General features: G+C 42.6%; 1 long non-coding RNA gene across 1 annotated transcript; it reads right to left on the bottom strand.

Moving 5' to 3' along the window:
- Nucleotides 1-3,304: 3,304 nt before the first annotated feature.
- LOC106025797 (uncharacterized) lies at nt 3,305-75,417 on the bottom strand. Its single transcript, XR_010050097.1, has 3 exons — nt 63,021-75,417; nt 62,403-62,483; nt 3,305-4,520 (listed from the first exon to the last, which is right to left on the bottom strand). It is a non-coding gene; the product is annotated as an uncharacterized LOC106025797 (long non-coding RNA).
- Between the last annotated feature and the right edge of the window lie 68,762 nt (nt 75,418-144,179).

Below are 144,179 nucleotides of genomic sequence, written 5' to 3' on the forward strand. Positions count from 1 at the left end.
CAGGGCTCCATGGCACGAACTTTCTTCCAAATGCCACTTACTGCCCCGCCTGTGTGGAAATCTACTGAAGTAAATCTGTGGCCTTGGCTTGAATCATTTTCCACAATGCAAGTGACCCTGCCAAGCATGGCATTGAAGTCTGGTTTCATGCAGATTTCGCTTATTCCTCCAGGGAGTCATTCCCTATCGATTGTGAGGCCCTGGCCAGTACCTAACTCTATGCTGTGGACCAAGAAGGTCACAGCCAGCAGGGCACACCCTGTCCCTGTCCTGTAGAGCTCCTTCTGATGGGAGACAGCCCTCGGGCCGCCAGCAAACAGCACAGGATGATGAAAGCAGTGTACTCCCCTGGAAGGAGCAGAAGGGCTGGGGCTGTGGCCTCAGCTCTGAGTAACTGAGGTCACCTGTCCTCTGTGTGCTGTCATGGGATGCTGCTCCTAATGAGGGGTTTACTTGCCAAGAGAAACCGGGCCATGCAGAGAGCTCAGGGTACCTGGATAATTGACTGAGGTCTCATTACAATATCTCCCTTGGGGTTCCTACTACAGGATCACATCATAGTTAACAACATCTCATCATGAGGCTTTCCTGCACATTTCCCCCTAGAGTAAACTAAAATCCAAGCTTAGACAAAAGGAGAGAAAACAGTGCAGGTGAACAGAGATGCAGGAGCAAGAGAGCAACAAAAAAGCCGACCATAACCGGAGTGGACTCTGAATGAATCTGGTACCGGACATCCTTCGTTGGCTGGGGAGAAACACTGGAATTTGACTCCGGACACCTGAGCATGAATCACACTCTCATCACCCTCCAGCCCCAGTCTCCGATGTGTCCCCACATTTCTGTTGCCTCACTTTGCTCAAACAGTAAACTAAGGGTTGAAATGCTTGCACCCCAAGAACTAGGTTGTTCAAACACTTGCATGACAGGATACAAATTATGTTCATGAAGTGCTTTCAAGATACAAAAGTGGTGGGGCTGGGGATTTAGCTCAGCGGCATAAACGCCTGCCTTGCAAGCAGGCAGTCATGAGTTCGATCCCTGGTACCAGAAAAAAAAAAAAAAAAAACGAAAAAGACCAAAAAAAAAGTGTCTTAATAAACACTAGTTGTCAATATTGTATAGAAATAGTCAAGGCATGTACATACAGTGGAAGCAAAGAAAGAGAATCTATGCCCTTGGGCTTGGCTTTAAGGGAAGAGGTACGGTGAGCTGTGAAACGTGTAGCTTCCTGGAAATAAGGTACTCCAGCATTTCCCCCTTTATCTCCTCCAGTCTCCCCATCATGTCCCCATTATCCCCCAAATGGATTTCTATGATGCACTCAACTGTCCCAAGCTCTCTGCAGTAGCCTTTCACACCCACCTACTGCCCCTCTCATTACTGGGGAAGACAATGACTCAAGACACTCAACTCTTGCATGTCATCTGACAGGAGTTTACCACTGCCCTCCAGAGGCTGGAGAGTCCCAGAGTAAACTTGAGGCTCCTACTTTCCCTTAGGAAAGAGAAATCAGAGCATGAAGCAGAGAGGTCGGGCGTGGGGCAGACCAGCAAGGAGAGGCACACACGGGAAGCCAAGGCAACAGTACTCCATCAAATTCATGGACACCACTTCTTCACCCTGGAAAGACACTGCGCCTCCAGCCCCTGATCTCCAGGGCTGGGAGGCTACTGCTCACTGCCCCTCCCGGGCAGCCGGAGGGCAATGCACTCCCACAAACCAGGCCTTTGTCTCAGCTTTGCAACTAGTGTTGTCCTTTGGGATTGCTTCTCCACATGTATCTGTTTTGTTAAAGAAAAAAGCAACAAAGCCATGTAGCAGATGACAATGTACATATAACATAGAGAGAAGTAAGCAAGTCAGCCCTGTCACCAGGCGTGAGAGTTCACAATGCTGGATTCTCAGGGAGCACTGCAGGGAACTTCCTGGAATCAGGGTGATTTGACACTGTGCTTTGCAGTCTCCAGCTCATGGTCGGTCACCCCTACTCCTCATCAGTCCAGGAAAGAAGGCAGCATCACAGTAGTCAAAAGAGCAGACCTAGCTGAGCATGTTGGCGCATGATTATAATCCTGGCACTCTAGTAGGCTGAAGCAAGAGGATTGCAAGTTTGAGCCCAGTCTGGGAAATACAGCAACTTAGGGAGACCCTGTCTCAAAAAACAAAACAAAAACCTGGCATGCAGCTCCTGGCCCTGGCCAGGGACAGTCCTCATCCCCCTCCCCTCAGCGTCGGTGCTAGGAGGCACCTGCTTCTCTAGGATAATAGGCAGTGGGATGGCAGCAGAAAAACCCCAAATCATCCCACGTTCTGGCCCTGCTGGGCATACAATTTGGTGCTGGAATCAGGGCAGCCTTGCAGCCCACAAACCTATTATCCTGTTATCTCCCAGCTGCAGAACTCTGATGGGCCTGGCTGTGATGGGAACCCAACCACAGCCACTGTCCTCAGGGAGGAGTGTGCTCAAGAGTTGCATAAATTCCCTGGATACAGCCACCATCACCTGTGAGTGAGTGTGTGTGCATGTGTGGGTAATGTTGTGCATGTGTGCAAGAAATGAGTCAGTGGATGCCAAATTGGTTTTGTGTAAAGACAACAGTCCTGCTAGAGGTATAGCTCACTGTCCTGGGAAAGGTAGCCTGTCACTTTTCCTAGATTCCTGCCCCTGTGTGAAAACTTTCAGGCAGATAAATGTGTTGAAATAAAACCAAGGCCTGCAAAGCCTGTTCAAGCTTAGTTCTGTAATCATTGTATCTTTGGGGAAGAGATTTGACCTTGTAAACAGAATTATAATTAGCATTTTGACGTATCTAAGTGTTGGTTACTTTATATATCCCCTTTACTTGTTCAGCCATTAGTTTGGTCAGTGCGCATTGACAGAGGGGCAGCACCACACTAGACTGTGTAGCAGTGGACAGGGCAGCCCACCCACCTCACAGGAGCCTAACCCTGGTGCAGACAGAGTGTGAAAAATCCAGCGCTTATCTATTAATCACCTTTGCAGGTAGCTCATTCTAAAACATGTACTAAGCCTCATGCTACTTGATCAGTGTCACAAAACAGAAAGACAGGAGTCCCAGGATGCATCATGGGCAGGTTAGTAACGACCCTGGGCTGGGAACTCAGCCAGAACATCCCGTGGATAAAATGTCATCTGAATTAGAGAACTGATAGATGAGTAACTGATAGCTGTGTCTTCTGCAAGTGAAGGAGCAGAAACTGAGAGATTGCATAACTGTTTCCAAGAGCTACAGCTTCTGAGTTGGTTTTGAATTACTATGACAAAATATCTGAGGCAGGATGCTTTATACAGAAATGGTTTATTTAGGTTGTAGTTCTGAAGGTAATGTTTAAGAGGGTGCAAATGCATCTGATGAGGACTGCACACCACACAGAGCAGAGGATACCACACTGCAGAACACAGGTAACAGGGGAAAGTGATGTGTGCAAGAGAGGTCACAGGGCAAGAGAGGAAAAGGCAATGACCTTAGGAAGTTGACTGGCTTCATGACAACCTGCTCTGCTGGTACCAACCCCAGTCCGATGAGACTGAACCTCCTCCATAAATAAGAACCAAGACCTTCAAGGATGCAGCCCTAACATCATTGCTTCTCAGAAAATCTCACCTCTCCAGTGTTTATCCACCTTTCAGCTGGGCACCAAGCTGGCAGGATATGAAACTTTGGGGTCAAGTCAAATCCAGTTTGTATCCAATGGATCCCAGATTTGCCAGGCCTCACTTTTTCTAACTCTAAACCTGGTATTCTTTTCACCAGGCTAACTAATGTCCTTTGCTTAGGGTAAGTTCATCAAGAGATTCTGAATCAGCGCATCCTGGTGAGACAGACAAAGCATGTATCTTCAAAGTGATCTGGACACACAGTTCTATGGGAAGCTCCAGAATGCAGTGACAACCTGGTGACACCGAGACTGAGAGGGAAGGCTGTGTCCCGTGTCTCGCTCCCGTTGGGATCTATGGAAGTCTGGGTTCTCCATGCCTCAGGCTGTGAGGCTGTGTGGCTTACCATGCTTCCCAGCTCTGGCTGCACCGGAGGCACATAGGGAAGGCTGTAAACACCGTTCGGGGCCTGTTTTCCAAACTGCCGCTGCAGAGCCGCTGCGCAAAAGGCCCTGGCATGGATCTTCACACAGTGCTTGTCTTTGATTGCATACTGGATGATTTCAAGTACCTTTGTGACTTGGGAATGCTGTGTCCCTGAAACTTGTGTCCTCGTGTTGCGAAACCTCACTGGGCAGTGGAGGAGGGAGGGAGTCAGCCTGCAAGGCTGGTCCTGGGGCAGGGGTTCGCCTCCACGCCTCACCAAACTTGCTGCGCTACAGCAGCAGTGTCTGTGGAAATAGTAACTTCTTTCTGTCCTGATTGATTCATGTGGCAGTTGGGAAGAAGCCCCAGAGCAGCCTGTTCTCCCGGCACTATTAACATAAACATGTACGCGGGGCATCAGGGGCTGTGCTCCTCCGCATACGGGAGACTCAGGGACCTTGAAAGCCAGGGCCTAGAGAGAGCAAAAGAGAGGAAGTGTTGTTAGAAGCACAATAATGAAGAGGGGGAAAGGACAGGGTGTTGCTAAGACACCATGTCAAACCGGGCCACAGGATTAACAACCAGTATCAAAGCAAATCCCACAGTAAGTTCATCTTTTGGGTCGAGCTTTTTGCAAGCACAAGCAGAGGCCAGGACTGATGGAGCAATTCTGCTCAAATCTGCCAGCAAAGGCTTTTGTCCCCCCAGAAGAATGAAATATTAATAAAATTCTATCTGGGAGATTCTTTATTGGGGAGCTCTGGTAATCTCTGCATGCTAATAAACTCTGAGGATTGCAGAGCGGCCCATGAAGCTTGCAACCCACACTGACAGTAATTTTCAACCTTTTGTTTAGAGGAATCAAGCATTTTTCTAAGACATACTGAGGACGCACTGGTGTATCAGACAAGCATTAAAATGTCTACTATTACTGTGCTAATTGAGTCACATAAATTATGTCATTTAATCTAAGCAACAACTTTAGGAGTTGGTTCTTTGCACAGGTGGAGAAATGAAAACATTAATAGGTTAATTAAATTACATACTAGATTCTGTCTGCAGAGAATGGAAGGAACTTGGGGCTTGATGTTAGAACTTGTGCCTTGGTTTTCTAGATGTACATTCGGGGGGAAGTTAATGAGTCACTCTGAGCCTCAGTTTCCAATGTGCCATGCAAGTTGCTAAGATTAGAGATAGCAAATCTAAAGCACATGGTAGGTGATTACGGATACCACCATCTTGTGTTTATTGTTGGAAATGTAAATGTATAGTAGTGTCCAGGAAAGAAGATGTTTTGGTTTAATCAAATGAAACAGGCAGTAGGATTAGACAAGTGACATGCTAAGTAAATGAGACCTCGCCAACAAAATAGAAAATCCTCTTGCCATCCTTCAGCTACTTCTCATGAGTCAGCAGCTGGCAACAGGGCATCATTTTCAGAATCAATAACAGCAGAGGTGGCAAGCTTGGGCTGTAAGGTAGGTAGGGTCCTGCTTGGCAGCAGGGACTTGCAGAAGTGTGGGCATCTCCCAGCTGGCTGTCAGGTTCCTCAAGGAGCTTCTGGAAACAGAGTCCTGAGCCTGTGCCTACAGACTGAATCCGAGGCTCTGTGATAGCTCCGTGGAACATGCGTCTTGTAGGAAATTCTGGCTGATGCTGATTGTTAGCCTACTTTCAAAACCACTAGAAGAAGGCTCAGGAAGCCTCCCTGCTTCATGCCCCAGCTAGGACTCTGAGGAGCCTGCTACAATTAACCTCACAGCCATGGGCCGGCAGCTTTTAGACATGCTGGCATTTGAGGTTCGAAATCCCTTCATGCTTTGTGTTCAGCTCAGCGGCCCAGCCAGTGAACTGAAGAGCACTGGGAGAGGCGGCTTACACAGCCGCAGCAGCCGGGGAGCCAGCTGAGCCCAGGCTGGAGTCCTGCTGCTGACTGAGGGCGGAAGACGAGAGCTGTGCGGCTGGGATGTGGGGAGCTTGGGGAACAGGTGGGCATGCATCCACTGCAGAACAAATACTCACGTCCAAACTGCCTCTCCAGTGGCATGATGAAAAATCAGGCCAGGGAAACAGAATCCTAAGTTTCATTCCCGTCATTATTTTCAGCGCAAACATAAATAAAAACTTTCAGAAGCTCGTGCATTGCCATTATTTTCCCTGTGCTTGAATAGCAGCAAAGTGAACAGTACGTACAAGATTGGCTTTAAATTCATCTTGATTTCTCCATCAAATGGACCCAAAATTTAATGTAAGATTAATCATTTTTATATGAGCTGCTTTTCTTCGGAGTGAAAAGCTTGTCTTGACCACAGTCATCGGTTTATAGTCCTAATGCATTCCCTGAAATATCCCATACTTGGAAATTAAATTCTCCAGTAAAATATTATTATAGCAAAATGCACACTAAAAATAAAGCCCAGGGTTGCCTCTAATTGTGTGATCAGAGTCAATTTTCTTAAATTCCCTGAATGTCATTTTTTGCATCTCTATTTCAAGGATAGTGATAGCATCCAATATTACTGTGCTCCTAGAAGCACTAAGTCAGAGCGCTCACGCAGGTACTGGTAAAAGTCTTGGCACATAGGAAAAGCCTAGGAAACAGTGGTAGTCATTATCCTTATCTTGTCCCAGTTCAGTTTGTGTCCTTTAGCTGATTGGGAAAGAGTACGTGTGCCTCTTTGAGCCTCCCTGACCTCATCCGTGCTCTGATTCAGAGATTATCTAGAATTATCTAGAACACACCTCCTAAACTCTCACACACTCGAAAGTGAGGCTTTTGTAAGGAGTTTGGAGAATGGAGGACATGATGCTTGTCAATTGGTCACTAAAGATTTCAGCAATGGGGAGGAATGGCCTCGTTTAAGGGTGCTGGGGGCGTGGCCTGGAAGGGTACACATTTAATCAGTGTTGGCTAAGGTCACTGGCAAGACTGAGTGATCCATTGCAGGGATCTCTTTTAAGTCTTCCATTCAAAACCACATGCCATCAGGAATAGCCAGCACAGAAAAAAGCCTTGACACAAATGCTTCTGTACACAGTCTGTAGCCCTAGAAGCACAGGATGCTGGAGAGATGACGTCACCCCTTTGTGGTCTGACAGAGGGCGAACCCCATGAAGTCAAAACCACGAGACAGGTATCGGCAAGCAAATGCTACACCCAACAAGTCCCATGCCTCTCCATTTTCAGTACCGGTGATTAAATCCAGGACCTTTGCACTGAATTACCCCCTCACCCTTTTTTATTTTTTGTGTTTTGAGATGGGGCCTTACTAAGTTAGCAACTTGTTACATTGCTGGAAAATGTGTGTGTATGAAATAGAGAGGGACACCTAAGATTTTTTCATGTCTACTGGCAGGACAATGGCTCAGTCCTCTTAGGGCAACCTTAAGAGCAGTAAAAAGGACAGGCGAGCAGGAAAATGTAAATACTAGGGTAAGTATGGCTGATCCTCCTCAGGGGCCTGGAAGCATCAGGGCCGGTACTCAGTAAAGAGGTCCTGTGTGGTTTTGTGGTGGGCAGCTCCTAAGGTGGCAGCCAACAGAGCCCGCCTCCTGGCTCAGCCCTCCCCTCATGTGGGCTGGACCTGGTACTTCCTGCTAATGCATGGCTCAAGACAGAGTCCCTTCCGTGCCTGTGCTGTGCCTCCTCTGCTGTTCTCTGTCTGCTCGCCCCAGTGAAACTCCTGCGGCCAGGTCCAGGTAGCCAGGAAGAAAGGTGGGCTTTGGGGACCAGCCAGTGATGACTGAAGAGCTCAGGTTGATAGCTCCCAAGGTGCAGGGTCCAGCCAGGGGTCCTCCAGGGAGCTGTAAACAGATTCAGCTCCCGGTTAGCAGGACCTGTGACTCCAGTCGGCGCCTTCTCTGTAGAGGACCGAGGTAAGCTGTGTGTGGCTCCCTTACCTGTAGAACCTGAGATAAGAAGCGCATGTTGCTTCACGCCACTAAGTGTGGAGCTTGCTACCATGTGCAGTCACAGAAAACAAGAGGGGCACAGGCTTGAGGAGAGAGTGACAGATATTATCCAGTGTGGCAAGGCCAGAAAGTGTGTTAACTTCCCTGGTGAGAGGCAGGTGTGGTCTTTGCAAGGGCAGTGTAGGGTGTACACCGGAGCCACTGGCGGCTGGGAATGGGCTGGCCATCCAAGGGTTTGAGTGCAGATCTGGGGGGGATGCTACCAGATGTAAACCCCAATGACTGCTGCAGGTGGAAGCGCAACCTTCTGAGAATACATAGTGCTACCTGGGTTTGTGTTGTATTTCTTGTTCAAATCCTTGTCTCAGCAGTATGATCCTGCACTTTTACAAACTCTCCTGAAGGCATCCATTGATGGATTCAGCATCTGGCACAATAGAGAGAGTCCAGATGCCTCACTCCCTTCCTCCAGACTCTGTTCCCAGGAACGTGCTCCCCACGCTCCTGGCGTGCATATTTCTGCAGCCTCATCTGTCATTTTTGGAGCTGACTGAGGAACAATATGGAAAATCTATACCCAGTCTCCATAGATACACAACCAAGTTCGTCCCTTGCTTGAGTTTGTTCCCTATAAAAGACTTCATGGATGGTCCCATGATGCTTCCTCCAGTCCTGTGCTCCCATACAGCTTTGTGTAGGGAACCAGGAAGGGCCAGGGATCTACCACATAATTGCTGCATGGATTTGAGGAAATGACTTCACTTTTCTGAGCCTCAGTTTCTCTCACTTTTGTTCTGAGGAGGATGAAAGGAGCTGACATGTGTAAGAATTGAGTTTGGCAAGAACTCTTTTCTGAACTCCTAGCTACTATAATAAAGCAGCTTACCTTCTGGGGTTTTCTTAACTGCATGGCAAACCCTGAACCACCCTCGAGGCTGCCAGGCCAGCTGTCTAAGACATGTCATAAATAGCCCGGGGAGGCAATTTGCTTTCAAAGAGAAACAAGCAGAAGGAATAACAAGACAGCCAGCAGCGTGCCCAGCCCTCAGTCAGGACAAATTTGGCACTTGGCAGTAGCAACAGCAAGATGGGCACCACCCAGGCTACGTCTCTGCAGGACCTCACAAGCTCCAGTCTGCCCCCCACGATCCTGGGGAAGATGGGCTGGGGTTACCCTGTGGCACCTGAACTGGCCTATTTTTAAAAATGTCAACAAGGCCTGCGTCTTCTTCTGTCAATAAAGCATTTTCTCCCTTTAATTCTCTCTGGAGGGGGTGGACAGATGGGCTGCTGCCTGAGAAAAGTATGCAGGACACTAAACAGCTGTTGCCACCACTTCATCAAAATGAGACTTAGAAATGACTTGGCCCCAGTTGCTCACATGTGGGTTATAATCGAGGACTTTCCACCATGGTACTTATTTCATGTTTTCCTTCTGGAAGAGAGGTATGGGGGTCCTGGAAGATTGGACCTCGATCTACCCTGGATGGCATCCGGCTCCATTTCACTGCTAAACTGCAGGGTAATTAACTCATGGATTCCTGTGTGAGGCCCTACATAACTCCCTTCTCCCCTTCCCTTGCATAATTATTACTTATTTCCTTGATAACTTATTCATTGTCTTCGTAGTCCTTTGTGATAACTTTCTGGTTCACACCAGTGAGCTGTTCATTGCTTTGCCTGAGTGTGGTCTCTCATAGACAGCATCGCCAGCTCACCTGCTCATCTTCAGTTCCTTATCCCCCTTCGATGGAGGAATGATTGGTATCCCACTCTGCACACACCAATAAAATAGGACCCCAAAGTCATAGAAGTAGTCAGTGGTGGAACCAAGATCCAGTGCCACCCAGGAGGGTGGTCACCGGCAATGTGTGGCTATTGAGCATTAAATTATAGATAGTCCAAATTTAGGTACTAATGCCTCCTGGATTCTGAAGACTTAATACTAGCTAAGTGCCACTGATCCAAAATACTTCTGACCAAAGTATTACAGATTTTGGAGTTTTTCAGATTTCGTAGTATTTGCATAGACGTTAATGGCCGAGCATCACTAGGCAAAAACCCCAAATCCCACATGAGTCAGCATGATGCCTGAAATATTTTGGAGTTTGATATGTTTCAGATTTTGGATTTTTTTGATTACAGATGTTCAATCTGTGTTTTTGTTGTTGTTGTTTGTTTTTTTAGGGAAGTATAGAAACATTCTGTTAATGTTTATATCAATGGCTATATAAATGATAATGCTTATATATTAGGTAAAGAAAATTTATTTTAATGGTTTCTTTTTACCTTTAAAAACATAGCTACTAGAAGATTTAGAATTATGTATGTGACTAAGTCATATTTCCACTGGACAGTGCAACTCTAAATCTTCAACCTCTTAAAGTATAAGTAGACCTGAGATAGTATTTCTATTAATAACGATAAAATGCAGGTGGTCATCCAATTTAGAATTCCCTGTAAGGCTTTCTAAAGTTCATTTGCTAGAAAATAAAAACAGTAACCCTTTAGTTCATCTCCATACATTAGGTGCCTACTCAATGCAGGCCGCTGTACAAGGGAACTCTTAGTACAACTAGAGCCAGAATTAACCAGGAAGTGACAGAAATCCACCCTGAACTACTATAAGCAAAGGAGCTGATCCATTGGGAGAATCTCGGGGGAGCTCATGAAGAGCTGAATGAACAGTGTCAGAGGGGAGACTCAGCACCCTCTTTCTTCTCTGTTTTGTCTGCTTGTGAATGTGAATTCAGTTTCTTCTTCCTCCTTCTTCCCACGGCCAGAGGCAGGTGGGAAGGCAGCCCCCAGGCCTACTTCCTCCCAGTTTCATCCCGAGTCTGTGGGGAGCCTTGAGCACCAGCTCCCAGCGACACATTCCTTGCCCGGTGCTGACATTAAATTCCTTAGACCAATCACTGGTGGGATGTGGAGGATTGGGGGCTGGTCACACCTTCCCCAGGTGAGCTGCTGAGTGGGTTGGACCCCTACCAGCACTCAGTGACTAAAGCCAGAGAAACAGTTTCCCAGATCAAAGGGGATTTGGTAATACAATCTGTTGAACAATATGAGCCTGAACAACCCCTTAAGCTCAGGGGCATAAGCGCCTGTCTTGCAAGCAGGTAGTCGTGAGTTCGATCCCCAGTACCGATAAAAATGAAAAAGACAAAAAAAAAAAAAAAAAAAGAAGCTGCAAACTCTAATCAAAGTCTTTTTTTTATTAGAAAAGATACTTATTGATTCCTACACAATAAAATGTGCTCCCTCTTTTCTTGGTATCTATGTTGGATTAAAAACTGGTGGTCAACTTAAACACCAGCCGAACTGACTCAGCATGGTAGGGTCCACCTGAGGAAAGTTGCCAGCATAAGAAGAAGACCTGGAGACCAAGAGTAACACTGTGGATTCTCCTAAGGGTTGCTGTAGTTTGGAACCATTGACTTTCCTGGAGGACCTTGTCATGCTGGCTTCTTGATATGAACTTGGCTGTTATCCATGTAGGAGGTTGGGACTTTGTTGCTGAGAAGGGCTGTGGTTCACTTTGGGGAAGCTCTGGTCCTTACTTTGAGCATCGCTTCCTAGATCTGGATGGGAAGTGTGTGCTGTTCAGTCTCCAGGAGAAGCTTGTCTCGCTGGCTTCCTGATATGAACTCAGCTATTCTCATTATAGGAAGAGCTTGGGACCTCACTGTCACTGAGGATGGCTGTGGTACTTTTCAGAGGCGCTCCGGTCCTTATTTTGAGTGTCACTTCCTGGCTCCAGTGCGGAACCCGCAGGCTGCTGGCACAGATCCTTCACTGCACCAGCATGTGACTTTCTAGCTTCCACCATTGACCTTGGGTCCAGATCTGTGAAACAGACTTGTATGAGTCATTGTCATGGGCTCTAGGTTTTCAGAGGAAGTCATGCAGGTTATTGCCATGGGATTTAGTCTCTCAGCTGGATTCTGTAGGTCTAAGTATACAGACAAATTTCCTGCACTTTTTTGTATATGACTCCTTGGGTGACCATTATAAATAATACTATAAATTATGCATCCTGTGTAGAACTCACTGAATACGCTTATATATCCTTCATAAACAGATAGTTCTAAAAGTTAGAACTCACATCAATTATTCAGTTTCCCTTATTTCCAGAAAGGTGATGTATGAGTTTACCCTGTTATTTTGTCTCTAGCTGCTCTACTGCACCAAGACAAAGAGATGAAACTCTAACTTTCCAGTGGGATGATGGGATCTCCTCTAAAATATAGGGGTGGAAAGAGCTGCTGTTTGTTATGCATGCCTGGAGCATTATGAAAATAGAGTCAGGTTTCTTGGCTGAAGGAGCTCTGGCAACTGGGCTGGAGAGAGGAGTTATCTTGGGAGGCCACAGGAGGCCAGTGTACAGTTGTTCATAATAATCAGGTTCTTGGAAGCCTCAGGACCTGTGTTTTTATGAGCTTTCCTCTATTGTACATTGGGGAAGCCAAAGACAAGTGGGCACGAGAGATGGACTTTATGTGAATGACATTCAAGATGTCTCTTTCAGAGGGGTAGATGAGCAAAGCTTGGGACTTTTGCTTGTATCAGTCCTCGGGAAACAGATTTTCTAATTTTGAACAAATCAACACTTCATACCAATTATCAAAACTTAGTTATCCAATGTACATAGCTTCCTTGGGACGAAAGTCTGGAGATGTCTTAAAAAGTTGTGTGTGGTGGCTAGGAGACGTGTTTTCCATCCTGGCAGCTTTCATGTTTAATTAAATCTGTAAATGAAACATTTCTACCCTGTTCATTTTAAATCCCAGCCAACTGGTACCCTGACTTGCTGGCACCCAAGGCAGATCTACATGTCTAGCTTTGCAGGTGATGGTGAGTCACTGCTCCAACCAAATGGGAATGCAGAAAACACACACACACACACACACACACACACACACGCTCTGCCTCTGACTGTGGAACACCAAACATCAGTTCTGGAGCCTTGAGTAACTTCTAACTAAACTCTTCCAGGTATATCTTAAAGGGACCGTCGCAGGGTTTTGCTTGTGTTCATTTGCAATTTTTATGTCAGTTAATTTCAGAGCACAGAAAAAGAATAGAGTTGGCTGTTTCTGTAAATAGCTGAGTGTCCCTTATGACTGCTTTCCAGGAGACAGTGATGGCTATGGTGTTAACAGTCATGAGATGACAATACCTACTTCAAAATATACCTTGAGGGTCTCTGTTCCATTCATGCAGTAAAAGTAACCAGAGCTTTTAGTGATTAACTCCTCAGTTGAATATTTTTGTACTAATTCTGATGTTTTTCCTATTCTATAAGATATAAGACACTCATGGACTGCAGGGTGAGAGAACACGGTCCCACCAAGAAGCAAGCCCCCCAACCCCACATGGACGAAGTAGGGGCAGCCAGACTCCAGCCCCTCCCCGCACAGGGGCTGGAAAACAAGAAATACCACCCCACCCCCCACCCTCATAAGCAGCCAGCTGATCTGGAGAAATACAGGCTATGATGATAGCTATTTAGGTGAAATGCAATCGGATGCTTGTGGTGCTTTGGTGTTCATCTGTTCAGAGGCTAGCAGTATACAATGTGGCTTTTAGGGGAGATATCCTTCTGAAGGTGGCAGCCATTGTTGATTCATTACTGTCTTGTTTTAGGGTCCTATATCACTTTCATTGTTTTGTTGGGTTGGGTTTTATTCTCTTTAAAATAAAATGAAATAAAATAAAATAGCTTGATTTTGTTATATCTGATGGTATGAGCAGCCATTTCAAAGATAGCAAGATATATTATGGTAGCCATTTGGTTTGAAGACCTTTATTACATTCACTGTTTTGTTTTTATTGTTTCCATTCTATTCTATTCTGTTTGATTTTTACTATGTCGGAAGGTATCTGCAGCTATTTTGAAGACAGCAATAGGTAATATAGTAACTATTGTTGGTCTCATAATGTTTTGAAGCCCTCTATCAATTATACTGGTTTCTTTTGATTGGTTTTATTCTGTTTTATTTTCCTTGGTTTTATCCTCTTTAAAATAAAAGAAATAATAATAATAAAAAGATATAAAGCAAGTTTTGTTCTAAACCAGGTTCTACTACTTTACTGTGATACTTTGGGTATCTGGAAAACAAAAAATTTGCTTATATTTATCTCAGACTGAAAGAAGAAATAATTTGGTTTTGAATGCCTAAGCCTTTCTCCCTGTAGTCAAGCATGAGCCAGTGAATCACAGTTAGCAGGGGTTTGGCGTGTGCAGTTCTCTGTCATGTCCCTGTCTACAGCCTTTGCACACGTGGTTCTCTGTCACTCCCTCTCAGGCCCCTCCCATGCCCGTTTCTCTGGATATCCCCTGCTCCCCATTGCACAGTTTAATAACATGTCCAAGCACTTCCTGGTTTGCTCAAGTCCTCATGGCACACTCGGATCTTGCTTGTGAGAATTCTAATTGCTCTGGTGGGTGGGTGTACAGCCTTCCTGGGGCAGCTGCTGTTAGATAAGGGTAGCTCTAGGGCCAAGGACTGAGCTTCGTGCTCAGCAGGCACTCTGTAGGTATTTGGTTGAGGGAATTAACCTATTCACTGACGTTCCATTTAATCTTGGTGCACAGGGTTCCAGTATAGAAGTCACTGAAAAATAGATCCCAGGCAAGCCTTGGAAGCCAAAACAGCACTTGCCTCAAAACAGGGCTAATCTAATTTATAATTATTGAAAACTTATAACCTATTATCCAGTGATCTCTGCCAGGTGTAGTAAGCTTGCCTTTAGCAACCCTGTCCAGTGTTGTTCCCGATACAGGCTGTGGAAACTGCGGGCATATGTGGGATGCTACAGTATCCAGCTTTTGAGAAGGCACCCAGTAAGCCCTCTCTCCTCAGGGGTCTCACAGGGTCAGGGCTGTCTCTGTTGGCTTCCCGGGCCATGTGCAACTCCACAGCTAGGGCACAAAAGGCAACACAGCACCTATGTTGAATTTATTTATTTATTTAATTGGTTAGATAGTGACACAAGGGTTTGAACCCAGATCCTTAGCACTGAGCTGCATCCCCAGCCCTTTTTATTTTTTATTTTGAGATAAGGTCTTGTTAAATTTCTAAGTTGCCAAAGCTGGGCTGCATCTTATAATTCTCTTGCCTCAGCCTCCTAGAGTTCTGGAATTATGTATGCGTCCCATGAGGACATTTATAATGTCTTTTAGGTACATGCTTTACCCAAACTCGCAGCCATGCTGTGGACGGCCTGTGGGACAGGGGCTGAGGACTTTACCTCTGCTGCCAGGGAGCCATGCGCACATGCCATGTGAGCACAGAGGAGTTCTGCCGCTGGCCATAGAGTCACCCATGAGCCTCGCCCCCAGGGTTCTCGGCTGGAGCTGGAACACAGGTGAGAAACTGTAGGTGCACCCTGCCTTGGCAACCACCTCTTACCAAATGGTCACAAAAGGCAGGAAACTTATTTTTGCCTATCTAATGTTAGTTGAAATTCACACTTTTAATATGCATTGCGACTAGACCATTGCAACAAATTCTTTCTCTTTGTTCAATCAAAATCAGCTTCTTAGATCAAATAATAGAGTCAGAAGCCTCATCTCATTAGGAAGCCTGTCTTTATATTTTTCATGATTTATTGCTAGTGTTCAGATTGCTTCCAAGGTGGCTCTATACTGTTTATTCATTTAACAAATAGTCTCCCAAATTCCCTTCAAGAGAAATTTTATGTTGTATTTATTTTATTTTTTATCAGTACGTGTCTTTAATACATAATGATTACATTCCTTTTGAAGGATTGGTACATGTACATAACACATCTCTTTTCCCTTCCCTTTCTCCTCCTCCGTGCATCCCCTAATTCCCTTCCCATTCTTTTATTTTGCTCTTTATTTATATTTTGGCTTTCTCTTATAAGAGAAATCATGTGATATTTAAGATGTGCATCTGATTTATTTCATTTAACGTGGTTCCAAGGTGTGTCCATTTTCCTATAAAAGACACAAATTTATTCTTCTTTACCACAGAGTAGTACTCATCGCCTGTAAACACCACATTTTCTTTATCCATTTGTCTGTTGATGGCCATGTAGGCTGTGTCCAAGACTTAGCCATTTTGATTTGTGCTGCTATAAACATATTTAGGCATGTATAACCGTAGTATTATGTCTAAATCTTTGGGAATACAACTGGAAGGAGAATAACTGTGTCAAATGGAATCCTGTTTTTAGTTTTTGAGCAATCTCTCTACAGTTGACCTCTGTAGTTGCTTATGCTAGTTTACAATCCCACCAGTGATGTAGAAGGATTCCTTTCTCCATCTGTAGCTTTGTTAGCATTCGTTATTTGCTTTCTCGATGACTTCCATTCTTTCTGGAGTATGATAGAATCTCAATATTGTTTTAATTTGCATTTCTCTAATGACCAGAGATGTCGAACATTTCTCCCCTATTGGCTAGTTGCACTTTTTCTGAGAAGTATCTGTTCATTTCAGGTGGCCATATTTTGCTAGGGTCATTTCTTTTGAGAGCTAATATTATTTGGTTCTTTATATGTTCTAGATATTAATCCTCTGTCCAAGCTGGCAAATTTTACCCCACTCTGTAGGTTGTCTTCACTTGGTTGTTTCTTTTACTGTACAGAAGATTTTCAACTTGGTACGACTCCATTTGCTGATTATTGGCACGATTTCTTGGGTCATTGGCATCCACTCAAAACATTTTTGCCTTTCATATGTCTTCAAGAGTTTTACCTATTTTATCTTCCAGAAAGTTAAGTATTTCCATTCTAACATATGGGACTAGACTCAAACTTCTGTGTATGAATAGCCAGTTTTTCCAACACCATGATTGAATTTAGAATCTACATTCTTAATGCCAATCCAAGTCAGACTCTAGGGACCTACCTCTCACTCCTCAAATTAGTGTATGAGGTATGATTTTAAAATATGATAAATATTTTATTACAGTTAAAGACAAATTGCAGTTAACTCCCTTCCAAATACTCCCCCTTAACTGGAACACATTTATCCCATCATTCTGGTCCCTTTCTGAAGCAGTTCTGAAAGTCCTCTTTCACTGGTGTCTTTAGTTGTACTATTGTGGCTGCCTCAGTGTCCTGAACTGATGCAAACTGGTTCCCTTTTATGGTCATTTTGACTTGAGGGAAGAACCAGAAGTCACATAGTACTGGATCCGGGGAACAGAGTGGACCAGGACACCCCTTCGTGTTTTCACAAGGCTGCCTTTCAATCAGAAGGCAGCAGTATTCACTGTATTTTTTTTATCATATATCTAAAAACACTCAGGAGAGAGGATTTTGAGAACTGCTTCAGAACTGCAAGACATGATAGGATGCATGTGTTCAAAGGCAAGGGGCGTATTTTGAGGGGATTGATGGCAATACACATTTTACTGTCATAATTTTGTTTAGTTTAAACACCCACCATATATTTTAATCACCCTTGTGTAGCACTGATTCTTTCCAAGCTTGCCTGCTAGTCTCGCCTGAGAATCTGTGCCCTCATGCTCCGGCGGGTGTCCTGCCAATGAACTCTGCACTGTGAGCACCTTCCCACGCTCCTTTCTGTCCTGCCTTGTCTGTGGACTCTGCATATTTATTTCCCTTCTTTCAAGGTATGTTTTGACCCTGATAAATAGACTTGAGGCAAAGTGGAATTTGTACAATTTGGGAGACCTACTCATGAAATCTATAAGTCTTATTCTCTTAGAAACCTACTCATGAAATCTATAAGTCTTATTCTCTTAGAAATAGGTAAATTTAAAGAGTAATGGTTTCTTTTTTTTCCCCTCCTGCTTTGATTTTGTTTATACCTCGCCCAGTTCATGGTCTCCTCCTGAACTTTCCTAGCAATGTCTTGGGTGTGTCCCTGCAGCACTGAAATTCTTCTCCAGAGAGAGAGAAAAAGAAAAGCCTCATTCCCTGTTGGCTGGAGTAGAGGGAGCCTGGGCAGGGGGAGGAGGAAGCTGGGGGCACAAAGAGGTGAAGCAACTGAGCTGGGTGTGCAGACCGGGAAGCAGGGTGGACGGCCCTCTGGGATCTGTGCCACCATCCCCCTGCCCCGAGCCAGCCCATGTGTGAGAGAGCTCTGTGGGCCATGCAGTCGTCCTCCAAGAGGAGACCGCCTGAGGCCTTGGGCTGGCATCGAGCATACTGTGTTTTTCTTCCTGTGTGAGGAAGCAGACCATCTCAGCCACTCTTGACTCTGGAAAAGATAGCTCCATAACTGGCTTGGTGGCAGAGAGCTCCAGGTTGATCTCAAGGTACCTTGTCAGTATTTTCATAAGTGGGAGGTTAGCTGCAAACTCTGAGCCTGTATATCTCTGGTAAATTCCATTTCTAGGACTTACCCAGAAGTGCTCTTAAAGCAGTGCTAATCACCTGACGTGCACAATTTGACTAGGCAGAGTTGTCACTGCCTCCATTAAGAGGAGGATGTTGAGCAGGAGGAGGCAATAGATAGGACAATGAATGTCAGCTACAATTAGCCAACAGTGGCTGCCCAAAATGGTATGTATATAGAAAGATTCTGAGTGAGTTCTACACTCAGAGGAAAGAGCTCCATGATCAGCTAGTAATGTTTGCAATAGCACACATTAAGGAGCATGGTAAGAAGCAGGGGACTATGTATGTCATGAATGTGTCATGTGAGTTTGACTTGGATATGGGGTAAACACCATCACTATCTAGCTGGAAGTAGAACTGCAAGTAATTCTTTTAATTCCCAGAGTCTCAGTTTTCTTGTTTTCATAATATGAATTTTACTTTGTGTTTATTTCTGGAATGGTCCAGTTTTTATCAAAGTATCTGACTAAAACTTGACAAAGAGAAACTATAAAGTATACAAATAAAAATGTAGCACTGTAGAAACATCACTGGTGCCCTTCAATACAGCAAGTATGTGTAAAGATCCTACTGCTACATTTAACAGTGATTTTGAAAATGAGTTCCCTAAAAGTTTTGCCCATTTTCAACACTGACTGATTTTACTGTTCCACGTTACTGTCCCTTAAGTTTTAGAGTATATTTTGCATCAATGGAAATTGGGTAGGCCCAAATTGTTACTTTGACAAGTGATTTCTTCATTTTAAAACCTGATTTTGCAGTATCATATTCACGAGAGGCTAAAATGTGATGCTTACTTGGTGCCTTTAGACATATTATTTAATGGTTCTAAGGCTGAGGTTTCTTACTAATTAAATGAGCACATTTTTATCAGATTATCAAGAGAGCCTATTTAGATAATCTAATCTTTGTGAAAGGTGTATAGAAGTGCTATTTTAAGATATGAATATAGTACTGAGTCTTTTCATGCATATAGCTTCTGAATTTAATTGAACTAGAAGAATAATTGAAAACAAATGTGATATGCAAAAATAACCATAGTGGTAGGGTCACCTTTTTCTATATTTCTCTTAGCAACAGGAACTGGATCAGTTCCCATTTTAGTATCCAGGGATCAGGTTGCCAGGAAAATATAGGATCCCCAGTAAATTTTAAATTTAATCCCCAGTAAACAAACAGTGGAACACTTACAATGAAAAGTTGTTTTCATCTATCTGAAAATCAAATTTGGTTTGAATATGTCCCCCATAAGTTCATGTGTTGGAAAATTAATCTTCAAATGCATCTATCAATATTTGGAGATGGGAGATCTCCAAATTTGGGAGATGTTTAAGATTAGGTGAGGTCATGTGTGTGGGACCCTGATGCTGGCATTAGTGGCTTTATGAGAAGAGGAAGAGAGACCAAGCCAGTGTTCTGACCCTGCCTAGCATGTGATGGCCTCTACCATGCCATGGTGCAGCAAGAAAGCCCTCGCCACATGCTGGGCCCATGCCACCACCAACTCCCCAACTCCCCAACTTCTATCTCTATAAATTGCCTGCTTCAGCTAGTTTGTCACAGCAGTGTAAGGTGGACTGATATGACAGAGCCTCCTTTTTCTTCTCTTAACTAAATGATAGCACTAATCTAAGAATGCTTCAAGTACTATACAGGTTAGTAAATGTAAGCACTTAGAAAAGTAAAGCCCACACAGGAACTGCTTGGGGAGTGTGGGAAGTGAGAGGCCACACAGAGCAGAGGCTCCGAAGTACAGGCCCTGGAGCCAGCCTGCCTGTCCAGGCCACCTGGGCTGCTTGCTAGCTGAGTTTGAGGGCAAGATACTTCGTTGCTCCACTCTTCGGTCTCCTTTGTCCTTCCTCCTATGACTGCTGTGATTATTACAGAATTATTAATACCTGTGGAGGATTTGGACCAGCATTCAAGACAGTGAAGGGCTCAAAAATGGCAGCTCTGTGTATGTTATTGTCACCCTTTACCCATCTGTCTAATTGACCTGAAGACTCAGGCATTGTTGCTTATTGTGATAAAGGTTTTCATCCCTGTTGTCTAACAGAAAGGTTTCAGGCAACTAGGAATCTGTGACCTAATCCTTAGTGCTCAGAGTATTCCAAAAACTCTGGAGACAATTACTCCGATTAAATGGCATTATAGACATATTTATAAGGCATGCAAAAGTTATAAAGCATGTGATCGTCTTTGCCCTTCCTCATTCCCTTTAATGTGGGCAGGACAAACATTATGCTTGTCCATAGGCAGAAGGGAAGTTAGACTCCAAGTAGATGAAGTGGTTTGCTCCGGGTCACCTAGCAGAATATGAAGTAGTGGATGTAACTCACACCCTCAGTTTCCAAGCCCATGTTTGTTTTCTGACCTGTGGCTCATCACTGTTAACACAGTCCCCCATGAGAGTCTCCACCGAGGTCTGCTTTGGTTTTTATTCAATTAAGCATGGCGTCCACATGCAAAGACAATTGAAGTCCCCCTCCCCCATGGTGGATTTTTCTTCCTGGTTTATCTTTAAGGTAATAAAAACAATTCAAAAATCTAGGCAAGAGATTAGCAAAATAAACTTCGCTGTTGTTTTTGAGCCATAATCAGAGCAAGCAGATGCCATAATTGCTAGCAAATGCTCTATGACTGGTGTTATTCCATCGCCCTAACTGTAAGGCAAGGCCACTGCAACTTGGGAAATCCTTAGGATCACAGGTATAATTCCACGCAGGTCATCCTAGCCGTTTAAACTTCTGTCTATACTCCAAACAGGCATGTATTCTGTGCATTTCTTCTTTAGTTCCTAAAACTATTCTTTGTGTTGTGTGTCTCTTGATCACCAGTCATAAACAATATGCCCATCCTTTATTCCATTCCACTAAAAAAAAAGTCTTAAGATGTTTATGGAAAATGCTGAGTTTGGAGACTTTAAATGGAAAGTACTTTGAAAGATCAGGCAGGAGTCCAAGTGGACCTAAGGCCACTCTCTATCAAAGCGAGGTTTCCAGCCCAGCAGGGCAGAAGGAGCTCACATTCGGCCAGTATCACGGGGGAGATTCCTACCCCTGGAGATCCCTCCCTGGGGGGCAGGGGCTGGCAGAGAGGGGCAGTAGCAGCAGTTCTTCATCCTTTCTAGGAAACATCCAGCTGCTAACCACTGGCAGTAAACTGTGTAACAGAATCAGGAAAAAAAAGAAGCAATAAAATGTGTTCATGAAGATTTTTTTTCATTTTAAAAGAGAGAATTAATAAACAAAGGACTGGGTGCATAAATGCACAATGGGTATGGTGGTTATCTAGGAATCTGCTAAAAATTATTTCACTTGCAAATGACAAAAGCTCAGCTGAAGCTTGGTGAAGGAAGAAATAAAGAAAAGACAAAAATAAATATATTGGCTCATAGAGAGGTTACTAGCTCAGGTCTTTAAAGTGTCATTGGACTCTTACTTCATTCCCCACCTTGTCTCCATCCAAAAGGCCTAAATACGTTCTCTTTAGAAGTTTCAAAGCTATTAATCACACATCTCCCAGGTCCCAGGGCTGAGAGCGTCTTTGAGTTGCTGTGACAGAAGCCCCAGGAGAGGTGAGCTGGCAGCACTGCCAGGGTCCCTGTCCCACACCTGGGCCAGGGACAGCCCCCTGCAAAGCCCTCCCCGAAGGGAGAGGTGACAACAAGCATAATTTAGGCACTTTCTACTCTATGATTTTCATCTGCTTTTTGTAAAACTCTTGTTCTCTAAATAATTTTGAATGAAGCTGTATTATTTCATGATAAGGTTTAAGTTGATTTTGAAAGATACTGTGGTCTGGTGGAAAAGTCTGGCACCCAGGAGACCCACACTTCAGTACCTGCCCTGCCTCTGTGCCCAGGTTGGCCACATCCCTACAGTTTGCCCAAGAGACCATGCAGCCCTGATCGCAGCTGGCGCACCATGGATGATTAGCCCAGCGTAGCGCTGAGTAGCACCACTGGGTCCATCTGTGTTAACCCACTAAATGCTCAAGAAATCCACACAGCTGAGTACAGCTGTGTGCCATACATTGTGAACTAAATCCCCCAAACACTTGCCCTTCTATTGTCCTCATTGTGCACTAGGTGATACCTTGTGGCAACCCACTGGGAATCCCACCTCCAGACTCTGATTGGAAGCCAGAGAAGGACAGCTTGGAGGATGGCTGGAGGATCTGAGCGTGGCTTCCCATCAGCTATCAGATTACACATCCTCAGCCCACACTCCCTCCACAAGTACACTGTAGCAAGCCTGTGTTGTGTTTCTTTGAACAATTGCTTTTTAGAATTGGCACAGCTGAGGCTTTGAAGAGAAGGTAGACATGTAGAATTTAGAGCCTAGTCTGAATGTGTGAGGCCACTTGAGATCTGGGTAAGCATTACTAAAGAACAGAATCAGGCCTCTGGCTCGGCTTCATGGAGACACTTCAAGGTTGTTCCAAAATCCAGTTCACATGGGGACATCGTTAGGTGCTAACAAGTGTTCTTAGCTGCTCTGTGAAGCTATTGCTTTAGGAACAAGGATGTGGAGGAAAAAATATACCCAATCTCCACACAAGTTCTGGCTGCAGCCTTCCTCATCAACCTACTTAAATTTGACTCTGCCTGTCACTTGTGATACTCTGTTCCTCAAATGTTCTAGTCTTGTCATCACAGGGCCTTTGCACTTGCTGCTTCCTTTTGTTGGCCTACCCTCTTCCTTGTCCCATTGCATTAAGGAAGTGACAGTTCCTATTTAACCTCTTCCAAGGTCTTATTCTAAATCACTCGAACTACAGTAATTCTTCCCCAGTTGCTCTCTGCTTTGTGATCCCATGGGATAGCTTCCTAGCCCTGCCCCTCTGCAGTTACTCTCTCCATGAGTTTGCTGGTATTATATTATCTTGCTTCACTAGAATGGGAGTTCTGTAAAAGCAGAGTCCTGTGCATCTCTAGTTCTCTGAGACTGTGCCCTCACCAGCCCTGGCTGTAGGGAAGACCAAGTTAGAATCTGACTCTTAAGTTTGGAACCGAAGAAACCTCTTTGATGTCATATCCCACACATTGTGATATTCCAAGGCTATTTCTGCTGAGCCCTGAGATTTATTTGTTTGGTATTTGGTGACATTTACAGGAATTCCTTTCATAACTTTACCAGCAATAGTGTTCTGTTGGCTTTGTGCGTCCAGCTAAATCATAACTTCTTAGAATTTATGAAACTGCTCTAAGTCTGAGGCACTCTGCTATCCAGTTTTTCTTCTTCATATACTACTTCCCCCGGGTGTTAATGGGAATCCCTCATAAAAACAAAAATATTGACACTTCGATGCCATGTCCAGCACTTCCCAGCACTCCTAGCACTCAGGCACAACAGCCTCTGGGCTCTGTTACTAGTAGCTGCTTCTCTTCCCTGCTGTGATTCTCTGGGTGCCCTTCGGAGAAGGTGGAGGTACCAGGGAACTCAGTTTCTCTACCAAAAGAAGCCTCGGGTTTACTCTGACTGCTGAGGGTCGATAGATAAATATCCGGCTTCCTCGTGCTTTAGACAGATGCCACTGAGGCCTCTTCTTCCCAGCCATCACCAGCCCAGACTGAGTGCAGCTGTCTGCAGAGGTAAATCTGCTCAGTAACGTGCCCAGGCCCGGTTGGCTTCAATCTCCAATCTCACTTCCTGTCTCTGCTCCTCATGCTTTCTATAAATTCACTTTCCCAAGTAAAACTGCTTGCACTTAAATCGCTATCTCAGGATCTGCTTCTGGTGCAGTCTGATCTAAGACAACCATTTCACCGCTAAGCATGGAGCAAGAAACTGGGATAAAACTGAATAAATCAATTCTCCCCTGCTATAGGGCCCGTTGGCTTCTCCAGTGTGCTAAAATGCATTATAAAAGTCCGAGTCTGACATTGAGGCAGTATTTCTTTTATTTGGCCTTGGCCATGGAGATAATAGTGACTATTTTTTTTTAAACAACAACAAAAATTGGTGGAATTGATGCATCTGAGAACAGGCTTTATGAGCCATTTCCCTGCTTCTCTACCTCACGTTTGCTTGTTTGGCTGTGCTTCCTCGGGTTTGAGGCTTCCTGTTGTTGAAGAAGAGCCTGATGCAGTAGCACCACTGCCACACCCTCCCACATATTTCCCTGGCCGAAATGTCCTGTGTGTCCCCACTAGGACATATGATGGAGAAGGTTTTCAAAGGTCCTCTTTTTGCCAGGCTTGCTCGCCAGAAGTCCTGCAGTGTCACTGAGCTCCTTCATTCACCTCTTGTTATTCCTCCCTACCGGAGGGCTGGAAATGAGCTGGAGGAAAGTGACTGATTTGAGGATGATTCGTCTCTAATGCATCAATCATTCCTACACGGTGGGAGTGTGACATAGAGGGGCCCTTGTGGAACCTCGGTCCAGCAAAGGGAGCTGAGGACTGACTTTGGGGTATAAAAGAAATTAATCTCTATTCTCAGAAGTGCTCCAAATGAAAATGCAGGCTGCCCACAGAGAGAGTCTCAGGGGAACTGGGAAGCTTCATGAAGCAAGTGGCATTGAGAGGGAGATAAGATGGGTCAGGAGGAGGGCTGCGTGCTATTGGACAACACCCAGGCCTGTGGGAAGGAGCCCAATTTCAGGAAACTGAGCAGTGGGACTGGATTTCCCAAGGGTAGAGTGAAAGGGTGGGAATCCAGTCTGCAAAGTGGTCTGGCTCAAGGTCATGTGCTTGTTTGGTGAGCCGCAGAAAACACTAAACATTCCTCAAGGCCTCTGCACATTCATCTGCAAATGGGCTTCACCAGCACCAGCTGCACAAGGCTATGAGGGGTCAGGGGAATAATACACATAAAGCGCTGAGCAGGGCCTGTGGCGTGGCCGCGCTCACTGAGTTTATTCACTATTAGTTTATGCATTGCTCGTGCTAATTCACTTGTTTCTTGGGAGAACCAGGATTCAAATTCAGGTCTTCCCTTCTAACTGGAGTCTTCCTATTAACTGCCATGACATATATGCTGGGTTGATCTGTGTATCTCCCACAGGTGATTGTGTGAATTATGAGGTGACCTTCAAGTATGGAGTTTTTAACAATATTTTTAAATTAAGTATTTATTTAATATAAAAAATTTAATATTTCCATATTTAATATTTAAAAATAATCTTTTATGCAACATTATTCCAATTTAACTTTTGACAAATTAGGGGCTGGGGATTTAGCTTAGTGGTGTAAGTGCCTACTTGGTAAGCGCGAGGTCGTGAGTTCGATCCCTGGTACCAAAAAGAAAGAAAAAAGAAAAATTTAAGGCTGGGTTCTGAAAAACAAAAGTGATATTGCTAAATAGTGGAATTCCTGATGATTTAGTGAGGCTTTTACATCCTTTTTACATGCTTTTTGCATTCCCCTGTACAGGTGAAAAAAAATCTGCTAAACTTGCAGGTCTCCTTCCTAGCCCTTAGAAGGAGGCACCAGGGAACTCAGTTTCTTCTCCTAAAAGAAGCCTCCGGTTTACTCTGATTGATGAGGGTTTGATAGATAAATATCTGGCTTCCTTGTGCTTTAGACACTTAGAAATTACTCATTTCCCTATTTCTGGAAAAAAAGTGTGTGTATATGGGGCCCTCCTGCTGCCAGGAATTGATCTAAAAAGCTATGAGTCAAGCTTGAGGAGTTAACACAGGTTGACTCTCCCTGCAGAGAGGAAGAGGATGCTGTCCTCCTCTCAGGGGAAGTCGGTGCAAAGTACAGGAACAGCCATTTCCAGTCCTGGCAAGCTGACTGGCTTTCCCACTTACTCTGTGGGTAAGTCAGCTGGCACAGAGAATGAGCAGCTGGATTCGCTTCATTGCTTTTCTCTGAGGCTTAGTGCAAGTACTTCAGATAGTTTCCAAAGTACACTGAACCCTGGACTAGCTTTGGATGACACCTTGGTGTTATTAGAGGAATTATACGCACACCTCAGTTTTTGTGGAGAGAGAACACAGAAACACCAAGGTCTGCTTCTCCTTTGCAAGGTGTTAGCCGCAAAGGTGACATCAGCCAGCTGCGGAGACCCAACCAAAGCCTTCCTAAGTATTCTCAGAAGGAATGGTAGCACATGATCCTTTTGGAATTTGAAGCCTGACTTCAAGCATCCATGCATTTTTCTTCTGTACCATGCATCATCAGGACCCCAATGTGCCCCTGACTGGCAAATTGAAGTCCTGATGCATTTGATAAGAAAATGACACTGGCATTGAGTCAGCATGTGGACAGCCATGCAGCCTTCATCTGGGTTAGGATGCCCCAACACCTTCCCTCATTAAAAAATCCTCTATTTCTGCCAGATCTTTCTTCTCCTCTTCTCTGCAAAGGAGAAGCAGCCACAGTTACCCAAACTCTGCTCCCCAGCAGTTATCTTCTGAGACTTCCTGAAGGGCACCCTAGTGGGCAGTCATGGATTGAGTGCCCACCACGTGACGTACCTCAGAGGGAAGAAACCAGCAATTTTTCTAGCAAGCAGAGTCTTGGAAAACATTTCTGAGGTCAATCAGATTTATTGGAAGCTCCAGACAGAGGATGTGGGCTCCAGATGGTACTTGTGTAAGTACAAAGTCTTAAGGGAACAGGGCAAACTTCAGAGTGTAAGAGGCACATTTTTGCATGTTATTGGGCCATCCGTCACTTGAGGACACTTGAGCAGTGTCTTCCCTAGGAGCTGGGAGAAGTTGTATGCCTCTTGCGCAAGTCTCAGTTCTGAAAGCATGGCTCCTGAGGCGTTCGTTGATTTGGGAAGGGGGGCCCTCAGGGTATGTAAATGGTGTGCTGAAATGATGGAAAACTCATGATCCCGTTCAACAGCCATGATTAATCGCTGCATTGAAATAATAAATAAATGGAAGAACATTTCCGTGTGTCAATATAGAAAGCATACAGAAAATATTGTGCCCACAGCTTAGGACTCATGTTCTGGGGAAGACTTGCTGGAGAGCTCTTGGAAAGTGCAGGAACATTTTTGGGAAGAGATAAAAGGTGCACACTGAGGCCACTGAGAATAGCAGTCACACCTCTCCAGTGCCTTCATTTATATCGCAAAGCCTAATGATGCCTATGTGTACACTCCTCCTGAGGGGTGTTCTTCTTTCCTCCTCTCCAAGATGAATCTTCTCACTACTCAAGATTCCTTGGGCCTATTCAGCCCTTTTGTTCGCCTCCTGCTTACACCTCATGAACTGTTTCTCCTCTGCGAGGCCTGTGTGCTGTGTGACGCTGCCGTGGAGCCAGCAGACTATGGACCGAAACCTCTACAAACTGTGAGCTGAATAAACCTTTCCCCCTTTAACTTCAGGTTGGATCTTTTGCCTCAGCAACAAGAAAAGTAACTAAGAATGAATTTTAAGGATGGAAGCTAGGTATTTCTAATTCCAAAGCCCATGTCCCTTACCCCTTACACTTAGGGACCACAATCTCCAAAAACGTATGTGGAGTTTTAATGTTTATAAAATGGAAAACATTTCAGAGGTTTGTGGTTTTCTATTAAGAGCTCATCAGTGTATCTTTGTACAGAGCTCGCTGTCTTTGTAAGTCAGTGTTGTTATATGTAAAGCCTGGGCAGAGACACACCTAGATTGACCGTAAATTATGAGGATGACACTGTTTAGCCAAACAATCACACACAGAAATTTAATAAGGGGTGACTGTACAATGAGTAGCTGATTGAATGAAAAGATTCTGTGTAGCATGTCTTACCAGGCAAATATCCAATATCTCTTGGTTTCAGATGCCTTTCTTTTATTTTAATTTTTTTTTTTTTTTTTTTTTTTTTTGGTACCAGGGATTGAACTCACGGCCTTGCACTTACCAGATAAGTGCTTAAGCCACTGAGCTAAATCCCCAGCCCTCAGATGCTTTTAACCATCAAAAGATTTCACAGCTGTCTCTGAAGTTTAGCTCGTCCTTATCAGTATACTATTGGCCCTGTGCATTTAGGCACACATTGCAAAGGAATGTCTGGCCCTGCCATTCCTTCTTAGGATTGTGAAGCCTTTTCTATTTGGGCAACTAAACTGTGAAATTAGTTGATCCATGTAAGTGGACACATATCTTCTTCATGATTACACCTTAATTACTTAACTTCAAATTCTATTATCTACCATAAAAGGAAACTTGGGGCCATTAGAATGAACACTAGGGACCCCATATAGATAGTCCATCCCCACAGCTGCCTAGGCAAGTTGGTTGCTTACAAAGCTGTGGTCTAAAGACACAAAGGCAATCTACATCCCCTAATTAAACACTTGTGTGACGGAGACTATACTGTGGTTTAACAGGTGTTCAAACTCTTCACACAAAAGCTCAGTTTGCCATTATTCTTATTTCATTCTTCACTCAAGGACAAACACTGAGATCGTTTTGTGACTTTATGACTATTCTCAATGTGAAAAGCAGTTGTGGTTGTGTTTCACATTCAGTGAAGGAATGTGAAAGCAATGGACATCAGGCATGGTCAGAAACCTGGTATTCTAATTCCTCCCATCGAAAGCTTCTGTATATACCATCTGTGGATGATCAAGCATCACGGAGGCTGAATATAGTACAACTCACTGAAAAGCCATTTCCTGCAGACTCTGGCTCTAGTGAAGATGGTGTAAGCACACTGTAACCCATTTTTTTTTCTACTGAGTACAACCAAAGCACCCTGCACCAACGGCCAGGGACTTCCACCAAGGACTCTGGCAAGTAAGTGGTACTGGGAGACATGTAATCTGTTGGAGATTTCAAGTTTTCAGGGCTTTTCTTTTGTGTCTCCTAGCCTGGCTCAAAGGTGAGCTCACCTCCTCACTCATAGTCATGTTCATCACATGGGACTTAGAGAAAGCCCCAAGAGAAGCCCCTGCATCTAGTCCGAGCTGTGGGAAGGAGGGCTTGGAGGGACAGAGAGTGGGGGCGAAGCCTGGTTCTGGCTTTTCTTTTGCTTTTTCTTTCTTCCCCACTCCAGCCACTGTAGAAGCCGTTGTCCTGGCCCGTGGTGACTGCAGCAGAGGTTGGCAGGCCTGATGCTTTGATGGGGAGGAAGCTGCTCTCTCACCAGAGGAATAGGGCTCCAGAGAGGAACATGGCAGAGTCCTCGAGGACTTCTCTCTGTTCCTCTGTCCACTTTCCTGTCCCCTGAGACAAACTGAGATATGGTGGGAGGAGAACTAAAGCCTATGTTTTTCTAGCAAAAGGAGCAGGATGGTAACCTTTAAAAGTAACATAACATAGAGCTCTACCTGCAAGCCAGCAGCATGGGCAGGCCACTGCTTCCAGGGGGACAACCAGATCCCATGAGTCAACACCATTTGCAGACTGTGGTTGAGTAGAAAAGGAATTCACCAAGAAGCAAGCCCTCCCTGGGAACCAGCACCATGCATAGGCTGCCACTGGCAGGGAGACAATCAGACCTCAACCTCTTTCAGTGTGAGCTGGCAAACAAGAAGAGCCAACCTCTCTTCCTGCTGCCCCCATAAGTGACCAGTTAAACCAGAGAAACACAGGCTGCAATGATGGTGAAATGCAGTTTGATGCCTGTGGTGTTGGGTGTTTCACTGACTTTGCAGATCTAGGGCTAGCGGTTTGATCATCTATTCAGAGGATAAGAGTATGCGGTGTGTCATCTATGGGGCAGTCTCCTGAAGGTGGTAGCTGTTGTTAGTTTCCTATTATCTTGTTTTGAAGTCCTGTATCATTTTCATTGTTTTGTTGGGTTGGGTTTTATTCAGTTTTGTTTTGTTTGTTTCTGTTACATCCAATGGCATGGGCAACTATTTCAAAGATAACAAGATAGATTATGGTAGCCACTTTGGATTTATTATTGTCTTGTTTTGAAGTCTTCTATTGTATTCATTGTTTTGTCTAGCTTGGTTTTATTCTGTTCTGTTTTGTTTGATTTCTCCTATGTCTGAAAGTATCTACAGCTATTTTGAAGACAATAAGAAGCACTATGGTAACCAAGTTGATTTCGTATTGCTCTGAAGTCCTGTGTCACTTACACTGGTTTGTTTTGATAGGCTTTATTCTGCTTTATTTGCTTGATTTTATTCTCCTTTAAAAAAGGGTCAGATAACACCCAATAGGAAAACTATATTTTATCATTCCATATGCAACCAATATGGAAATTAGTGCTGGTATTTTATTTTTTTGTATCAAGACCTCAGTGTGAGTGACCATGGAGCACAGGAAATGCAGCTGGTCCAACCCAGAGTGTGCTGAGGGGATGCAGTCCACAACTGATAGCAAAGAATATTTCCAAATACAAGGTATGATTGAAAAAGACAGTGAATGTTTACGTTTTAAACTTTTGCTCCAGTAGAGGCCACACTGCCATTAATTCCCCTCAGGACACTCCTCCCTGCCTTGAGCACACTGTCCTATTGTTCCTGCTGCTTTCTGTGGTGGTTCTGGGAGGTCTCTGTATTTTTAGTTACCTGTCGTGGCTGAATCCATGACCTGAATCGACTCAAAGCATTTACCTTTCATAGTCATTTTGATTTTTTGGAAGCACCAGAAACACAGGGTACCAGATCTGGTGACCAAATAAGGTGAATGAGAACGCACCACAATGCTTACACAAGCTACTCCTGCTGGGTGGCACTGGGCCGCAGGATTTACTGTATTTTGACCACAGCTCTTGAAGTCAATCCTGAAGGAGGACTTCTGGAACTGTTTCAAAAGGTGCCAAGAACTATGTGACAAATGCACTTGAAGTAAGTAGGGCGGGTGTTTTGTGGGGGATTCATGGCAACGTGTCTTCTCCTGGGATCCATTTTTTATTTAAATGCACACTATATTTTGTGATCAGTCCCTGTATATTCTTAATGTCAATTTTACTTTTTCTTCTACTTTCTCCAATAAAATTACTAAAAAAATGTAAAACAATGTCCTTCTCATTTTATATTTTTGTTGGATAGTGTTGCTTTGGATGCCAAAATATCACTGTAAGAACTTAGAGAACTCCAGCTACAATCAGGCCCACCACTCCACCCCAGACTAGAATCCCTGGACATTCCATTGTGCATTGGCCTGACTGAAGCAGGAACAGGTATAGACCAGAGCGGTGCTTGCTCCTTGCAGCTGGTCAGTTGGTGACTTGCAGGAAACTCAGCGGCTGGGGAAGGGATGGAATTGAGCCTGACCCTGCAGGAGGCCCTGTCAGTTTGCTATCTAAAAGCCTAGGAGGCAGGCTGGGCCTACTCCAGGAGGTCCCTGTGGGGCAGATGGCTGATACCAGAGGCATCCTCTTCACAGCGAGACCTCTGGGTATTCACAGTGCTGACAGGTGACGTCCAGCTAAGTAGTGCTTCCTCATGAGCATAACTCAAAAGTCCCCAGGTAATATCTCTAACTGTTCAGGAGCTGTCGGGGCCTAAGCCACTGACTTTTTCTCACTAAGAAACTATGTCCTGTTAGCTCCATGGTGGAACAGCCTTTGGAGGTGACTTCCCTGTCTTCCTCTACCCCCAGTTATGCTCCAATGAATGTTAAAATAATACCTCTGGCTCCTATTTACTAAAGGCTTGGGATGGTCTCGTTAGTACTACTGGTAATTGCAGTCTCCCAATATTATTATTCATTGCATCTTGGAGTGAGCGGAGAGCAACTCATAAAGGCAAAGACATTTTCACAGTCAAAAGCCAGTGAGTGATTGAGGGAAAGTCCCAGTGTGCTGCTGCTGGCTCTGAACATGTTCCCACAATGCAATTCAAATGTTAGCATGCCGGGCATGCTCAGATGTTAGTTTCTCTTCCATTTCTGCCTTCCATATCCATTCTAACCTGATACAGCTGAGCAGAACCGACCGTGTCTGCCTCCTGCCCACTAGAACTCAGTCCCTGCACACAACGAGGCTTCCCGGGGAGTGCAGCTCACAGGCAAGGGTGCGCTTTGAGTGCAGCCCGCTACTTAGCTATGGTGAGCAAGGACCTCTGGGCCCTTCCACTCCTGGACAAATGGCACTTCTGTCACTGAGGAGGCTTCCACAGCGGAGAGCGAAGTTCTGCTCACCGTGCCTCTGTTCAGGAGCCCGGGCTTCTCACTGAAGAGCAAGCACACCCTACTGACTCCCACAGCGAGTTCCTGCCCAGCCTGCAGGGCTTCCGGAGGCTGAAGCAATCCGATCTTTCTCCTGAGATTTGCACCACACCAAGCACAGGGTAGATGCTGATTTTACTCCTCCTGAGTATAAAGCTGTTACATGCTTCTCAACTGAGTCGCTTAGGTGTGAAGTAAAGGAAGGGGAAGGAAGATGGTACAGTGGAGGAGGCAGGATCCAAGGGCCTTGCAGTGTGAGAATGAACTTCAGGGGTGAGGCAGCACCTTGCCTGTGAACTCTATAACCTGTGTTCTGCAAACTGTGGGGCGTGACCCAGGGTCAGAAATCATCTTGGTGAGTCAGAGTAGAATTTTTTTTTCCTACATGAAACTTAATCAAATAGCATGGAGAACAGCAAAGTATATTACTGATCCAGTGCATAAAATACGTTCTTTCTGAAGATTGCGATCCACAAATGGTATAACACATTGCCTCCTAACTTTTGGCTTTTCTTTTAGGATTCTAAAGGGTCTGAGCCACCAGACCCTGAGACAGTCAATCTGATCTTTTTCCTCTGCCATGAGTGGAGATGTAGTTCAAATTTCCCATCTTCAGAATTCACCCTTATCTTTGTCTTGTGTCTGTTTCTATTGCAGTGTTTTGTTAATTATCTAACACATACACATACAAGTACTAGACAGTTTATATGTGTGATCAGTACTGAACTCTCTTTGTCCTTTCTTGTTACCTTGTGCCAACCCTATAGGACAGAGGTCCTCATATCCCTTGCACTGATGAGACCACTGCGGTGAGGATGGAGGTCATTGTTAGTCATTGCCTAGGAAGTGACTGAGTTGAGGTCTGAGTCATCCCATCTCCCTGCTCTTGACCCTGATGCTAGGGTAAAGCCCGCAGAGCTGCCACACTCATCTGTGGCAGCATGGACTTGTAAATATCATCACTGTTGCCTAGTCAGATTGAAGAGCTCTAATGGTCTATAGGTTTCACAGTTGGTTAGCCATGGGGAGCTGTGCATTTCCTCCATTCAGATCAAGTGGTGGTGTTTCACGTCAGATCTGTATCCCAGATCATTCAGCTGCAATCTTCACCTTCACAACAATCACCCTGTCACCACCACCAGACCACCAGATCCAATAACAGCCTTTCAGCTGGGCAGTCTCTTCTGATCTTTTCTTCAAATGCAAGTTTTACCACTCCACTGTAACACCGCAATGCCCTCTCTCTGCTCTTACCATGGAAACCATACTTTTTATGGTGTCTGCCTCTCTCTCCCCACAGCTATTAGCTCAGGACATCTTTCAGCTCCTCTATGTGCCTCATTCTGTGCTGCTACAAGGCCTGACATGTGCTGTTCCTTCTGTTGGCATCACTGCAAATCAATAATCTATTTCCTTCCTCTGCAGAACTCCTGCCTGTTCATCAGATCTCCATCCATTTTACCAGTTGCTGGTAGAAAAGTCCCCTGCCCTCCTTGTGGGATGACAGCTTGTGAATATCAGAGTGCTTAGAGTCTTTGCTTCATAGCAGGGTTCACTTACATGTCAAGGTACTGATGTGATTCTCTGGTTGGCAGGGTTCTCTGGTTCTCAGGTTCCCAGGGCCTGGAATAGTTCCTAGCTCCCACAGGAAACAGGACATTCAGCATAGGACTTACTTGGCCTCTTTAGAAGTAGGTGTGAGAGGCTTGTGTTTGGCCAGAGCTTCTGGTCCAAGGAAAGTAATCAAGAGCAAAGTGCCAAGGGATTAGAGTTGGGTCTACAGAGCCTTCTGAGTATCAGTGTTGATGTCTCAGAATCTTGATGTTTATGTTTTGGCCTTTATTTGGTTTGAACACAAGACATTCCTCCATCTCTTTCTGATACTTTCATTTTCTTGTTTAAGAGTTTATTAAGTCTGCTCCTGCTACAAACAGAGAGAGGTTGTCGGCTTTATGGTGGAGGGAAGTATTCCTGTGCTCAGCCATAGGATTTACTGTGAAAAAAAAAAGAAAAGAGAAGATATCTCTTTCAGGCAAATCTCATCCCAGCAACCGATGGACGATCTGAAGGAATGCTATCTCTAATAGTAGTAATAATTGTTATCTCTATGCCTTTATGGAGCTTTCGTTTTAATATGCTAAGAGGTTGGCCTGCGTGAGCTCATCTGCTGTTCACAACTGCCCTGGGAAGGGCTCCATCTCACACGGAGGAGGATAACAAGGCAGGGAAGAGGAGCTCCAGTCTTCAGGACCACACAGGAAGCAGCAGGTGGGGAGGGTGTGAAACCAGGCGGGCGACCTTCCTGTCCCCTTGCTCCTGACCACTGTTTTATCAGCCTTTCTTTGGTCTTGAATCATTCCTCTAATAAATCTTTTCTTTTCCGGTATTTATTATGTTGCACGCACTAGGGATTCAAAGGGAGATAACTTACGGGTGACCCCTTCCAAGGGAAAACTTCTCAGTCCTTTGCTTGCTGACACTAACTGAATACTTCCTGGGAGCCAAGCTTTGTGCTAAGTCCTGGAGTATCTCAGGTAAGCCTCAGAACTATCAATCCCAGGCAGGTGTGATTGTACCCTTTTTACAGAATTCTGAGCCAAAGTTAAATTACCCAAGGCCTGTTGCCAGGCCAAGGTAACTGGGATGGAGCTTTGTGCTTGTCTGTATCAGATGCCCATAGGTACCAGCCCACAGAAGTGGCAAAATGCTCTAACAGAGAAGCCACTGTATGCTTTAGGAGTACTTAGCAGGTGGGCTTAGCTTTGCTAAGAGAAGCATGCATGATTTTTTGAGCAATCCTGGAGCTAGGGAAATGCAAAATAAGGTTTATAGTAACAACCTTGCCCTCTACCTTCCTGCTTAAATATACTGCAGAGAGCAGAATAGAAAACAGTGCAACACAGTGTGCAGACCTAGATATTTCTGTAGTTAGCACAAGCCAAGCACAGAAAGGGCTGCATGGGAAGCAGTGAGCTCTCTACCCTAGGCAGCATAAAGAAGGGGCCTGAAGGTCATGGCAAGGAGCCTTGAAGAGGCATTCAGGTACTGACCTACAGTCAAATTAGGTTAGTGAGTGACACTCAGTTTGACTGCACATAGATGCTGGTGGGCAACTTGTTTAGGTACCGGCTCTTAGGCCTTCCCAAGGGACATTCTGGCTCAGTAGGCCAGGTCACCTCAAAATCCTTCCCAATAGTAACCTTCTCCAAAATGCTGCTTACCAGTGTGAACGCCATGGAGCAAGCAGACTCCTTCCTTGAGAAGCCAAATGTGAACTCTAGGCTTTGGAGGCTGGGAATATCTCTGTCACAGTGATTTAACTTAGCACTTTATGAAGGCAGCCAGACAGTTATGTACATAAATGTAGATCTAGTTGTGCTCTAATGACATTCATTTGAGAAGTGGGCAGTAAACCAGATTTGGCTCATATACCACAGTTTGCTGACCCCCAACCTGGAAAACCCAGTGTTATAAAAATCAGCTTATAAGAGACTACAAACCATATCCCTTTATGAATAGGCATGGTACATGTTTGCATTTTAAAGGGTATGGAAGATCTGAGAAGTAGAACATTAACTTTAGTCAATCCAGAATCTTTCAATGTATTTAATGACAAAACTCTTATTATCTAATGCTTACATCTTTTAGAACTGGAGCTCCAGAGAATACACATCGGGAACCACTAATTCCCATCTTGTAACTCAGAGGCTTACATAATTATTTGTACAGATTGACTTCTGAGAGGGTAGGGAGGAGACTTCTCCAAAACAGCAGCCTGGCTCACACTCTGCCCATCAGAGGCAGCCTCTGTGGTGCAGGGTGATGCTCCCAGAATGCAATGGAAACACTCTCAATATAAATGCATTTGTCAGGTTCCCTCCTCAGAGGTGCTTTGGGAGCTTTTTAGTTGTTGTTTTGGTTTTTCTTTTTGAGACAAGAGCCTTCTTATGTGCCTAGGGTGACCTCAAGCTTCTGAGTATAAGTGACCCTCCTGCCTGAGTGTCCCAAGCAGCTGGGACAGGAGCTGTGCCCCATGACCAGCAGAGCAGGCTTAGTGGTAGCTGGGGTAGGCTGTGGGGATGCATGCACAGTGAGGGACCGGAGGACATGGAAGGCAAGGGAGAAAAGAGATCACAGAACAGAAGAGCAGAAAGGGTGCCCAGTAGTAACAAGGTCTTCTCTGCACTTGCTGGACCACTTCTGAGGGCTGGAGGTGCTGCTGCCTTTCAAGGTTCAACAGGCACTACCTAGGTCATTTCCCAAGATGAGGCTGTAGTGACAGAGGCATCAACAGTCACTAAACTGCTGCAAGTAATTCCCCAGCTCCATTGTCACTGGTCTCTCAGCCTTGCGAGATTACATCATTTCCGCCACCCTGGGAGATGGGTGTTTTATTTGTACTTTCAAGAAACTAAACCCTGGGGCAAAGGAAAATCTAAGTGTTTTCCTTGAGGCTCCCTGTGTTAGTGTCAGTGTGAGCCAGTGCTTTATTTTAATTTTATTTGTTTGGTTGTACTGAGACTTAAGATTAGAACCTTCGGACTGAACTACATCCACCCCCACTTTATTATTTTACTTATACTTTATTTCACTTACTTTTTTTTTGTCTTTTTCCTTTTTATCGGTACCGGGGATCGAACTCACGACTGCCTGCTTTCAAGGCAGGCGCTTATGCCGCTGAGCTAAATCCCCATCCCTATTTCACTTACTTTTGAGACCTGGTGGCCAAATTTGTAGTCCTATGCCTGCCTCAGCCTCCCAGAGTGTTGCAATTTCAGGCACACACATACTGGGCTTCAGCCTCACACTGACACACACACTCCTTTGCCCTCTACAAAGCCAAATTCATTTCTTTGGCCAGGCATAGCCTGGTACTCCCCGCAGCCCCTCGCGTCTCTGTACCTCTGCCTCCTACCGTACCACCTACTGCTCCTCATACAGGAAGTATTTGGCCTCCAACTTAATCCATTCCCCCCAAAATGAATCTTCAATAAGCACTCAAGCACTCACGAAAGCTTTGAAGTCTGCCTGGTGCCAGCCTGACCATTTCTTGCTGAATCAAGCCAGTCGCTTTAACCCACAGGTGTAGTGTCCCCCATCTGGAAGTGGGAGCGCTAACAGGACAGCTCCTCCTGCTGGACTTAACTCCACTCCCAGCCACAGCCTTATTGTTCTGCTTAGAGAATGGGGGGTCCAAGGAATGCAAAGACTCCCAGGGAGACCTCAGGTCAGTGATGGGATCTTAAAGGAGACTACGGATTTCTCATTTTTTATAAGCCAGCCTGGTTTTCCCAGCAACTGAAAAATGTAGCTGAGTGTGAGAGCAGCCATAAAGGGTCTGGACAACATCACCAGAGGGTGGTCATTAACCCTGGTATGTGGCCACAGGGCGGGTGGGGCCAGCGGACATGTGCAGCTGCATGGTGGAGAGAACTCTCTCCGAGAGGACAATCAGGACTAATGTGACTGGGACACGTTAGTGTGGGTCACAGTCCCCTCCTAGAACTCTGAGTTATTCTCCTCTTCAGTAATTAGGAAACATGAAGCCCTTGTACTTTATTTTTATCATGGCTAAATTGAGCAATCAATTTCAGACAGTCCTTGAATAAGGAGGTTGTTTCTGCGAAGATGATACTCCGTGAGTTTTTATTAAGCCCTGAAAATAATACTCAGACCAGGAAAGCAGCAGATTGGCAGGCATCTGAGGAGTCCCAGGTATGGCAGTCACAGCACCCCAGGCCACTGGAGACCGGTCCTCCATGTCCTCTATTCCTCCCCTTTCTGGGAACCCGCTCCCCTGCTCTCTCTGTCTGTGGTGACTACAGGTTCAGTCACTTCCAGCACCGAGAGAGAAGAGACTCCTGGAACTAGAAGCGCTAAGAGAAAACCCACAGTCATGGTTACCTGTCTCCAAAGCCCCAGCCCCTTGTGGCATAGCAGTTGCTGAGCACTGTGCGCTTGCTGTGCCCAAATAGTGAAATTAAATAGCAGATAAATAAATATTAAATCAATAAATAATAAGCAAGCGTGACCTGTAAGTGGCCCCTCTTCCTGACCACTACAAAAATGACAAAATAAATATTATGAAGTGAGGGTGCATTGGAAGTGTCAGAGGGGAGAATGAACTGGGGACATTAAAGTGCATGTGCAAGGGACACGGGGTGCCCGCCTACTTATCTGAACGGAGACGTGAGTTTGTTCAATTACTTCACAGCAAGAGATACATCGTAGGTCATAGGTTCTTGCACAAATTTACTTGGATGTTAAACCTTACTCTATTTTGCTTCCAGAAAGGTAATAAAGAGAATGAAAAATCATCACTGGGAGCACAGGAAACCTCTTCCTATCCTGGCTCTGCCATTCTGGGCTATGTCCTGCTGGAGCCGTCCTCCTTCACCAGGCCTTGATGTTCTAAATGGCTCAGTGCGGAGATAAGACCCAGCTCACTGGCTGCTTGGGAGAAAGAAAGAGTTGTTTATGGGAAGTGCCTCAATCACAAAATGCATCAAAAATGGAAACTATAATTTTTCAATCAAATAAAAATGAAGTTGCAGATAGATGATTCACAAAGGAATTCTTGTAAACATGGAGTTAACAGCCCTCAAAAGCATAGTGGATCGTTTCACCTGACCCTTTCTTAAAACCAGTAACTCAAACTGGCCTGCCCTTTAGCCTGGGAAATCCCTAAAGCGGAAACTGGGGTGGGGGAAATAGAAGCCCTTTGTGATTTTTCTCAGAATGAATCACCAGTGATTAGAGCCAATTTCAAAGTTGGATTCATTCAGCTGTGTTACCTTGAAAAGTGGAAGCATTCCGGCCTTACCCTTTTCCTTTCTTTGTTCCCCTCCCTCCACCACACCCCTCACCTCTTACACAAAGGCCATCAGAGCCTCCCTGGGGAAAGTGCCTGTGAACCAACCCACACCGTCCCCACCCTGCAGCCTTTTCTGGCAGATGTGGTGGGTAAGCTTTCCCTGTGTGCAATTTCCATGTTTAGCTCTTCTTTTCGTTCAGGAACCCAAGTTAGGAATCCTCTGTGTTCCCTGGGGTCAGCAAGTGTTTGGGAGTGAAGCTAGCCTTCCTGATGAGGTGACTCAGGAGTGGCTGGTTAATTTCCTTAGAGGCACAGGAAGCTCTTTGCACCCCTCTCACTCAGTGGGTGCCCTCTGTGCTGGAAATGGGCCAAAGACACAGCGCACGAGGCTGGTCCCCAGTCTCCTGTGGGGTCTGCTGGACCAGCTGGGAGCTGTTGGGATCCTTTGAGAGCTGGGATCTTCCTGCTCATCTTCCTGCTTTCCTTCTGTTCCAGAGAGCTGATAGGATCAGGCTTCGAGGACAGCAAGGCCAATTATGGACAGGAACTGTAAATTCAGCCCAGTGGGATTCGGTTCAGCCAAGGATCCCCGGAGCACCTGGCCTGCCTGCCTGGAGCCACCACCCAGACGCCTGTGTCCAAGCAGACCTAGCCTTTCCAAATGCTAGCCTGGAGCTAAGAAGGCCCTCACTGGAAGGACACGGCCCATCTTTACAAATTTGTTGGAAAACCCCAGTAAATGGACCAATGTCTTCTTACTCCTTTCCTTCAACTTGTTCTTTTCACCAAGCATAGCAAGTTTGTAATTCCTGGGGAATCCATAACGTGTAACAAGTTACGCATGTGCCTTAAGATTAATGTGTACGCAAAACCCTGTTCGCTTATGTCCACATCAGCCAGCTCACATGCAGTGCGGTATGCAGATGTGTGGCAGGGATCTTCAGAGGCTTAGGGATGGAGCCAGGGGAGAGGAGGTTCCAAGGGGAAGAAAACAGGGATGGAAGTCTCACTTGAGAACAAAAACGTGAGCAGGAGTTTTGTGAGAAGTCAAGGCAGGGAAAGGTGGTCCATATGAAAAGAACAGGGGTTGTGGGCTTGGAGTCCTAGGGGAAGAAGTAAAATAGGAGGAAACCATTCATTCGTCCAATAAACACCTAAAGGATCTCCTGCCCTACACCGCATCTGTCTGTCTGGCAGAGTTCTCTGCATGCTGAGGCCTAAGTCAGGAGGTATGAGACACAGTCCTGCTCTCACATTGCTTGCAGTCTGCTTTTAAATAGGTAACACACACACATACACACACACACACACACACACACACACACACACACACACACACGGTAGTAGTTGATTGACCTTTCCTATCTCTGGGTCCTACATCTGCAGATTCCAACCATTGATGGAAAATATTCTAAAAAAAGAAAACATTACTGAAATTTTACTCATACTTTGTCTTTACTAAACATGTGTAAAGTTCTTCTTGTCATTATTCCCTAAACAATATAATATTTCCACAGCATTTACACTATATTCTGAATCGTGAGTCAGCTAGAGACAATTAACATGCATGGGTGGTGTAATTAGGTTACGGGCAAACCCTGAACCATCTAGAGGAGGAACTTGAGCATCTGCAGATTTCGTGTCCATGGGGGGGCCTGGAGCCAATCACCCACAGATAGAAGGAGACTGGACAGGCATCTAGAGATAAGCATTCAAAGAGAGTGTGTGCTTAAAGACCAAAATAGCAACCCTGATAAGAATTACTGTGAATCTGCAAAGTCCATTGGCTAAGAAAGGCAGCCTGGAGGTGGGGGACTTTGAAGAAACGAGAAGATTTTCAAAAATAGAAGAAACAGTTCGGCTGGGGAAATAGAGCTGCAGGGGCAGCCAGTGACCAGAATGTAGAAAAACTGTCTCCAGCCTTTGGTGTTAGACTGAATACTGGCATGGCTTTCAATCCACGTTCTTACCCCAGTGCCCAAGATGGGTGTTACCACGACCTGCGAACTCCCAGACAGGACAGGCAGGTTTATCTGTGCGTCAGAGGAGCCTCTTTCTGAGGAGAGTATTTCTGGTTTTCACCACATGTTGCAAAGAGTGATTCAACATTGCTGAAAAGCTTCAGGAATTCTAGACTGATTTGCGCTTCTGTTATCCCAGGTATCCATTTTATTGTTTCTTTAAATTTCATACTTTTTCATTAAAAGAACAATATGCTATTTACAGACCCAAAGGAAAACACACTTTCTGAGAGTGACAAGCAAGTTGCCCAAGGTCACTTAAGGACATCACGCCTCCAAAGGAGGTCAGACTTTAGCTCCCATCTTTGCACTCCACCCAGGCGACCCTCTTTCTGTCTGGCCAGGTTTCCCACAGAGGAGATCAGCAGGGCCTGGGCTCAAAGCCTCACCTGGCCCACTGGCTGTGCATCCTCAGGCTGTGAAGCATTACTGAGTCCTTTACTTGCTCCTGACCAGGACTCCAGTGTTCATTTTCTCCCTTGGACTGCTGATTTTGCTAACCACTGGGTGGAGCTCAGCAGAGCTGGTCCTCTGGAACTTGTCAAAAGTGTGCAGGGTTGCTCTAAATACCCGGGTGCAGTCTCTGGGCTTACCATGATGCCCCATTTCAACAGCAACACACAAACCCCATGTCTGCAGATAGCATTAATCTCTAAAACTCAACATTTCCATGAACTTGTTTGCAAAGTCACTGCTCACACACAGTCTTTGCATTAACTCTTCTTTTTCCTCATAATGATACAACAGCCTGGAGATGATAGCCAAGCCTCACATCCCATCTCCTCATTTCATTCACCTGCTTACGGTTAATTTTATTTCCTCTCAGCTCCTGCTACTTGCTGTCAATCCCCAGATTATTTTGAAGCAAATATCAAGTTGCATATAATTTTACCCTCAAAATATTTTGACACTGTACAGGATTTTAAATAGAGTTTGGTATAAATCGTATGGGTCACTTGCCAGGATCCTGGAGAGGTCTTATGCTGCACCACAGCATGGGAGAGAGGGTGGCCAAGTAGGCCCCGGTTTATTCGCTAAAACATTTTTGATGGTTAAATTCTATGAGTTAAACAGCTCTTCCTTAAGGAATGATCATTTCTATAAACTTAGTTTTGCTTACAAAGCTTGTTTTGAAAACATGTATTTCTCCACTACCACTGATATATTAGGAAACAAATTGAACATAAAAGAAAGTATGTTTGTGGAAATACAACTTTATTGCTCAAAACAGTATGCAGAAAACAGACCCCCAAACAGACTGTCATAGGAATCTGCACAGCTGCCCACAGCTACCCTGGGGACCCGGGGTGCGGGGAGTTGCCTTCTACATGGCAGGCCTTGCAGCACAGTAGCTCGAGGATCTTCTTCTGAAGGCAAGTTCCAGACCAATTCCAAGGTTTAGCAACTATTTGTTGTTGAATTGGCACATTTCTGTGCCATTTGACACGGGCTACACCGAGCTGATTTTATTGGATTCTTGTCTGTTTCCTTTTTTCTTTTTAACACATCACTGACAAGTTTTTGAGTGCTGTGCTCCAAACTCAGGGTTTCTGAACCTCAGTACTGCCAATATTTTGGCTACATAATTCTTTGCTGGGGGTCAGGATGACTGGCCGGTGAACCTTGGCCTGAGCCCTACCTGATAGGATTATTTCCAAAAGATGAAAAGTATTTCTAAAAGATGAGAAGTATAAAACAAAAAGAGGCCTTTATCCTGAGAACATGGACAGAGATGACCAGCACCCCCCACCGCTGGAGTCCGGTGATCTCTCCAGCGGACACGTGGTGTGGGGGTATGTAAGTAGCCTCGGTTTGGGGTGGAAACTAAGGGGGCATCAGGGATGCATGGGTAGCCCATTGGTCCTAGGTTTGGCGCCATAGGCAAATTCCCAGGGGCGGGGAAGACGGCGTCACAGGTAAATTCCTAGGAGCGGGGGAGATAGGGGTTTCCTGGTTCTGGTTACAGTGTCCAGCCTGGGCCAAAAGCCTTTCACTACCCACCAGAGGCACTGAGGGCACCACCCTGGCACCATATTGTGGCAACCAAAACTGACTGTAGATGTTGCCAGCTGTCCCCTGGAGAGAGGGGGGCAAAATCATCTCACAGCTTCTTAGAGGCGGGGAATCACTCCGTAGTTGTTTTCCCCACAAGCTCTTTGGTGTTTACCTTACTGCCCTGCACGGTATGACAAATTTTAGGGCACATGTGTCTCAGAACGCAGTGTACATATTGTACCACTGCCTCTACATGAATCTTCATGCTAATATTATTTACAGTGAGCTATTTCATCTCATTCACTTTTCACTGAGCTCAAAATGTAAATCCCAATTAAGGGAATCATTGCTCTCTAATAATCTTTTCTTTCAGAGTACATACACTTTGAGTCCTATGGGATCTTCTAACAAAAATGGTAGTAGCAAAAATAGTTACTATGTATAGGGCATTTCCTAGGAGCCAATCCCAGATGCTCTACGCGTTGTGTGCTATGTCGCATTTAACCTTCACAAAGCCATTCTAGCATCCCCAACCTTTTACCAGGAGAGAATTATCAGGAGGAAAGCCAAGTTCCTGCAGAGTGGAGCATCCTGAAGGCGGCATCAGCCGGGAGCTTCTCAACTTGCCATCTACCTTCTCTGCCCCTGGAGCCTCTGCACTTGAGGGCATCTTCCTGTGGTCCTTCCCCAAAGTTGTTCTGTTGCAGTCACAATACAGCATATAACCCCTAAAGGGGTGGAGCTCAGTCAATGCTACCTTCCTTGACTATAATAGAACTGAATGATAATATCAAAAACAAGAATGTAGGAAAAGAGCTAATTGCATGGAAATATGTTCATGCTTTATCTATCCAGCAGCATGCATTGCTTTTTCCACACACACACATGCATGCACACAAGTACTACAAAGTACATCTCAAAATCAGGAAGCATCATTATCTCTGTAAGCTAGGGAATCCAGCTGATGATGTTTGACTTCTTCATTTTGCCTGACCATATTTTTTATATGTTCAAACATGACCATGCATTCGTTTTCTATAACTTTTTTAAGGAAACATCTTAAGAAAGGAATTGTAACTCAAGATTGTATAAGAGATAATAAGAGGGGAACTAGATATTTAATGAGTTCAAGTTGGATTAAATTCTAGGATACAGAAAGAATTTGCAGATGTGATTACAAAACTACTGTCAGCAATCTGAGCAAAATCAGAGACTGGGAACAAGGCCAGTACTTGGAGACAGAAGTATGTTATTCTAGTTTTCAAAAATGAGAAAAATGTGGATTCTAAAATCTAAAAGGCAATGGATCAGAACCTAATCATTACACATATTTTATGAACATTGGAGAAGAAAGTCCAGCTAGAAATGGCAAGGAGCCCACAAAGGTTCAAATCGTGTCAGCGAAACTCTATTTCCTCCTGCAATCACTGATTTTTGATAGATCAATGAAACATTACAGACCTTACGAACTTCGGTTCTGGCAAGAATATTTGATAAACTGTTGCGTTCTGAAGGCTTGGGCTAGATGGCAATTGGATGAAGTAGATTCACAACTAACCGAATGACTAATTACCACCGGGACCTGCAACTGCACGGGTTTACAGGCGCTATGCTAAGCCATGGCACACACAACTTTATTAGACGGGCCCTATTTTACTGCTGTTGTAACTAGTGAGGATGAAGAGATGCAGGCTCTAAGAGGTGAAGTCTTGAGGACAGCGGGGGTTTTGTGCTTTTAACTACCTTGTCCTATTGCATTCTTAATAAGTATGTAGGGATGAAACAAGAACCCTGATTTCAATCCCCAGGTCTTCATCTTGTGCAATCCATTGATCAACGCCTCAAAGGAGACTACAGAATTGACACTGAACAAAATGGACCCAGGTGTTTGGCCCCTGTCCTGCCCCAGTTTTGAGGGCCACTTCTGTCCTGGGCTTAGAGGGACAGCCAGGCCACAGGAGGGCTGTGGCAGACTGCCCGGGAAGGGAGAAATACAATCCAACCTCTTATTCCAAAAATATACTCCCAAGAGCTTTATCTCTTTCAGAGCTTTCCATGGACATTTGGCCTGAATAAGAAAGAAGCCTTAGGCCCATTTATTTCACTATTTCAGCTGCAAATATATCTTTGGGAGGAAAAAAAAAATTCTTCTCACTGTAAAGTTAAAGAACTCATCTCTTATTACAACTTTCCCCAAAAGTACTTTGTTATGAAGCTAGAAGCAAGGAAAAGACAGAGAGAAAAGACAGGAGGAGATGACAGGGAAAGAGACACAAAGAATGAGAACAAGAATCTCCGCCTCCTTCCCATGGTACAGTCCATTCCACTTAAAGGCAGCAGGGAGCAGTTGAAGCCTCTGGCAGTCCCAGCTGCCGGCTTGGGAGGGATGCAGGGTAAACAAGCCACCCCTCATCTGGCTCCCAGGAGGCCTGCAGCCTCTGAACTGCAGGGACACTGTAGTCTCTGCCTGCTGAGTCAGCAGCAGCCTCAGGAAGCTGACCGTTTCCCCAGTGAGTGCTTCTTGGTGCCAGCAGCAGAGTTTGGAGGCAAAGGGTAAAGTCCTGAACAATCTAGGACCTCGGATGTGGAAACTAAGCCGCCACTGTCAGCTTCTTCCTGGCTCCGTGCAGCCTGAGTGTGTGGCAAAGTCCTTCCTCTCTGGCTGGGAATGGCACTCTGAGGCCTGGGCCAGCTTCTCCCCAGCGCTTGTCCTCTGCTGGGCTTTCCGGATGCTCCCTTCTGTCAGAGCTGGGTCCTGGCTTCTCTGCATCAACCTAGGCTCTGCAGTCAGTGTAAAAGACAACAAGGTCACACAGCCACATGTGTGGCTTAGCGGGAACACATTCATGGATGCAATGGTGACAGGAACCAAGTGCGCTGGACTGTAACACGCATCACCGCTGGGAGGAAAGATTGCAAGTGCTTTTTTAAATTTCATGTATTCCTTTATTGTTTGTATTTTTTCCTTGCCAATTATTATAAGTACTGCGTGCAGAGGGCTTCCTGTGGCTGGCTGTGGAGCCAGTGAGTCCTCCCTGGGTCCTCACGGAGGCCCTTGTTCCACAGTGAGGCAGCAGGAGTGAGTCCCTGGCCCGAGACTATCCCCGCCCTCTGCCTCACCAGAAGTGGAACTCGAACCCAAGACCCTCAGCTAAGCCTATGCCTTTAATCACCACTGGACTATTTCTTTCTGGGGAAAAAACAAAAAGAAAGCTAATTACGTATAAATCCATTCTAGCTATTGGTTACATCAACTTCCAAACCAATTACAGTGACTTCAGGTAAGATGAAGGCTAATGTTCGTGCCTGACACTGGATGGGGTGGGAAAGAGGCTTCAGAGACCAGTCCCTCAGGGGTTCGTGCCTCTCCCCACCCTGGAGACCAGAACACTATTAGCTGACAGGTGAGCTGATACTCTTAATGATGGCATGGGAATAGGTTTAGGCTGTGCTTTTGATTTTTGTTGTTTTCTTTTTTCTGTGTTAGCAAGCACTACTTTTGTAGTGAAGAGAGAAAAGGCAGGACACCCTGCGTCTCCTGCAGCACGGCTGCCCGCATCTCCTGTCAGAGAACTTGTCGGATCAGGACTTGCGTCTTCCTTCTGCCCCGCCCCCCCCCCCCCCCGCCCCTGGCACCGTGACTCCCTGGGTTTCAGCCTTCTTGCCCAGGGCCAGGCACAAAATGAAGATGTCCTCCAAGGAGTGGGACCCTGGAAGATAAGTCTGCCTCCAGGGTTTGAGTTGCCCTGTTTCCTGCTCACCAGGACAGAACAGAGCTGAAGCCCAGCTTGTGGAGTGGAGAGTGGGGCATTTTAGAGATAAAGACTCTTGACTCCCTTGACTCCCAGGGCTTGAGAATGCGACTGCTGGACAGCTGAAAACTTAAAAATCATGTCAAATTTCTGCAAAGAGCTCCGTGAAAAGCAACTGGAATTGTCTCTTGCCCCTGCGGTAGAAGCTATGTGTTAAGGAACAGGGTGATGGCCTATCCGTGTGCCCTTACCTACCATACATTCTGTTGCTGGCATACCCTCCTTCATTCATCAAGTGTCCTGTTCCAGATGCCCAGAAAGCAGCACACAGCACAACTGATCACATCCTAACCACACTGATGCTGCTGGCTGGCTACCGCTGGACTGACCCTGAGGCCACCCTACCACACCCCATTGCTCAGGGCTCCCACACAAAGCTTCAGTTGGCCCAGAGGTTTCCATGTTTCCTAGTGAGAAAGTCAAAGCATTTTTCTTAGACTCCATTGTACTTTTTGATGATTAATATATATATATATATATATATATATAGTGCATATTTATATTTTGTATTATGATTATAACTTTCGTGATTGCTTTGGGAGAAAATGTAAGGACTTTTCTTAGATTCTATCATACTATTCTACAATTAAAAACATCAATACTTTTTTATTGTAATGTAACCATTGGGTTCTGTGTTTTCTGTTGTGTCGTTTTCTCAAAAACTATAGGCTTGGTGCACATGGGTTCAAATCCAAGTTTTTGCCACTCACAGGATGCTAGGCCAGTTACTCAGCTTCTCTAGGTTTTTGGTCTAGTTTTTCTCTAGTTTCTTTTAATTGATATCAATCTTGAAAGATAGCTATTAGGATTACAAGAGAAATAAAAACCTGTTCAGACATAGACATGTATATACGAATAGTTACTGTATCTTTATTCATAATGCAAAACTAAAAACAAGCCAGATGTCTTCCAACTGATGAATGGATTTTTAAATGCATCTGCACTATAGAATACTACTTAACAATAGAAAGAATAGCTAAACATATAGCACAACATGGATGAGCAGGGCACTATGATTCATGCCTGCAATTTTAGCATCAAGGGAGGCTGAAGCAGGAAGACTACAAATTCAAGCCTGGCCTCCTTGGTGAGACTCTGTTTCAGAATAAAATGTAGAAAGAGTTGGGATTATAGCTCAGTAGTAGAATGCCCTGGGTTCAATTCCTAGAGCTGCAGAAAAAGAAAATAAAAAAGGTGAACATTCTGAAAAATACAAAATAGAGCCAGAATATAAAGCCATGGTTGCCAAGGGCTGAGAGAAGGACAAGCTGATTACAAGTGAGCACAGAGGACTTCCTGGGACTCTGGGCCTTTTCCTTATTGTGCTTACGGCAGTGATTGCACAATTGTACTACTGGCCCCGACCCATAGATCTGTATGCTACAGACCTGTGTCGATGAGTGGAAGAGAAAAGAAAGGATGAGGTGTCAAAGTACTCACTGCCTGTTCCCCATTGGGGACACACGCACTGGACTGATTCTCCCCAGTGTTGGCCTCTCCTCTCGGAAGACGGTTCTGCAAGAGCAGCCGGTCACGCTTGATACCAAGACTTGGCCAGCTCTGTATGTTACCTTTGCACTTAACTTCACTGTATTCTATTTGTACCCACTTCTGCCACTTCTGAGCACTGTATTCCCTGATAACGCAGCACAACACACAAAATACGCTTTGCTTTGAGAGGCGCTTAGAGGAGGACCTTAAGTGTGGCTCCGTACCTAGGCTCCTGCCAACAGAAATGAAGCTGCTCTGGCCTCTGCCAATGCTGTCTTTCACCTTTCCTCCCTCCTCCCCTTCCTGTGAGCTGACACTGAACTGCAGACCAGACTCAAATGCATGCACAGCCTCCTGGGACATGCAAAAACAGGAGTATGGAAGGAGCTTTGGTTCCTGCACAGGCCTGTGAAAAAAGACACTACTGACCCAGAAGACAGTTCGTCTCAGGACTGCTTCACAGCAAAGGATGGAAACTCCACATTTTTTAAATCACTGCACTTTGGGGTCTTTTCTTGATAGCAGCATAACCTTTGCTGAGGTATGGTGATCAAGTACTTCACCACCAATATTGCAACAATTTTAGCAACAGTGGGGATGCTACTAGTAAGGATGTTGGGTGGGAGGAGTAAACCAACTTCCTGCCTGTAAGCAATGTCAGATTTCCAAGGAGATGCCTTGCATTTACTTAGCTTTGCATTTTTATTAGCATGACTGGGAGACAGGGTAGAAAGTGTCACTGACATAAGTATGCTGACCAAGTGGCAATTCTTGGCTATTTGTCTTTCTATATGGTGTTTATGGGGATTTCCGTTCCCAGGAGAGATATATGTGGTACTCGGTAGCCCTTCAGATCTATGTTGTAATACTACATAAGCCTACAGGAATTTCTAGCAAGTCTGGGAAAATCTAGTGAATAGAGAGCTCCAGGACATGTGCATTTGGATTTGAGAGGACCTTGAAATAGCATGCCTAGGCTGGGTGGACATGAAACAACCCTGGTACAGGCTCACTCCTTGGAACTCAATTGTTCCTGGACTCCAGAGCCTTTTTTAGGCAATCTCTGAAACATAGAAGTTCTGAGTATTGTGTGAGGATCCAATCAGAGTATGACACTGAGCTTGAAAGGTCATTGTTCCTCAAGCTGGAGCTAAAGGAAAATGGTAGGAAATCCAGGCCACCCCAGTAGCCCATTGGTGACAACAGTGGTAGCAGTTGGGTGACATTTAGAGCTCAGTTCCACACCCATTTCTCCTCTTTCCTTAGCTCCCTGAATGAAGGCGTTCCTGTCCAATGGCAAGAATGTTTACTAATTTAGAAAAGTGAGTCTTCTTTCTAAGATGTTTAACGTGTCATCAGAAAGTCAAGCCATCAGATGGATCAAAAAATAAATTGTCCCTCTGAAAGGAATTTTATGGTTTAATGGGCTTGATCCCTACTACTAATAACCCAGTGTTTCCCCCAAAATAAAATCTAACTGGCACCATCTAACTGGAACCAACCCTAGCTGGTTGTCATCATGGTGATGGCCAGAGTCACACAGAAGTTTATATGTCACTCTTCTCTTGCTTGGTGGCCACTCTAATGGCAGATAAGGCAAGGATAGGCTGATTGGGGATGGCATTTTTTTCCCAGCTAGATCTTATTTTTGGAGAAGCACAGTGCAAAAAAATGTGAACTATTGAGCATTCCTCATGAGCACTAAACCCATATCCACTCCATTTTCCTTCCACTGCAAACCCTCAGAGTAAGCAAATGATAGTTATCATCACACGAAGATGCACAGACCTCAGTGTCACTTTTTCATCCTGTTTCCACTGTCCTCTCTTACTCCTGTACTTTGCATCAGTACCTGATGCCGTGTAGCATGGAACAGGCCTGCATTGCACCACTTAAATATCAGGCAAGCCAGCAGCCACAGCAAACGCTATGCACAAGGCCATGTTATTCAAGTTACCAAGCAGTTGGAGGGAGGAAATGTTACCATTTAGATGCAAGAAACTCTAAAATCATAATCTGCCAAATAAAACCGTTTCCTTGGAGCTGAGTAAATATTCTCTCAGAGACAGACCTAAGGAGTCAGACAGCTCCATCTATTTATGGCTCCTCTGTGCTCCCCTGCGCTCCCCTGCTCCTCTGAGTCCAATCAGCTCGGCAGAAAGCAACGCGGTTTCTTTTATTAAGCTTCCCTAAACCCAGCGTGGGACAGAAGTCGTGAAACAGAGTGCCAGCTGCCTCTGAGATGTTCCAACCATCTGCTCCTGCCTTCTTTTTCCTGTCTCTACACATATTTCAATGTTCTTACTTGTTTATCTGTTTGTGGGAAGCAGATGGAATCATCATCACGATTGTCAGCATCAGATTCCACTTACTGAACAGCTACTATGTTCTAACCACTGTGTCTGCGACTTGACCTAGATTATTTCCTGTACCCTTCACAAAGCCTAGCAAGGCAGAAGCATTGCCCCACTTTCTTGATGGCAAGACTGCAGCTTGGGGTAAAAGCTTAAGAGGTTTTCCAAAACTCACATGGATAAAAAGTAGGGTCTTTTGAACTCTAAATCTTTTTCTTTTGAAAGAAATTTACGCTACAATGATAAACAGAAAAATTAGGAAGTAGGTAAAGTAGTTTTAGTACCACTTTAGTACCTCTGCCTCCCTCCCTTCCTCCCTTTCCCTCCCTCCCTCCCTCCCTCTCCCTCCCTTCCCCTCCCTCCCTCCCCTTCTTCCTCCCTTCCTCTTTCTCGCTTACTTGCTTCCTGTTCTGAGGACTGAAGCCAGGGCCATCCACTGGGCTACATCCCAACACCTTTTCACTTTTTATATTTTCGCACAGGGTGTAAGTTGTACAACCTGGCCTTAAACTTGTGATCCTCCTGAGGAGCTGGGATTGCAGGCATTCGCCACAGCAGCAGGTCCAACAATCTCTCTTCAAGCCATGAGGAGACTATTGCTCTTTATCAGCTTTCTCCAAACTGCCAACAATCCCAACTGTTTCAACAGTATTCTTTGTAGTGATATTTGCACTCAAATAAGAGATTCTTAGAAAAAAGAAAAAGAAGAACAGTAAACCCTCACAGCCAAATTCAGCCCCGCCTGGGAGGAACAGGGAAGAACCACAACCCTTGGTAGTTTAGGACTTTTCTACAAAAACCTGTGGTGACTCCAAGTAGATGCTGCTGCTCTGAAAATCTCACAGCTTGGTACCCTCAGCACCATCGAGTTCCCAGACAAGGCTTCTCTGAACAGCTAATTCAGAACTTTTCCATTCATAAAGAGTAGCTTGTAGGCATGGAGGTTGCTTCCTAGATGAATGAGCTCTCCACTCTGTCAGTCATTCAGTTGATCCAGATTAATAAGCATCATTTATGGCCATTGCTCTGAACCCACAGTAGATTGAAGGGGAGTCTAAGGTGCTTTTACAGAGCAGAAAGATTCACACCCTTGACTTCATTATGATCAAGTGAACCAGGGGGCGGTTTTCTAGCAAATGCAAGTGTAATTTTTGGATGTTCCCCTCCCTAGATCCCTGGAACACTCCTTTCCTCTGCTGCTAAAAGCCGAAAGCATTCAAGTTAGTGGCATACCCTATCCTTCTTAGGTCAGTGATGGCAAACCTCTTAGAGACAGAGTGCCCAAACTGCAACCCCAAACCCACTTACTTACAAATCCACTTACAAAGTGCCAACGTGGCCTTTAACCTCAGTACTGACGGGCCTTGTGGAAGTTCAGAGGAGGTCCAGCTAAATGAGTTCTGGCTCCAGATGGCTGTGCCTGGCACTGCCAGTCCTTCCCAGACATGACAGGGACCCTCTGCACACTGAGATCTGACACTCAGTGGCTGGCAATGCTGGGGCAAGCTGACTTGCGTGCCAACAAAGAGGGCTCTACCTGCCATGGGTTCAACCCTACTGCTCTAGGCGAACTTCTGGGAGGTGGGCTTGGACCAATTCTTGTTCTGTTTCCAAAAAGTCACTGGGGAGCAAGGAAGGGGAGAATTTGGAAACTCAGCCAGTTACTAAGTGCCGCCTGGGGAGTCTTGCTTTCCTACACTCTGAGATCCCAGGCTTGAAGCCCTCTCTGCTGACTTTTTCCAAAGCTTGAACTTTATAAATTGTCAAAGGCCAAGAACTTCTACAAGGTTGCTCAGCTCTAGAATTCTGGATTTGCCCTTCTGGTCCAGGAGCCCTGGGTTCACCAGCACAACTGTGAAGCAGGCGGACACTGCTTCTCACAGTCATTTTTCACTCCCAGGAAGAGAGGCTGTCAGAGGCGCCTTCTGCATGCTATTTGCCTTAGAAGTAGATTTGCAGAAAAGAATACCACCCGAGGGGTTTTCTATGACAGGTAAATTTCCTCCTGTACTAAGTGAATAATTAATGTTGCTTTAATGTGGATCTGGCCTTAATATACATAATTCATATGCATTAATGCCCCACTCACTTCCCTAAAATCAACAAGACAAAAAAACTCACTAGGTGGACAGCTTCAAATAAGTAAACATTTGGGTGGTCTGTTGATATTCACAGAGCACACTGGAAGTTTACTAATTTACTTTCTATGAGAAACAGATTTCGGTGCTGTTGAAAGGCTTGCAGCTTTGAAATTAAGTAGCAAAAGCTGTCACTTCATACACACGTGCTCAGGTTGTGTGATGATGGCAGCGTTGGCCAACAAGTGGAAAGAAGCTTCCAGAAGGAATGACAGAAGACAGTGGGGGCATCCTCTCTGGAGAGAAATCTGACCATCAGCAGCAGTCAGTTGTATCTAGTGACCATACCTGGGACTCCAGGCTTCTAGAGAGTAGCTTTCTTTTAGGTGACTCTTCCCCCTGGAGCAGTGTTCACTGCTTCGGCCCCAGGAGGCTGAGCCCTGCGGACTTTGTGCCTGGGGCTTCAGGTCAGCAGTTTTCAGATGGGATAGAAAGTCAGGCAGGGACACAGGGGAAGTTACAATAGTTGTGCCCCCTCTCTTGACTTCAGGGAGTAACCAGACTCCCTCCCATACCTCTTTGGTCCAAGGGAAGGTGGTGACTACTTCCCTTTGCTGGACTCTAGGTACCTGCTGCATCTAGAAAGTTTCTGACCCTCTGCCCATACTCCCTTCTTTAGCAACCTAACATCCCCCAGTTTTGGGTGGAGTAACATAACCTATTTGCTACTAGGATCCTGAAAAGGTACTCACCCAGTCTAAGGAACGCTAGGAGTCAGCCTCCCTGTGATGGCCCTAGAGTGGGCGCAGTAGTAACAGCATGGAGTTACCACTGACCGAGCCTCTGGCATTCCTGTGCACTCCACTAAGCACCGGAGGAAGAATCTCAGAAGTGGAGACTGACCAAGAATCTCAACGTTGCGGGCTACAATGCATAGAAAACACTTACTGGATTGTTCCCAGCCTAGCCTTTTTACATCCAAAGGAAGGGGTCCTTTCATGATATTTACTATTCCTTTGATTGAATATTAATGTACAATAACACTATAAGTTCACCACTGACTCTCTCGGCTCGTAGGTACACTGTTGGCCTTGTTGCCTGCTATTTAGTGGAAGAGGCTGAAGCAACTGCATGCTTTTACTTCCATGAGCTACCATTCACATGCTGTGAAATTCATCTTCTCCAATACAAATTCAGCATTTTTAGGATATTCACAGAGTTGTGCAACTATCTCCACCATCAACTTCCAGAAAGTTGTCATCACCCCCAAATGGAACCCCACCACCACTGTCACTCCCAGATCCCTCTCCTCCCTGGCAAGTGCTCTCTGGCTCTGTGGATTTGCCTACACTAACATCTCATACAGATGTAATTATATAACATGCAGCCTTTGAGGCTGACTTATTCCATAGAGCTAATCTCAGGACTCTTCTATGCTATAGAAATAGTCCTTTCCTCCCTTCAGTGGCAAACAGCATTCAGTTGTACAGCTATGCCAGTTTTTTTTCTGCTCACCAGTGGATGGGCGTTTGGCTATTGTGACTAATTCTACTACGAATATTTATGTGCAGGGTTTTGCGTGGGTACACACTTTCATTCTCCTTGAGAACCATGTGTCTCTGACCGCCCACACCACTGGAAGGGCAGCATGTCTCCTTCATTGTCATGATCAATTCTCTTGGTTCAAATGTGATTGATTTCCACTGCTGGCCCCAGGAATGGTCACGTGATCATTTATAGAAAATTATTGTTCAAACTGCAGGTTCTGCTAAATTGTGAGTAAAATTTGGTCATTTTGTACAGTGCTGGTGTTGGTAGGTCTATGTTTCTGTGAGTATGCATATCTTTCACATGTTTCAGACTTCAAAGTCAGTTAACTGGGGTTGAGAAGGCTTTTGCTGTTGGTCTTCAGGAAAGTTAAACCCATAGCCTGATATCTATTCCAGATGCTGTTCTTCCACACCTAGGGGTCCTGTGTTTCTTATAACAGACCAAGCTTACCAAAGACAGGCAACATCAAGATAAATGTAGCACTTCTCAACTGGAAGCATCTAACGGGAGATTATGTTTAAATTAAAATGATAGAAACCATTGAGGAGAAAGTAGAATTTGCAAGATCAGATGATGGCAATACACGTTACCTTTTTAATACGTTACCTAAATTCCCCAGGGCAGGAGTGTTAACAGCTTACATTTACTGAATCTTTGCCATGTGCCAGACATTGTTTAATTTCATTGTTACAATGGCTCTATGATCATGTTGTTATAATTTCCATTATGTATATGAACTGAGACTGAAAGACTAAAAAGAATTAGGTAACTGGCCTCAGGTCACATAGCGAGTATATAGTAGAGGACTGACTAAACCTGGTTTGTGTGAAACCAGAAACTTCTAAACAATAAAATCAAATTACCTCCCTATATATGCAACTTTTATTTTTATCTCTAGTCATGTAGTTCTGTATACTCATTACTTTTTTAAAAATCAAACTATGCTACAATTATAAAGAGGAGAATCCCCATCCTCCCCGTTTCTGTCTCTTGTGTTGTCTTTCATTTTCCTTATTCTTGTGTATTATTTTGATCATGCCTCGTGGACCTTGACCTAGGATCCAAAACCTGGACTCTTAATCTCTATACCACATTGCTAAGTTGTTAGAAAAATTGAGAAGTTTGCCAGAAGAACTATCTGTCCAACATTTAATTTAGACCCCATTTAAATCAAATTGCCAGAGCACAATTTCTGAAAACTTACAAGCATAATGCTCTCGGATAGTAAGAACACATCAAGGATTTCTTTATCTTAGAGCAGGGTGACAAAGACAGTTCAGGAAGGATAAAACAACCTGATATACATTTACTCAGTTAGAAAATGCTGGAAGAAGATTGTAAAGTCAGATCCAAAACTGGTTAGTGTCCTTTGGACATATAAACTGGAACCTGTGAGGTTATCTTTTCCTCTGGCCAAAAATTATTTACATTGCTAGGCAACAAAACCCATTTGTAATTATCAGCCTGCACCAGTTAACATCTGACATTACAGAGCCTCTGCTGTAATTGAAGTAATTAATAGCATCAGTGCCACATTACCTTCCCTCAGTGCGGCTGTCCCACAGAATTTTCTGCAGATGGGAAAGTGATACTGCCACCACCACCACCACTGCCACCACCATCACCACCACTGCCACCACCACCACCACCAGACCCACCACCCCCCACTAACACGATCACCATCGGCTTCATGTAGCTGTCGGGTTCTTCATATGCAGTTGGAGTGTTGTGTTTCATCTTTGGCCTTGTGGAGGGTCTAAGTGTTTAATTTTATTTACCTAATTCAGGGTTAACTTTGAGCATTCACACATGACCGTGAGGACCCTATTGGACCTCACAGTCCTAGGGGACTGGATGACCTTTATGAGCTAGCTGGAACAGCATGACTTCGAACGGGCTCAAAATAATTGGTTTGCCGTATTTCCAAGTGCAGGGTAATCTGTCATAAGGTTTTTCTGTCCCCTACATTTCCTTCTACCAGCCTTCGTTTTGCTCTTTGCTGTAGGAACCAATTTGTTTACAGACTGTTGCCTGCTGGTGGCTCCCTTCTATCTCTCTGAGGAAAGGTCACAATACTGGGCCCAGCTGCCCGTGTAAACCTGGGAACTGACTTGCTCTTCCCAGTAGCTGAGGAGGAAATGTCACGAGAAATGCCCTAGACCCTGGTTCCCACCCCCTTTCTCCATCTCAGGCACCCTGACATGACTAATGGTGGAGAAGGGCTGCTGAGAAGGACAGGATCGTCAGGTCACTAGATTTTCATAAAGGAAGTGAGCCCATGTGAACTTAGAAAAAGCCAAGGAAATAATGCTATCTTCATGACAAGGCAGTGCAAGCGAGATTTTATAGATTTGTTTTGGAAAAATTAGTTATGAACTGATGCTGACTTTTAAGAAGAAATCTGAGAACCTTTTACAAGTCTCTGATTTACCTTACTCAGAAGATGCCAGATAAGCCGATAAGTTTCCTAGGAAACCTTTGCTTCAGGGTTTTCAGTTGTATCTGGCATTTTCCCAGTTGTATCTGATAAAAGCCCCTTGCAACAAACTCTGAAGGACTTTCCCAGCTCCTTCTCAGAGCTGTCTTTCCATCCTTTAGGCCCTCTGTGCCTGTAGATCCGGAGTGAAGTAGACTTTCTGCGTACTGAAATTCAGCTGTCCATAGCATGGTCTCCCCTGGATCAGCCAGCTTCCTCCTGCCAAGGGGCTTCAGGCACAGTAATCTGAGTTTGGAATCCCTTTGCCGGCCCTGGTATCCATTGTGAATGTGATTTCTCTAATCTTCCTGTTTCACATTCCCTCAAACAAGCTGAAGCCTTTACTGGAAGGTCAAATAAACTTTACGGAAAGTCATTAGAGAGACCAGAAAGGGAAAGTCGAAAGTGGACTCCTGATTGCTCTCAAAGGGTCTTGAAGTTTTACTCTGTTTTTTAAGGCCTGCTATACTATAAACAAGGCTCATGGAAACCCTGAAACATAGATAACCTGTAAGAGCCAGAATGTCTGAGTCTCTTCCAAGCTAACTGACCTAACAGTAATGGTCTCTTTTGATGTTCATGACATTGAATTTTTAAATTAAATTTATTAAAAATGAGGAAACCCAGGTAGACCTAGCAAAGTTTAGTGACTTTGCCAAAGTTACTAAGAAATTTTTGGAAACACAAGTAAACAGTGGGTATGTTCAGCCACATAGCCTCTCTCCCAACTCACAGAAGGCCAGAGCTCCATTTCCAGCTCTGAATTTTACAGATCAAGTAGTGGTTTGACCTGTCTTGGAACTCACGTACTTATTTGCAAAATGAAGGTGATATCATCTGCCAGATACCCAAACTTGTGAGAACTTCTTTCTGAATTGTAAAATAATGAACACATATATGGTATTATTTTTTGTGTTCCTTAGCCAGTGGCATCTTTCATTAGTTGGATTCTAATTAGTTGATGTGTTGTGCTTAGATTATGGGTAGGAAGCATGATCTCCACCACAGTAAAGACACTGACACAAAATCTCCTGGCTCTGGACTTGATCCAGTATGATCTAGTTATTGAATGACCACAAAGAACTCAAGGGAAGATACTCTGGCTAGTGCAATAGCCAACTCATTGTCTCTAGCCTCCTCCCAGGTTTGGCTCTTGATTTTACAAAGTGTGCAAACATTAAATAATCTAAATGATTGGTGAGACTTTGAGGCAGCTCTGATATTGTTTGTTTTGTATTTGTTTGAGGGCTATGCAGAAATAATTGGCATGAATTTGATGGAGTCCATAGGATTATTTTTGCATTTTGAGTATTTTGTGCCTCTCATATGTTATCATTTCTATTCCAACTATTAGGATGGTCCAAATAATCTTAATTTTTATCAAGTAGTAAGGATTGAACTCAAGGCCTTTGTGTATTGATCTACGTCTCCAGCATTTTTATTTTGAGACAGGACCTCATAAAGTCACTAAATCGGTCAAGCTGGCCTCAGACTTGTACTCCTCCTGCCTCAGCCTCACAGAATGCTGGAAGTACAGGCATGTGTGCCACCATATCCAGCTTTTCCCCCTTTCTTTTTCTTTTGAGGTACTGGGGGTTGAACACAGACCCTTGCATATGCAAGTCAAGTGCTTTAACACTGAATTATGTCCTCAGATCTTTAAAAGTTTTGAGAGAGGGCCTTGCTAAATTGTCAAGTTTGACTTTGAATTTTCAACCCTCTGCCTGGGCCTCCCAAGTAGCTAGACAACAGGGTGTCTGACATGGCACACCATTGTCTTTCTAATTCTGAATGACACATCTTTATGACTGATCTACTTTTCTGACCCAGAGCAAAGAAGAGCACAAGGGACTTGCTGAGACCAGTCCTGTATTGGGTCGGTGCTCTATGGGAACTAATGCAATTCGCCAGAAAGCATAGAAGGCCATTAAAAAATAAGCTTGTCTTCTAAAAGTGACGCTGTTAGAGTGAAATATTTTTCAAAGGACATTAAAATTCAACACATCATGGAACTGTTCCAAACAATATTGATACTTAACTTTTCATTTTTTCAATTTAAAGTAAAGATGTTTTCCTAGTTCAAACAATAGCTTCTTCAAGGAAAACTGCTGAGAAAGTGCTTCAGTCACCTGAGGCCGAAATTCTGACAGTACTGTGAATATTCCTGACATTCGATTGTTAAGTCTCTTTCAGAAAGGAATTCCATGGAGACACCAGACTGCAGCATCTCAGAAGCAAATCATTCAAACACATCCAGGGACATTATTAGAGAATATGATTTGTACAGCACGCATTTCCTAGAGAGCCACTTTTGAAGATACAGGGTAGAATCCGCACTATCAAATAACTTACAGTTAGCTAGAGGATACCAACGCCACTACCGACATAGACGTTTGTCACTGCAAAAAATAGAGCGACAGGTGGGCTGGGTCGATTGGGACACCCATGCTCTTTACTCTTCCAGCAGAGTTGGTCTTTCTGCTTCTTTTCTGCAATGCGCTTTTCAGCAAGTGGAGCCAGAGTTTTAAAGAAGTCTAGGCACCCCCTATGCTCTGAAGGCAGGGCAGACTCTTGGTTTCTCATTTACCAACGCCTGACTCCAGTATCTGAGGCATACTTATAAGTAAATGAACAGGAGCAAAAATTAAGCAAAAAAACAAAAAGCAAAAATTTGGCTTAGCTTTCCCATTGGGGGAGGTTAAATAAAATATATGGTAAAAGAAGTATTTATCCAATGCATCCTACTTGTCAGCATTATAAACTTGTTATTGAAAATCCCACCCGCATGTTTAGAACACAATGATAAAGCCAAGTGAAGATAAACAAAACTGCCCATGTGTTTCCATTTAAAAATATATTCAATTTTCCATATTAAATATGGTAGTTCTGCTTAGCATGTAACTAGCGCGGGGCTCTATGGGAAAAGAAATCTCAAAGGGAAAACATTTAACTTTTAAAACAACAGCATACCATGTAAAGAAGAGAAACCATTTAGAATTTGATTAATTGTTTTTCTTTTCTGAAAGGGCAGGAAATTATGAGTGTTCTTGCTAACTATGAAAAAAACAAGACAATTTCTAATTACTTTTTCTCCTAATGGTGCCTCAGAAGATACAGGGGAAGATCGATTTAATCATGGTAGGACTTCCTTGGATTGATGCAGAAAAGCTGTTCAAGTGGCAGGCTCAGGACAGCCTTCAGAATACACAGCAAACCTTTCCTTGGCCCCTATGGTGCCTGTGAGCTGCGAGCCTTGAGATTTTCTTTAAATTTTTCTCTTCTTCCGCTTGGCTCTGTGTACACACCAGAACGCTTTGTACCATGGAGAAAACAATATAAATAAATCACGTAATAAAATGACCTTTCCCAAATCACGTTTTGGCTAGAAGATGCTTTTTACAGCTGTCTCTTTGCTCTGACTGCAGATGCCAGCAACAGTGGAGATTTTACAAGCCCTACCAGAGCTCAGACATCCAGCTGAATGCGGTTCTGGGGAAGCTAAATTCAGCATGCTCCCTTTTCACATTTTTTGGCAGATTGGAAATGTATGCTGCCAGTGAGCCAGGGTGTGCACAAATAACATCCTTATCTTTGGCCTTAGAGTTTGCTTCTGGAGAAAAGAAAGATGTTCTGAGAGACAGGCCCTGAGAAAGGGATTTGGGGCAGGGTTATTTACTTATTTATTCTATTTGTTTATGGCATGGTTCAGATGCTGATTCTGTTGTGGGAATGCCTGACCACAGTGACAGGTAAATAAGAAAACACTTGAAAGACAACCCAGGAGCGAGTCCTTCTCTGTGACTGCTTTTCCTCAAAGCTGAGCCAGGCCTGCATGTGCCAGAGGAGATGCAGCGCAGTGGGCAGTGTGGGCCTTTTTCTGCAGGTGGTCGTGCTATGTGGAGGATCTGACAGACCACATTATTTGTCAACACAGCCTAATCCACATTCCAGGCTGTTCCCAGAAGGCAGCCTGTCCCTGAGGATTACCAGGAAGGTTAGTGATTCACAGAAATACATAAACACCCAAAGTGATCGGGAAGCTGCGGAGGAAGAGAACATAGTCAATCTCGTGTACTTTCCCCTATCACTTTTCTAGCTTAGTATTAGAAAAATGTGTGGCACTGGAAGGAGAATAAGAAGCAGAAATCTAAGCTGTTTGCTCTGTCTCTCAAAGAAGTTCTGGAATGTTCCTGGCTTTCCCAGTTGCTATTAAATTCTTTTGGAAGGAAGCAGGGAATATTTCATTAATTAAAATAAAAGTAATATTCACTTCCTATTTCTTCAAGGAAGCCATCCAAGAGTCAGGACTAGAAACCATGAGTGGCCCTTCCCGGCTGCTTGCTGTCCTTCCACACTTCTCTTCTACCCTCTCTCGATTTTTCTGCCAACTCTCTTCTCAAAATTCTTCAATGTCCTGAACCTCCTACTTCTTTCCCATCTCCTTCCAAGTCTCCTGATGCTTTTTTCCCTTCTCTCCTTCCCCTAAGACTCAGCCCTCTTCTCTAGTTTGCTGATTTTCTAGTTTAGAAATTGGCTGTATATATTTTTCTCAAACTCTCACAGTAGGCCTAGCGAAACCAGGCTAACATGGAAGAACCAGTACACGCTGATTGATCCTTCCTCCTCGGCTTCTTGTGCTTTTCTCTAGGCGTGCTAAGCTGGAATTTCTGATTTTCTTGGGCCAATTCCACTAAGTGCTGCAGACTCTATGGGAAAAGTGGTAAGATGAAGCAGATTCCTGTAAAGCCGTGAGTGGGCCACATCTTTTAGTGAGTACACTTTGTTCAAAACCAGAAAAATTATGTTTTGTTTTTCAAGCTAAGTTATAAGAAGACAAACTTTTTTATTTTCATTTTCAAATTTAGTTATACCTTGGGTTTAGAAAATGATGAAAGAAAATCGGTGACTGTTAAGTAAATGTCATAAGATAGATTAAAAATTGAGTTAACAAAAAGGTTTGCCTTCCATTAAATACGATTGATCTCTCAGCTACTTTCAACTCTATAGCATTGCCATTATTCAGGCATTTTTGATTTATAAAATGGGAATTTTATGTAGTTGCATGTAACAAGATGACTTTACTTAAAACTGTCATCTGGGTTAAGTGTGTCTTTAGAGTCTCCCAAGGCCCAGAAGGCTCACAGGGACTGGACACTAGCCCTGGTATTTATTCACTAGGACCCCCCAGGGATGGAGATTTTCCAAGAATGGAATGATAGGCAGTTTATATGAATGCAGCAATTTTAGATTAGCAGCCTGCTGTCTACTCACTATTTGACCTGCAAACAGGAGGCTCAAAGCCTTCACTTGAAGATACAATTGTCAAGATAGAGATGGTATCTCACGGGATCAAATACTGCTGAAACTGGAGCCAACATAATCCATTCATACAAATATTCATGCTAAAAAAGGAGAACAGGGAAATCCAGATAGTCCAGAGAAGCACCCGGACCAGACCACCATGTGCCACCACCGGGGCACGAAATCCTCTACTTACCCCCACAGGTCCGCGGTAGTCTCCTGGGCCTTCCCCTGTCCTCACTTGGACTCACAGACCACCTTTATTCAGCACAGGAGCCTGAGGAAGGAGTAAGAGGAAAGACGGAGTGATTTTTCCTTACTTCACTGTGAATCCGTTTCACTCCAAAACGGTAAACTAAACACAAGCTATGGCTTCTCCAGCAACCTCATGGAAATATGTTTAAATGCATTTGTAACTATGCAATACACAAAAAAGGAGCTCTCCATGGATCATCAACTGAGAGGAACCCCCCAAGAGAGGAAATTAGGTAAAATTAGATTGAGGAGCAAAACTGCAGTCCAAGGAGTAGAATGTAGGCCGGTCCATCTATACTCCCCTCTTCTCCCCAACCCCAGCGCTGAGTCAGCGACCCAGCCCATCCCACCTTGAAGCCTTCCTTCCCTTGCATTTTTTTAATTCATTGGTCCTATGCCCTGCAAGGGACTTCTGGGGTCATTTCCCTTCTCACCCTCCTCCCATGTAGTTTTAATACATCTGTGCTGTATACTTTTAAAAAGCAAGGACTTTTACCATCTGTTAACTAATTTTTGCCCTCTCTGGGACATTATTACCCCTGTATTGGACATGTCTTACATCTCAAGGATCATGTAGCTTCCTCCAGAACCTGGGCTGAGAGTAGGTACTCTGTGCTTCACACATGAGGCCATGGAAGCGACCAGGATGTCCACATCTCAGGGTGCCAGCACTGGGTGACTAGTTAAGTCAGTGAATAGATCACTTCTTCCATAGATAACTTGAAAAGATTCACAGGGAAAATTCCAAGCTCCAATATATGACTTAGAAACATCTTTTGTTGGTTTGCTTTCTCCTTCTGTTTCCAAGGACAGGCTACAGAGACTGTTACCTTTTGGCGGATCAGAAAATACAGCTATCAGCACACAAGAAACACAAAGTGGTAGGCAACTTCTAAGGTGCTAGATCTTGCAAGCACCCTGTATTTCCATCAAGAGATGATTGGATGAATCAAATGTGTTACTGGTACGCAGTGGAATATTGCGCTCCCATAAAGAAGGGTAAGCTTGAGTCATTTTTATGAAAATGAATGGATCTTCAGACCATAATATTAGGTAAAACACACCAAACACAGAAGGTTAGATATCACATGATTTCTCTTATATGAGAAAGTCAAAGTATAAATTACTTCAAGAGCAAAATAAAAGAGAGATGGTGGGGAAAAAAGAGGACAGACTGTGTGCAGATGGGAAGGAGATTTGGAGTAGAAGAAGAGGAGAAGGGGGAAAGAGGGGAACTAAAATGACCGGAAAATGAAATTGTTAAGTACACAAACATGTCTTAATAAGAAAGACAGTGCCTACACGACATGTGACTCCAGCCTCCCACCACAGAATGAGCTCTGAGGAGCTCTTCACTTGTTCGTGACTGGGGACTGTCCACGGGTGGCTCTGCCTGCAGCCTCATAAGAGATGCCAGCCCAGAAGCGCTCAATTGTCTCCCAATTCCTGACCCAGAGGATGCAACCTCTTGTGCACTTATTGTTTTAAAACCCAAGATCTTAGTTAAGTTACTAATGAGGAATATATGCCCAATACATTCAAATTAACTTACATGGTGGGGTTTTTTCCTGTAAGATTATTTGTGAACTTTCTTGGCTAGTCTATCTGTTCTGTGTCACTTAGATGGCTACTTAGTTTAAAATACATTACAGATAAGGCTGAATGCTTTCCCTCAACAGAAAGAAATGTCCACATATCAAGTTAGAATCTAGTTGCATATGTTATTGGCATGAGGAGAACAATAAATTTGACTTGTTCAAGGAAGCAGAAATGACTATAATTTGTTTTCTTATTAAAAAAAATTTTTTTAAACTTCTTACTATTGTATAGTTCAGTTTTCTGTTGCTATCACTAGTACTTGATGCTGGTTACGTTAAAGAGAAAAAAAGGTTTATTTAATTCCCAGTTTGGACTCCCAGACTGAAAGCCCATGGTTGTGTGATCCATCTATCTGACCTCTGATTACAACGGTGGCAGAAGGCAGAAGGGGACAGCACGTGGGCTGGCCTCATTTATGACAAGCCACTTTCCAGAGAACTAAATGCCGAACAGGGGCACTGAGCTGCATGAGGATGGAGCCATGATACTCCAATGGCCTCATCATGGAGGCCAGGTGCCACTCTGAGGGTCAAGCCCCAACCATGATCCTTGCTTGATATATCACACCCAAACAATGGCAATTTACAATCAGTGATAAATTTATGAATTTCTGTCCCAACAATTCAAAAGTTGTAATCATCTAGGTAGAGTCTGAGGAATCCATTATCTTTGAGCTACTTATCCTTAAAAAGAATGACATAAAAAGATTGCAAAAGACATGTTCACCAGCTTACAGTAACCATTTTTCCTGGTCTACACCTGAATGGAAAACTGTATTCAAATGGCCTTGTTTATGCACCAAAGTAAGCACAACAAGCCTTCTACCGGGTTCTTCCCCAGCTAATATCATTTTATCCTTTCTACACTGGAGTCTGATTGAGTCATTCATTCATCCGTCAGATATCAAAAAGATAATAAGACATCCTCTTTTTACTGATACTTTAATTAAGATACTTTATTAATTCAGAATCATCTCTCTCTTCAGTAACTCTAAATTAGTGACTTCTTTCTTTGAGACTATTTTAAATATCTTTTCTTGGGCTTCTGGTGACTGATTCATGTAAAACTCATTTCCTTTTAAAAATGACTATCAGAATTTTTCTCCAATGAACAGGAAATTGAGAAAAAATTAAATTTTGAGCAGTTTTAGCTAATTGGTCATATTAAGGTGAAAATATTTTGTGTAGGAAGGGTGTAAAGAGGGACTCATCCACAATGCGGCCGAGCAAATCACTGTGGCAAATGTACTTAGAGGACAGCGGCCAGGTGTGGAGAAAGCTGATTATAGGTTCTTCACCTCAGAGAATCTACCTTCCTCTCAGCCTGCTGGGCAGCCATGGCAGAAGGATCACAAGTTTAAGCCCAGTCTGGGCAACTGAGAGACTTAGCAAGACCCTGTCCCCAAATAAAAAGAGCTGTGTATGCAACTCAATGAAAAAGCCCGAGTTTAAATCTCCAAAGCAAAACAAACAAACAAACAAAAAAGTATGTTTTCCCCATTACCGATCAGTAGCTGGCAGAGGACAAATGCCACAGACTGGCTGTTAAAGGACCAAGGAAGTCCGTGGGTTCAAGGGTTGGGCCACAGGGCGTTGCTTTTGGAAGATGCTGTAGATCTCCAAGAGGTGGAGCCTGTAGACAGTGCTTAGCCACTCAGTGCTGGGGACTATAAGACCCAGGTCCCTTCTTCTCTTCTGCTTCATTGTTCACAAAGTGAGTGGTTTGACTCCATCACACATTCCCACCAAAGGAGTGCTGCTTCATCAGAGGTCCAAAGCAATGGGCTGCCTGATCTTGGACTGAAACCTCCAGAACCACGAGCCAACAGAAACCTTTCTTTTTGTAACTGAATTATCTCAGGCATTTTGTGCAAGGAAACCAACCAATACAAACAGTGACCAAAGAAACTGGGAAATTTTGCAGACCTGAGTTTTAAACCTTGCAACATTCCTTACTGGTAACTTATCCAAACCCTTTCACTTCCCAGTGTTCTTATCTGCAAAATCAGAGGAAATAATATTCTCCGTACCATTGCTGTGAAGATGAAATGGAATAAGGAAGCCATGCTTAATTCTTAGCCTGAGGCCTGGTATACTGTAAACTGGTTATTAAATGAAGGGTAAACCAGAGCCATTTCTAATAAATAGATGATATATCTGGCAGCAATAATTGAAGCACACATCCAAGAAATGAACTATAGTCATTGCACTCAAAATTAGACTGCATATACTATGATGCAGAAAAGTGACGACCTAGTGACTTCATGGTTACCTTGATTTGTGTAAGTATACTATACCGCTCTCAACAAAATTTCCTTAGATGCAGGCCTCAGGCTGTGTCTTCATCGTTAAGCAGCACATAAGTCTTTTCTACTTTTCTCTTCAATGCTTAGTTGTATGCTTTGATCTCTTAGTTGTATACTTTACAGATTTTCTCTTTTTATCAGTTAAAAATAAAATAATGGTTAAATATTTATGTGTTCCACTTCAATGCCAATTTTATGTAATCAGAAGGTGATATCCAACTCGGTCTTATATTAAAACTATGAAAAAATCTCAAGGAAAGAATATACTGCTGCCAATTTCTCCTATAAGCCCTATAAAACTAAAGCACCTATATTTAGTTTTTTAAGACAAAAAGAAGTGAAAACCTGGAATATATTCATTTACTTATCTGTCAGCATAGTAACATGGTAATCAGAGCCTGACACTGGTGGGCTGAAGCTGTATTTAGACAGTGAGTTTGAAATTTCCCTTAAGCTATTGATAGTTATTAATATATTTCGATGATTTTCACTGTAATTAGTTGTTTGATCCTATTTTCACTAAAATTCTTACTAATTGCCTCATTATTCCATATGCTCTCAAGATCATCCTCTCTCTTTTGTGTCTCTTTCCCCTCTTTTTAATTAGTGTGTGTTAGCAATCTATAATAAATAGAGTCACCATTGGAAATTGTACCTATGTATGTCACATCTTCCCTTCTGCAAACCCATTTCGACAACATTTAGACAATGAAGCAGAGATGGTTTTCTGTATTCTGTTAGTCTTGTTTGTTTGTTTAAGGATTTCCAAGTCTCCGGGTTTTGTTGTCTAAATAATCAATCAAATCTGTCGTTGCCGGCAGCCCTTGAATTATCTAAACATGGAAGCCCAAGGTCATGCACAGGGTGGCAGTAGGTCAGGAATTATGATCTCCAATTGCCAGTCACCATATTAGCTAATCTCCTTGACCCTCAGATAAGGGCAGAGGCAGAGCACTGCACTCCTGAAAAACCTTCAGTAGACCTTTATTTTCTGCCTAACTATTTACCTGCAGTATCTGACACTCACAAATTCCCAGGGAAATATGTACTGGTTTTTAAACTCTTCTTTTACCAATGGGGAAAGTTAAGCCCCATGTTGCTTTTCAAAGCAACTCACTCAAGTTCCCAAGAAAGCTGTGAACCTCAGACTAAGACATTTGTTCTCACATGGGCATGATTTTACTCCCTCTAACCAGGAGACATTTAACACCGTCTAGTGACATTTTTGGTTGCCACAACTGGGGGAGGTGCTATGGTGACTTGTGGAGACTGGCTGCCAGCCAGGCTACCACACATATGCCAGCGCAGCCACTGCATACAACACCAGCCTGCGTGAACCGGAGGGGTCCAGCGGGACTTTCATGGAGATGGAGATGTCCTAGTAAATGCAAGAAGCGAAGTTAACATGACTGAGGGGTTGGCTACTTAGTTTCCTTAAATTTTAAAGAATTTAAATAGCCATGCGTATCTACTGGCTATTCTGCTGGACAACACAGCTCTTAGTTGGTTCACTATTACTTTCCTGGTTATAAAGTGTTACATCAGAAACAATTTTGTAGGGTTATTGAGAGAAATAAGTGAAAGGGGAATATATATTAGGTTACTAGCTGCTGTTTTGAGGATTAACTAATAAATCTGTACTGGTTGAGTATCCTTTATCTGAAGTGCTTGGAACCAGAAATGTTTTGAATTTTAGACTTCTTCAGGTTTTTGGAGCTTGTATATTCATAATAGGCTATCATGTAAGTGGAACCAAGTCTAAACAGCAAAATTCATTTATGCTTTGTGTACACACTGTGCACATTTCCTGAAGGGGATTTAATGCAAATAAATTTGAACATAAAATTGTCTCCCTAGTGTAAAAAGCTGAAAGATAAATAAGACCCAAAATGTATAATAGATATTATAAGAGTGAGGAGAGTGTGGTCTACTTGAAAGACATAACAACTGGGATGGGGGAAAGGAGAAAGGAAATAAGGGAAAATTATATATATATATACATATACATATATGTGATAGATAATTATACTACCAATCTCTGTTGGTTCATCAAAAAGAAGAGTTTGTGCTTTCATTGTTTGATAATTTTTTCATGCCTATGTCTTGTAATCTGAACAACTGCTTTGAAGATAGCAATATGCAATGTATTAACCAGTGTTAAACTCCTACTATTTTGTTTTGAAATTCTGTATCATTGTTTTTGTTCTTTTTTCATTTAAAAAAAAAGTTGTGTTCACTAAGCTAAAAAAGATCAGGGTATGAATTTTCCATGTCAGTGTTCAAAAAAATTTAGCCTTGGGGGCACTTTGGATTTCAGGTTAGGGATGCCCAGCCTGGGTAAAAAGGCCAATTATACTATTAAGTATATGCATATTTACATCATTACAGATATATACACACACCTGAAGCAATTTCCAAAGAATAGTTTTGCAAATAATTACAGGTGTAAACACTGAGATTCCACCTCACACCAGATAAAATGGCTATTATTGAGAAATCAACCAATAAATAATGTTTGAGGGGCTGTGAAGGAAAAGGAATCCTTCTCCACTATTAGTGAGACTGCAGACTGGTTCAATCACTGTGGAAATTCCTCAACAATCTAGGATTGGAGGTCTTATTTGACCAAGCTATTCCCTTTTGGGTATCTTCCTAGAAGAATTGAAAACATTATATCACAGTGATATATGTGCACCCATGTTTATAGCAGCACAATTTGTAAAAGCCAACCTTGGAAACAACCTAAATGTCCACCAACTGAGGAATAGATTTTTTAAAAATGTGGTATTTTTATATAATGGGCTACTACTCAGCCATAAAGAAGGATAAACTTGAGATTTTTATAGTTAAATGAATGCAACTTGAAACCATACTTATTAGTGAAATAAATCAGACATGTTATGTGTAAACATTGTGTTGTCTCACTAGTTTGAGAAACTAAAAAACTATGTACATAAAAAATAGTTACACTACTGACTTTTCTGAGCTCATTGAAGAGACAGGTTTGTGCTAGTATTGTTTGGACAATTAAATGCAAATGTTTTCCACTCTGAGTAACTGATTTGAATATAACAATGTATACATACATTGTGTATATACCTAATATACCTAATACCAATGTATATACCTAACTGTTGTGTTTTGAAATTTTTATTTTGTTATCTTTAAAAATATTTAAAAAATAATTACAGCTTTAGCTATTCCCCAAATGACTAAAATGCACCAACCTGAAGTGCCCAATCCATATGTCACCACCTCTTTCTGGCACATGCCAGGAGCTCAAGTACTAAAGACGCCCTCCTTAGGTCAGTAAGTGCACACAGGTGACCATGTTAGAACACACACAAACTAGACTTTCTACCCCACCCTCCACCTGAGCATTACCTTATAACATCATAGCTTGTAAATTCAGACCCCCATCACCACCACTAAGAACAAGTGACTATAAATAGTGTTACATTTTGAAAAGTAAAATTCAGATGATGTCCTAAATTTCTAACCCACTTCAGCTGCCTGGCGGAGGCTCTGGGAGATGGGCAGAATGGCCCATCAGGACTGCATGAGCGCCCAAGCCTGTGGAGGGCATGCTGGCTGCTGTGCCCTTTGAGATGGACAGCTGGAAGTGAACCTAGACTTTATATTTCTCACCCACTGGGAAATAAAGTCTACACTTAAATCTCAGGGTTTACATGTGTCAAGAAACAGTTTCCACCTCTAGAGTCTGGGCACACAAACTCCATATTGGACTAAATACCAGTTAGATTTTCTTTGCATTCATGTGTTAATGATGTTTTAGCTTGACTCCAGTTATAACAATCTGAACTAAAAAGAAAAGCATTTGGAACCAAAGAGTAAGTCAGAGTAAAGTACACAGGATTGTGGCTTTTCCTGTCCTCCTTCCCTTGGGTTTCAGGTCCATCATTATGTCCCCAAGAGGTCTGCACCAACACCACACATCTCACCCTTCTGCTGAGTGTTATCTTGTTACCTTCTTAGGTTTTTTCACAATACTTTGGGAATGATATTAACTATTGTTTGTGGAAATAACTGCTTAGTTTTTCTGTGTCTCCTGCACTAGACCATAAACTCTGTGGGGGACCCTTTCTGTCTCATTCCAGAACATCTTCATAATCCAGCCCAGTGCCTGGTACATAGTTGGTGTCCCTGTATATTTTTGGCATTAATGAATAAATGAAAAATATTTATTTGTGTTGAGATGCTACTGATTCCTCTTCCAATTGTTATGTTATACAACATAATCAAAAGATATTTTTCATATTCCAAAGTATGAACGTTTCAAACTCGTATTATTTCTTCCTGGTGATGAGAGAACTTTGATCCAGAAGCATTTTCCACTTCATAGTTGTCCGTGATTTCAGGATGCAGAAAGAAGGCCTTGGGGAATGATCGCATCCAGGGAGAATGATTTCCACAGCTGTATGACATGTAGCTGTTAGACTGGAAGCCTGAACAGCCGTCGGTTTGCAAGGATTCTGCTTCTGACGGAGTGTGGTCCTCTCTGACCATGATGGTGCCTCCCAGTGGAGTCCTCTTAGATATATAATTGAGAAGACTTTATTTTTGCAAATAGTTACAATGATTCTACTGTGCAAGTGGACCAGAAGTCAGGACTGAGTCACAAAGAATACCAAGGAGATACAGTTTAAAGCTTCAAATTCTACAAATCTGGGTTCACTTCCCAGGCTAGCTACTTAGGACATTAGACAAGTTACACATCTTTCCTGAGTCTTTGGCCCCTCATGTGTAAACTGAAGATGATAATGGCATATGTGTCATACTGTTATGGTGAGATCTGAGGACATTTGATAGTATTAGGTACACAGGAAGTGTTCCATAGATGCTAATTCCACATAGTAGCTTTAAACTCTTTGGTGCTTTTTGGCCCCCTCCCTTTGAGTCTGGACAGGCTGTGCCTGGCGCAGTGATAGAATACGCTGAAGCCAACACTTTGTATCTGTCAAGGCCGATCAAGGCACTCTCTTGACCCTGATCTGTTCACAGGGACACGGGTCCACTTCTGAAGAAATTCTGCTTCTCTGCTGCAGAGGGCGCTGCTCTTGCCAGCAGTCCCACTTATGTTCAGTCTCCTGTGCCCACTGCTAAGGCCGTGGATGCCTCTTTGAAGTGGACCCGTTAGCCCCAGTGGTCAGATCACCGCTAGCTGAGACCTGACAAAAGGAAGTGACCTAGTTGCCCACCTATGCAGTGTCAGAATCCCCGACCCACAGACTCCAAGAGCATAAATAATGCATTGTTTGATGCCTCTCATATGTGGAATGACTCATTATCCAATACAAATTGGAACATCACAATTACCATTTCTGTCAGTTACTATAAATGATTGTGATACCTCAAATTAGTCTCAATTACATAACCATTAATAGTTAAGTTTCAATAATTGAATAGTTTTTTACTCCAGCCACTTTGTATCCATTCACCCTTTCCTGAGAGATGTCAGGAGCTACTTTCTCTTTTCTCTGAGGCTTTGCTCTACCTGGAATGGCCTTCATTCTTTTTCTGACTGGCTTTGATTCATCACTTGAGATTTCAAAGCCGGCATCACCGCCTCCAGAGAGCCCCCTTCTGCATCCGTGCGGGTTGCAGCCTCCCCGTGAAATCCACAGGAACTCGTGGGTTTCTCTTTGTGCCTTCCACACGGTTCCTGCTGCACCCCGTCATGCATCTCTGTGAGGCACAGCTCATCAGACTGTGTCTGCCCTGGCCTTCCACCTGCGTGGAGAAGACAGATCCGGCAGACACAGGCTCTGGGCTCAGATCCTGCGTCTTCAACCTCTCATGTGGGCGTCTTCTCGCAGTGCCTTGTGTGTGAAGGAGACTTTATGAATCTTACCTCACTCACAAAATTCCTCAAAATTTAAATATTAAAAGATTTAGGAATAAAAAAATTGGATCAGAAAGGGATACATAAGCCTCCCTCAGTACCCAGGGAGCACCAGTACCAGTACCAGTTGGAAGTACCAACTTCCCCATATCAAAATTAGTGGCTGCTCCAACCCCTTATACAAAGTGATGTAGTATTTACAGAGAATCTACATACATTCTCTGGGATACCTTATAGCATCTTCAGGCTCATTATAATATGGAAACATTGCAATGTGATAATTGTTACAATGCATTCAGGGAATTGTAAGAAGGAAAAAGTCTGCACACATTCTGTAGAAATGCACTTTTTTCCTGACTGTTTTTAATGCATGGTTGGTGGCCTCCATACATGTGGCATTTGTGGCTATGGGGGGCCAGTTGCCTTTAGAGATTACAAAATTGTGATGTACTGATTGGCATCAACCAAAAAGATGAGACTTCTGTTTTACTTCCCTTGCATGCAGTTTTTTCTTCCTCTGTCTTTCATCTGCTTTATTTTTGTTCATTTGTTCAGGCAGGATCTACTAGTAATTCACAAATCTAGCTACATACTCTGGATTCATCTAGAGAGCAGTGAGAAAAACTCTTCTCCCAGGGATTCTGCATATAAATGAGGCCAGGAGCTCGGAGGCCCAGTGAGTTTGGGAGGGATGTCTCTGGGCATCCGGGACACAGACTGGATCTGCGTTTGGGAACAGTGACTTTAAAGGTCCCCCCACTGCATTTCAATTCCGCTGCTTTGCTTTCTCACTCTGGGGTGCTAGAGCATCTCACACGCGCCATCCCCTTTCCAGCCCCAGACGAAGTCTGTTTAAAACATGTCCAGATGCCATTTCAGTCTCTTTCTACAAGACGCCTTCTGATTGCTGCTTCCTTTGCCCCCTTCATTGCCAGTTAGTCGCTGACTCCACCCCTGTCCATGCGAGGAGTGACCATCTGTGGTCAGTGGACACACAGCCAATAGCTTCATTCTGAGGACTGAAACTGCAAATGAGAGTGATAAAGCTGCTCTTTGAGGGAATCCTTCTCGTCTGTTCATCTTGTGCTTTTCTTTGCCAGAAGAGAGTACAACTGAGGCTTATTCATAAGGAAATGAATAACTGGTTAAAGCATCACTCAAGACAGTCAGACAGGGATCCTCTCTGTGAAGTGAAAGGGTGCTTTTTCTTGTTTCCTTTCTGTTTATGAATGCCAAGTGCACATCATCCTGCAACACCAATCCCGATGGAGAAGAGCGGCAATTCCAGCAGAATTACAGCATCCAATCATTCCACCCCCGTGTAAATTTTAGAGAGAAGGGAGATAGCAGAAAATAAATCTTTAGGACACCCTTTGAACAGCACTTCGTGAATGAATCGCCCTTCATCTCTCTCCCCAGTGATGCTATCGCAGCTTAACTGGCACTAACTCAGCTGTTCACAGCTGCACACAAGATGTTCCCAAGAGCGCAATGTCAACCATTTGTCCTCGCGTGGCACAGCCTAATTTATTTCCTTTGAGGTTGGAGTCTGATGTTTTGTTCTAGCAAGAATCCAATCAAATCAGCGAATCTGAAAGACATCTAGAGGTCAGATTTCAGAGGTGAGGTAGGATTCTGTGTATGGTTCTTCTGGTGAGCCACCTATCCCTCGAAATACATCAAGCTGAGGACGAATCTTGACAGTGAGTGTATTTTTAATAAACTCTGAGCAGGAAGTGAATCAGGGTGGAACAAATGTTCTCATTATTTGAGGGAGAACCATAACCACACTTCACGTCTCAGCTGGGTTAACTGACACCGGAATGCTCTTCAGAAGCCAGTTCGGTGCAATGCGACAACAACAAAAAATTTATTGAGCATCTACTGCTTGCCAAGCAAATGTGTAGGGCCAGAAAGTGTAATAAAAGGTTTCATTTTCATTAGAATACAAATTTCGTGTCTTGCCCCTGGTGCCTCTCCTATGCCTGGCACAGTTAATGTTCAATAAATGTTGAATAAATGAATAAATAATGTACTATCATTCTCATAATCCAAACTAGATCAATTGGTAGCAGCTGCCCAGGCAGCTACATGGAGCAAGATTGCGAGCTGTGTTTGAGCTCAGCGGACATGTAATCTGATGGAGCGATGCCATCGGCCAGCCAAAGGCTGGAGAGGGGAGCCAGGTGGCCGCGCACTGCCTTCCTGGGCTGCACAAACGCGGTGCAGCTTCTCTGTCCTCCCTCTCACCTGGTTCCTTTTTTTTTTTTTTTTTAACCTTCTTTCCCCTCCATTTCAGGAACAAGCAGGATGGCTGTCAGGGTTTAATCAAGTGAAAAATTGCAGGCACTTGTGTTTCCCATCTCTTCTGAACCACTTTCTTCCTTGGTTCAAGAAGGAAGACTAACAGATCCTGGTTTGAGTGTGTCAAAAAAGCTTGTGAAAGGTAATCCCATTTTGCCACCACCAAGGTTCTGCCTTTGCTGCAAAATGAAAGATCAGGTGAACTGCAAAGCTCAAAAAAACCAAGAGGAACAAGATTTACGTCTCCCTGGTTTAATCTGTATATGTAAGATTTGTCCAGTCCTTAGCGTATGGGTATATTTCTAAATAATGTGAAAAAACATGTGAACTCTTTTTTTCCTCTTGTTTTCTTCTCAGAATTTTGTTTTGTTTTGTTTTGTTTTTTTAACTGCCTGGTGCATCTTGCTAAATAGAAACATCTTAACACAAAAAAGTTTGGAGCTCTCCTTGAGTTAATGAGCCTGTCCTGCAGCAATTCACTGTGCCAAAGCCAAAAGAGAACGTTTTGGCACAACTCACTGGGAGGAGATGTTTCAAAATGACATCTATTTTCAGTGGCATCTTGAGTTTCATAAAGAATTCATCCACACTGACCCAGTGCCGCCTGTGCTGCTAGTAATTTGGCTGAAAAAAATTCACTAACAGCCAACCTATTGTTACCAAAGCCATCTCAATTTGCCTGATTTTGGGGTGATTAATTCCAAAGATTTGGCACCAAAAAATAGCCAAATCTTTATTTTACATACTTCATTTGGTTTGAATATGTAACAAGTATATATTACCTCATAAAGGGGAGGAATCGTGTGGATATAAAAGACAGTGCTTCAAAATGGTATCTTTCTTTAAGGTTCAAATAAAATGAACTACAATATTCAAAAGTGAATGTTTTTAGGGTTAGGGTTAGGGTTAGGGTAGGGTGTGGTGGTGCATGCCTGTAATCCCAGCACTCGGTAGGCTGAATCAGGAAGATAGTTGGGAGTTCAAAATCAGTTTAGGCTACAAGGTGAGTTCAAGGCCAGCCTGGACTACATATCAAGGCCCTCTCTCAAAACAAAAAACAAACAAACAAAAGTGAATGCCTTTAAGTGAATTTGCAAATAATTTTATTTTCTTTAAAGCTGAGCAACTAAGGCCAGGGTGGTTGTACAGGCCTGTAGTGCTAGCACTCAGGAGGCTGAGGCAGGAAGATCACTGCAAGTTTGAGGCCATCCTGGTTACATAGTGAGCTCAAGGCCAGCCTGAACTACATAGCAACAAACAAACAAACAGCTATGCAACTAAAATGAAGGAAAACTTTTTCAATTATATAAGTTAAAAATATGAATGAATTTGATATACAAATTACATATCATGCTTTTCCTACAAAATGTTTAACTTGATAAGATTTCCCCTCTTCTCATTTTTTTTTCTGAAACTATTTGTTAAAGAAGTAGGTAAGAAAAAAGAAAACCATCTTCAGTATATCTATGTACAAGAATCCTATGCTTTCTGGGAGTTTTTGACTCTATAATGAAAGATGGAGATTCTTCATACCAGGGAACAGATAGGGCACTAGGGAACATAAGAGCAAATCAAATTTTGTCTTCCGAAAACTTGAAAAACCGATTGAATATAAAGTGTAACAAATATGTTATTACCTCTCTGGCACATTAAAATTTTACATAATTCAAAATTTCTACCTACTTTGTCTTCCAACAAATTTAGTGTTTCTGTTTTAATATTTAGATCTTTGATCCATTTAGACTTTAGTTTAGTACATGGTGATAGGCTTGAATCTAGTTTAGTTTTCCACATATGGAGAGCCAGTTTTGCAGTACCACTTATTGAAGAGACTATCTCTCTTTCAGTGGATGTGTTTGGCCCCTTTATCAAAGATAAGGTGGCCTGGTGTGTTTGTAGTTGTAGTTGTATCTTCTAATCTATTCCATTGATATTTAGGTCTGTTTTTATTCCAGTACCATGCTGATTTTATTACAGTAGCTTTGTAGTGTGACTTTGAGTCAAGGATTGTGCTGCCTCCTGCCTTGCCTTTGTTGCCTAGAATTGCCTTTACTATTCTGGATCTCTTCTGGTTCCAGATGAATTTTAGGAGTGATTTCTCTAGATCTGTGAGGTATGCTAGTGGTATTTTTATTGGGATTGCACTAAACATGTATAACAATTTTGGGAGAAAGGCCATTTTCACAATGTTTATTCTTCCTATCCATGAATAAGTGATGTCTTTCCATTTTCTGAGGTCCTCTTTGATTTCTTTTTCAGGATATTATAATTTTCCCAGAATAGATCTTTTGCTTCTTTTGTTAGATTGATTCCTAAGTATTTCATTTTTTTGGAGGCTAGTGTGAAGGGGTGTGGCTTCTCTTATTTCTCTCTCAGTGATTTTGTTGTTAGTGTATAAGAATGCTATGGATTTTTGAGTGTTGACTTTGTATCCCGCTACATTACTGAGTTTATTTATTATACCTAGGAGCCTTTCAGTGAAGTTTTGGGGGTCTTCTATGTAGAGTATCATGTCATCAGCAAATAATGATAATTTAACTTCTTTTCCTACCCTCACTCTTTCTATTTCTCTCTCTTATCTAATTGCTCTGGCTAGTATTTCTAGCACTTTACTGAATAAGAGTGGTGATAATGGACATCGTTGTCTTGTGCCTGATTTTCAGGTAAAGGTCTTCAGTTTGGGGCCTTTTAATATGATGCTGGCTGTTGGTTTGTCATAAATGGCTTTTATCATGTTGAGGAAAGGACCATCTATTCCAATTTTCTGTAAGGTTTTTATTATGAATAAATATTGAACCTTATCAAAAGCTTTTTATACATTTATAGAAATGATTATTTGGTTCTTATTTTTGGCTCTATTGATATGGTGGATTACATTTATTGATTTGCGTATGTTGAACCATCCCTGCATTCCTGGAATGAATCCCACTTGGTCATGGTGTATGATCTTCTTGATGATTTGCTACAGTCTGTTTGCCAAAATTTTATTGAGAATTTTTGCATCTATGTTCATTAGGGAGATTGGCCTGTAGTTCTTTTTTTTTTCACTCATAAGTGAAATAAATCAAACTTACATGTGTAAATACCAAATAGTCCCCTTAGTGTAAGAAATGACAAGAGTACATAAGATACAAAATACTCAATAATTACAGTGAAAGGATAAGAATCTGCTTAAAAAGGGAAAAAATAATATCTCAGGGAAAATGAGGAAAAAGAAAGGGAAAAGAAAAATGTTTAAAATTATATAAACACACTTAGGATAGCTAAGGTGATTGCACTACAAACTCTATAAGTTCTTGGAACAAAATACTTAACATTCATAGGATTGGAACAATTGTGCATATTATTGTATGGTGACTTGAGGAACTCTTGCAGATCAATATGTAAAATAACAACCCTAGTTATGCACCTTGTTTTGATATTGTCAGTGTGCTGGGCTCTTTGCTATTGTTGTTTATATGTCTTTTTCTAGGAATTTGTTTTGGTTTGTCTTGGTTCGTTTCCCCCCACCCCATACAGAAAAGATAGATATACACGTAGACACTCGTGCATGCATAGAACTTCTAAAAAGTTTATGAGAATATATAATATAATGCACGATGAAATAGCAGCTACTTTGAAGAAAAAAAGACACTATCGTACCCCATGCTGATTTCTTAGCATCATGATGTGAAACCCAGTACTACTATTATTCTTAGTTCAGAGTGATTTTAGTCTGTTTTGTATTATTTAATTTCAACATAAATGATGGTATGGACAGCTATTTTGAAGACAATGAGAGACATCATAGCAGCTATTGTTGACTTCCTTACTGTCTGGCCTTGAAGACCTAAAATGCCTTCAGCATCCTGTTCTGGTTAGCTCTATACTATTTTGTTTTACATAAATTCATTGTATGTGAAGATATGAACAACTATTTGGAAGAAAACAAGAGATAATAAGACAGTGAAGATCTCTGGTTGTCTTGTTTTGAAATCTGTGTCTCTTTTATGATCTGTTTCATTATGTTTAATTTTACCCTCTTTAAAAATAAAAATTAAAAAATTAATATAATTTACTAGTAAGGTGGTAGACATTGTATATATAATTGAATGTATTATAATTTATTTTAAATTAAAGGCACCTATGTTATCACTTACATACTGTAAAGTATTGCTCATGGCGGCATAGATACACCATCCCTTAGCTATAAACTAGAAGTACTGTAAAGAAGGAACCTATAGAAATATAGCAGGCTGGAAAGAGACAGAGTTTTGCACAAACCATTAATTTCTGAACCTAGTTAGTGTTCCTAGAAGATTAATTTTTCAACTAGATATTTGTTTCCTTGCCAAAGGCATGAGCATGAATTTTGTAATGTGTGATTTAGCCCGTCTTTTCTTTTCTGCTTAAGGATTCCATTTATAAGGAAATACACAAGAAAATAAATCCCTAGGATAGGTGAAAGAATCCTACATAGATCAATGAAAATGAGGAGGAAATAATTTGGGTTCCAAAACCTACGAGAGAAGTTTTAAAGACCTCAGCAGCCAGTGGTAAAAGGTGGTATGGTGTGTGGGAGTTTGGCGTCTAAAAAACTCCAAACTACTCAGAGCGGGCTTGGACTTTCTAAGGACTGATTTGGCTCCAGGGTTGTAACCAAGGGTGATAAATCACCCTTATTCATTGAACCCTCTTTGAGATTTCCCTGATTAAGAAGGTGGACAGGCTGTGTTCATAGGTTTTGGGGTGAAGGACAAACAAAATGTACCTCAAGAGAACCTTAGTGTCCTGACTTTGTTTTCCAAAATCTGCAGCCTCTGTGACTCATGTCCATTACCTGTAGCTGAACCTAATCCTGACTGATAATGACGTCAGCAGTCGCCCAAGTGTATGGAAATTCAAAGTAAATTTACTTTGATTTTAGGAAAGTGGTGTTACCTTACTTTTGCATGCAGGAGTACAGAATGTCATACTGTTTCTCACTGTGCGACTCTTGGAAGACAGTAAAATTATCCTTGAGGTGATCTCAAGGCTTCCAAAGCTTCAGGATGTACAGGCATCTCCTGGGGAGTTTGTTGGGGTGCAGACTGCTAGATCTTCCCCCAGGCTTTCTCATGTTGAGGCCCTGAGGGGGGCCTGAGAATTGTGTTGCTCAAGCCATGTGAGCTCCAAAAACACTTTTGGGAACCACTGTACTGGACCACTTCTCAAACTGTCTGCGGGATAAAGGGTTTTTTTTTTTTAATTTTATTTTTTCATCTGACTTGAACTGATGCTTTCATAAAATACAATGAGAATAAATTAGTAGAAAAATAAAATGCTGTACAGGTGGACAAATATACACTCCACTTAAAAGATATTTCAATATAACAAACATAAAATGACTCATACATTGCTCCAAAGTTTCTAAAAGCTGACTGTGAACACTTCCCAGTGGTCCAGTCACACAGGGCACAGTGGGCTGGTGGCCCACTGTGAGTCTGGTGATGTGGTGACCCAGGGGACCTTCCTGCCATCCCCATTTTAGAAATTCTAAGAGGAGAATCCAGAGACCCACATCAGGCCACGCCTTCTGACAGGGACAGGCGGCAGGTGTTTCTTCTGCCTCCTCTAATAAAGAGGGCTGGGTCATTATGTCATGCAGCTTCGTGGTACTGCTTGCAGTAGTGTGGGGATCCTAGAGCTGCTTCTGCTGACATGTTTTTCTCTTTCACAGAATCAAATGTTTAAGTGATACATGGAAGTCATACTAATTATGTTAATATAATGGAATATAATATAATATAAAGGAAATAGGAGGCCCTGGAAAGCCCAGCATCCTGCAGAAGCTGGCTCAGGGGACATGTTCACACACGCCAGCCCCACGTCCTGAGGCCCATGCTGGAGCCAGCAGGTTTTCATTCTCATTTATCCCAAGACCAAACAAGTTGCATACCTTATGCAAAGCCTCCTGGAGAAGACACTTAAGAACCCATGTTCCAGGCCTCAACTCCACTCCAGGTGAGGGCTTAGCAGAAGGCATTTTCTGCTTCGAACTTCACTGAGTTCCTATTGTTACAGGCAGCTGAGTTAGATAGAAATACTATTGGCAGCCAGGCAGGGGTAGGTCATCAAAGGAGCCAGTGCAGAAAACCAGATACCTTGTAACTGTGAGGGGACAGACACCTCCACTGTGGGCCAGGCCTCAAGACAAAAGAGAAAACAATTGCACTCACATACTTCCTAAGGGCAAGCATCAGGAACTGATAGTCTAACTAGGTCTCTATCATCCTGAGGAAGCCAGAAGTCAGCATCCCAACCCCCTACAGAAAGTCACTGTTCTTTAAGTGACTTAAAGTCGCATGCTCACTTGCTATGCAACTTGCTTTCCCATTTTCCTCCTATTTAATCAATTTTCCCTGAGTGGTTAATCTTACTGGTTGGTCATAGTTCTCTCCCACCTCCTGCCCCCTTTGCAAATTCCCATGTTTTCCTGACCTTAGACCTGCCTCACTTTGTGGTCTTACTCTGTAAGAGTCCCTAGTAAAGGCAGAGTCTTTGGCAACCCACTCAGGATCCCTTCTGTCTTTCTCTTAGACAGCAGCTTTCTTTCTCTCAATATATATCCCTACTCTTAACCTCTGTTGTTCCAAAAATTCATTCTTCAATTTTAGAGAACACGAACTGGTATTGGACATCTAGGCGTTTGGGAGTTTTTTGCCCCTAGATTACTATCCGTAGTTTCTTCAAGGACCAGGTTCTAAAGGGTTAAGAGGTATCCATGAGGAGAAGGTTTCAGGGTCAGATTAATTTAAGAGACACTGAGTAGAGCGTCAGCCCCTTGGAGACTGGGATCTCAGGCACATGAAAGGAAGGACCTGATGGTGACAACAGTCATGATTTAACTTGACATTTCCTGGGAATATTCACAGAGCATAGGTCTGAAAACAATACTCCAAAGGTTTCCCCAGTTCCACAATTCTGTGAATACATGACTGCTACTCTTTCCTATAAAGAAGAAAGAAAAGAAAGTAAAATAATAATCATAAGGACAATAATAGGAGCTCAACCTTATAGCAAGTGTTTTCATTATCCTCGCTAGGTACCCAGATTCGATTTTAAATGTTTTACATATATTAACTCATTTGATCTTTATATCACCCTAATATCATAATTGCGGAAATTATTTTGTTAATTTGTACAAGTAAGGAAGCTGAAGCCCTAAAAAGAACAGTACTACATTTCTGATGTGGAATCCTTTCTGGGAAACTCACATCTTCCTGCATATGTTAAGAAGAATGTCAAGGTATTTAGCTCAGTGGAATAAGTGCCTGCCTTGCAAGCACACGGTCATGAGTTTGATCCCTGGTGCCTTATAAAAAAAAAGTGTCAAGAAATGCAGGCTGGGGTTGTAGTTCAGTGGTACTGCACTTGCCCAGCTCTGGGATGTCCTGGGTTTAATCCTACAAAATAAAAAAAGCAAGAAAGGAAAAGAAGAAACCAGCTATCTATATTTTTATTTTGTTGCCTCGTGTTCATTAGCATGTCAAAGCCCCCTGATGTGACTGTAATCCGCCCTGCTGAACTTTTCGCCTTCTTTCACTCTCTCCCTGCAAGCATGGCTCATACTCATTACCCTCTTGATCAAGTTACACACAAAAGCAGGCTTCCAATTAGGCCTATTAAGATTGGTTTTTAATGAGGAGATAATTCCTCTAACAACACAAGCCAGATTTGTGTGGGTACCATGACACAATCAGGCTGGCCAGCTAAAACGAAAAGCAAAGCAGATTTGTGCCTCTTCCAAGGACTTGAGCCTCTTCATTAACTCCCCACCACTTAGGAGAACAAAGCCTGAGGAGGGCTTAGGAGTCCTCCTGCACCAGTCCAGTCACGTGGCCGGGGTTCTGCTCCAAATCCCTGAAAGAGGGTCCCTCCGGGGATTGGGACTTCTTAGAAGGCCTGTGTTCAGAGTCACACTATTGGGAACCACCAGAGGAAAGACTAGCACGTTGTCCCTACCAGTCCTGCAGTCTTCTGTCCTTGAATTTCCCTGCCCGCTGTCTCCTTCTTCAGGAAGGAGCTGCCATGTACTGGACTCCAAGCTTTTGGAATCCTTCTGCATGATTTCAAATTTTTTTGTTACAATACAGAATATGAAAATTACCATCTCAGCCTTACTTTCTAAGACACTCTCCCAAGTCATTTTAGACATATTTATATCCTTCATATATTTTTTTGAATTTTAATTTTTTATTAGTATGCGTTTGCAATGCATTATGATGACATTTTTATGGAGAGTTGGTACACATGTGTGACGTATCTTTATTCTTTTTTCATCCTCTTCCTACATCTCTCGGTTCCCTTCTTTTTCACAAAAATCCATCTCCCTACTTCTTATTATCTTTTACTCTTTTTTTTTTTTTTTTTTTTTTTTTTTTGTCTTTTTCATTTTTATCAGTACCAGGGATCGAACTCACGACTGCCTGCTTACAAGGCAGGCACTTAGGCCACTGAGCTAAATCCCCAGCCCTTCTTATTATCTTTTATTTATTTATATTTTAGTTTTTCATATAAAAAATCATTGATATTTAAGCTGTGTATCTGACTTATTTCTCTCAATATTATGATCTCAAGGTGCATCCATTTCCTACAAATGACTCAACTTTATCTTTTCTGATGACAGAGTATTAAATACCACATTTTTAATCCATTCATCTACTGATAAACATATAGGCTACTTCTAACATTTAGCTATTACAAGTTGGGCTGCTATAAACATCATTATCTCTGTAATATGATGTCTTTAATTCTTTTGAGAAGATATCTAGAAGGAGAATTGCTGGCTCAAATGGAATTTGTGATTTTAGTTTGTGAGAAATCTATACTGATCTCCGTAGTAGTGTACTACTTTGTATTCCCATCATTAGAGTAGAAGGATTTCTCCCCCCCTCCCCGCCAACCCCCTGCAGTCTCACCAGCGTTTGCTGTTATTGGATTTCTTGAAGAGGTAAGATAGAATCTTGGTGTTTTAATTTGCATTTCTCTAACAGTAGTTTTGAACATTTTTTCGTGTGTGTAGTGGCCATTTGTACTTCTTCTGAGAAGTGTCTACTCATTTCAGTTGCCCATTTTTTGATTAGTTTTTATGATTTTTTGAGTTGTTTATATAGTCTAGATTTTTATTAGTCATCTGTTTGAGGCATGGCTGGCAATTTTTTCCCATTCTGTAGGTTGTCTCTTCATTCTGTTCATTGTTTCTTTTGCCATGCAGACGCTCTTTAATCTGCTATAATCCCACTGGCTAATTTTTAGTGCTATTTCCTATGTAACTAAGGCTCTGTTCAGAAAGGCCTCACCTTGCCTTGCCCTTGTCTTCAACAATTTTACCTTTAAACAATACTCAAAAGTATATTGTTTAATCTATATGTCTCCTAGCAGATTGTTTCTGTATTAACATTTAGATATCCATCTGATTTTAGTTTAGTGGTGGTGAGATATATGAATCCAGACTCAATTGTCTGCACTTTCCCCATCATTATTTATTTAAGAGCCCATCCTTCCTCCAGTATATTTTTGGCCCTGAATGTGCCTCGGGTTGTTTGTGCATCCTCTGTTTGCTCAACTGATCCACATGTCTGTGTTCATGCAAGTACTGGTCTCTCTTTTTTTTTAATCCTTGTAGCTTTGTAACATAATTTCGAGTCTGGGATTGTGATGCCTCTTGCTTTGCTTTTGTTGCCCAAGATTGTTTTTGCTATTCTGGCTTTCTCCTGATTCCATATGCATTTTGGGATTGTTTTTTCCAGTTCTATGAGGAACACTGTTGGTATTTTGATTAGAATTGCATTACATCTGAATATCACCTTTGGAATTAGAGGGGTATCTCAACTCATGAACTTAGTTCTTTCTATAACTTTGGTTCCTAACTGAATTGAACAAAAACTGAATCAAATTCAATGGTTAGGTTCAGTGTTGATCTTATGGGAAAATTTGATTTGGTTCTCATTCAATTTGGTTTGTGACCATGGAAATAATGGGGGCAACACTTCATGGCCACTTTGACAATATTGGTTCTACCTATCAAGAAACAGGTGATATCTTTCCCTTCTCTCATGTCCTCTTCAGAAATTTTAGAGAATGAAGATTTTATTGTAAAGGTGTTTAATTTCCTTATTTAGCTTAATTTCTAAGTATTTGAATTGTTCTGTTTTTCTAGCTCCTTACAAAATATCATTGGGTTATTTATTGAGACTTGCTCAGTTTTTCTGATGTACACATTCAGCTATAAACTTCCCTTTTAGGACTGCTTTCATTGTGTCCGTTAGGTTTTGGTATGTTGTACTAACATTAGTGTTTGATTAGGAGCTTTCCCAAGTTTTCCTTGATTTTTTTCTGTTACCCAGGGATTATTCAAAAGTATATTGTTTGATCCACATGTTTGCCTAACTTCTGTGTTTTCTTTTGCCATTGATTTCCAGTTTCACTGAACTGTGATCTCATAATATGTATTTCTTAAGCTTGTTTTATTGGTTAGTATGTAGTCTATTTTGGAAAAACTTTCATGTACAACTGAGAAGAATAAGTATTCTGTTGTTTAGTGAAATAATCTGTAGCTTATGTAAAAGATTATTACATCTATTTGTTCAAAAGTTTGGTTCAACTCTGGTATTTCTTTGTTGATTTCTTGTCTATTCCATCTATTTCTGTCACTGGGGTATTGGCACCTCCCACTACAATTGCGCTGATGTTTGTCTGGTCTTCTGTGTCCAGTAGTGTTTGTTCTAGGAAGGTGGGTGTGCCAGAGTTCTATGCATATATATTCATAATTGTTATTTTTTCCTGTTGAATTGTTGTGTTAACCAATGATCAGTGATTTTCTTTGCCTCTTCAGGACAGTTTTTGCTTGGAGTCCACTTTGTCTGGAAGTAGGATAGCCACTCCTGCTTGCTCTGGGGTTCCCACTGCATGGAAATATTATTATCCATCCTTGTATTTTAGTCTATGACTTTCTTTTTTGATAAAGGTGTTTTTACTATACAGCACTCTATTGGACCTTATTTAGATATCTTTACCCATACCTTAACAAAGTACTTCAACCAATCACCTTGTTATATTTAAAATTCACCTAAAATTTCCATTCATCTGAAACTCTATATGTAAAGTCAACTTGAGCCACCATACCCTCAGTATTTCCCAGTGCTGGTCAAATGCCTCCTTTGTCTCTCCATGCAGCACCACCATGAAGAGATATGATAAGCTTAATTAAAACCTAAAATTATTGAACTACCTAAAATTGCTAACGTTGTTTGTACAAAACTCAACTTAGCATGAATGTCAAAGAACAACTGTTAACCACAAGGAAAATAATCCATATAATGTAAAAGAATCCTTCACCAAGAATGGCATAATGGTGTGTGCCTACAATTCTAGCACATATAAGGCTGAGGCAGAAGGATTGCTACAAATTTAAGGTTAGCCTGGTCTACATAGTGAGTTCAAGACCAGCCTGCACACACACACACACACACACACACACACACACACGGAGTTAGAAACACTGCATATGATACTACATGTGGTCCTGGACTCAGACAAAGAATTTATTTCATCTACACGAAACCACGATGTAGCATTTGGGTGCTGAGAGAATGATGCATGGAGGACACCACTTGGAGGCTGAGTCCAGCCCATCTTAGAGCATCACTGCCCTACTCCGCCCATACTCACAAGTCGACACTCACACATACAGATCAGGTGGTCTCTCCCATACAGCCACTGGTTTCTTTCCTAATTACGCTGTGTTTCACAAACTGCTCTGCAGTTCTAGAACTGCCTTTACCCAAACATTCATAAAGCTCATTTTTCCTTTAGTTTGAGTCAGTCATCCCAGTAGCTTCCCTGAGTTTGCTTTCTAGCAAACACACTACCTAAGCACTAGTCATCTATACCTGCTCTACATGTTTACCTTCACACACAGCTCTTACTGACTCATTCTCTTATTATTTTTAAACTTGTAGTTCTTATTATAGTGCCTGACCTTTGAGGGTAAGGAAAAACTACCCATTTGTCCAATGCTCTGTCTCCTACCTAGCATAGGTGATAAAGTAGGCATTTTATGCTTTGTTTACTTGGAAGAATGCATTTCCTTGATGAAATCTCACTGGTCATCTTGACTTTGATTTCCTAGTATAAATTTCTTCAGGGGAGGCACAGTTCAGTTTATATGGATCAAAATCCCGTCCTTTAATTGGTTCCCTCCTCCCTTAACCCCTCCCCCACTTTTGAATGTGATTTTTCCCTGTTCCCTCTCAGGGTGTGTTGGAGGTAAAGACGCTAGAGAACTCCATCCTCTGAGACTTCACTTAATATTTCTCCGGGGTGAACTTACTGCCTCACAAAAGGACTCTTTGTCTCTCACATTTAACAGGCTCTTTGTTGGGGCTGGGATCCAGCCCCACAGGAGTAAAATGTCAGTGCACTCCATTTCATCAGTGTTTGATTCCTGGCTCGTATTTCAATGAGAGGATGAAACAGCAACTCAAATGTCATGGCAGATACGTTTCTGTCCCTTTTCCTGGTCTATGTTATGTGAATCTCAATAATGTTGAATTTATTTTCAATCTGTACAAATCCCTTGGAGAAATGTGCTATTCATTTGCTAAAAGACACAACAGCTGTGCTGACAAGACAGACATCCAAACCAAGACCATCTCTCCCCAGCACCGACATCGTCTCATTACACTCAGCTTTCTTCTTTCAAGTCGAAATTGTCAGATTCCATTGTTTGTAGACCACCGGTGCTCAAAATTCATTAGGTAGAACACTAGTCTATAACAACGGTGTTTCTTTTTCAAAAATCGTTTCTAAACCAGAGAGGTTGTAAAACCAAATATTAGTATCTCAAAGGCTCTGAGAAGGCTTATTCAAAAATCCACTGGTTTAATTTGGTTTGGTTCCTCAATTCACTTGGTAACAGTAATGGTTCATAAACTGGGGTCCCCAGGCCACCAGGAAACTTGTTAGAAGTACTTATTTGGGGCACTAACCCAGACTTCCAGCATCCTGCTCACTAGAGGGGAGGGAAGGCTCTGCGCAGTGTGTTTTCCAAGACCTCCCAGTTGACGCTGACATGAGCTTGGGTTAGAGAACCAATGTGATATAGGATCCTTGTGTTGGGGCCAGCTCCTGATACCCAGAAGCCACTTTGTGCCAATCATCTTGGAGACTACTCATTAAGTTCTGAGTGTGGTAGGTCCATCCCTCACAAGTACCTACCCAGGGGCTTTGCTGCTGCAGGATTGTGGAGTGCACATCGAAAAGCCAGGCCTCCAGACACTTCCAGTGAGTGTTCATACAGCTCCTGCAACAGAAACCCAGGGTAGAGTCTCTCATGGCACACTTGTCTGTCCTGCAGCTCTCCGAGTACATTTGCTGAAAGGGAGTAGAAATGGTCATCTGGCCACACCAGGTATTCAAAGGCTGACACATGGCAAAGGAAGAGGTGGCATCAGACAATCTTGAGCACAGGGAACTTTTCTTGCATTTACAAGTAAAAAAAAAAAAAAAAGCTATGTGTATTGGGCATTCTATATATCTCCTGGAAGACTCAATTTCCTCATCTGTTAATTAGAACTACCAATTGCACCTTTGTTACTAGTTGTGCTGGAAGTTACATATCATATTCCTGTAAAATGCTTACACACTGTGAACACTGAATACATGCTGACGATGACGATGATGATGATGATCCTATTAAACTGAAATACCCTAAGGTCAGCTTCATAATTCATTTGAAAAAAATAGTGTGGAAGCCACTTATTTTCCTCCATGCTGGAGAAGGAAATATAAACTACAAATTTTCACCTTTATGCTCTTCTCACAACTCCATGTGTGAAAATCAACTACCTAATTACCCAACGGGGGATGAACTGTGGTGTTTCTGGGTTAGAACTGCTGCTGATCCTTATTTTGTTGTATGGCTGTGATTGGAGCAATCAGTCTTCTGCTTGAGTGTCTTAGTCTCCCTCCTTGCAGAACATTCCAGGTAGATTTAGGGTTTGCCTGGGTTCCATGCCTTCTGCGGAGTGGGCCTAGGTCACAAGTAAGGCAGTGTCGTGAGGGGACCACAGAGAGCTAGACCAGAAAGGGCTGGCTGTGACAGCAAGGACAGGGAGAGGAAAGTGGAAGCCAGCAGGGTCGCATGAGAGTGACTGCCACGAAGATGGAGGAAGGAGGGCCTCAGGGTGCTCAGTGGGCATGAGCTGTGCCCTCCATCCACACTCCTCTCAGGGCAGATTTTGGGAGAGAGCTAAATTTCTTTCCACTGGTGTTTGAATGTCAGGCCACTGTCTTTGCTGACTGCAAAAAACATGTTGAGGCTGATCTTGTGGTAATTTGGTATTATGTGAGTAACATACATTTCCACATTTTACAAATATTAGCTTTTATTTTGATTATAATAGGAAATAATAATATCTACCTCTCCCTGAAGTCGTAAATCTCAGATTGATCTAAAAGAGTGATCCTCCATGGGGAGCTCCCTCACCTTGCAGATAACTTCGGCAGTGTCCGGACAATTTCAGTGGTCTTTGGGAAGGGGCAGCCCAGGATGGTGGGTGCCGCCTATAACCATGGGAAAGCCCGCTGTGTAACTGGGAATTGTTTGGCCTAAAACATCAGGAGTTTCCAGGTTTTGAGAAAGCTTGGATTAAAGTTTTTAAAATTTGTCTTTCTTGATTCTAAATCCAGTGTGCTTTTGGAAAATTCCTCCAGATCTAGTTTATATGTTTTCAATAACCGTATTCTTGGGAGAAATATTCTGTATCTCAGATAAGAGACCTTGACTTTTCTCAGAAAACCTTTTCACCTATCTTGTTATTGGTCACAGTAAGATCCCCTAATAAACCACCTGTTTTCTCCGGAGAATCTACTGTGGTAAGTTTAGTTAACCAATGAATAAAATGTCCAATTCCAATGCATCAGTTACTTGTGAGTATTCTTGTCAATAATAAAACACATGCTGAGCTGGGGATTTAGCTTAGCGGCATAAGCGCCTGCCTTGAAAGCAGGAAGTTGTGAGTTCAATCCCTGGTACCAATAAAAAAACAAAAACAAAAAAAACCAATGCATGCTGGCTTCTCTGTGACCCCTGTGGCACAGGAGGCCACTGCCCTGCAGGAGCGCATGCCCAGTACTGTGGACACAGAGGCCAACCAAGGTCTATACCCAGTTCTAGCTCTGCCACCCGTGAGCCGTGTCCTTGGACCGATCACACCCTCCACTGGTGCTCTGCTGAACACAGAAGGCACTGGCTCTTTCTGCTTTTCTAAACCACTGTAAAGCACCTTCTCTTGCCCAAGAAACAATGCCTTGCAGTTGGCCTTTGAAGGAGCATTAAATAAAGTTCAGGTCAGCTTCGAGTTCAAGCAAGTGTTTGTGCTGTTTCTGAGAAAAATAAGGAAAGAGAAGAAAAAGAATATGGCAAGTTGCCATTGCTAAAGTGAATATGGCTAAATGGAAACTTAGCATTTTCCCCTCCTATGATAAATCTGGATCCAAATAAAACTGAAAAATAGTAAAATGTAGATTCCCACAGAAAACAATAAATCAAAACTAACATCTGTTGGATGTTTTTTCTTCAACCACACCAATGCCTTATTATAACCATGGCCAGTACTTGCTTATTCCTTTATTAGACCCTGTCCAAAACAAGTAAATAACTGAAAAATATGAAACAATTTGCATTAGCTTTATAGTACGAGAAAGAAAACCAAAGCACATCTTTGAAGTTCCTGGCACAGATGGTTTGTCCCAGCTCTCCCATCGTAAATGCTGAGCGAAAAAGTGACTGAACCACAGGAAGTCAGGAGACCACAAATATCTCACACTGCAGAGATGGCCCAGAGCTGCCGCTGACAGAAATGAAGCACGCTGATCTCAGACTTCATCGTGATCAGCCCATCACTGGGCCTTCTGTGAGCTTGTGTTAGGCTCTGACTCTCAGCAGCAGGAAGCACACTCCCGAGCCTCAGGTCTCATAAGGAAAAATGATCTGTTTTTCTGAGATCTACTACCTGGTTTCCATGGTGATATGGACCAGGTATTTGTAAGAAGGCTTCCTAAGGTCTCAGGTAATGTTGGCCAAACACTGTTGACTTCAACACAACAGTTAGAAACACACTGTAAATTGTTATCCCATGCAAACGTGTAGAGAAACACAAACTGATTACAAGTTTCATAAACTAATACCTTTATATGGGTGGTACATTCCGATGTTCTTCATTTTTTTCTTTTTCTTTTTCTTTTATAATTCATATATTGGCTATGACTCATTACACTGATTTCATGATCCAGGTGGGGGAAGAACCCATTTTAAGCAGTTTTATAAGTCATAATAAACATTGAATTGGCTTAGGGTTTAACTTAACCCTCTGCCCCAGAAATGAGCCATTCTCCACCCAGTCTCTGCAGTGATGTTTTCAGTGTGCAAACTGGATCTCGTGTCTTTCTTTCATTTCAAAGTCTTCACTGGCTTTTATTGTCCTTAGGATAAATGCCTCAATGAGGGTTGCAAAGCTCTTCAGTCCATCCTTACCACTCAGCTTCTCTAGCTGAGTCTTCATAGAAACCCATCTGTGACCTTCTTTTCCATAACACACACACACACACACACACACACACACACACACACACACATACACACACGTAGACTCCCTGTGATCTCCTTCCTGTGGTCTGAAGACCAGCCCCTCCACTTCCTACCCCTCTTTCAATGCCTTTTCATTGTGGGGGTGATGCCCATTCACCCCTGCGGCAGAGAAGGCACAAGATAATTTGATCCCACCAGTATGTTTAAAAACTCATATGAGTTCTAGAATTTCCACCTAAAGTAGAAAACAAAAATCTACCAACATAATCCAAGGTCTCTTGTACTCAGAACTGAGCCAACACAAGACAACAAAGGCACAGAGAGGAGTTCTGTGCAATGCTTGACTTCAAAGCATGAAAGTAAATAGCACCCACATTTATGCTCCTATTTACTCCACAAGATGACTGCATGAGGAAACTGTTGCATTACCCCCACTTTGTAAAAGAAAAGGCTCTGTTCTTGGTAACCTGCAAAGCAGCAATTCAGAGACTGATATCTGCATGGCTATTACATAGCGCACAAGTGCTTTGAGAATTTGGAGAAGAAAAAGTCATTTCTGGCTAAGAAATATACATGTGGTCTCTTGAATTATCTGGGATTCAAAGGATGCAATGGATTGCAGTAAAATGGGACTCAACAAAAGATCTCATCTAAGGTAGAGGGAGCCAAAGGGCAGGCAAATAAATTCCAGACCTAGGACCTGGAGGATGTACGAACAGATAAGGATGAACCAAACGGTGGAGGGCCTTGAAAGCCATTCCAGGAAGCCAGCAGTTCCCAAAGTGTGTTCCACAGAGCACAGGTTCTGCAGGATGTTAGCCAGAGTTAAACACAGATGCCCAGCCAAGTTAGAAAACACTGGGTAAGAGATTTAATCGGAGGCTTGTGTACCAGTACACACCTGTAATTCTGGGACCATGTGCCGCAGGGATCATAAATTCAGCCCAACCTAACAACTTACTAATTTAGGAGACCCTGACTCAAGACAATCAAAAATAGGGGCTAGGAATGCAGCTCATTGTGAAAGTTCTTGATTTAATGTTTAGCACTGCAGACAAAAAAAAAAAAAAAAAAAAAACAACAACAACAGGATAGCGGTGGTCAATCGGCATTGATTGTGGTGGTGTAAACTGTAACTACAGTTCCTCAAAAGGCTGAGGAAGAAGAGTCGCAAGTTTGAGGCCACCCTGGACAACTTACTGAAACTCTATCCCAAAATTAAACGTAAAAAGAGGGGATAACACAGTTGTAGAGTGCTTGCCTAGCATGTGCAAGGCCCTGGGTTTAATCCCCAGTACTCCTGTACCACAAACAGAAAAAAGGTTCAAAGAAATTTTTTTTTACAAGAAATGCTAATATGCATGTTAACTACATATCCAAGAAGAAGATAAAACCCAGAAAATTTCTCAGAGGTTCTTCAGCAAAGAATATCTGTGTTATCATCAACGCTGTTTTCCTATTTTAAAAAAGCACAAGTGGACTAAATTTCCATACACTGTACTTTGTTCCATACACGGTGCTCCTAGTGGTGGGGATCTGAACATTTTTGTGGTGGGTGATATTCAACCTGACCTCACAGAAGCAGGGAAGGTGTCCCTGTGAGAAAAACCAGAACAGAGACTAGAAGACAGCAGGCAGCTCTGAGACAGAAATCAAGTCCTGGACATGGGAATGAAGATCCACAAATCAAGGCTGGAGATGGAGCCTAGTGGTAGATGGAGGAGGCCCTCCCTGGGCCCCATCCCCTGGATCCAAAACACACAAACTAATAGAAAAAGAATCACAAATTTACATGTAGTATAAAAAAATTTAGGGAATAATTGAAGGATATTGGACCAAAATTGTAAATGATACTAAGGAATTACAGTAAATTTTAGGTCATAAAAATTCAATTACTTTAAATAAAGTTTATATGTTAGACACATGGTGAAATGTTTATGTGAAAAATTTTGAAATATAGTTTTTGTTTTTGTTTTATTTTTTGGTCTTTTCGAGACAGGGTTCCACTATGGAGTTTCGCTGGCCTTGAACTCACTTTGTAGTCCATGCTACAAAGTGATCCTCTTGCCTCAGCCTCCTGAGTGCTGGGATTACAGGCCTGCACCATCACACTTTGCTTGAAACATAGTTTTAAACTTAGTTTTTGTTATGGATTAAGAACTGGTGGTCAACTTAACGCCAGCTGGATTACATCAGCATGGTATTGAGCCAAGATGCTCCACCTGAAGAAAGTTGCCAGGATAAATAGGTGGAGAAGAAGGGAGGCATTGAGGTGTTAAGGCATTGTAGCATTATGGGTTCTCCTACAAGTTGCTGTCTGAGCTGTTAGGTTCTCTTGGAGAAGCTTTGGTCCTCACATCGAGCATTGCTTCCTGGCTCTGGAGGGAAAGATGTGTGCCACTTGGTGTGCAGGATGAACTTGTCACGCTGGCTTCCTCACGTGTACCCAACTGTGCTTGTCATCGGAGGAGCTCGGGTTCTCGTGTCTCTGAGGATGGCTGTGGTGCCTTTCAGGACAGCCTGATCTTTGTTGTGAGTATGACTTCTCGGCTCCAGCGTAGAACCCTCATCCCACTAGCACAGCTCCTTCATCCTGCTGGCATAGACTTTCTGGCTTCTACCACTGACCTTTGGGCCTTTCCAGCACAGATCCATAAAAGAGACTGGTGTGAGTCCTTCTTGTGGGCTCTGGACCTCCAGCTGGACTCATGGGAGGCACTGTCATGAGCTCTGGGTTTTCATCTGGACTCATGTGGGACATTGCTGTGGGATTTAGGCCCTTGACTAAATATTCTATGTCTTTGGTGTTGCAGATAGATTTCCTGCATTTTCTTGTGTTAACTCCTGGTGACCATTATAAAAATAATATTATAAACTCCATGTCCTGATTCTAATTGTTCTCTGCCCAACCCCTAACTACAATAGTTTTTAAAAACAGAAAAAGCAAGAATGACTAGATGTTGACAAGGTTGATGAGTTACATTATTTTCTTGGCTTCATGTATGTTTGAGCATTTACATAACAAAAAGTGAAAGATAAAATCAAAATGAGAGCAATTGGAAAGGAGTATGCTTTGCCATCATAGCTGGGTCCTGGGGAGAGTGTTTGCAGGTCCCAGAGAGGGACGCTGGCAGCTGAGACGTTGACGGTACAGCATCAGTGGCAGCAAGAACCCCTGTCCTGCCAGGGGAAAGGGCAGTCACACACAGTGGTGTCCCCCATGCTCACCTCACATCCTTACAACAATGCCATCAAGCCCCGTGGAGGATGTACCCGAAGAGTGTGTGTGTGTATGTGTGCATGTGTGTGTATTGTTTTACTGGTAAGAGTGATATATTTGCATAAAGAGGACATGTGCTGACAAGAAATAGATCTATTGCTTTAAATTCATCTTGCAAGTGGTTTCCATTGAAATAGCAGGAAACTGTCTTTTAAAAAGTTTATTAAAATCATCTGGATGTACTCAACCTAATAAAAGCTCAGAACATGGCTGCTGGACTTCCTGTAGCTTTAGATATGGAACAGAAAGAGGTTTAAATGATATCCTACATTTGAAATTGTGTGGAAAATTATGTTATTGGCTTAGGAAAATACGTCTTTTATGAAGTAGATTCATAACTGGGGTGCTGCTCTGTTCATGGTGATGTGACTTGGGGCATCTCTGGCATTCCATCCACTTGGCCATTCATCCCCCAGCGTTCACAAACACCAGTGTGCACAGTGTGTGGGGCTGCTCCTATGACTTGTTTGGCCCACCATGTTATACCTCAAGTTATGGTTTGTGTCTAGATGTCCCCCTAAAATCTCATGCAATCATAGATTTTTTGGAGGTGGCTGAATCTTGCATGTGATTGATTCCTAGTGTAATGCTGGGATTAAGGGTAGATGATTACTAAATCATTCCAGTGATTGGATTGGCACTGCCCTAATCCAAGTAGACTGGATACAGTACAAAGGACAGAAAGATACTTTTCTCACTCTGTCTTTCTTGTTGCTTTTACTATCTTCTGCTGCCATGAACTGTTGCCTATCTGCCATGGGAGCCAATCAATTTTGGACTGAAGCCTCTACAAACTGTGAGCCAAATAAACCTTTTCTGCTTTAATTTTGAGCATCTGATATTTTGTCTTAGCAACAAGAAAAGTAAATAAAACACCTCCCCATAAAAGAAAGGCTAGTTATGAAGGGGACCTGCCCACTGAGCCATATAGTCAACCCAGCTCCAGAGCAGTTTCTCTGCTCTTCCAAATAGGCTAGTTGTGCCTCTGTCACAGCTGGATGCTACTCCACCTAGCTAGTGAAGGTTAATTATAACAGAAGCTCTGGGGGATAAGGTAACCATACTGATTGGGGTCATTAGGTGGCCAGGGCTCTTTCTGGGGTGTTATCATCTTTTTACACCAATTTCTGGCTAAAAAAAAAGAAAAGAAAAAGGTCAAATTATTTGCATCCCATTGTTGAGTTACTTTAGAAAAATGACACCACTGTTTATTTATTTATTTATTATTTTGGTACCAGGAATCAAACGCAGGACCTTGTGCTTGCCAGGTAGGTGCCATGCCGCTGAGCTATGTCCCCAGCCCACCACTGTTCATTGAAGACATAACTGTAAGTAAATTTACACACACAACTTTAATTTGATTCTAGAGCATGGCTATGCAAAAGAAAACATCCAGCACAGAGGGCAAAATCCTTTGCAACAGGGAGCTAGGAGGAAGTTTTGGGCAGCACTGCTTTGGACAGCACACAATTGTAACATTACAGGCATGTGCATTACAGATGAAATTTTACTTGTGAAAAATTAATATCACAGGGCTCTTAGGATCCCTGATTCTCTGGGAAATGGAATATGCAAAATGTTTTTTTTAATGTAGCCTCTTGATAAACAGACTGTTTTTGCTTTATTGGCTGGTGCTGTTAGCTGGAGAGGCCATACTAGGAGAATGTGCAAACAGGTGTGAAAGAGCCCAGATTCACAGGGGAGGGCAGTGTGGGGATCCAACGGGGCAGGCCAACTTCCAGCTTCGTGTGAAACAAATAAATCTCTCTTTTATTTTCTTTTTTGAACTTTTAAAACCTAGAAATGCTTGCCCCTTTCTTGGCCAATAGGTAGAGTTTTAGACAAAGAAGGCCACAGTAAAACAGTTCAATGAAAGGGAATGGAGCAGGCCTGGAAGCTTTGGGAGTTATCAGATGTATGTGCTGTGGAAAGTAGAGGCCGAGATAACCAACCTTCCTGGGCCTTGCATCAGTTTAATCTTGATGAATGACAAGTTTGTAAATATTATTTGTATCACTACACAAATTGGGTCTGTTCCATTCATATTTGAGTGACCACGTAGTCTGCTGTGGAATAGTTTCTCACCTGATCCTTGAGGCCAGTTTTTCCCACTAATTCACAAGCAGAAAGACAATTAGTAAAGGGGGTATTTGACTTGAGCTAAAAGGGAAAATATGACCAAATCATATCAGCAATCAAGAACTGTAGCAAGGGGATCCTCGGAAGATAGCAAGTAGCTCTCTGAGAAAAACAACTCAGACACTAGAATTTAACACCATGGAAAAGACCAGACAAAAGGAGAGGGATTCTCACAACCCAGGAAGAAACTGAAGAAAAAGAAAGAAAGGAAGGAAAAACGTGGATAAAAGGCTGGAACCAGACGTACGCTCATTGGGACCTGTCTGCGCTGTGCTGGGTGTGCCTTGGAGTAGGACAACTCAAGGTCGCACTGAAGTCACGGTAGCACCAAAATCGGAGATTGGTGAGCCCAAGGCCCTTGGTGGGAGGATGTGGTGCAACAGAGAGCAGAATCAATGTGGAGAGCTGCACTAACCCATGGTGAGTGCTAGGAATTTAGTCCTGCAGAGGGAGGGACTGGCTGGATGACATATTGGAGTTGGGCAGGACAGGATTGAACCCAGAACCACAGTGGCATCAATTGGGTACCCCTCACTCAAAGTAGGCTGGTGGGATCTGCTTGGGCTGGGTCATGCCCCTGGTCAGGACCCAATAGCCAGGGACGAAACTGTCCCAAACCTGTGACGTCTGCACAGCACAGACTAATTTGCTGAAGGCTGGTTGAGTGGCTCAGAGTAGAGGGGCCAGCCCACATTGTCCCTATGTGCACCTCACAGATCAACAGTAAACTGGAGAGGGCAGTAATCCCCTAGCCAGCATGCTTCAGAAAAACCATAGGCAATATGGAAAAGGCCTGAGACCTCCACTATACATCTGTCTGAAAGAAACCAGAAACATGACAAGAGAAAGAAACAAAAAAAAGTCTCCAGCCACTGACCCAGGTAAAATGAGTCCAGGAGAGGTAAATACAAGCGATCGAAGGTAGCAAACATGAAATATCAGACCCAGCATCAGCAGACATAAAGAAATACCTTTGTGACCTCATAGATGAAATTCTAATTCAAGTGAAGAAAGATATAAAAAGATTAATAAAAGAAGTGCTAAGCACCTCTCAAGAAGACACAGATGGAAGAATGGAGGAACCCAGAAAAAGAAGAGAAACCTTTGAATAAAGAATATAAACAAAATTTAGAATACATGAAACAGATCCAAAGGGATTACCAGGAAATTAAAAACTCCATTGAAAGCTGGCAAAATTCTTTGACAGAAACTAAAGTTAACTTTCAAAACTTGAAGAGAGATTTGCAATATGTGATTGCAAAAGGAAAGAGCTCTTAAAATAACAAGGAACCAGGAAGTAGCAATACAAAGGCTAGAAGACGACAAGAGGATCTACAACTTAAGACTAAAAAATATGAGTGGGCTGGAGATTTAGCTCAGTGGCATAAACGCCTACTTTGCAAGTGTGTGGTTATGAGTTCGGTCCCTGGTACCAATAAAAAAAAAAGAAGTGAGCGAAGGAGTAATCACAAATGAATTACAAGGCCTATTCACAGAAATAATTAAGGAAAACTTCCCAAGTGTAGGAAAAAGAAATGATATCCAGATAAATGAGGCATACAGAACTCCAGCCAACTACAACCAAAACAGATCTACAACCAGACATATAATAATCAAGATCCGAGAAATTCATCACAAGAACAGAGTATTAAAAGCAGTCAGAGAAAAGAAACAGATCACCTATAAAGGAAAACTCATCAAAATCATAACAGACTTCTTGACACAAACTATCAAATGAAGAAGAGCTTGGAGCAAAGTATTCCAAGCCCTGAAAGAAAATAACCTCCAACCCACACTGATGCAAAACTGTCTCTCAAAATTAATGGAGAAACCAGATGTTTCCATGACAAACAGGAACTGTGGGAATTCATGACCACCAATCTAACCCTACAGAAAGTACTGACGGACATTCTAGAGAAAGAGAAAAAAATCACCAGGATTCCAGCAACAGTGGCAGAGAGACCTCAGTGAATGGGGCAGACAGTGGAATGAAGGAGAAAAGTAGACAACAAACAGCAGAAAAATAGCATGGCAGAGATGAGGCAGAGAAGACTGGTTATAATCTCTAACACAGATGAACTTGATATACTAACAAAAAGAAACATAGGCAGAGTAGATCAGGAGACAGGGTCCATTGAGATGTTCTGAATAGGAAATATAATCTACCTGAAAGAGGGTTAATGAACCAAAAGTCAAAGATGAGAAAATGATGCTTTATGTGACAGAGAATCAGAGAAAAATGGGAACAGCTTATCCAGCAGCTGCAGATAGGTTGGAAAGTTATGACACTTTTGTGCAGTAGAGAACTACTCAGCTATAAGGAAGGAAAACCTTGAGGCTTTAGTAGGTAAAGGAATACAGCTCAAGATCAAGCTCAGGGGTAAAAAGGTTCAGGACCATGTAGGTAGATAGCGAGTTGCCCCTCTAATCTAAAAACTAAAGGAGTTAGTGGTACCCAAAATGTACAAAGCATCCTGAGAAAGGGAAGGGGGAGGAATTGTCTAAAAAAGGAAGGCAGAGGACATTGTTAATAGTGTTTCAGGATTTAAAACCCACATTAGTCTTCCTGCTCTGTTTATTTTTATTTTATTCTGATCTAGTCTGTCTACTCATCCTAGTTTTGAGGGCACAGACAGCTATCCCAAAAGTAGCAGGATATACTATGATAACTACCCTTAATTTCTTATTAACGTATGCCCTGTATTACGTACACTGTCTTACTATGATTGATCTTATTTGAATCTGGTTTGTTAGATAGCTGTTTTGTCTTTACTGATTTTATTTGAATTTGGTATGCATGATAGTATCAAGTCTAAGCAGAAACAACTTCTCTGAAGATGACAAGATGCAATAGAATACCCATTCTGGTTTGATTATTAACTGCCTTTGAAATTCTATAATGTCTCCAGTGTTGAGCTTTTATTCATACTGCTATATAGTGCTATGTTCAATTATATTATGCCTGATGATATAGACAATTCTATTGAAAATAACGAGACATCATAGTAACTATCTTAGATCACATAGTATTGTGGTTTTATATGTCTTTATCATTTCATGTTTTTCTAGAAATTTGTTTTGTTGTCTTGTTTTGACTTGTTTTTCCCTCTATACAGAAAGGATAGCTATACATGTGAAGATTCATGCATGTGTAGAACTTCTAAACAGTTTATGAGAATAGATTATATAATGCACAATGGAATGAACAGATACTCTGAAGAAAAAGAGACACAAAGATACCCAGTGCTAATTCTGCAGTGTCATGATGTAAAATCTAACAATAATATTATTCTCTGTGCACAGTGTTATTAGTTTGTTTTCTTTTGTTTAATTTCAACATACGTAAATATATGGATAGTTATTTTGAAGAGAATGAGAGCCATTATGGCGGTTTGGTTGACTTCCATATTGTCTGATCTTGAAAACCTAAAATGCCTTCATCATCCTGTTCTAATCAGTTTAGTACTATTTTGTTCAGTATGTATTCACTGTGTGAAGAAATGGACAACTATTTGGAAGAAAACAAGAGACAGTATGATAATGAAGATCTCCTGTGGTCTTGCTTTGAAATCTGTGTTTCTTAAATTGTTATCTTATGATCTATTTTGTTCTGTTTAATTTTACCCTCTTTAAAATAAAAAAGGAGAGAAAAAAAAATAACTGCAGCAATTCTCCAACCAAAAGGTTTTAAGACTATATTCCCAGTGATCTACATAAGTGGTAGGATTACTTTTTAAACTTTGCTTCTACTTCAGAAAATATGTATTACTAAACAAAATGATAGGATGAAAAAGAAAAAAAATTCCAAACATAGTCGGACCTTAAAGAGTTTTGCCCTGGAATACATTACAGGACATTATGGTGGTAGTTCAACATGGTGGAAGGCCAAATCAGGGATGCTTACCCTGAGGCCACTTCCTCCTTCTTCCCTGATTACAACGTCCTCCTTCCTTTCCCAGTGTACACAAAGAAAATTCCAAGCAGCTCCTCCAGTGTCATCAATATCTGCCCCAAGCACCACATCTGATTAAGGGTCACATATACCTTACACCTGCATATCCAGGCAGAGGAGAAAACCAAGTCCTTGCTGGTTGTGGGCTCCTCTCCACGTCCTTTAAATAAAAAGGCCAGTTTTACTTTTTCTTATATTCTGCTCCTTTAATTGCACCAGAAAACTCTAACAGTATCTTATTTATGGTTTTATTTGTCCCTGCACGTTCATTTATTTGTCCACTCACCTTAACTTACAGGCATTTCTTAAGCCTTTAATATGTGGAGCGATCAAAAATATGATCAACATTTGAAAACAATTTTAAACACATTTCAATAAAAGACACTGCCAGGAAGCCTTCTTGCAATACTCCTCTCACCCCAAACACACTCCTTCCATCTTGCGTGCCATTTCTTAAGCAGTTCTAAAAGTCCTCTTTTGTGTCATGGGCTGTGATGTCACGGCAGACCCAGTATTCTGAATTGTTTTAAAAAATTTACTTTCACGGTCAGTTCAATTTTGGGGAAGATCTGTGAGTCACATGGTGCCAGATTCGGTGAATAAGGCGGATGGGGGCACACTGTGCTGTGTCATGCGCCTGTCTTTCTGTGAGATGGCACTTGGCAATACTATTTTTTTTTTAATCACACCTTGGAATAGACACTCAAGAAAGAGTACTTGCAGAATTGCTCCGGAATGTGGGAAGAGCAATGGGATAAATGCTCTCAAAGTGAGGGAAAATGCTTTGAGAGGGATTAATAGCATTGTGTGTTTCATCATAACAAATGCAAATGCTTATTGTCCTCCTCGATTGCCCCTGTATGTATCTACCAGTCAGCAGTTTAGGCAAACAGCAAGCGTTTTCCAGCAGAGTCAGATGGTACAAAGCTTGGGCTGTGAGGGCCTCACAGCCCTGACACAACCACTCAGCTCTGGTGTCGCAATGCAAAAACAGCCACAGGTAAGTCATCAACAAAAGGATCTGGCTATGCCCCAGTAAAACTTTATTCCTCAAAACAGACAGGAATGGGGCTTAGCCAAACCCTGCCATGGGTCTGAGGGGCTGTAAAGACCAGTGAATAAAATCCCAGTAAATGTGGGCAGCAATTGTAGGATAACAAAGGAGACTCATGTTTGTCATACCAGAATCACAATTACAGTTTGATGCTATGCTTTACCCAATGTTAAATATTTTTGTGAAAGCTCTCTGTTGGCTTCCTATTCTCCTATCTTGTAGCGGTATTGTTTTTTAGTTAACCCTGCCCATCATTGTTATGAACACATCGTTAAACCAAAGCTGTGAGCACAAAACTGAAGGGCTGAAGACTCAATGCATCCATCATATCATGAGCTCTTCATTCTTGGTTTCTGCCTTGGAAAGAGGAGCCCAGATCATCTCAGTCGGTAAAAAGGTCCACGAGCAGAAGGGAAATGCACAAAGTGCTCAGCCTGTGCGAAGCGAGGAATGGTTGCTTTCTGGCTCCTTGTGGTTTTGGCCCCGCAAATCAGGTCCCACAGGCAAGAAGTTCTGAAGAGGGGAGGAAGGTACCGGGGTAGGCGAAGAACCACAGCTTCCTCTTTGAGGTTTGGACGCTGATGCTGGCCGCAACCGCTTGCCACTCAGTCTATCAGGAGCAAAACCTCTCTGAGACAAAGTTGCTCATCTTCAAACTATCAGGCACTGGCCAAGTGCCCTGCTGGATGCATGGCCTAGAGAGAGCCTCGTTGCTGTGGGTGGGCACACGGGGAACACAATGAAGCCCATCATGTCCACTGGAAACTGGGCCACACAGAGAATGGACAGATTTTGAGATAAGTGGGTCAAATGCTGGAGTGTATGGGAGCCAAGGCTTCCTCTCCACTCAGCAGAGAGGGAAGCCAGGGGAACAGAGAGAGGGAAGCCAGGGGAACAGACGCTTTTCTCCTCTTAGAAAGGAAGCACCCCTTTTCTCCTCTTGGAAAGGAAGAAACTCCCAGTAGTTAGGATTGAAATTGTATGTGGAATGTGGTGCTTTCTGGATGCTTTTTTCAGAATAGGATAATGGCAGCATACATTGGAGTCTTAGAGGCCAGACACAAACCTTTCCATTTCTTTTACTCTCCTGCCTGTTCTATCAGATAGCACCATTATTGTTCCCAATTTACAAACGAGGAGACTGAGTCATAGGACCGTGGAGAGCTGCACAGTACTGCTGGATGACAGGCAGCTCCACTGGGATCCTCTTGCTGTCTCACTCCTGACTCTCTCTCCCAGCTTCTCCCCTGGTGACCCACCTGAGCGTGGACTGTCTTCCACACTGGAGCACACCAGGTCAGGGCCAGATCTCGGCCTCCTCATACCCTCTCCCACCCTGAGGGGCACAAGGGAGAAGTCAGGATGTGCAGATGGCCAGGTTTCCTTAAGTCAGGTGTGCCAGGCACTACATTTGGCAGGTGTGGGCAAAGCACCAACCCGTTTTCTTATACTCAGCCACTTCAGTAAATAAAACTACTATTTTGTCTTTCTTGGATTGCCTCCTTATTATGTTTTCTCAAATTTTAGGAGCTGACATGAGGAAAAGGACTGCGATTAATTCTCATCCTAATCCTTCAACATAACCTAGGTCTGATAATAGCTGTAGTAACAAGTGGTTTATGATAATCATGACCTAGCAGGTATGGTGTGAAGTATTTAAATTGAGTTTCCCTTTGATGCCATTGGGACAGGCACTATGTGCTGTGGGAAAGGAAAGAGGAATCAAATTTGAGGTTGTCAAGTGGATCTCTGACACAAAATGAGCACTGATTATTTTATTGGCTACATTGGCTGCACCGTAGCAGACATGCGTAACACCTGATTACAGTGGTCTTTGATGTTTATGTCAAATAATTGTGTTCCACAGTCAGTCACAACAGTCGATAATTCATGTTGTCTGCGAGCTCTCAAAGGTCAAAGTAACTCAGAAGTACTGGCCAGCAGAGAGCAGAGCGGAGGAGGTCACGTTCTTCCATGTGAGGAATATTTGGTCTGCCCACTCTATCCCATCCTCGGGCGCTGTCCTACAGCTGGCCTTCCCCTCTCTCCTTGGAGTGCTGTTTGGATGGCTCCATCTGGTCAACCATGTGTCCTCGTCCCTGTCCGGTGCCTCCTCCCCTGTGAGGGCAGTGTGACTACAGTAACAGAGGTTATCACCCTCCTGCACAGGAGCTGTGATGTCTTTCCTATTTCTCTGTTTAGGGCAAGGAACAGAGATTCGAAAGTCCCAGCCCAGGTCCTTGGAGTCTGCCTGCTTTCTCCCCCGTCTGTGCCCGGGGAGGACACATTGCAGTCCCTACATCCCATGCCCGTCCTGTCCTCCTTCTGGACCTGTCACCATTCCTTTCTCTCACACTCACCAGCAGCAGTTCAGGCTGCAGAATGGTAAGGGCTTCTTTAGAAGTCCATACAGTATTCTGGGTCTGAACTTCATTTCACTCATCACAGTTAGAACCGACTTCATTTATAAGGTAGTTACTCATTTGGTTTTTACCGCATTGCATCTAAAATAAAGCACCCTGAGGGCAAGAGCTTTGCACCGGCCCCACCCCTTGGGGCTGCCATGGCGCCTGGGACACAGCAGCGAGCACTCTGGATACAGGCCGGTGCATAAGGGAGAAAGCCCAGCGCAGCCTGGCTCCAGAGCGCCAACCCACGGACAGTGAAAGAAAGGTGCTCATGCTCCAGTGTGTGGGCAAACGAAGGAATGCAGGCGTGGCACAGAATCACCTCCCTGGGGAAAACCAATTTGATGGCCACTGTTTCCTAAAAACGACAGAAACCCACGTGGGTGGGTGCCTTCCTCTGTGTCACACAGCAGCAATTACTTTAGCACTTTGTGTTCCAAGTGAGATCTCTCTTGCACTGATTTGAATTCCACAAATACTTTTTCAAAGTCTTGAACTCAGTCCACAATCCTCCTCTGCAAAGATGAAGTCCCACTTTGGCTCTTTATTCCTATGAGGACCTCATTTTTTACTTGCAGGTGAAAAGGGGCTGAAGTTGCATTCCATTTGCAAGCCAAAGTACATTTTTAATACAGTAGTTTTATTCAGTGGGACCCCTGAGTAACCTGCAGGGTATTAAACTATGCTGGTGAATTAAAACCATCATCAAGGGAGGAAAAAGTGACATTAGAAAAAAGGTAATAGATTACGGTGCTGAGAGCTGGATTCACTGACACAGGGAATTTTAGACGACTGCCTGTCCACTGCTAACAAAAAATCTTGACAGTTGTGTCAGGCTCCTTGTCGTGCCACCCTATTTCTGATCGCTGGTTTCCAGCTCCAATTATTGCCAGTACTGTTGATTAATAAATGGTTCTAAAATAAAATGAGAATTCTTCTGTGTGCCCTTCTGTTGGGTGAGCCATGCTTCCTCAAGACCAACAATCTCATGTTATTCCCAATTTTGCCAGCTTCTGTTTCACCAGGTAACTCATTCCTGTGTTCTCCTGAAGCTTCCTGAAGGAGAAGCATTCGACCCATGCCTCAAATTTGTTTCTGTATCTGACTCGCATGTCTCAAACACATAGAGGGATTACAGCTCTAATTGCTAGGTGGCAACTGAACAAAGTTATTAAGCAAAATGTCTTTATTAACCCGGATTTAAAATTTCCCTTTTGCTTCAAAAAAATCACTCCGCTGATTTTTCAAACTAAGAGTAGACCATTAACTAGGGAAAGTTTGTCATCTGGACTTGACCAAGGTTATTTTACATATACAAGATGCTACCTAGACACCTCTTCTTGAACGTAGAACTTTCTAGCCGCTGGGAATGACCCTGGAAGTGACACCCTCCCATCCCGCTGTTTATTTATTTATTTTTTTTTTGTAAGAATGCTGATGAAAGCAGTTTTGCCTTTCCCCGGGTGTCTAAGGGTCTCGCCTTCTGTTAGCTCAGAACACTGCCAAAAGGCCCCAACTCCAGAGCTTCCAGAGTGGTTAGTGGAGGCCTCCATGAGGACTGCATTCAGCCCGACTTCTCACAAAGGAATCCTTCAGATAACGTCTCCCAATTTTTCACAATCTAGAGACAAATGGCATTACTACTTGCAAAATTACCTGGACCATGGTCTCGGCTGGAGCAGAGGACTGGATTCTTGCTGTCCAAGTAAGATGATGGAAAGGCCCTTACATATGCAGGAGCAGCAGGCCACACATCCCTCACAGTCTGGGAACGCTAATCCTGAAACCACAACAGGAGTTGAGCAGATCATGGTGGTGGGTGAAGCCCATACTTCATTACAGGCAGTATCAGTCAGAGTGAGCCTCTAGAATCTGCTTTTGTTTAAAGCTTCTTTGTTGGTTGTAGATATCTAATTTCCAAAATTATGCACCAAGACAACCTTTTAAGAATCTCCAAGGCATGGGAGATTAAAAATAATGAGAATAATTGACATACTAGTATAATTGTACATTATAACCTGTTAAACGACTGTCTGTGTGTTTGCATAGGCATAGGTAAGCCACATAGGTCAGGGAAATTGCAGGCCACCATGAGCAAGATCTAGCCACCATCTTTCATTTACAGATGGTCTGTGGCAGCTCACCGTACCCCAGTCACTTCATGCTGCATGAAGAAAGCTTGCTGATCTCTGCTCTGCAATAAAACTTAGTAAGCCTATATTGCAATACACTAAATAAGAAAATTTTGTTGAAAGAAATACCATCTTATGTATACATGCAAAAAAAAAAAAAAGAATTGCTAGTCTCGGCATTAGGATGAGAGGCGAGTTTCTGCATTTTATTCTTTTTGCTTTTGTGTATTTTCTACAAGAAACATGGATTGCTTTCATAATAAAAAAAAACCAATGATCACTGAGTATAAAAAAAAATACCATTCTTTCAATTCTTTCCATGTTATTTGAGTTTTCCTGCACAACCATTCAGGGTTGCCCTGAATGTGTGCACACTGCAAGGCTTGTTTCCTAATACCACCCCACATCTAAGGGAAATATGTAAACAATGCAGGGCAGGAAAGCTTGGCCAACTACTGGATTAAGCATCCAGTTGGCCATCCGAAGTTTTTCCTTAAAGCAACAACAACAGTTGTTGTTTTTGTGACAGCTGGCTCCATTTGGTAAGCTTATGTGCATTTTGCTAAGAAACATGGTTTATTCAGCCTTGGTTTGCAATGCTTTTTAATTTCTCTGGTCAATGTAGAAAAACAGACACAAAAATAGCACCGTGATTATTGCAATAATACAGCCACTAATTTTGAAGCAGTTTTCTTAATAAACAGCAAGCCCCAAGCTCACTGCTTTTTTATCAGAATCCTCTCAATGACCTGTGAGAAGATGGGGCCAATTCATCTCCATGCAAGGAGATGAAGCCAAAGACTTTCTCTGGTGTGTCATGGTCAGAAGCAAAGTACCTCTCTGACTTCAGAGTTTGAAGGTCTTACTCACCAAGCCAAACTGCCACCAGAGTACTTGCCCATTTCAAACCATGGCAAGTCCCTAGCACCCATCACACTGGGAACATGGCTGGCACTCCAGGTGCATTTAGTGGAAAACCCAAAACTGTGCTTCTCAGATCATTAAAGAAGGACAAGAATAGGACTGGGAAGTGTCGGGCGAGTAAGCTTTTCACATATGAGTCCTGCAAGAGTACTTTCAGATTTATATAAAACGCTAGTAAACCAGTAATGCATATGTAGTACTAAAGTACTTCTTGATTTGAATAGCAACTTCAGGAAACCTTTTGGCCTACATATATCGTAAGTTCAAGTTGATTTCTTTATTCCAGTAAATATTAAATTTTGTATAGAAGTTATATCTGCTGGTTTCCATACTTACCCTGACATTACTTATTAATGTTATATGGAAAAAATACCAGACTATGAATTATATTTCCATTCTCATGAGAATTCTGGAGTAATACATCTCTGCCTACTGAAAACCTAAGTTGTTTGCGTTTTGTTTTTTGTTGTTGTTGTTGTTCATTTTGTTTTTTACTAGTTGAATTAAAACAAATATTTCTGTATTTCTAACTTAGCAACAATAGATCTACGTAGATGCTGGAAAATGTATATATAAATAGTTGGTATTTTCCTAGTACGAAATTGGAAAAGAGTGGATCTTTGACATATTGAAATAATATCACTTAATTGTACCATTAAAAAGTCAATTATTCCCAAATCTTATTTTATAGATAGAATATTCATTTTGTATCCTTACACTATGCACTAATATAGAGAAAATAAATTTTGGGTTTGGAGTTGAAGCTTAAATGTTACAGTGTCTTATCATCCCAGTTAGAATGATAATAACAGTGAATGTTGAAGCTATGAAGAAAGGGAAACGTATACACTGTTGATGGGAACGCAAGTAAGTACAGTCATTATGGAAAAGAAAGTTTCCTCAAAACAACTGAAAGTAGAACTGTGTCCCTGGAAAGACACCCACGGGCCATTACGTCACTGCATCAAGGACACACCACACCTGCACTCCAGTACTTACTGCAGCTCCATTCACAACAGCCAAGATACACTATCATCTAAGGGACTGCTGACAAATGAATGGATAAAGCAAATGTCACCTGTGCACACAATGGAATGGTACTCAAACGTAGTAACGATAAGATGCTGTCATTTGTGTAAGAATGAATGGAATTGGGAGATACTGTGTTAAGTGAGGCAAGCCAGGCACAGACACACAGTGTGCATCCTCACTCCTCCACGGAAGTTCAAAGCAGTGATTTCTGAGAAGACAAGAATAGAGGTCAGTGGAAACCAGGGATATGAGTGGAGGGGGCAGAGGCGGTCAGATCGCAGCTATGGAAATGCGATTAAACAGGAAGAATTAGTCTTGTGTTCAGTAGCGCAGTGAGGCAAGTGTAGCCTACAACAATTTCTATTTCAAAATAACTAGAAGAGTTCAAGATTTCCTGACACATAGAAGTGATAAATGAAATGCTAAGTAACCAATGTGATCATTTTACACTGTAAAGCGTAATCAATTATATGATTTGGTTCATCTATAGGAACAAATACTATGTCAATTAAAAATTTTAGGTTGACAGTTTCCCCTGAAATCATAGCAATTTGCATTTTGTTTAAAATGCACCAGTAGAGAAATAAAAATAGAAAATGTTCTTAAACCTTTACAACTTCTAGGCTTGATAAAATGTCATGAAAGGAGGTATTTTACTATTTTTCCCATTTTGCAGAAGAGAAACTTGAGGCTCAGAGAAATCAAGAACGAAACTGGGTATGAATCCCCATACTGGACTTTAGAGCGGGGATTTTCAGCCTCAGGACTATGGGCTTGCGCCTGGGTGAGTCTTTGTGTAGGGAGAGATGCTTTTGTGGTAGAATCCTAAGCTGTGCCTCATAAGTAGCACGCCAGTGGCTACCTCCACAGGTTTTGCCTAATTCCCTAGGAAGCAAAATCTCCTCCACAAAAACAGTGCCTCCGAACCCGTCTTCAGCACCATGCATTGGGTCCCCTTACAGAGCGGGCTCACAGGTACACAGATCCAGGCCGTAGGGAGTTGCATTTCGCCTTCACTTCACCCAGAAAGGAAATGCCTGGAGTCCACAATCCACGGGAGGTGGCTTAGCTTATGTACCCAAAGCTACAATCAGAAAATAACGAGTTGTCCACTCTCACTGCCTGTCTGAGCTTTGAGGGCTCCAAACGCTCACAGAGGAGCAGGCTGGTGAGCAGGGAAGAAGCCGGCAGACTCCCCCAGGGAGCCCCCGCTGCCTCCCTTAGAATTCACGTGCTGAAGAACCAGAGTAAGAACTGCAAAGTCATCTAAGATGATGGCTTTTCCTTTATGACCCCTGGCACCAGAACAAAGGGTCTATTTTTGTGGTTTTTTTGGATTTCTAGAATAAAGGGGATAAATACGTTTAGGTAATGTTTGGATGGTTTGGAGACTGTACTTACATTAGTGATAGGTCAATTAATATCCGAACAGTTCAAAGAAGCAATTATTTTAATTTATAAATCACTCCAGAGGTAGGAAGCTGCCATCCATTAATGTGGTTTTTACAAATAAGTGTTCGTGGTCATGCCTGTTTGTGTGTGCGCCTTTCTCCACATGTCATTCTATCTGGCCCGCGTCTCAGACTAGATCACATACCTTCCTGATTATGTATTTGTCTCCAGAGCCCAGCCAAGCACATAAAGCATTGAATCTGTAATTTGACCCTTGGCTGAGACCACCCTATTTTTTTCCCGTTTTCACTATGCTGAAAGGTACCCCCACACACAATGTTGCCTCCAGAAACGACCTTCTTCTGTTACACTCTAAATGGCAGGGTCTGTGAGCTAAGGCTCTCCAGGGGGTCACAATGACCCTGGGGAATCATGCAAAAAAGGGAAGAGGCCAGCAGAGCTGGCTGGGCTCGGTGCGCTCAACAGTCAGTTTGACAGCTGATAAGAAGTCTCCAGGTTTCCTTTAAGACCAGGTAGAACACACTTGTATATTTTTTTAAATCACCAAGTGAAAGCACAGTGCTGGACAGGGAGGGTACAAAAGTGTGAGATAAACTCAGTCTGAAGAGGAGGCAGTTAGGAAGCATGAAGTCTCACGTACTCAGTCTCCTAAGGTAGGTAAAATAAGGTACCGGAAAGGCCTAGTCCAGTAAAGGTGTGGCCCTCAGGGACACGCCAGAAGGAAGCGACCACCTCAATGCCAAAAGAGAAATGGGCCTCAGTTAGGTGAATCAGAAAGTGGGAGGTGAAGGTGGAGGTGTTCTGCACAGAGCAAGGAGCACTTACCAAGGTCCAGGGGCAGGAAACTAAGGAAAAATGGCTTGAGTCAGAGGAAGGGAAGGAGGGGCAGGCAGGGGAGCCAGAAGCAGGAACACGGCAGCTTGCCAAATCACAGCAAGGAGGCTAACATTACACCAAGGGCGCTGGCTTCGCGAGGAGGTGCTTTAAAGAGGACAGTGACACCGTCCAGCTAGTGAGGGAAGAAAGCCCACTGGGCAGGGAAGGGAGTGAAGGGGCAGGGAAGATGTGTAAACCCAGCGCCTGAGAGGAAGCACTGAACGGAAAGAAGAGAATTTAATTAGACTAGAAAACACCTAGGTAATAAATAACACGCTGCTATCTCCTCCCACAACATGTTTCTTCTATTAACTCAGCGTAATACTTTTACAAAAAAAAAGGTTATAATCTGTATTTATGTTCTCAGTTTCAATAATGAAGATATTGCAGTATTCGAGAACCTACTCCACTCCTGGCACCATTTCAGGAGCTGAACATTTTAGGTCAAAGAAGGGCCAGTCCTATACCCAGAGAGCTTGGTCTTTGTTATGAAGACAGTCATAGAAGATGTGCAGAGATATTCAGGTACTCAGAGAGGGCAAGCAGGGCTGTAAAGGATAAGAATTTTAAGGTTAGATAAGAGGGATGACAGAGAGGAAGGACCACAAAGAAGTGACATTTTGGCTGATCCAGCCTCGAAGAGGGACCAAGCTCAAGACAATGACAGTCAAGAGGGGGCATTCCTGGACATGGGTACAAATGACTGTGACCGCTGGGGAGTGGAGAACCAGTGAAGTGCATTTTCACGTCTCTCAGGCAGGCCATGGAAGGAATCCGGACCCCTTCTGAGGGTGGATTGGGCCTTGGAGTCAGTCTTTTTTATAATCATAGTATCCAACCTATTCCAAGGTTCAGGGTAAACAAAAGCCTTCTTTGATCTGTAGCACATCTTGGGGTTTGGCAATAAAATGTTTTAATGTGAGATTCTACGTTCTCTTTTGGAGCAGATAAACGCTTAGGTGCAAGGCACTGTGTGGAGGGAATAAGCGGACAGCCCACCTAAGAGCAGTTACTCAGAGCAATGATTATTTATTGCCGAGTCAGGCTGACCGGCACTGGGCAAATTGGGGTCATTTCTTAAAGGAAGCGCTCATCTATGCTCTGCACTGTGGTCAGCACAGAAGAGCATGCCCACAGTGGCCACTTGTGGGTACCGAGTCAGTCCTTTCATCACACGAGCTTGGGCAACAGGTAACAAAGAGAAAATTCCCCACAGGAGGGTACGCTCCATGCACTGCCTCACCACCGCCAACCCTCCCCGACCCAGCACAGGGATCGACAGGGACCTGCAGAGGAACGTGGGCAATTGTCTGTGTTCCACTCCCCGCTGACAGTTCGGCCTCAGTTTAACCTTTCAGTGTTTCTTATTGTTTCTCAGCCTCAGTTTCCAAGTCTGTAACGTGAAGACTTGAAGCTCGGCTCATGACTGAGATGACAAAAAGTCAGGTGACTGTTCCCACATCTCACATGTATCCCCATGGCAGCTCGCCTCTGCTAGATCCCTCCTGCAGCCAGAGGCTGGGCTTCAGGGCCTCCAAAATAAGCAGTGGTATTTTTTCCAATGCCACTGTCTTCAGCTGGAAAGGAGAGCTGGGTTCTATTAATTCTGCTTCATACTCTTATCATCAAAGGAGCAGGGAACCAAGGCACTGTTTGCAAAGAAAATCATGTCATCTCTTGCTGATGAAAGACTTACCTAAAGGCTATCTTTTGTTATTAAGTACTATCCTTGTCTAGTGAAACTGCCACAAGATAAGCAGTGGGGCGGGGGCTAGGAAGAGGCTTGGAGAATTCTTTGGGAAGGTAAATTACATTTGACTTTTATGTAACAAATTACATCATATTGTTATGGAAACATTACCACGGTATTACAAAACATTTGTGAGCTTTAATAACATTACATTTTTGTTGTTTTCTAATGATACCATTTTATCATATTAAAATCAAGAATGCTTGCTACTGTGCAGAGATACTAATAGCTTTGTGCTTTGAACTCCATTTATTTTGAAACTTTCAAGTAGTTATTGCATTTGCAGAGTGCAACATTCAGCATTTGTGTCTTCTGCCTGTTATTTCTAAAGTAACACTTCATGAATTTCAAGCAGAGACAATGGGAAGCTGAGTGACACTGAAAAACAAAATATGAATGGGACCTGCTTTGCAGGTCTGGAGATGGATCTGCACAGTAAATATCTGGTGCTCTGGAATTGGGAAGCTGGGATTACATTACCAACTTCAACTCACCAAATTATTTGACCTCAGTACCAATTACATATTACCGCTAAACCTGTTTCCTTATCAGTAAAATGGAGAGAGTAACACTAGTACTTACCATATACATGATTATATTTAAATGCTATAAGCCTCATCACACTTACAATAGAGATTCATACATAGTACGAGTTCAAGAAAAGCTATTGTATTGTTACAGATACTCATTCACTGTTGCTTTAAACAGATTGCTTTGTGACCCGGGACTGTAAATGCGCACATGTGAAATCAAGGATTTGAGTTAGAATCAGTGTTTGGTAAACTTAATCATTCTTACACAGTCTTCCATATTTTTGGAGGAAAACATATTCTTGTAAAAAATAGCCCTAAAAGAATGACATCATAAATACATGAATTTAAAGCAAGGCTGTAATTTGACAGAGATACACTGACTTTAAAAGTGTAAAGTATCACAGATCCAGCTCCCCACGAGCAAGTGAAGAGCCCCCCATCATGGGAGCTGACCCATGCAGAAGAGGCTTCCCACGGGCGCTGACCCACGCAGGAGCATCCCCCCACAGGCGCTGACCCAAGCAGGAGTGGCCACACACACAAATGGGGCATTGACCCATGCAGGAGAGGCCCCTCCACGGGTGCTGACCCACACAGGAGAGGCCCCCCAACATAGGGAGCTGACCCACACAAGAACACATCTGTACCACAGGCTTATACTGAATGGACAATATGTGCCCTCTCTGAAGCACTCAGAGCCACCTGCTTTTTTGTTTCAGATATGCACAAAGGTGACCGCATGTGAGTAGGAAGTAGTGCTCAGGGCTCAGGAGCCCCACACCTACATTCAAAGCCCAGGTCTATCTCCTGTTGCTTCATGATGAAGGGCAGGTCTGCATGCTTCAGTTTCCTTACCTGCAAACTCAGAGGGATAAGACCGTCTGCCCAGTGGGTTATTGCAAGATGTTAGATGAGTTAACAGATGTGAAGTTCATAGAATTCTGCCTGGTTCCACTAGGCAAATACATCACATTTTAACAAATGCTGGGTGGAACATCTTAGATTCCATTTTGCCTCTGAGGTCTCTAAGGAATTGAGATGAAGACCTGGGTCCCAATTCCCAATATGGGGATAGATAGACATTGTGTCTAGTTCAGACCTTTCTTCCTATAAAACTGATATAATACCGTTTTCCCCTGGGGACTTCCTTGGTATGGCAAGGTCTCAAATAGGCAGTGGGGCTGCATCTGAACAGTTTTAAGAGTCTCAGCTTTTGACAGCAGAAGATCCTATTGTTAACTCGTGTTTAAATTTGTGGCCCATTAGCTGGAACAGGGGACCAATGCGAGAAGCAAATGTTGATTGGTAACTCTCCACTGCTTAAGCAAAACCATAAGGGAAAAGAAAGTCATTTCTCTTCCTATGGTTTTTCCGCCAAGAACACTGAAGAAAACTAGACGTAATGTGAATTCCATATGTCCAAATATATTACTCTTCCATTTAGTCATTCAAGTGGCCTGCCATATTTGAAACCAAATCGCTTACATCTCAGACTCAGATCCTTCCTCTAAGTCCTCACACTCCTGCACCATGCTGACATCCGCAGTAAGCAAGATCCGTAGACGCATGTGAGATTTCTGCTCAAAAAAGGAGCTCTGAGAGGAGCAGAGATTAGAAGTAAAACATGTAAATGAGGCAATGTGGCCAATGGATTCCATTCTTAGATGTGGGAGAAATTTAAGGGGAAAAAATCAAGCGCTGAAGTTATTCACCTAGAATTATTATGTGCTTAATGACCATGTCTCACAGAGAAAGTTCTGGCAATTATACTGTCACACACATGGCATTGAGTTTTAATAACCCCTGCAGCCTGAGCAGGGCTGGGATTTGCCAAGTTCTGTTGTCACAACTATAAGCAGTAGACAAACCCCACTGAAGACAGCATGGAGGGAGACATGGAGTGAAGCCAAGTGCAAAGAAAACTGTGTTGTTCCCTCCCGGTTAGGTAGTTTGAAGAGCACTCCAAAATCATGCAGGGTCTGTCTGGAACCCAGCAGACTCTCAATGGGGCAAAAATTCTCTCATTACAAATTACCTAGCTTTTCAGAATCCACTTACATGTTTCCCGTGGTGAATTTACCATGGCTGTGGTTATGTCTGTCCGTTTCCAAAAATTTGATATTTTTTAGACAGGGGAATCACAGTCCAGTTATGACTCATTTAATAATAGGAACACATTTCAAGAAATGTTTCCTTGAGTGATGCTGTGTGATGATCATCCAGTGTCCTTACATATTACCTGGAGAGCACAGCCTGCTACACACCTAGGCTGTATGGTACCTGCCCTCACATAGCTCATCTATCACTTACCAAAGTACCATCATGTGACACAGGGCTATAAACATTAGATGCCACTACACTAAGATACAGCCCGTTAGACATGGCGTCCTGTGGAGTAATGGCAGGCAGCTGGGCCATCTAACATCTTCCTCCAATGCTTTTTTGCTAAACTGAGTCTATCTTTCTGATAGAGGTCAGATTATTAAATAGTATGAATTTATCTTTAAATGCTACTTTACCATTTTGTCCATCATTTTTCACCCTGGGGTGATTTCCTTTCATCTTCTCACTTTGGGAACCGGGACGTATTCTTGGAAGGTTCTCGACTGATTCTAGTTCTTTAGAGCTACCTGTGTTACCCAACTAATCAGATCCTATTTTGCTTAAGTTAGACAAGGTTTATCTAAACAAACAACAAACTGTCATACATACACTCAATATATGTAGGTGTGTTTATATATACATATACTGACTATATATATGTACTATCTATGGAGAATTTGCCATGCTAGGTACCATCCTAAATGCACACCATATAGTGATTCTTTCATTAATGCTAGTTTACTAAAATAACCCTTCTCTGCCCACACTTCTATGTTTAGTTTCCTGATTCCTTATTCTATGTTTTCTGCTTTTAAATACATTTATCTCTTTTTGGCATCTTATAATTTTCTTATTGTGTATCTTTCCCCTCCCCGATGCCTCTACTGGACTGTAAATGCATGGTGTGTCTCCAATTCCTGGGACAGTCTCTGACTCAATAAATGTGTGTTTTATTAGTTAGCTAATTAATGAGGTATAAATGAATATTGGGTTTTTTGTGACTATCCCTTTAAATCCACAAGGCCCTGTGACCCTCCTGGCAGGACCTGCATAGGTAAAATGTTTGCTCCCTTCTCTAAAGTCTTCTAAGTGTGGTCTAGATTTTCACATCCATGCTTTGCCTGGCAACAGAGGACTAGATCAAATGACCTGAGAGCTGCCTGGTCCTTGACATTCTAATTCAGTACCACTTAAATGTCCTAGAAGTAATTTGTGGAGAATTCTTTTCCTCCTCCTCTCCCAATTGGAGTGCACATTTATCTAATTATTTCCTTGGTAGGCTGACCTAAAGGAGCAGCATGCCAGCATGAGACATTTTCTTGAACCACTCCCTTTATACAACCAAAGTAAATGAGAGACTCAGCTCTCTAGGGATTTACATTGCATTCAAATAAGATTGTCTTTTTGACTCATGAAAGCAAGGATGATCAGAGGCTACCGAAGATGAAGCAATTGTTCAACTTCTTAATCCAGATGTGCCAGTCACAAAGGGCTTCCCACAATTCCCCAGAAAGGAATGGGCAGCCTAGATTGAGTTAGGGTCTCATCCTCCTACAGCTGACATCTTGCTCCTTACTTCAAAGATGGCAAAGATGGTTAGTTCCTAAAATTAGCTCCTTGTGGCCCAGCACCTTTGTACAGGCTTCAGGGAAAGCTTTTGAGAAGACCCTGAAAGCCAAGCATGCAGGAGGCTGCTCCTGCACAGACACCGCGGGATGGTGAATGGAGTCCAGGAGAGGACCAGTGTTGCTTTGGATTCTAGGGTGTCTGTCTGTCACTCTGTGGTTCACAGCAGGGGCTTCTCAGCCCCTTACAGGCCATGAGTTCTACCTCATGCTTTAGGATGCATAAAATAAGTGCAAAATTGCAAAGAAAACTAGTATTGAGATCCAATTGTCAAAATTTGCTCCAAAAATAATCCAATAACATATATTTCTTAAGACACTAGATATCAAGGGCCACCATAGATCTGATGATTACTATAATTTTAAAGTGGTGCTGAGTTTAAATCATGATTTGAAGTATCTGAATGACTGTAGCATGATACAAAAATGTCTATAATTTATAGGTGAGAAAGTCGTACGTACCACTACTGCTATGGAGGTTTGCCACCTTCATAGTTGAAGTAAATCCTAAATTTTAGTTAGGTGAGAATAAAATTGATGGTGGAATTCTGCTTCCTGTTCAAGTCCATGAACACCTCTCATCAGTTGAAAACACTGTGCTGAAGGCCCTGGAGTGAGAATCCTTCTTCACACACTGTATACAGCCCCCCAATGTCACAGCCAGGTGCCTGTGATAGTCCCTCTATTTAATACCAGTCCACCAAGACAGTTTTACTGGCCCTGTCAATAATGAGAAGGCTGGAAAGGTTGGAAAACTCTCAGTAGCTTTCATGCATGCTTTCTGTTAATGAAAAGACCTCTTCAGATTGGTAAGCAAGGGATCCCAGTTGCAATGATAGGGCAGCAAGAATTCTGGTTTTCGTTGCCCCAAATTGTCCTAAAGCATCTAGGACTGTCTATTCCTGTGTGACATCATGAAGTTCCACTCCCTGGGAGTATCTCGGTTCCTGGCAAACTTGGATGGCTAATGTGTGCCGTGCAAGCCAGAAACAATAGTGTAATCTTGGTTGATTTACTTAGTTCTCTGAACTCAGTATCTTAATCTCAGAATGGGAATAAGAATACCTTTCTCACAGGTTGTGTAAAGGGTCAAATGAGATAGATGGTAGATAGAAACGACAGTGCTTAGCAATGTCTATCCCATAATAAGCACTCTTTCTTACATGAGCGACTGTTACAGCTGCTGTGACTAGGACTCTGTTCTGGGTGCTTGATTCCATCTCCTAAGGAGAATCTTCCCTTCCTATGCATCTATGTAGACGGTGCACAACCTTACAGGCCCTGCAAAGTTCATTTGTTCATGAAGAATCTGCTGGCATCACCTGATTGGATGAACTAATGCATTAGATTGAAACATATGAAATGAACAGTTTTGTAGGCAAAATCAGCTCACCACTGATAATGTCCCACTGTCCATGGGTGTGTGACATCCCCATCACAGGTCCTGTGGGCAGGAGCCATCCTTTTGCAAGAGCGGATATTCCTTCCTTAATAACTTTGCTATGTATGGGTCTCTCTCGTCCTTTTACAATCATCCAGAGTTTCAACGAGATTTCTGATTTCATGTCATGAAATTCACTTCTATTAAGGTAATTTATTACATGTTTAAATACTAATGTGCAGTAAGTGGCATATAAAAATTCACGAATCAGAAGAGAAATTCTTCAGCTTTGAAACTGTACACTGGCTCTAGATACAGTAGCTGCTGTGTGGCCCTTTGTGGCAGTGAGTACTATCTCCTTTGTGCTTTTCTGTCACTACCTTCTGCTAGTATGTCTAGTGCGTAATCTCAACCCTATGACATTCCATGGCTTTTGTAATAAATGGCTGATGCTACCCAGAATTGTGTAGAATTAATTCATTAAACATCAACTGTGTGTCACCCAAAAGTGAAGTTTAAATGTCACAGAAATTAAGTCAAGAAATTATATAGCTAAGATTTGGGGCTAAAAGAGTCTCACTAAAGGGGAAGATTCCTGGTCAGCCTTTGGAGCAACATGGTCCAATATGGTAACATCTACACCTGGTGTGGTAACCACGCACCTGCTGTCTCACTGGGTTGAAGGGAAAAATATGCTCCAAGAATGAACGCATGCTAGACTGCAAAGACTTCATAGTAAGTAAAACATGTAAAATATATCATTAATAATTTTATAGTGATTATGTGTCAAAATGATAGCAATTAGGTCATTGGGTTAAATATATCCAATATTATCATAAATGCAAAATACACCCAATATCAAAATTGACATGAATTTCACTTCTTTCTTCTAGCTCTTTAAAAGTATGGCCACTAGAACATTTAAAAACTTATATGTGTCTCAAGAAATCTAAAGAACAAAAAAAATAAACCTTATATGTGAATGTCCCATGTTCACCAACAAATAAATAGATAAATAAAATGTAGGATAAGTGTACAGTGGGAGATCAGGCCTAAAAAAGGAATGAATTCCACCATTACAAAATGGATAAAAGCATTATGCTAACTGAAACAAGTCGGACACAAAAGAACAATTGTAAGATATTGTGGGATGCTCCTTATGCAGGCAAAGCTATAGAGAAAGGTGTTCATCAGAGGACTGAAGGAAGAGGAGATGAGGGTTATCATTCCCTAAGCACTGAGTTTCTCTGTGGAATCTGAAAATATTCCGGGCCTAGGTGGTGGGGATGATAGCAGGGCACTGTCAATGTTCTTAATGCCAGTGAATTATAAACTTCACATTGGTTAAAATTCTATGTTATGCATATGTCATGGTTTATGGTAGTGGCTCCCAAACCTCATTATGAACTCAATCAAATCTAGCATCTGTGATTGGTTCATTGTCTAGCGCTCCTATTGGTGGTGTGTGTGCTACACCTACCTATGGGTGGAGCCAGGATATGACGTAATGGTGGGAAGAAGTTGTGTCTCTTTCTCTTTCCACCTCATGCTTTGCTGTTTGTAGCAGCCATGAATGGCTGCCCTACCCTGCCAAACTGCCTTGGAGCCAACTGAGTATGGACTGAAACCTCCAAGAACTCTAGGAAATAATCCTTTCCTGCCTTCATTTTGGGTGTTGGGTATTTTGTCCCAGCAATGAGTAAAAAGTAACTAAGACAGCATATTTTACTACGATTTTTAAAAATTCTTATATGGCTCATCTATGTGGCATATTTCTGTGGGGGTAACATTGGCTTAGGGTTTTACATGGGGCTCGACAAAAGCGTCCTCCTATCTATGACACTGGCAGTGGTTGATAACCCAGGCTTTGCCGGGCAGGGTGACACATGCCTATGATTCCAGAACTTGGGAGGCTGAGGCAGGAGGACTGCTGTGAGTTCAAGGCCAGCCTGAATTACAAAGCAAGATGCTGTCCAAACCAGGCGCATCTGTTTTTTTTAATACCAGCAAAGGTGCCATGTGCTTTATCCTATTTGATGTTGACAATACAGCAAAACCTTGGATTGTGAATATTCTGCAAGATGAGCAAACATTTTGATCAATTCTAAGTTGATAAACAAGTAAAGTCTCGCCATACAAATAGTTCATGACACCAAATGTCACATGATCACAACTGAGCAATTATTCCTTCCTTCCTTTCTTCCCTCCCTTCAGGTTGAGATCAGGGAGATGTGTAAAATGTGAGAAACAGTTCAAAAGTTTGTAGGAAAACACCACCAGAATAAAGTTGTGTCAGTGTAAGCAATGAATCTGTTTAGCAATAATGCAATGTCACATTTCCCTGAAAGCCTCAAAAGTAGTCAAAAGCAAGTGTCATTGCATAGGTTCATTATTAAAGTTGCACCAAAAGAAAGAGTCCACTGAGCCAATAGATACTAGTGATTCTATTAGTGATAGTGAGAGACATCCTACACCAAGACCCTCCTCTCTCTTGTCTCTCTTACACCATCAAGGTTTTCAAGGTAAATGCAGGTCAACTTGTTTATTTTTCTTTATGCTTTGTATTTTCTTTATTACTTTGTATTATATTACAGTATTGTAATCATCCTTAAAAATTAATTTTATTGGTTATTTTTGATGCACGTAGTGATCATTTATCACAGAGAATTTGTACCTACATAGATTTTAATATTTTCCCCATTCCCCTCCCTTCACCCTTTTCTTCCTCCTTATTTACAAAAGTTTTGTTTTTATTTTTTCCTTCTATTTTTTTTGTTTTTCCTTCCTTTCCTTCCCTTCCCTTCCCTTGTTGTAATTCCCATGTGAACATTTTCTTCCTAATTCCCAATCCATTTTGTTTACACTTTTAGTTTTTCAGACAAAAGAAACAATGTACTATTTGAGCATGAGTATCTGGTTTATTTCACTTAAAAATATGGCCTCAAAGTGAATCCATTTACCTAACAACATCTCAGGCTTATCCTTCTTTATGTCAGAATAGTACTACATTTTCTTTATCCATTCATCCTTTGATGGGATTCTGGGCTGTTTCCATATTCTATATCTAGAGTATAAAAGAAGTGAGAATCGGACTCTGCAGATTTAAAGACCCAGTCCAAAAATGGGCATCTGAAATGAATAACCACTTCTCAGATGTGTACAGACAGCAAATAAATTTATGGGGAAAAATTCAACATCACTGGTCATTTCAGAAATTTAAATTAAAACAACAGCAACATTTCAGAAAGATTGACTGTCATCAAGAAATCAACCAATAACAAATGTTGGTGAGGCTTTGGGAAAAAAAAACCTTTCTCCATTGTTGGTGGGAGTGTAAATTGGTACAATCACTATGGAGATTGCACAAAAACTAAAAGTAGAGGTTCTGTTTGACCCAGCTATTCCCTTTCTTGGTATCTTCCCAAAAGAGTTGAAAGCATCATACTACAATGATATACTCATGTGCATAGCAGCATAATTTGTAAAAGCTAAACCTTGTAATCATTTTTATATGAAAACACATTGGATGTGGAATGAATCATCTGAATTTCCATTATTTCTTATGGAGAAACTTGCTTTGGTGTACAAGTGCTTTGAATTGCAAGCATGTTTCTAGCATAAATTATGTTTCCAAATCAAGGTTTAATTGTAGTTCTACACAAATAGTGTTATTATTCTCATTTAAAGTTGTTTACCACAGAAAGTAGTCTATCTCTTAACCACTGACCCACAATGTACGGTTGTTTTAGACTATTTTGGTTATAACAAGTGTGACCAGGTCATGCAGTAGATTTTAGATGTCCCCTAGCCCAAGCTCACCTCTGACCACACTTCCCTTGTCCTGTTCTGAGCTCCTGGTTAACCATTAGCATTGGTGAAAACAGAATGAATGATTGTGCACTTTTCTTTCTAAGTACATAGAGGAAGTATACAATATGGTGTCACCTTCTCTAACTCTAAGGCTACTATTGTGAGTTCATCATCTGTCAGAAATGAAAATAAAAATCATTAAGCTGTAAAAAACTTTTGTGTTCTACTAAGATCTCAGATGGCAAGCTAACTAGGAATGTGTCCAAGCAGAATCAGATTAGTTATCCTGCGGTAACTAACACAAAATGAGCTTTGAAAATGAGCAAAAATTCCAGTGGGAAAGATTCTGGGGTGAACTTCAAAGCTGACTTCTCATCCCAGGGTATTCTATTAGTACAGCCATACTGGTTATTAAGATATCACATTGTTCTGAGCCACTGCAGAAGCCTCCACTTGCACCCCTCCACCCCCTTAGCTTCCCTGGCAGCTGCCTGGATCACTTCAAATCTGCAGTTCTTCCCGAGGATGCTGCATCTCTTCAGTGGCCACATATTCTCAGTGGTCAGTGCCTTTGCCCTGCTGGTTATTGGATATTTTCAACACAGTCCCACCTGTCTCTCACTCTCCAGCTAACAAATTTGCTGAGGTCCTGAGACCTCAGAAGCCCATCCTCATAAAGATGAGACAAGAAGAACCTAGGAAAGAGACAAATAGGAAAATAACCCATTCCTGATGTACAATTCATCTATTGTTTGACCACAGAAGTATATATTTTGAGAGTATAAATTCATTTATCAAAAGTCTCTAAATTAAGAGTTGCAAAGTTCTCCAAACTTGTCAAATTTAGCTTACAGTTGAATTCGGTTAGATGTCCAAGAGTATGGATGAGTTAGTGGTGGGATCCAAGAGTATGGATTAGTTCAGGGGTGGGGACACAGCTGAGTAGAATGCTTTCCTGACCAGGCATAGGCCCTGAATTCCATCCAAAAACTACCCCACCCTGAAACACACTTGAATTCAAAGATTAAGCCTCCTGAACCCCACTCACCACCCACTCCCCCAAAACACGGTTCATCACAGCTTCCCTCGTGTATTTATCTTATTCTTCTAGTTTACTTGGATATTGGATATCAGTTTGTTTACTGATGTCACTCAAGTTTGAAGCCCCTGTTCCAAGTCCACCCAATGTGATACCCATTATCCATTGTACTGGTGTCCACACACTAGAGAAGCCTGACACCAGCACAAAGCCCACAAAGGAACTAGGACGGCTCTGCTGTGTGTTGGGAAATAAATGTGCACAGGGTTAGCCAATTAAGCTTAATTAACCATTTTACCAGACTCACACGGGTCTAATTAGATTTGATTCAACTCTAATTTTATTGCCAATGAGTCTATTTTGATGATTATTTTAAGTCCTCCGAACTTCACAGCAGACAAACGCTCATCTTTTCCCTTTGGGCTTTTTCCCTCCCTCCCTCTCTTGAGGGACGGCTGGTGAGTCATCTCAGAGTTTATGTGCTCCACAAGTCTGCCTGCCATTAACGATGGGAGCCCATCGGGGAACTGGGGATGGGATCTGGGGCACTGGGGTAGCTTCTGGCTGGGTGCCACCATCCTGCATTACTCGTGTAGAGCCGAGTTTGGTGCCTGGCCAGCCACAAAGCTCCAGAACCAAGGCCCCAGGGAGACGCCAGGCTGAAGTAATTGCAGACACCACCACTGGCGCCACTGGTCTGGAGCGCCAAGGAGAACCACGTGGCCTCAACTCCGTCTCAGGTGGCCCCAACCCTCTCCCAGTACTTTTGTGTTAAGTGCGAGGGGAACTCCAAGGAACTGAGATGTCTCTCCAACCTCACATGACCCTGGTCCTTTGACTCCTTCCTCTCAGCTGCCCTGTGAAAAGCCTTGGGATCTTAGAGTAAACAACAATCCTCCACCCCTAATTCTCCCCTGGCTGCACTCTTGTAATTATCCTATCGGTGCTGAGTTGATTCATGTTTTAGTACATGCTGTAAGTGCCTCGGATGCTTAGAGCGCTATGAGAGGCTGTTACAGCTGGGCTGGAGTATGGTGACTGTTCCGATCTTGAAGCTGCATCTGGAGCCAGCTTGGTTGTGGATGTTAGAAGTCTTCAAAGGAGTTCTAAAGGTCTAGCAAGAATCAGTGGTAGAGAATACAGTGATTGATTTTTGATGTCTGCTTGGACATAGTTCAAAAGAGTGGAAGAGTACACTCCCTGGCCATCAAAAGGGATGGTATCCTGTCATCCACTCCTGTAATAACACAGAATGATCACTACAATTTACTGTGTAGTGAATATGTGCAAGATGTAGGTGGATACTTAATAAGCATTTACTCTCATCTTTTAAGGATACTTAGCATTGTCCCATATGACTAACAATAATTTTTACACCTGGAATTTAATGGTGGTCTTCACGGTTATCCCAGCTCTAAATGCAAAAATAACAAACTTGGCTATTTCTACAGTGTGCTCAGGAAAAGTGTACCAGCAGCTAGAAGACTCAGCTACCCTGAAGCATTTCCCATTTATAGCCCTCAGCTTCCAAACCAAAGAGGGTCAGGGGTGACCTGGTGTTTTTTCAGTCCCTGCAAGTCCTGTCCCCTTCTACTTGTGTGCAGATGCGCTGAGCAAAAGTAATCGACAGAAAGTGATCAAAACCACATGCAGTTTCTGTTCCGTAAGTACCCAGAGGCTCACTGTGTACTGTGTACTGTCATGCTGAGAAAGGAAAGGGGTGCAGCCTGACTGACCCCACACAGACTGTCAGGGAGGCGCTGGCGTCCCCTCCATGCAGGGGAGACGCAGTCAGGATAGTCACCGAGGGTACACTGACCTGAGGACATAGAGTGAGGGGAGTTCTGTGTCTCTAGGAGTGGTGACCGGGTCACCAGAGCTATGTGAGGAGAGTATGTTCTGATAAAGGCTACAAACTTGTTAATGCGTTGAGTTCTGTGCAGGTCCACAGCACTGCAGGGCCCGCTGAGTCCCCATTATTGCAAACCTTGGCAGCTGCCAGTCAGTAACGCAGCCAGCCAAGGAAGCTCTTGGGAAAGTTTGCTCAGCTCTTTATGCGGGCTGTTTGTCCATCTGTGTCATGTTAGAAGTGCTCTTTCTAACAATCCAACAGCCACTATTGCTAACAAACAGCTTTTTAATCCCAGACTTTCCTTTGTCACGTGATGGTTAGGCTACAAGACATGGGACTCTTCTAGCTCTATTTTTTCCATGCTTCCTGGAACAGAACTTTGAAGACACACAGGGGGCCATTTGATACAGAGAGCAGTGAGACAAACTCATCCTTATCAGATGAGCATCTTAGATATTTTCCCTTGGTTAAACTATGTTGGAAAACACATTAAAATTTAAAATTTTAGAAATGTTATTTTATTTTGTTGTATGTTTATATTTGAGCTGGAATAATCATTGCTTAGGTTTAAAACCCTAATTTTACTTCTTTATTTTTTGGGGACAGAGATCAAACTCACGACCTTCAGCTTTCCAGGCAGGCACTTCTTATGCTGCTGATGAGCTAAACCCCTGGCCCTGTCATTGCTTAGGTGTAAAAAAATGGTTTTAAAAGTTATCGTAAGTTTCATATGAAATTCTGTAGGTTAGAAAGAAGGAATTGGCATCAGTGGGGAACTATTTCTGCTGAACTGCACTGAAGAAAACCGCGTACCGATTGTGCCCAGGCCAGCAGCTCGTGTTTAGAACATCAGTGGAGGAGGACCAGCCTAATGGGAGATGTGCTGTCACACCTGGGGAACGCAGTGGCTTGCCTCCCAAAGACAATTCCCTGGTGTTGAGGCGTGACTCAGGCGTCTAAAAAATCTTTTGAGGAAACAATGCCTAAGGCAGGAGAGCAGGGTTTATTTCCCTGTTCTTAGCATTTTTCTCAGCTCCTGGCCAGGGAGAACCCAGCCCAGCCTTCCAAGGAAAGCTAACTACATGGAGTAATCCACAGCAGGAAAGTGGCTCCCCTTTCTGCCTTTATCCACTCTCTGCCTCTTCTCACCTTTCAGCCTTTCAGAAATTAGAAAGCAAAGTCACCTGAAGGAACAGCGACAGCCACTGTAGGGTCTCCTTGGCTGGAACGGGTGTCTTGGTCATTGCCGCATCAAAAGCTTGCTTGCCTTCAATGCCCATTTCAATCGACTGTCCCATGAGGCATCCTCTGGTCTTGGTCAACTGGATGGTTCTTCTGGCCATGTCCACTGGCATTGCCCAAGGCACTGTCATGCTCTAGCATGTCCCTAAGCTCAGGTGTTCTAAGGTGGCCTTCCTTGTGTGTGTGGCATCTGATGCTGGTTCTAGCTGTGTTCCCACACCTCCAGGGAAGCAATATTCTGAGGGACACCATAATCCACAAAGGCTTTGCTGGGATTGTGTGGACTGAAGGTAATCACACAATCAGTACCCTCAGTTGGGATGTGTACTGCAAGATGGGTGCAGGAAGGCACGGTTCATTGTGGGCCACAGCCCGCTAACTTGCCACAGTTGACAAGGACAAAAAGGAGAAAAACTGTATAATTGACTCAGATAACACAGGTAATAGAAGAGAGAAAGCTGGCTGCAAGAGTGGGGATATTGCTCCTGGTCTGGCTTTGACAACCAGAGATTGAATGACGCAGCCATGTTTCCCACACACAGTGAGGGCCTTGGTCCTGCTACTGCAGACTGGTTCAAAATAAATCAAGTGTTTGAAAAATGTCTTCCCTGCACCAATCCCAGGACGAAGTGAGTCCAGGCTGTTCGCCATGATTACACACTTCTGATGCTTTCAATTAATAACATCCAGATACTTCCAAAAGCACCTGTTATAAAGGAAAGCAATTTTTTTTTGTTCTGTAGATTGTGGTCAGAAATCTACTGTTGTAGTAAGCAGAAAGATGCAAAGGTGTGTGACAGTCAGTCAACTTGACTGGCATGGGCACTTTGTAGGTAAAGAAAGCACACTTCCAGGGGTCCAGGTGGCTTCTGAGGATGTGACTTTGGAGACGAGAACTGGTCCATGACCACTTCCTCTCTGGCTGTCTCTTCTTTCTCCTTGCCAGCTACCATAAGGCAGCCAGCTTGCCTTGGCCACAGCCTTTTGCTGTGATGTTTCCGTCTTGCAGCTAGCTGACCATGCAATGAAATCCTAAGCCAAAACCCCCTCCTCCTTTAAGCTGTGCATGGTGTGTGCTTTGTCTTACTGACCAACGCAGAACTGACTGACCCACAGTGGTGAGTCACTCCTGGAAAGCCAACACAGACACATGGCCATCACCCCCCACCAACCTGCGTGGCACTGCTGGGTCAGATGGTCTAAAACACACTTACTGTGGAGATATTTGCCCAAGGGACCATCTGTAAGATCAGAGAATCCCAAAGTTGGAAGGAATCTCAGCAGTTTCCTTTTTGCTAGTCAACTTGTGGTCGAAGTTATTCAAGACAGATGGACCATCATCCTATTTGAAAGTCTTAAACTTTCCTCTTGCCAAATTCTTCTTCTCTACCACACATCTTTTTTTATGAAATAAAAGAAATTATCATCTCTGGCTTGCTTAATCCATTTATAACCTATGGGAAAGAAATGGGACTTGGAAGTGTTTTTAGAACTCAGCCAAATGCATGTGTGTGTGAGAGAGAGAGACAGAGTCAGAGACAGAGACAGAGACAGAGACAGACAAAAGAGGAGGGAAGGGAAGGGGAGAGTTCATATGCACCAACTCTTCTCAATCAAGGTCACATTTTATTTTAAGATATATATGTGCATTCTACAAGTTTTCTCTTGCATATGATAGTAAAAACAATGAATATTTACTGAGTACTTACTATACGTCAGACAATACACCAAGCGCCTGGAATTTGGAATTTCAACAGAGACATACTGTATCAGACTACTTCATACTGAGCAGCAGGCTAGCCAATAGATGAAGGGGAAAAAATGGAAAAATAAATCACAAATCAAGGGCCACCATTAGAGACCAGGAAACTATCAATTCTGTCATTTTATGATAGAGTGGAAAGCCATGAGGCAGGAAGGAGATTTGTCGTGTTTCTTCTTTTTGTGAAGGTTTCTCCACCACAAAATATTTGAAGATACAAAACTTTGCACACCATTTCTGGGGTTCTTACCGACCCTGAGAAATCCAATCATGGACTCCTGGGCCAAAAAAGAGAGAGTGAAAAAAGGAGGCTGGTGTTTATAAGGAGCTGCCCTTATGCAGCTGACACAGGCAGTAGACAGACGCGTGGACCCCCTTTAGAAGGCAGGGCTGCAGGCTTCATTTGGCAAATAAGGGAGCAGGATCCCCAAGAAGTTAGACATCTTCAAAGACCACATGGTTGGCAGCTGGAAGGCTGCTGCTTCCCCTCTTCACAATATTAACACTTGGGTCTACCATGAGAGATGAAAGAGTGTTTGAGATACAGAGAGCAGGGCAGACATTTTTCTAGGAGATCACTCAAAATTATCTAACTACCCAATGAAACTTACCATTAACTATTCCGTGCTTCCCCTGCAACAGTGTGTGGCATTAAAAGACATGTAATCACAAAGCATTGAATGGTACAGGAATACATTCACCATAACTAAGCCACATAATACGAGTCACAAATGAATACTAGCAGTGTCTCTGTATGGAATCTGTATGTGTGTGCACACACACACATGCATGCGGACATGTGCACAAAAAAAGTGAATGATCAGAGGAGTGTTTTTGTCTGTCTGTGAAAATGATCATTTATTATTTTTATAATCAGAAAAGAGTCAATTGAAAGAAAACTTAATTTGAAGTATAGTTTACAGATATTCATACTATCTCCTAAGGACAAAATAAGGAAGCTAGAACAGAGTCGTGACTATCGCTTTATAATGATGGGGATGCCAAACCCTGAAACTTAACCTGGTGCTTGCACAAAGCTGGTGGCAATGCTGTAACACACAGTGCTGCCTCTGATTTTTCTTTTCACATGCCTCATAGAAGGAGAAAGCTCTACCTGGTAGAAAACTGCTCTCATACTGAAAGCAATGCTTTGGATCTCTGCACTTACCAGGAACAGGTGAAAACCGAATTGGGAACTCATTAGAAAGACTCTTTGCCCACAACCTGCAAACTTTCTGAACTCTGCCTTCTCCTATGCATGCCTTAGGCATACGCTCACTGAGGATCTGTGGACACAGTGCCTCCAGCCCTCCCCGCCAGGAACTGAAATCGGGAGACCGGAATCCAGTTTCTGATTCTAAGAGCAAGCTGCTGAAAGATGCTCTGTGCTCAGATCTCCCCCCACGTCACCCCTTCTGGAGCAGGAGCAGCAGAAGCGAAACTCCCAATGGCATGACTTTCTCAGCAGAGTCCAGTAAAGAGCCATTTCCTGGCAAAGGTTTGTGATGGGGGTGAATTTTTAGCTTCTGGGGAATATTCAAATATGTGTACATTTATTTCCTAATTGCCATAAATATTTACATTGCCCTTATCAGTAGATGATATGATATATTTATTTAGGACTATCATTTACAGTGCTCTCCCCTAATTGGGAAAGGGAACAGCTGTTTGACACTTAAAAGGACATGACATGTGCCTTTGACTGATCACTTAAACTGGAAAAAGATTAGAAGTATTTACTTTAGGGTTTCTAAAGTCGAGCTGGTCCGTTCCAGACAGAATAAGATTATTTCTTAGGAGCCTCCTGCTCTGACAGAGAGTAGAGATATGTGTGAACAGTGATGAATGGAAATGCTGTTCTTTGAGCTGAAATGACATTTGTCACCAGTTTAAACAGGAAGGGGCAATTGCACAGTTGCTGTTTCCGTATGAATTATGCTATTTATTTGGTCACAGTCCTTGCTGTTGAGTAAGAAAACCATGTCAATCGAATCACGCCTTGACGTGCTTATTTGCTAGTGACTTCAGTGAAGCATTTTCCAAAACTGACTGCTTATTCCAAAACGGGGGAAAATGTCATATTTTTTGCCATTAATACAAATATAAAACCATACAAATAAAATGTCTACATTTTTAAATGGTTAATTTGTGTTATATGGCAAACAAGCAGAGTTAAAAATGATTTAAAATCAAGAGTTTTTTATTTACTAAACTGGAGGGGAAACCAACATTTCTGCATGTTTTTACATCAGGAACTATAAAATATGGGGGATTTTTTTGGCTCTGCCTGCATAACAATGATAATGTTTATATGAAAAGGCAATAACACTTTGGGGGCAAAAAACTTAAAAGTGAGTTCACTCAGTATAACTGTGTTAACGTAAGAGGAAATAGCTGTGTTTACTGGTTTAATCTAAAAATCATGTATGAAAAATTTATTGTACATAAAATGTGAACAATTACATTTTTTTCAAAACATAGAAGGTTTAAATAGATTATTACGGCATAGTGTTCCAATCCACCATCATTATCAAATTATCTCAAATTATCTTTGAGGGGAAATGGTTTTGTACCCAGTGGTAAAATACAATTTTTGCACTCTACTTTGAAGGGTACAAGGTTGCGTGTAGAGTGTGGAAATAACTCACAACTTTGGTTCATGGTATTAAACATTTTTGAATAACAGCCAAAGGGTTCTTGTCAGCTTCAGGAATTTACTGATTACATGCTTTTCAGAAGTGGGGCTGGAATCAAACTTTTAACACAAATGTGTGTCATGGATCGAGCAATGGCTTGAGGGCTGTTTTTAAAATTTCCACACTGTGAAAATGTTCAGAAGAGTCAACAGAAGTAAACTTTGGAGCCAAGCAATCATGGTGAGAAAGTGACCACTTGAAGTTCACCAACAGAAAAGAGAAGTGTGGAGTCACCTTATGGTGGTCACCACTGGGATCTCCAAATCCATGGTTCTGGATCAAAAACCCAGGCTCTTACGTAGGCTGTGTAATCTGGAAGAAACTTTGCAATTTCCCTCAAATTTACTTTTCTGTACAGTGACTATATTGGCACCATATACCTTCCTTTGATAGGTAGTATTTAATAAATTTAAAGTCACATTTATTTCTGTGATTCTTTGCTTAATATTTTTCTCTTTCAACATTAAGTTCCTTTAAAGCAAGGGTCTTTCTCATCCTTATATCCCCCAGCATCAATCACCAGCCTGACGCACAGTAAGTTTTCAGTGACAATGTGCTGAAGAGAAACTTATTTCACTGGAAAATTGTGAGGAGTAAATGGAAGTAACTCATGCACTGTTTAGCACTGTGGCTGCACAGAACAAGTCTTCAATGCGTACCGGGTATCATTATCATCATATTAGATAAATGTCTGTTAAATGAATTCAGAAATGCCAGACTCTTTCAGGAAAAGGCTCTCTAGGCACTCAGACTTGAAGACTAATTCACAGCATTTTATGAGCCCCATGTGCAGTGGTCAGGGCTGGAGAAATTACTGCTGCCTGCTTATTGGGTGGAATAACAATCCATCAATGCACAACTGAAGTTACAACTTTTCCAGAGGTCATGATTTACTGAAGTCAAATTCTTGGAGCAACAGAATTAATAGTCAGAAGGTTGTTTGTGACCCTTGCATCAGAGCAAAGGTTGTTATCTCTATGGATGCAGCATACATGACACAAGCCAGAGATTCTCCCTGCTTCCACCATTACCTGCAGTGTGCTGTGGGTGGAAAGTCTGGTCCACCAAAAAGCAGGACTCTCTCCCCCTCTCTCTATCCTTAGAGAAGTACATAAGATAAATATACCACACAAGTCATCTGCCTGCCTAACATAAATTTCAAAATAAAAAGAACCTTAGTGATTATTTCCTTAAATGTAACACCTATTTTGTAGACAAAAAAGTGAGTTTTCAGTAAATGACATTTCATGGGGAAACCTGGATAGATGGTGACACAGTAATTATCTGATTCTGGTTTACCAGCTTCTAGTCATTCCAGTTCACTAGTTGGATCCATCTCATATTCCCTATGGTGATCCCCTGCAAAATGCCTCCCACCCCAAAATTATTCACATCCTTACCCTGGAGTCTGTAAATGTGCCTTACATGGAAAAAAAATATGTCCGTAGGTGTGATTAAATGAGAGATTCTAAACTGCAAGTTTGGACCTTAAATGCAATCATTGGAAACCTTGCAAGACGCAGAGAAAGAGAGATCAGAAACACAGAGGAGAAGTGATGTGAACGTACCGCAGGCAGAGAATTCACAAGGCCGGCCTGGAAGCAGACATGACAGAGCCACAAATCAAGGTATGCCGGCAGTCACCAGAAGCCAGCGATGAGAGACAGAGCGGAGCACTGGCAGTGCCTTGATTTAGGCCCGGCGATACTCATTTCAGACGACTGGCCTCCAGAACTGCAAGAGAATGAATTTCACTGTGTTAACCCACCAAGGCTATGGCGAGGTGAAACAGCAGCCACAGGAAACTAATACATGTGAAAAATAAGAGTTGATCTTCCTGTTTAACAAATTCAGAGGCACAGACTAGAACTACAGGGTGAGATAGCTCACACGCACACTGTCCCAGAAATGTAACATGACTTTTCATTCAAAATCATTTTTTCGTTTAGCACAGATGTCTCAGAATTAACTGGACTATAATTTATTTTGTGTTTTACACAGAAGGGATTCTTGCTGATAAAAATTTTAGGCACTTTTATGACATACTTTTGTGTTATAATAATGTCTATAAGGAATATCATTTAGTATATCACATTTGCAAAAAATTTTGCCTGTCTTATTGATGGCACTAGTATTAGTTATTTCAGAGAATACGTTTTTAAACTTTTCTCCCAATCAAAACATGGAGCAATTCTAGGGGGCTCCCAGCAATCTGCCATCACTTCTCCCTATGTGGGTTCAAATCCATTACATGATCCTCTTGGCTCATATGTAATTGGTTGGTGCTTTTAAAATCTTTTCTTTCTTTTTTCCTCCCTCTCTTGTTTGTTTTTTGTTGTGGTGGTGGTCTTATATTTTCTCCTTCATTGTTTGATCTTGTTTTTATATGAGTGTGAAATGGTTTCTAGCCTCTTTGTGGTTAGGGTTCTGTTCTTCTTTCTATCTTTTCCTTCTCTTTCCCTCCAGTCTTCTGCACCAGCTTCCCAAAGTTATCATGATCCCCCTTTGCCCTCCAACCTTACTTCTAAATGCTTCCTCTTCTTTTACCTCTCCATTTTGTCCCTAAGCCATTTTAAATGTTAACCCCTGGGAACAAAGTTGACATGTTAAGGACTTGTATGCTTTCTGGTTTGTTTTAGATTCTGCTATGTAACTACAAATCTAGTTCATACGGTTAAAAGTGGTGAATTAATGGTCAGCTAAGTTAGTCATTTTCTATGCTGTGTTCTGACAGTTGTTGCAAACAGCTGTTCTTCCTGGTATTCCAAGACTGAGATAGACAAAGAGTCACAGAAAATACTGTGCACAGTGCCAAAGCATCAGGGGCTGGGCCAAACAAGCAGCACCTTCTCATCTCCAACAAGCTGAAGAGGTAGGATATTCCAACAGACTCAAAACCCAAAAACCAGCTACACCTGGAAGATACCTCAGAGATGTAGTCATTTCCTAAGGTTTCTAAAGACTAACAATAAAGCAACCCACCATATGCAAATTATATCATTCCAGAAATTAAACTAAAAACAAGCATCATCCCAGAAATTAAACTAAAAAAAAAAAGAAAAGAAAAAGACTCTTAAACCAAATTCCAGACATCCATTTTACCAAAGGCAAACCCAGAGGGCAATGAGATGGGACAGTCTGAAAGCCTCCCCTCTGGTAGTAATAACAACAAAACAATTGAATGAAGCTAGAAAAAATCAAATCAGAAATAATTTCTTAGATAATTGCAGATATTTTGTCCACCATGAAAACCATGATTACTGATTCTAGAATAGATACAGACAAAAAAAATGTAGAGGAGCTGAATAAAATTATGAACACCATGAAGCTCAGCATAGGAAATAAATGGATTTCATAAGGCAGATTCAAGCAGATATCCAGGAGAATAAAAATTCCACTGAAAGTATCCACTGCAGATTAACCCAATGTAAGGACAGGATCTCAGATACAAAAGATAGGCTTGTGATTAGCGATCATGAAAAGAAAGATTTCTTAAAAATAGCAAGAGACCATGAGAAATCAATCCAGCAGCTGCTAGATGAGGCAAAGAAAAACAACTTAAGCTTGACTGGAGTCAATGAAAAAGCAGGAGGTATTACAAATAACTTTTTAAAAAAACTATTTACAAACATCATGGCAGAAAACTTCCCTGGTAAAGAAAAAGAATTTGACATACAGATAAGCAAGGTATATAGAACTGCAATTAGCCAGGATCAAAAAAAATCTATAGCCAGACATATCATAGTGAAGATTCCAGAAATCCAACACAAGCGTAGAATCTTAAAAGCTGTTAGAGAAAAGAAACAAATCATCTATAAAGGAAAGACCATCAGAATCACAGCTGACTTCTCAGCACAAACCCTCAAGTCAAGAAGAGCTTGAACTGAAGTATTTTAAGGAAAACAACATTCAACCCAAATTGATGTATTCTACAAAACCATCTTTTTGCAACTGATGGAGGAATGAGATATTTCCATTTTAAAAGACATCTTAGGAAATTTATGACCACCAAACCAGCACTCCAAAATGTTTTGAAGGATATTCTAGAAAAAGATAACAAGGATTACAACTCTATGAACCCCAACAGATGGAATACACCAAGCAAGGAAAACAATTTTTTCACCTTAAACAAATATCTTTTCTTAAGCTTAAATTGTGAATATGTGCAAACTAGTATTCCAAAGGATTCAATAGTTTTATTGGCAATTAATATGCTGCTCTCAGTTTTATGAGGAAGTACAATTAAAATTGTATAGCCAAATAAAAAAGAATAGTTATTGCTCAGACTGGATTTTTTTCTACGTAAATTTTGATTGATGGTAGAAATTTTTATGCACCAAATGGTGTTGGCCTAACTGAATGTGTTTGTGATTATTAATAATATTAATTAATATTTCTAGGCATTAGCTTTCAGTAGCCATTGAGTTTCCTCTTCTGAAAATATATTTACTTGTGTGAGTCTATGTAGCCGAAGTTCCCACATAGTAAACATAGGGCACAAAGTTGCTACAGTGTATATAATTAATTCACTAATAAAAAATATTATAATTAAGTTCAAGTACCCGCTTGTCAGATATTTTATCATAGAAGTCAACAGAAAAAAACTCAGCATCCATCATTAGTGTAAGGAGAAAATATTTCCAAGCAACAACAAGGTCATGTTCTCTTACAGAACAACCAGAATCATGGTATTTAAGCTCTAGAAAATGCCATTGGGTGAAGTGGTAGCAAGCTGCACATTTTCTGTGATTTGATTTAGGAGTTCCCTTGGAATTTCTGGTTCTTACTAAAAGAACGACTCCTCACAGCGATGCCCTGAATGCCTGACTTTTCACTACTGCTCACCTCTGGCCCCTTTGATCCACTTCACCCTTCACAGGCTTCACACAGTTGTTTTTAAAGGATTGTGTTAGCACTTAAAAGAATGTGTATAGAATTATATTATTTATCCCCCAAAATAAGTTTTTGGTTTCCAGAATGGTTGATCTGCATTGAACAATCCAATACTTACATAAAAAAAAAATAAATAAATAAAATCAGACAGCACAGGAAGGGCTCAGCAGCAGCCTAAGTTCCCCTTCTCCCCCAGCCCCACTGGCTTGTTCTTGAGGATCAAACTCCTTTCCAGATCTTTGATTGTGGGGAGGGGAAAGCCAACAAAGTGCCTCACGTGCCTCAGGTCTGCCTGGAAAGCAATTGTCTTAAATATTAGCTACACTGAAACAAAGCACAGCCCTTCAGGATTGGGATTTCCCGCCCTGCCTCCCTCCCTCCACCCTGCTATGCTGATTCTTAGAGGCCCTCACCTAGTGCAGTAATGACGGTGAAAGCCCTGCAGTGATCCTTGTTGTCAGGGTGCGTGGAGCCCCTTCAGGGAAACAGTGGTGTGGTCCATTCGGAGAAGAGAGATTACTGAAGGAGTAACTAACAAAGGTGCGGGCAGGGAGTGGAGACCTGCATGTGATAGCGCCTAGCACAGGACTGGGGCTATCAGGACACCGTGTGTGTGCACATCTAGCCTGAGGTGGAAGAGAAAGAAGCCGCTATCAGGAGAGAGATGGGAGGAGAGGAATGAATGAAGGAGCATGGAGCGGAGACTGCCTTAGAGGAACTGAGACAACTGTCTCTGAACTCCAGGAAGGCAGAGTGCAGGAGAACCTCTGCATACCATCCTGAAAGCCCAGCTCCTGGGCACTGGGCAGTGGAGATGGATGCGGAGGATATACCACATCCCGCACAGCTGCCAGGGTATCCACAGTGCCCTGCCTGGGAGAGCTATTAATTCTGGGAGCAACACACAGTAGGAATGTGAATGGGTGCTTCACAGCCAGTGGGTTTCACATTCTTTTTCTTAGAGACACAATGGCTGTCTGCCTGGGAAAGAGGAGAGAGAGTAACCTCTGAAATAGTTACTGAGCGTCTGTTTATTCCAGATGCCTCTGTGGGCTATTTGCACATGATCTTAGCTAAAAATCTGAAGTTATTTCTCTAAGGTCACATACGTGGCAGGTGGCTGAGCTAGGAGGCATACTAAGAAATGAGTGAGTGCAGAGTCTCTTTCTTCAGTGCCCTCTATCTATTCATGCAGACACATAAAATCGAGAGCTGGAGGTTTATGTATAAGGATATTCAGTAAATACACATAGACATTGATACAGGCTTCAGAAGTCAGAAATGTCATGTCTGCACCAGCCTGCACGCCAGGAGTACAGGCTGCTTCAGAGTTCTGGAGTATATTTGCATATCATTCCCTCTGCCTTTAGGGTCCTGTACCAACCTCTCACCTCCTTTACCATTTTCACTAATGAAAGTTTTGTATCCTTCAAGGCCCCAAAGATGCCATCTTTGGTAAAATAGCCTCATTGATCCTAAGATGTTCCAAATTAATAGTTTCCCATCATCTTTTTTTTAACAGTAGCGAAGTTTATTTGAAAAAATGAAAGTGAAGAGTGAGGGACAAAACTGGCTCTGCAGAGCGAGCTTGGGCTGAGTAAAAGGGAAAGGCAAGGTTAAAGAACACCATGGAGGATGCAGGGCGGGCTACTGTGAAGAAAGCCATGATAACCTGGCTCCTGTCTTTGATCTTCAAACATCTCATTTGGAGCATTGGTTTTTCTGGTAGTAAGTTGTGTGTGTTTACCGTCTTCCTCAGCCTATGCATTAGACATCTGTGTGGTTTGTTTTCACTGTCTCCCCTTTCTTCTTTCTTTGGATGTCAGTATCTGGAGTTTCCTTGGGGAACCAGTGCTGCTCCACACTCCATCCTTGTGGGTAGGTTAGAGCTTTCTCGGACCCTGCCCCAGAATCAGCCATGTACCTGAGCATAGACCTACCAGAGAATGACCTGCTCCTGGATTCAAGGATTGTCCCAGGATGGGTCAACAGCCCAATCAACCTTCATCAGGGATAATCCTGATTCTTTCTGGAATGAGCAAGACAAAGGAGCTGGGTGAGTGAAGAGGTGGGAGTCTGTTTCTCTAAAAGCTGTGAACCGAGCAGTGTAAAATCAGGAGCCACATGGAGAAAGAGTCCACGTGGGAGTGTAGCTGATCCAAAGGAAGTCAGAGTAAACTACTCCAGCCTTTATGAGTTCATAAACAGATACCTTGCAGTTTTCACACTCTTTCAATGAAATGTTCCTGACTAACACACCTACCTACCACAGCATCTGCCCTACTGGAAATTCTCAGAAAACATCCCTCCTATATAGAAACCTTACAGTCACCTTGTGTCCATATGTCTCTCTTTCCCCAGTGGTCTAGAACTAGAGCAGAGATGGAGAACAGAACTGGTCCACTCATTCCATGAAGCTAGAATTACAGATGTGGCCCTGGGAACTGTGGAGTGGGCATCTTTCCACATCATGCAGAATAGAGCAGAGTGTGTCTGCATGACAAAGAAATCAAGCAGATACACAGCTGGAGGAAGAGATGGGAAGAGTGCGCGCCTTGGTTCTTCTGTCTCTTTGTTGCATTTGTAGGCTTTTGTGAGCACTCAGTGCATTCTCTCAAGTCACTGCAACATCCCTGCATCTTTACACTACATCTTCTGCTCTTCCTTCTTTTTAACAGATGGGCGTCTCACTACATTGCACAGGATGCTCTCAAAGTCGTGGGCTCAGGGATCCTCCCTCACCAGCTCCTGAGTAGCTGCAACTCAGTACTTGCACTGTCTGTGCTGGCAAATCCTCCCCTTGTGATTATGCTAATCCAAGGTGATGTCTGTTCTAGGTGATGACAATGATGATAGTAACAACAAAAAGCAACTTAAACATTGGCCAAGAAATCTAAGATGGAGAACTACCCAGGTGAGAATAAATATCCTAGTTAAGGGAAACAAAACAATAATCAGTCATCCAGAGCTGGCAACGGTCATTCCAAAGCTACCAGAGGCATCTCTCAGCTCTGAGAAGAGAAACATAGAGCTTCTCCGGCAGCCAGCTGTGCAGAACTGAAATAGCAGGAACCTACTGCAGAGTCACACAGTTACTGAGAATGAATTCTTTCCTGCAGTCTTCAGCCTACAGCTGAGCCATGAAATGCTTTTCCTGTCAAAAATCCCTTTATTGGCCCTACCTCGTGCCTTGATAGTTTTCTGCACAAGAGCAACTCCAAGCTGAGACATGTCATGTTTACATCATCACTGACATGCAGGGAGGTATTCAGATGGCCAATTAAGTCACTGTCCCTTACAAGCATGGGACACATCTGGTGGCTTGACAGCCATGCCCAGCCTCAGCACAGTTGGAATTTCCCAGCATGGCTCATTAAGGAGAAATAGGCATGATTATCTTGTCAAAACACATTAATGTATTTTATTCCACCACTGCAGTCGCTTATTGGCATTTGTTGAAGAGATTGTAGGTTATGAAATCTACATTTCCTGCTTGTCTTTGTCTCAAAAATATACACAGCATCAACGGCATGGGGAGCATAATTTAAACCTCTGGCTGACTCTTCCCCAACTCGTGAGTGAACTGGCACTCACATCAAAAAACCTGTCCCCGCTCCTTTTTTCCTATTTGCTAAGCAAATAAGCTATTCAGAGCAACAATTAAAAACATGTCCGTTTTGATTCTCAAAAAAGAGATGACCTTTCTCTTACTTTAATTGCAAGTTCATTAGCCACATAACTTGACATCCTTTTAAAAATCTGTGTAAAAGCACACATATCACATTAATGACATCTGCAGATGATGCTAAATTGGGAAGTGCTGCTTCCATTGTTAAAGCTGGTGACTTATCAGGGCGCCACATCCAACAATAGCACCAGTGAGAGGGACAGATGGAGTAGGGAAAGTTACATTTGTGAGGAAGAGAAAAAGAGCTATGAAAAATTAAAGCAGATGTAAAACCCAGAGGGAGAGAGAGCAGCGGACTGGCGAACCCGTCAGACCAACGTGGACAGAGCAGAGGCTGGTCCCTGCACTGAGCAAGGAGGAGATATTTTTAGCTCCACAAGTAGAGGCATTGTCTCTCGGAACAGATCATCTTTTCTTCTGAACTTTAATAAGACCGCACCTGCCAGAGGGTGTGCAATTCTGGAAAGGCACCAGGATCTGCAAAAAATAAACTTATACGTAAAAATTTAGGATTTCTTTTAAAAAAAGAAATACGATTTCCTTTATTTTTTAACAATTCCTAACAATATCTTAACTGTTTTTGTTGATTTCACTCACTTTTGAGAATATATGAATGAAATTTGGATGACTACTAAGGTACTTTCCAAATAAATATTTTCAAGTCCAAGCTCTGGTCTGCTCTCTGACACTTCATTCAAAACCTGCCCTTTCCTTAGCCTCACAGGTCTCAGTTGTTGGAATTCCATTCCCCTAGTAACTTGGGTTTTAAAGCAGCCTTTGACTCCACTGTTGCTTTAAGCTACACATCAATATACCATCAATTCCTGTTGGATCCGGCTTCAAAATACATGGAGTTTGTACCATGCCTCGTAACCTCCATCACCAGCACACTGGGCCTGACTAGGTCACCTTCGGCTTTTTGTTTGTTTGTTTGGTCTGTTTTTCCTTTAGCACACAGATTTTATGTCTGATATTCTCTTTCAGGATGGAAAAGGAACTTGCAAAACTCTAAAAAGTTAGAGTGACTTTTAAGCATATGCTTTAAATGTGAAAATGTAGCCAATAATTTCTACTGTTTCTTCCCCTCCCTCCTCAGTGTTACTAGTTCTACAAATGTTTTCACTATTCAGATAAGATTGCAATTGTTTAGGAGAGGTTTTGTATTTAGGTCCATTCAATCTCATTATCTGTGTCTATTAGTGGTTTTTTGTTTGTTTTTTTTGTTTTGTTTTGTTTTGGGGTACCAAGCATCAAACTCATGACCTTGCATTTATCAGGTAGATACTTGTGCTGCTGAGCTAAATCCCCAGCTCCGTTTTTTTAAATCTCTTTTTAATTCTGAAGCTCTTTACGTCTATGCATCTTTTTTTATTAAAAAAAAAAGAATAAAGCCAAACAAAATCAATAGAATAAAACCAATCAAAACAAAACAATGAAAATGATACAGGACTTCGAAACAAGAAAATAAGAATTTAATAATAGCTACCATAATATGTCTTGTTATCTTCAAAAGAGCTACCTGTACCATCAGACATAATAAAATCAAACAAAATAAAACTGAATAAAACTGGTCAAAACAAAATAATGAAAATGATGCAGGACTTCAAAACAAGATAAGAAATTAACAATGGCTAGCAAAATGCCTCTTATTATCTTCAGTATAACTGTCCAGCCATCGGAGATAGGCATAAACTTGACCAAACAATACAAGAACTAAGTTGCTTCTTTACTTCAGTTGTTATCTTTTCAGAAACTTCAAGTGCATGATCTCTAATTTCTACTATGTCTGTGTCTCCTGAACTTGTTCTGTGTGGACTGGAGGTTTGAGATTTTATCTTGCTCCTTCATCTTGACTTTTTCTTGTGTTCCTCATACAGGAATCAGCCCGTTGTTGCATCCCGGGTGCTTCTTGCATTGACTGCCAGCCCCTCAGTGTAGGGGATTGGGCTAGGCACCTGGGTTTCTCTGATCCAGGGTTCTTTGAGTGGTGGAGAGGCGTGGGCAGTGGTCCACTTTCTCAACAGTCTCCAGTGGCTTCCCTATGGAGGCTGCACAGGCCACGGACACCCTAGAAAGCTGGACCTCCATGCCTCTCTGATCTCATCTGTTATCCTGCTTTGTGCTCTCACCTCATCACACCCGGCCTCCCCGTCCTCCCCACTTGAGATCCCCTTCATCTGCAGCTGCCTGGCAGACACCCACGTGCCACACTCTCTCCTCCTAAGTTACCTCTTTAGGAAAGGATTTCCTGATTGTCCTGATAAAAACACATTCATACCACAGATCCTCTCCCTCCCTGCCTGGTCTTTCTCAGTTATACTTATTATTACTGAACATTCTTTGTATTTTATTAACTGTCACCTCTTTTGTGATACATAAGCCTAAAGACACCTCCCGGCCCTCATCTGCCTTTGTCTGTTCTAGTCTCACATCTAGAACAAGGGCAAGTGCATAGACACTCCATGGGTGCTTTACTAGGAAGATGAATGCAACTCGGTACTTGTTGGTTGTGCTCACTTTCATAGTCAAAATATTTGACTGGAGATAGGAAATTTTTAAATAAAGCTCCAATCCAGAGAGTACCTCTTAAGTCTCTAGCAGAACCAGACATACTTTAAAAGTACTTCCTTCATCTGTAGTGGGGTCATCTCCAGCCAGAGGCTTGGTGGTATTTTCTATCTCAGCACTATGTCTAGCCGGGATGCTGCTCTGTTATTATTTTTAAGTGGCGGAAAATACGTTTCTAGAAGTGTGCAATGCTTAAGGTAAAATGAGTTTTAAAAATCTCAGAGGGAAGGAAAGAGAAATTGGAAATGTAGCAAATGTGGAGAAAAGACTGGCAATAACTTGCTCTAGGTCCAACATCTCTTAGACTCTATCAGAGCAAACTGGCTTGAGATTCCATGTTCTTAAACACTAGGGCAGGTCCCAGTGAAGATCCCAACATGCTTTGCTTATGTGTATTATGCCTATTAGCATTTACTGCATTCAAAATTACAACTGTTTAAAAACTATTTCTTCATGAAATTATTTAAAAATAATTTACAAATGTACTATATATTAGCATAACAAATTTTGAAGAGAAATAATTATATTTTCAAAAAATGTGGTATAAGAGTATCCCTGTTTCACAAGTAATATCCACCCTAACAGAAAAGAGCTTCAGCATCCTATTGGCCACTGGTGTCTTTTGCTTAAGATAGGTTGATTTGGTTGAATTATATGAAGAACATACAGTTTCCCCTGATACAGAATAAGTTCAGAAACTTTTAATATCATTGTGTATATATTATATACAATTTAATATATTTGATATCATTCTTCTTTACCAGTATGCAAAAGTTGGCACGTGATATTTTCATAAAGGTTGGTTGTAATGTGGAGTCTGAAAACACCTCTACTCTTTAGCAAAACCTGTGGGTCCATTTTGTATTTCTGCCAGTTTTCTCACCCATTCATGACAGTTTAAGGGTTAAGCAATGGGCATGTGGAAGATTTGGTTCACCGATTTTTTCAGATCTGCCCTCTAGTTTTTGTTGTTATTGTTAAGTCTATTAACGTTACTGATTTACTTTAAAAAGGCCTTAAGAGCAAAAGAACTGCAAAATTCTCACTTTCTCTTAAAAGGTTGAATCATATCATTAGCAACAATTACATCTGGGTTATTTTTACAAAGGACTTTGTGATCACTGATACACCATCTATTTCTAGATATTGGCTTCCACTTGCAGGTAGGTTTTTATTTTCTGGAATTTTATTTGTGTGAATGTGTTTGTAAGAAATCCTCACATAATATGCCTAGAGAAAATGCCATTTCAATGCTCAAAATTAGCATCACGAATAAAAATTAAATATTTTAGTCGGGAATATAACTCAACAGCACGAAAGCCTGCCTGGCAAGTATGAAGTCATGAGTTCAATTCCCAGTACCAAAATAATAATAATAATGAAAAATATTTTGCTGAGACATGGACATCTCTACCCACCATTGCCCTTGAGTCATCACTGTAAATGACAAAAGTCAGCGGAGCAGCGTAAGATGAATAATGTCTCTGTGTGGTGATGAGAATGATTTTGACGGCCCGCCCACTGAAAAGGCCTTTGGCTCCACAAAAGGCTCTCAGGCCACACTTTGAGCCCTGCTGTCCTTTGCAAAATCCCCATCTTTCCAACTCACGCCTCTCTTACCAAGTGTGCCCCTCGCTCCTCCATGCCTCAGTTCCTCACCTGTAAATGAAGGCATTGATATTTGACTCTGTTAGTGCAAAAACTGTCTGGACAGTTTGAGGCAAGCCCGTGCTAAATTCTTGGCAAAGTGTCTGGCACACAGAACGTTCCTGGAGAAAGGACCAGCCATGAGCAGCAGCGAGTTACTGGAAAGCAGGGCCCAGGTCCTTGTCTTCCCAATCCAGCAAGAGCCTTCCCCACAAGCCCGCCCTCAGGAGCAGAGCAGGTCTCAGCACATCTGGTGGCACAGCAAGGAGTGAAGCTGCGGATTTGGCAGACTAATCCGACTCAGGGCTTGCTGAGGTGAAAGTCTTAGTGAAAATAGAAGCACTGAATGCAGCTAAGAAAAGTGTGACCTGCATTCGGCTATGAATTTTCTATGCACTGGTGGTGACGTTGTACAAGTCTCCTGGCCCTCAGATGGCTCTTCTAAGACTCTTAACTTGGATAACAATCCTAGGGCGGCTGCAGTGAGATTTAGATGAGATGATACGCAGAAACATGCTTAGTAAATGACTAGCCTAAGATAAGTAGTCAAATCATGTCTAGCTGTAACCGTTATTATTTGCATAGCTCAGCTCAGCATCACACCCCAGGGAAGACCTCTGACCATCCGATGAGGGTCTCACAGCCGCCGTATCTCTCCTTCATTAGGCTTAGTGCAGCTGCATTATCATATCTGGGTGTATAACTGTTCCATCAAAGTTTGTCACACGCACCACCTCTGAACTCAGAAAGAACAGGCACAGGATCTGCTTTGCTTGCTACTTTAACCCCAACACCTGGCACCTAGAGCTTTCGCTCTACTGTGTAATCTACCTGTTCTTCCTCTAGTGCTTGTGACTCCAGGTGAGATGTGTGGACCGGTAACAGCAGCCCACCCTGGGAACCTGCTAGCAATGCAGGCTTCAGGCTCCGCTCCAGAACTCCAGAAGGAAATCTGTGCTTCAACAAAATCCCCAGGTAATTCACATGTGTGTAAAAGTTTTAGAAGTGTTGAACCCTGGATACTCCTCACTTAAACCCTGAGGCAAAGAGAAAAAAGAAAGGGAGGAAGAAGAAGAAGAGTTAGGAGAGGAGAGGAAGAGGCAAAGGAAAAGGAGAAAGAGGAAGAAGAAGGAGGAGGAAGAGGGAGAGGAAGAAAAAGAAGAAAGAGGAGAAATAGAAGGGAGGAAGAGAAGGAGAGAAGAGGAAGGAGAGGAATGAGAAGGAGGAGGAAGAGGA

The sequence above is a fragment of the Cavia porcellus genome, unplaced genomic scaffold (genome assembly GCF_034190915.1).
Source record: "Cavia porcellus strain 051 isolate PalLab524CR breed Dunkin Hartley unplaced genomic scaffold, mCavPor4.1 scaffold_10, whole genome shotgun sequence".
NCBI lineage: Eukaryota > Metazoa > Chordata > Mammalia > Rodentia > Caviidae > Cavia > Cavia porcellus.